This window comes from Bemisia tabaci, chromosome 10, assembly GCF_918797505.1.
Source record: "Bemisia tabaci chromosome 10, PGI_BMITA_v3".
Lineage (NCBI taxonomy): Eukaryota > Metazoa > Arthropoda > Insecta > Hemiptera > Aleyrodidae > Bemisia > Bemisia tabaci.
The window spans coordinates 11,586,202-11,713,952 of record NC_092802.1 but is presented as its reverse complement, the minus strand read 5'-3'; the positions used below and the strand labels follow the sequence as shown (position 1 = coordinate 11,713,952).

The window sequence follows — 127,751 nt, the reverse complement described above, 5'->3', positions numbered from 1 at the left end:
ATAAGATATAAACATTTTTATTGTACATTGGTCACGGGGAATTTGAATTGTAAGAAGTAAAAAATAAACTTTAACCCCTCCGAAAACGGGTTATTTTTTTCTTCTCGACTTTGAGTTCTTGGCAGGAGAATGTAACCGACTAGTGGAACTCAAAAACATTCTTAACTCAATTTTTTTCGAAAATATGGATTGGTTCCCTTCTGATGAGCTCGGTCCAAGTAATGTGTATCTTGCTCAAGATCTATTATTGACTACTTCTTTAAACATGATACGATTAGACGATTACTAACCTGAAGGCTCAGAGGGTGGGAATATGGAGAGGGCTTTCAATAACAGTAACCACTAATTTTCAAAAGGCTATGTGGCTCTCCCCGTCCGAGTACGGCAGGAAAACTGGAAGGACCAGCCTCGCAGTGATGACGTATACGGAACATGCTCTCGTAAGTTTTGGCGCAGGCGTTTCGGCGTTTTATTTCACCAACAATTTGTAAAATGCGTCAAAGGTTAAGCATATATCTTATACATTTTTTTGAGCTAAAAAAATGTTTGAAATTCATTCCAAGCGCTATTATGGGTCAGCCTCACTGGAAAAGTCGCCTATCCTGATGTAGATTTTGATGTAAAGAAAGAACAACGAACGAGACCCTAATCCGAAAACGATCGAACCTTGAATGATCGATTACCGGTATGTCCCCATTTGAATCGATTATTAAGTAGTTCATTGGGAACACGCCGTCTATCGATCTTTTTCCATAGGTTTAAATGGCAGATCAATCGATACATCGCATAGCACGCAACGCCTCTGGTTGATAAACTGATTCTATTTTTACCACGGGAGTTTTTCGCTGTTTTCTTCTTTTTTCTTGGGGGGAGGGGGGGGGGAAGATATTTATAACTTCGTTGAGGTGAATTATGAGAACTCGGCGAGATAAACAAAGTAGAAAAACTTGTCCCCTGGTTTTCAAGAGTGGAAAAAGGGTTTTACTTGAGCTAGAAACCGAATTATTTCCAGGAATTTTAGCGGCTCTGGTGTTTCCCCCCCCCCCCCCCCCCCCCCCCCCCCCCCCCCGCTGCCTCCCATAGCGCTCTAGAGATGCTATTCCGGACGGTCCCAGCTGGGGAGTATCAATGCAGCATGTTACATTGTAGAGACCGCGCGTTGGTTGATGGGAATCGGCGCCATTTTCGGCTATGTTCCTTGTCATGACTTTATTTTATTGCATACTGTTTTATTGTTAGTCAATGCTATGTTGTGTATTGTATTTTTGGAATCATGGTGATACAGTCAACAATTCAAAACTTGTTTGTGCTTTTATCTCGTGATGGAAAAAATGTACTTTACGTTCAAAATTTGAAAATTTGAATTTTAAAGTTTTCGCGGTTAAGGAAGCTTTAACCACTGGGTTGGAGCTTCCTAGTCATATTACTTGATATCAGCTGATAGCAAACAAAGGTTACCAGGGAAACCGTAAACGTCTAACAACTATCGTGGCCATTGGGGCGATTATTGAAATGATATCGACTGTATGTCGCCGCTTACGACAGGACATAGCCCTATCTTAACTGTGTAATATATCGCAATTCGATATTGTTTTGATTTTTAAAAGGAGCAATTCATTCATGCAGTTCCGATTAGTTTTTGCGAACGGGCCCTTAACCTACGGCACTCGGCTCATGGGAATTTTTTAACTTGTCCTGGACGGACTCGTCTGTAGCGCCTCGTTCTTCGTTGTGTGTGGAACCTAATGCCGGACTTACTGTAACACCTCCATTCCTCAATTCCGGTGAGGAATACGTCTCTACCCTTAACTCAATATAAATATACAAATTGATAAGTGAGTGCTTTAGTCTCCTGAAAACAGAATTGCGAAACTTAAAATTGGAGAAAAATGATGAGTAAATGAAAAAATGGAACCAATTGATGGGATATGTCGCATGCCATTCTGACACAAAATATGGCGTCTATCGAATCACCTTAACTAAATAAAATAACCAAATTTTCAACTCTCAAACTATCAACTATCAACTATCAAATTTCAAACTATCAAAATTTCCAACAATGACAAAAATGATTGTAATATACCTATAATGTAATGAAATATACACGCTCTAATCATTTAATTTGTATTACCTTTATGTTATGTACCTACATGTTATACTATTTTTATAATAAATTTTGCCAACATGCTTTTCAATTCAGTCTACAACATTTCATTCCGACGTGGCAATAATGATTTATAATGCCCCTAATCCATTAAAATGAATTACAATAGTAATGCCGCATTATAATGTCGTATTATACATCGCAACGATTCATGTCCTACTGATTATTGATTATTGTAAGATGAATTCTGTTTTCTCTGATTGTATGTTTCATACGTGCGAAGCCAGTACGGGTCACTAGAAACGTGGTTCGTACGGGTGGCTGATGAAATTGATCTTCGAATACCTTTTGATGAGCTAGGGAAATGGAACCATCTGCATCTCATGGACAATAAATAGTTTCCGTAATTAAGGTCATCCCGTGATTAAGGTGCCGTGATTTAAGTCATAAATTCTTCATCTAATTCTTGATTCATCTCCAAAATGTCTGCTAAAGCTTTCATGCGCTTCTCCTTGTATGCATGAATGAGCAAATTGGGTATCGAACAAGCGGACACTTTTTGAAAATTTAGATGATTCTGGACAATATCGTACAGAAGTCCACGAGCTGCAGATAGAACCATTACCTCTAGCTCATCAAAAGTTATTCGAAGATCATTCAACAACCTCTTTGACAAGTTGCAAAAACTTTTCGTTAACAATAGTGTCACACAGGTACTAGGAATATTTACTATTTAACGAACCTTATATTTCCCTGACTCAGTCCTAAATTATAGAAGTATGCGTTACTTTTCCAGCAATCCAAAAAAACAATTATACAAAAAACCAATACCTACACTTTCAGATATAAAAATGAAATTTTTTGCAGCCTCGCTAAACGACTTATCAACCAGAGATTTTTTAGGAAGCGGACCTCCAAAGAGCTTTCAAAATTAAAAGTATACAACAAGTGATAATGCCATGTATTCGCCATATCAAAGCCCAATACACATTTATACACCGGCTACGTAAATCTGCTAAGTTACAAAACATGAATCGACAGTTGTCGGATTGTACATCAATGACAAAATGTGTCTAGGCCCTCATTCTTGACTACAACTACAGCCCCCAGAGCCGCTCTCCGACGCCAATGCGTTGGAGCTTCCTGCTTGTTTTCAAGTACGTTCGGCTTGCGTACGAATTATAATTAGAGCAACTTCATCGCATTCGCATGTCTCTAGTTTTTCTTCCCCCCCCCCCCCCCCCCCCCCCACGTTGATGGCTTCTAACCTCTATTTGAGAATGACCGATTCTACTGCGGATTGAGAAGATCAATAAATTGACGTAAGAAGCTCATTAACGCTATACAACTTCCCGGAACACGAAAAACATATTTTCATCGAGATTCAAAGCGGAAGTATAAAAGACCTCTAGATAGCTCTTCCGCTGTCAGTTATCACCGGTGAAGGAAGAGTTCCTTAGGGAGTGAAAGTTTTGATCGAGTGATAGAAAGAATTGGTTCTGCATTCAGAATATAAACTTAAATAGGCGCGATTTTGTATTTTACACATGTTATCTTAAAACATAGAACGGAATAGATTATTCAATTTGGAAGGAACAATGCCACTATTTGGTTTCTTAACTTGAATTCTCGACTCAAAAGACTTTTAATGCATGTATATGTCTTTTAGAGGATTGTAAGAGGGCATCCAAACATTTGTAAAGCCTCACAGCGATTCGTCTAGGACGCGAGAGCGAACAACGACATTTTTATCTTAACGCTCGATTTTATTTTCAGAAGTTTATTCTGAAAGCATTTGAAAGTGCACCTTGAAGTTCTAACTTTATTATTTGCAGTGAAGAGAATAGGTTGTGTGACTGATACTAAATACTTTAAACATGAGTAAAGCAACCGTCTGTATTTCTGCATTTACTTTTTTCTTTGTGGTACTTAACGTCTCGGTCTTTCTTCAATTTATTCATCCTACGTATGCGGCCCCCAGTGCAACGCAAACCTCGGATCTAAGTCATCAAGTCTTCATCATCACTCAACAATTGGTAAGAAAAATATTCACGTTGATTTATTGTAGAGTCAGAACAGAGAATTTTTGAAATTCGACTGAAATTGAATCAGTGAGTTTGAAAACACATCCGATTTTCACTTTTTTACGGTTTAGTAACACTTATGGATAGAAGCATCTGCACGCAAAAGGAAATTTCGACATTGCAATCGGAAGTGTTCGAAACAGCGACGGGATAAGGGAAAAATCGAAGTATTTCATTGGAAATACCAATTTTTGACCATTTCAAGGGGAATAAGGTGACCATCCGATTTTGCGGTTTCCTTTTTTCGGTTCAGTATACCTTGTAACAACAAGTTATATAAATATTCAAGCGTTATTCAGGTCGAAAAATATAAATTTTTCAGGGCAGACTATGAAAAATCAGTAGGTATCTGAAAGTCGGTGAGAACGAAAACACTCCAACTCGGAAATTTTTAAACGCTTAATTCTCTGTCATCAAATATGGTGTATCGATTTCAACTTTGTGCTTTACAAGGTCTCTAAGTACTTGTCCTTTGGCACCAAAAAGGTTTTTCCTAAACTAACTTCTTCGCCCGCTGCGCAGGTTTAGGTGTTTCCTGAACAATTTTTTTCCCGAGTTGGTGTGTTTTCAAACTCACTGATTCAATTGATAATTTATAAAAATACAATTCTAAGGCTTTCTTTTTAAGCCTTTGATCTTGAGAATAACTGGACCGATTTACTTCGGTTTGTTTTAAACGACAGCTCTCGACCTGCAAAGACAGCACTCCTCAGTTTTTCGATTTTCGTACAAATTTGCGACGTTACAAAATTTACCTCGATTTAAACTGACACATTGTCGGGTTACCGTTAGACAGTTCGTTCTCTTTTATCTCGAAAATTGCCGGACTAATTTACCTCAAATTGTGTTAAATGCAAATCTTAGGCTCTAGACGTGCAAACAGTCAAACACCCCTCGTTTTTTCGATTTGCGCGACCGAAGTTGCAAAAATTACCTCTGATCTGACTCTTAAACACGATTCTGATGTGACCAGCTCGCGAAATTCGGAACATTTGAGATCTTCCTGAATTTTTCCCGGAACTTTTGGAATTTCCGAACTGTTCCAGATCTTTTGCATTTTTCGGAACTTTCTCAGAACTTTTGCAAAATTCTAAAAAGAACTCCAGAACTTCTGACGAATTTTACGAAGTCATGGAGTGGGAGACATCGGAACTAAAAAGTTTCGAGTCCCGGACATAGAAATATCCGATCAAAGATATTATAACAGTTAGATGCGGCTAAGGTGGGGTAACCTGGATCTGCTAGGGGGTACATGCGCCTGGCGGATAGGCAGCGTGTTTTACGCTGAGACGAACTCTCCTAAGGGAAAGGGGGATATGGGAGAGTTCGCTTCTGCGTAAAACACGCTGCCTATCCGCCAGGCGCATGTACCCCTAACAGGTCCAGATACCCAGCCTTAGGTAAGCCCGTACCGCGTATCTAACTGTTACAATATCTTTGTATCCGATATAAGTACCTCCTAGTCCCACATCTTGTTCAGGAGTAAATTTTTTTGGCCCGGCTCTTTATGACGCCTATACTTTGATGTTTCCAGGTGATGGCACAGAACTCTGGCGCAGAGGGGACTGATGGGGTAGAGGAAGGGCCTCGCTTGGAAGTTCGCAAGAAGAAACGATGCAAGCGGTGCAGAAAATTGTTTCGGAAAATATTCGGCGGACCCACAACGAGATACAAAGGGAGTTACGACGACGACGAGATACTGTGTCCATGCTGGGGCCCAAGCTGCACCTGTAGCGGAAAAAATGCCCCCCCAATGTGACGTCATCCTGAGTACCTGAACCGGGAGAGCACAGACAGGCATGCGCTACAGTTTCGCACAGGTTCGGTTTCGCAAAAATTTTGTCAGTGCACAATCTTGCAACGTCTCAACGCAGATCAGATTCAAAATTCTCTGCCGCTACATCTTCGATGGCGTCTGTATGTTTTTAGTCCAATTATTTTTGGTAGCGGTTTTTAGTACTGGGATTTTGACCGAAAGTGTTCCTAGTTTTTAAGTAGTTTTAAGTATTTTAAAATGAGTTATAATTTTACGATGGTTAAAAATAACCGCGGCAAAGACAGCATCTCATATGAAGGCTTTAAGTATTACAAATTTCACCTTCAAAATTCCAGTATGCCTCTCTCATTCATTTTGTGTAGAATCGTAATATTTTTCGAATTATATTGACCGCGAAAAGTAGAGGTTCTGCAATGTTGCAACATAGTGCATTAAAATATCTCAATGCTAACCTTACAGAATCAAAAGTGTGCGAAAGTGATAAACTACCCACAGACAGTGTCGTGTCCACACAGCTCTCTGAATCTGATTGTTCCTCCTGCGAGCAGATTATTAAAATTGATAGACAAGGCGATAGACAAAGAAGACATAGAGAGTATGTATGTTACGGCGTGTGCGATCATATTGGTTGAGATAGGTGGTTCTGATAGACTAAGGAAGAAGATGATGTACTAGTACTATCTATAGGGTCCCTCGTGGGTTGCCGTTACTTTGTCTATTACCTACCTCCTTTGTCCATTGCAACCACCTGTTTCCACCAATAGGATCCCTCCTTATCTCTTTTGGCTTCTTTGTCTATAGCTTTGTCTATCAATTTCAATAATCGGCCCGCAACTCTGGACCTTTCGTGAGACTCTCACTCCCCATGACCCCGATTTGTAAGAATGTATAGTTTTAAGAGATAAATTAATGTAGTAGTACTAATATTCGTTGATTTTAGAGCGGTACCATAGCAACTAGGGCTATTAACACCTCTGCAGTTAGGTTAGAAAGTTTGCTACAAAAAAAAAAAGAAACACATTTGGAAAGTAGTTGTAAAAATTTAGAATGTATTTACAGGATTAGAAGAAAAATAGAATATAAAAGAGAATAATTGAATACTTAATCGCGGCGAAAAGTCCATCAATAGATCTCCAGTGTTTGGTTAGATTTTGAGTTTAGTGCTGGAGAGCATGAATTCGAAAAATTTACAGGATGGGTTTTCAAAAGTTAATTTTTAGGAGAGGGGATAGAGCAGGAGAAAATAAGGCCTTTTTAATTTTTTTCTTAAAAGGGGGTATTTATACCCAGCGAATATGGATTTATAATATAAAATAAATAAATATTATCTAGAGAGTAAGTTTGATTCTCGGAATAATTTTTCATCCGATTTTGATCACAACTCGACATTTTAGAAGTTGGATATCTCGATGTTCATGCATTGATAGTGCCCAATTCTCCCCTGGTACCATTATAATTTTAATTTGTATGGTTCCTCTCCTTTAGGGTGGGGACACCTATTCCAATCCGTAAGTTCGCAATAAAAAAAACGTTGTACATGTGGATAGGATTTCAAGAATTTGATTCAAGGAGAGTGTGTATGAATTGGTACTGACTCTTTTAAAAAATAATCCTCCCTAAGATTTAACTTGCTTAATTGGACTGATGTTGATTCTTAAAACGTGTTATGTGTAATTGATTACTGAATTTACAAAAAGAAAGTTATCTTCTTTAACAGCGATTTTTCTTCCTTTTTTTATTTTTGGAAATACAGTTTTTTCCCTCGAAAAGCCTGCAGTATTTCTTGTCCTTTCTTTCAGCTTAATCTTCTATGTGGTCTGATAGGAATATTGACTCTTATCGATGTGCAGTTTTGGAGGATTTAGAAATAAATATTTAAATGAAAAAAAAATCATCCATGAGTAAACATATTTAACAAAATAATCATTAAAGCAGCGCACAACAATGATTACTCCAATGTTCAGATACTATACCTTCCACTAATTTTCAAAATCAATCTAAGAAAAGACAAATTTTTGACTAGATAAGTTGAGGTACATTATTAACAACTAAAACAATAAATAACTAGACTACATATTTTCATAGATACAGCAAAATAATTTTTAACTGAGATTAAGGTCTCAATTTTCACTTCCTAACTTATATTTTCTGCCATTGAGACCATGATCTCCGAACATTTTGAAATTAATTTCCAGAGTAAAATAATTCTGTTACAACTAGCAGATGGTAGTTTTCAGATGCGAGAAAAATTGAGTTGACGGAATAGTGTGTGGAGCTTTGTGTCCATAGGCTTATTCTTAGTTTCTACCACAACAATCACTGATATTTGAATTGTTCCGTAAGTTCTGAACGCAGTATAAAGTTTCGGCAGTTCCTTCTTTGAAAATTAGAGAACCTAAAACAACACAAGGAAAGAATTAAAAATTTTCTCAAAATTTCTCTTAAAGTATTTTCTCTCCTCTTAAAATAATCTCTACAGATTTCATGCAAATATGTTGGAGGGGTATCACGCGGATGAAAAAGTTGAGAGATAGGTAACATTCGTGCAAATTTAATAAAAATACATCAAAAGTTGAAAAATTCGATCAAGGCTTTTACCACAACGAAATTCAATCTCAAATGCTCAGGAGTTTATGCCACCTCAAAATTAGTCACTCAGAATGACTAACCGCTAATTTCTATCTTAAACAAAATAAATTAAAGTCCCATGAACTCTTTCAGATATTTATTATTATTCAAGCAGATGATTTTTTTCTCTATAGACTGAGACCACTGAGGAGTTATACAGAGGAATACAAATTTTGAAACACCCCAAAAAAGGATCGTTCCATACCCCCTATGTCTTCTATGTCTATGGCTTTGTATATCAATTTCAACAATCAGCTCGATGCTCCTATTTTTTACTTTTTCGAGGAGAACCAACCCAACTTTACAGCTTGAGATATATGCAGAAGTTATTCTGCTTAGGTGGAAGAAAAATCAAGGGAGTTCTCAAAAAATTATGGTAACTAGTTTTCCATAAAAAAATAAAGTATAACATGAATTCGGCAACGTTGCAATGGAGATACGCATTTCCGCACTTCAGCTATCGATATTGTTCCTTAGAAGACGATATTATTCTGAGAGAACAGTTTTCTAAGATACATTATTATGCAGGGTGTCCCAAAAGTCCGTACCCCCCCCCCCCCCCCCCCCCCCCCCGTACTCCGTATGGACTTTTAGGACACCCTGTATTAACCCATACCAGGCTCCATCTACCACTCACCATTAAGAGTCTGATCACCAGAAACCAATAAAACTGAGTGTGAGTCCATCTTAATTCCATTGATCGTTCCCTGAACACTCAGTTTGTCGGAGATAGCAATCGAATCCAACCGCAAACCATTTCTGAACAAATTATCTCTTCCTTGATGGACAAGACTTGTGGCCGTGTGTCCGTTGATGGACACCGTGTTAAGATTGAGGGAGACTGCTATGTTCTCAAAGTTGAGAGCGTTATAACTGCCTGGGCTGTCTATGTTAACGGTGTTATCAATAAGGGTATCGAAATCCTCGCCATTTAAATTTGTGATCGATAAAATGTTCAAGTCGCATTCCTCGATGCAGTTCAGCTCAAATTGGTCCAAGAACAAGTCGCCTAAAACAGAATCAAGCAGCAGAACTTAAAAATGCGTATTACGTCGTTTCCCTCACGAAAGAACAAAACACCCACATTGGGAAAAAAAAAACACATTGGATCTAGAGTCCGCAGACTCTTAAAAACATCGACAAGAAAAAGTGCTCTTGATTCAATCAGAATCTAGCTTAAATCAAGAACCAAGCCTCTTAATTTAAGCGAAATTCGTTTTGATTCAAGCAAAAATCCGATTGAATCAAGAGTATTTTTCCTTGTCAATGTTTTCAAGAGTCTGGACTCTAGATAAAATGTGTTTTTTTTTTTTTTTACAGTGCACTGGAAAAAAGTCGCATATGGATCTAGAGTCCAGACTCTTAAAAACATTGACAAGAAAAATACTCTTGATTCAATTGGACTTTTTGTCGGAATGAAAAAGAAATCCGCCTAAATAAAGAGGCTCGGCTCTTCGATTCAAGGAAAAATCGAATTGAATCAAGAGTATTTTTTCTTGTCAATGTTAGTAAGAGTCTGGACTTTAGATCCAAGCGAGTTTTTTTCCAGTGCAGTTGCAATTTTGCGAAATTTCCCCTCGTAAATTGCTCATTGACCGGGAAAGCTGCTGTCATTCCTGAAAATTTCACTGATTCCTCCTCAGATTTCATGTATAAAAATTTTTTGATAAAAATTGCTCATGTACATTTTTGTAATATTAATTAATTGTTTGAGTCAATTTGGCAAACTTGGAATGGAGTTACGTTCTTTCGTCCGTGAATGGACGACATACGAAAGCAATGAGTGACACATTTTGGGATCAGGACCGAAAAAAATTGAAGGTGCTCCGGTTTATTCAATGCTCAGGTCTGAATACAACTATTCGTGTTCTCGGGATGTCCGTGTTGCACACACGAAAAATTGCAGGCACTCTGATTTTCTCAGGCACCACGCATGACTGCAGTTGTTAGTTCTTAAGGATTTTCTACGTTGCATTTACAATCGAGTTTACCATGAAATCCTCGGAGTCGGAATGAGCCGTGTTGTATTTCAGTAGCGTTGCCAAATGGTGCAAATTTTCCAACAAAAACATTTCTATTAAGGCAACGCGGATGTTAATCCCGCAAATTACTACCGATAACATTTTAGCAATGGACCACTATATAAGGTACGAATTTCTTCTACGAACAAAGAAAGAAAACTACTTTATTCTTTCTTTGTTCTTTTTAAAGGTAACTAAATCCACGTTCAAACTTTAATTTAATTTGCTGCACTGGTGTGTGAACTGCAACCAAGCGATGAATTGTGGTGGATATACATATACTATAAATTTCAGGATGTGCAACATGAAAAAGTCCACTTTTTTTTCAAAGCGGTGCTTTTCAATTTTTCCGAAATGAGGTTAGGGAAAAATACTCGAATTTTTTGAAGACCCTAGTAGAAACTTTGAACACTTGATTCCCCCTCCCCCTAGTTATTTTTCGACAATTTACATGACTAAAAGCCTTCAGTCGTGAAAAGATTCCTATCTTACTCTATTCATGGTTTAAACAAATTTCTTCTATTTTCTTTTTTTGGGAGGGTGGAAGGGGTTAATCAATAATACACATATCATTCCTTTTTTTAGGGTATTTTTCTTAGATTTATGAATTAATCCCTCGATAAACTGTCACCAACATTGAAATTTCAGCACCTAACATAAAAAAAGCAGGTTAAAAAGTTAGCCTGTCAAGTCTCACTTACCGTCAACAATAAACTTTCCTCCGCCATTAACCAGTTTGTTTACAAATGTTTCTATAATTTTAAGTTCAGTCAGCTCACTTTCAAGCTCCTCAGCAAACTCCTTCTCTCGCGTATCATTCAATGACTCTCCCTCAGGCTGAAAAATTCCACAGAACATCTTATCTAGTGATCGGTTTACTATCAGAGCGAAAGAAGTTGTTTTTTTTGAGGATACTTTCTACTTGATACAGTTATCTTACATTAATTGTTTCTTTGATCAGGGCTGAGATCCTTGTTTATCGATCCTTATCCATGCGTCTAAGTAGCAAATCAATCTATATATCGCAAAGTACGCCACGCCACCGGTTATAAGTATACTTATGCAACTTATTAGGCAGGGACGGATTTACCTTTTTAGCGCTCCAAGGCAAATCTCATAGTCACGCCCCTTACAGAACAGACGACCGTGTGGGGAGTCTGAGGGGTACCCCCAGCCGAAAGGGGGGTTCGGGGGTCCACCTCCCCCGGAAATTTTTTAAAATCGGGCATTTGATGAACGCAATTTAAAGCTACTTTTCGGTTATTTAAGAGAAAAATTTGGTGGCTGAGATGACTCTTGTGCTACCATAATTTTCAAAAGGTATAATAGGGAACTGAAACAAAGCAAACTAAACAAAGGCGAGAAAAAGTTGAAAAAAGTAAAAAGAAAATTTTACTCATTAATGCAGTGGGGGCGAGGGTTTTACAAACCTTAAGTAAGACAAGGACAGATTCAGATATTCTTCTTTCGCGCCTCTTTTTTCGTCCTTAAATTTTTTAACTGATTTCAATTCTGGAACCCTTAAAAAGTATGCACGTGTCTCAAAATTTTGCGCCCCTCAAAACGTTGCGCCCCTAGGCAGCTGCCTAGGTCTGCCTTGTGGGAAATCCGTCCCTGTTATTAGGGACCATACCTGGATCAAAACTAGTTGATCTCCATGAAGAGCTGAAAGCTCCAAAGTTCCATCAATCACAATTTCTGAGGAGTCGACTCGTGGTGCTGATCTCAGTAATTCCTGCAAGTGCTTTAACTGATCAGCAACAGTCTTAAGGTCACGCGTCATCTCTGAGTGCCATTCATCGTACGTTTCGGCTATGCTTTTTAGAATATCAGCGCTGATAAGTCGTATTTGGAATACGTTGGGATGCGTCCCATCGTTGCTTCTATCTGCCAAGACTGGAATTTTTACCAAATAATTGAAATGGTGAAACTATGAGGTGGAGAACGACAATCCCAAGTAGCAGTGATTGCGATAAATAGCGATTTTATCGGTTGGTTATCGCGATTATATCGGTGGCAATATATCGAGATTTTATCGCATTAAAAATTGCAATTTAAGGTGATTAAATCGCTACACATCGCAATTTTTGATTCGATAAAATCGTGATCAATTTATGTCGATAAAATCGAGATTAAATCGCCATTCATTTTTATTTCGAAAATATCGCGATCAATTGGCGGGCGATAAAAGCGCGATTTAGATAAGATCGAGGATAATCGCTCAAATGTTGATGATCCTGGCGATTTTATCGCCAATAAAATCGCTATCTATAGCGATTTTTCCGTTGAGAAGTGCTACTTGGGATTTTGCATTTTCAAAGACAGTACCAGTTCACGTAGGTCAGTCATTCCCGTGGACGAGTTTTGAGCCCTGGTAAAAATTGGCGATAAGAGCTGCGTTTCGAAATACCATAGGAATTCTTATAGCCGGCTATAGAAGGCTACAGAAAATCATATAGCTGGCTGTAGAATGCGGAGAAAATCATACGGCCGGGCTATACGAAGCGATAAAAAATTATGCAGCCGGGCTAAAGTTCCTATCGCCGGGCTTTACACTTTATCGCCTGGCTGTTGCTTTTTCGCCATCGATTATAAAAGGCTATAAGAAATTGTGTAGAAATTCGTGTGCTTTGGAAATCATTAAGTTTGATACGGAACCACCTTAATATTTACAAAACACACATTATATTTTCCTTTAATACATATTTTTTTTCATCAATTAAAACGAGAATAATCCATACAGGATGTGCAAACATTTCAAAATCATGAGTTGAATAACGCTGACTCCGCCAGATTAAATATTAGAGCCTAACACAAAGCGGAGCGGCGACGCACTGGCGCCTACAAACCTAACTGGGATACTTCACGCATTGCGCAACGCGTGAAGTATCCCTGTTAGGTTTGTAGGCGCCAATGCGCGTTTCGCGCTGGCTGCCCGCCTGCCGCACCGCAGCGTGCCACGGCGCTTGAAGCAACTATTTCACACCAGAGGTATTGCACAGTATCATACGAAACTGAAGGCGCTCTAATATATTAGGAATGGCAGGCATCCATCAAAAGTACGGAGCTTTCCTCGCAAAATAAATCAAGATACTACGGCCCAAAAAGAGAGCAGTGTCCAAAAACTCACTAAGTCCTAGCATCCGTAATTAGTGAACGTTTAGCATACACTTTATCGCCTGGCTGTGAGTTGCTTAATCGCCATCGGCTATAAAAGGCTATAAGAAATTGTGTAGCCGGCTATAGAAGCTATTGGAAATCTTACAGCCGGCCGTAGGTCTATGGTATTTTGAAACACAGATTCTACTGCCAATTTTTACCAAGGAGATCCAACTACCCAAGTTGCATTATTGCGAAAAAATTGCGTAATTTTTAAATTAAGTAGCACCATCCCTTCATTGGCTAACTATTGATATTGATCGATGTATAAATGAAGTTAGAATCACTTGTAGGTATTTCTAAAACTTGGGATATCAGTATAAACTAGACCCTCTATAATGACCTCATCCGAAAAATTGAGTAATTTAAGCCTTGTATTGCAGAGAAATTATGCATGGGAGACTATTGGATGCTCAATGCCGTTTACGGAAGATCGTTATGTCTCCCACCGATACTTTTTCCGCCATCGTAAGTTGAAGACGTTATTTTCCATATGTAGTAACGATTTCAAAATTCTACTCCAACTATTTTCAGTTGCAGAATTGTATTGTAAACTTCCCCTACTACAAGGGATCCTTTACTTTTCAGCATAGGCGGTTCTAGACCTTCATGTTTGGGGGTGCCCAGAGGTGGAAAATGTCGGAGACCGGCCCCAAAGGGGACGGTCGCTCAGGGGAGGCCTAATTTTCGGCCCTCAAGTTTTATCCCATTCCTACCCTCCTTTCTCTTTTTCTCTCCTTTCTTTCTACTTAAATACTTATAAATTCAACGTAGAAAATTTTTAGCAAAACTTTCCACCAAAACTACATTCTTACCATAAAAAAAAACAGTAGAATCTTTGTAAAACACGGCTATCAATATTAATTCTGTTTAAAACATTTTCAATTAATTGCTGGGATTTTTTTCAGTGTGAGCGAATACAGAATCTTTAAAAGCAGTAATTTGGTCTTTTTTAGATCAATTTTCAGATTTAAAAAATTCATGAAATAAAAATATTGCCAATTTTTTGCGCTTCATAATACGATTTTTTCTTGACGTGTTTACTTGCCCAAAAGCCTCTTTCACGGTTCCGGTAACCGTACTTAATTTTTGCTTGGGGGTGCCCGGCACCCACTGGCACCCCCGTAGAACCGCCTATGCTTTTCAGGAAATTGCTGAAAATGGGGACTATATAGTCCTGAATTGCAATCTATTGGTATACTAACTTAAGGTAAGAAACTTTCAGGACTCCTTGTTTTTAATGAGAAAGCGAAGAGCACGGAGATCTTTTTAAATTATTGGAGAGAAAACAATGACCACTAACCTAAAGCTTCTGTCCCATTCATCGTACATTTAGAGATATGATGATAACAGCGGTCTCCAAAAAACAGTCCGTTTTTGAAAATTTACGCCCATCATACTCAAAGAGGTGAATCCCAGAGTACCTCGTTGCTGCAAGTAAAATTGACTCGCCGGCAGATCCATACATCATCCACTGTTGGACGTAATCCAGGCTAATCGTTTGGAAAGGATAAAAGTACTCGTCGTGAAGTTTGTAAATTCTTGAAATGGGACTATTTTCCTGATCACCATGGAGGCCAGTGATCACTAAGAACTGCTCTGGTTTTGAAAAGTCTGATGATGCGTATTCGAAGTATTCTATATTCGAACAGTTCGACATTGACAGCAATTGATGAACCTCGAAAGATTGCAATTCCTCGTTGAACTTGAACAAAGTTGTGTGATTTCCAGCACCTACACATAAACAGCAAAAAAAAAAGCTTCTGTTTTCTTTTACTTTTGGTTCTTCTTTCATCAAAAAGTAGTACATAATTATGTTGAAGATTAAACGTGGATGAACTCAAACAGAGCAATATTAGTCGGTATATTTACTTATCACTTGAAAAAAAAACACACTGGATCTAGAGTCCAGACTTTTGAAAACATTGACAAGAAAAAATACTCTTGATTCAATCGATTTTTGGTAAATCAAAAGGAAATCCGATCAAATTAAGAGGCTTGGTCCTTGATTTTAGCAAAAATCCGATTGAATCAAGAGTAATTTTTCTTGTCGATGTTTTCTGGAGTCTGGACTCTAGATCCAATGTATTTTTTTTTCCAGTGTAATTGTTGCTTTGTTAATTTAAAGCTGGTATGTGAGGTACATTCGTACATCATTGACTGTTTCAGTGAATGCGGAAGATGACGATAAATTATTATATCGCTTTTGACTCAGAATGAAAATTATCAACATCTGCATTTACCATTCATGAACTTTCAAAATCTATTATTTTAGTGATCTTCAAAACTTGAATCATGAAAGTTGTAAGCAAAATGTGCTTGAAGAGGCGTTACTAAAGTTTGATGTGAAAGCAATAAAAAAAGAGACTTTAGGCACGTACCTAATTTATCGGATTCATTCCATCGATGGCAAACTGCCAGGAAAACAGATGAGTTGAGGAGAAATGATTTTATGGTGGTGGCGCAATGCATTGGAATTAGGTCAAATAGAGCAAAACTACTGTAGTCCCATTGATAGATGTGCAAACTACAGAAGGATCGATCATGATTATCACCTGAGAGTATGCCAAGGAAAATATTGTTGCCGTTTGGTTCATCCCTAAAATGTAAACATCAATGGAATAATATTATGATCTTTTCATAGCTTTTGAAATTCATTGCACCCTCTCCCTGATTTCAGGGGGATGAATTGCATTGATGTTTTTTATCTACGACGCAACATAGTTGCTCGCTTTACATCCCGCTCGGCCGAAAGAGGTTGTGAAAAAATCGTCACAACGTTACTGCCAAAACTAAGGTTGCAACAATGTTTAGGGTTGCAACAATGTTTCGGGTTGCGACAATGTTTAGGGTTGCAACAATGTTTAGGGTTGCAACAATTCTATGACGTTGTTTCAGGCAGTTCTCGGGTGGGATGGTCCTAGTCCTAGATTAGGATCTCACCATGAGGGAGGACGCAATTGTGTACCTCCTGCACGAAATACTCTAAACGTTTTATCACTCAGTTTGAGTGGAGTATATATACTGAAAAAAAAAAAAAACAACATAGTTCTGGTCATAGGGCTCCTGCACTTTCTTTGTTACAGCAACAGTAGTTTCATGAGGACAGAGTACGCCGTGCTCACGATCGACGTTTTGTTCTCACGCAACAAACAGTTCTGTAAGTATAACAAAGAAACTGCAGGAGCATCGCGAAAAGAAAATTCTGTCATCGACTAGTTTTTTGCGTGTATGTATTAAGAGGATCTGAACAACTGGGCAGACTTTAATAGCCTGAGACGCTGAATGTCTTAAAATTATAATAACTAACTAACTAACTCGTCTTTTTATTAATCCACCTAAAATGATTCGAAGTTGCTGTTAATGATGAAAGGTGAACAAAGGATTAACATTTTAAAATTATTATCTCATTTTCATCAGGGAAATTAAAAATGGACCGAACCAGTTTCATCTTCAGCGATAACCTAGACTAGAAAAATGTATAGGTATCTAAGAATGTATGGGGGCAGTGGAGGTTCGGAGTCGAAGAGCGCCAGGGAGTGCTATAAAGCGACTTATATGTACCTACAAAGAACTTCCGTTCAGGTTTTTTGTAAATGTATGTATCTTACCAAACTGTAAGAAAATGAATTTTTCCCACGCTGGAGGTCTGGCTCAAAAAGAATCTCGAGTCAATAATTGAATACATGTTCATTTGTGGCTCCTCGTTGAAATCTTTTGTCAACAGAAAAATGAAGACAGCCCCGTCAATATCTTTTATTTCTAATTGGGTGCATGTTTTGACTGGTACCGAATCTCCTGTAATCCATGACTCGCTGGTTTCCTGTAAGTAAAGTTACAAGAAATCAGCATCAATACTTCCTTGAAATTAAGGAGCGAAATAAAAAAATGTTCAACAGCACACAAAAAATACCCTTGTTCACCCCACAAAAAACGAATAAATTGAAAAAAAAAAAAAAAAAAAAAAAAAAAAAAACACACACACACACACACGGTAAGTTCCTTCGTTCCTCCGATCAACCCTTTTTCTTTTGGCATTTCAAGTAAAGTAACCAATATATACCTATTCTTAACTCTCTCAAAACATTTCTTTAACAATTACTTAAATTTTAAATTTCAAGGTAGTTTATTCCTTGCAATTCGCCACTCACCTCAGAGCAAACACATCAAAACCTAAAAAAAAATACCTATTAGAAATTTTATTGAGCATTGTGTTTATAGACTTCAATAACTTTCTATGGACACAGGGCCGGATATACCTACTTGCCGCCCATGGGCCGCCTGTATTTTGCCGCCCCCTTCTCATTCGTATTGAAACATCAATAAAAACCATCAAGTGAACGTGCCAGCGGGGGAGGGGTGCATAAGACGCGTTTACTCGTGTTGAACACATTTTTTGGGGATGCCCTGTCAACACTACTAGCAAAAGTTAAGTTTTCGTAAACTTATCTCTGTGTGGACAAGGCCTTCCATTCTTAAGAAATGAACGAAACAATTATGAAAGAACAAACATGAATGTGGTTTAATGATTTTAACTTCCGCCGCCGCGCCGCGCAGACCTCACCGTGTTTGGCGCAATGCGTGAAGTATTCACGCAGTCTTGTAGGCGCCATGCGTTTCACGCTGACCGCACCGTGTTTGGCACAATGCGTGAAGTATTCATGCATTTTTGTAGGCGCTATCCGTTTCACGCTGACCGCAATGACCGCACTGTGTTTGATGCAATGCGTGAAGTATTCTGCAGTCTTGTAGGCGCTGATATGTGTTATATGTACATGCCGATCGCCGCGCCGATGGCTTCTCCTTTTCATCTCAAGTCCTCGTCATCATTGCTCTCTGCGCCGCGCCGTTCCAGGCCAAATTGCGTGTTTGGTTTCTCTCTTAACTCGACTAATTAAAGGTGCTGTCTCTTGTATCACTGAAAGGCGACAAAATTAAAAATTACTACACTCTCAGGAAATGAGAGATTTTGTCGCCTTTTCTCGTTTGTAATTTTTTTTTCTAAATCCGATATTTTTTTATACCTACATTTAAAAAAATTGCAAAATTTGCCGCCCTCTAGATTTGCCGCCATGGGCCGCGGCCCATGTGGCCACACCCTTAATCCGGACCTGTATGCACATAAATTAGAGAAGACACGTCTTTCAAAGGACTACGTGCAAAACGGGCCATTTGGGGCTCGGGGCGGATACCTTTGAGACTTGCCCTATTCATTCACCTAACAATGCCCCATCTTTTCCCAAAGTTCCAAGCCCCCCAAAAATTTTGGGGAGACGCGGCGGGGGGTCAAAGTTAAAAACCGGCAAAATTTTCGCGAATTTATTACTCGAAAACCAAGAAGTTTTCGAAAACGCGGTTTAAACGAGCGTGTTCAGCGTGACGAGAGCTTTCAGAAAATGTATAACATCATAGGGTTTTGTCAACTTCAGCTCGAGTTATCGCCTCCGAAGCGCCGGAACGCTCAAAAAAGACCCCTTATTTTTTCACGTTTGGGCCGATTTAAAAAAAAGCCATTTTTTTATTTTGATGAAAAACTGATATGTTGTTCCTGACTCTCTGTAGCCCCTCTGGCTCTTTACCGCATGCTGGGGAAATGTTTTGGTCGCGAGTTATAAGAGCGGAAAGCAGCGAAGGTCGGAAAATCGGCTATTTTAAACTGCGCGCGCGGCGTTGATCGGAGGGAAAACGTCCCCTCCCACTCAGTTCGGCGAATCACACTCCTCTGCCGACCTCGCATTGTTGCCGCATGTCTCCTGATCCGTCGCCGCGCGCAGTTTAAAATAGCCGATTTTCCCGACCTTCGCTGCTTTCCGCTCTTATAACTCGCGACCAAAACATTTCCCCAGCATGCGGTAAAGAGCCAGAGGGGCTACAGAGAGTCAGGAACAACATATCAGTTTTTCATCAAAATAAAAAAATGGCTTTTTTTTAAATCGGCCCAAACGTGAAAAAATAAGGGGTCTTTTTTGAGCGTTCCGGCGCTTCGGAGGCGATAACTCGAGCTGAAGTTGACAAAACCCTATGATGTTATACATTTTCTGAAAGCTCTCGTCACGCTGAACACGCTCGTTTAAACCGCGTTTTCGAAAACTTCTTGGTTTTCGAGTAATAAATTCGCGAAAATTTTGCCGGTTTTTAACTTTGACCCCCCGCCGCGTCTCCCCAAAATTTTTGGGGGGCTTGGAACTTTGGGAAAAGATGGGGCATTGTTAGGTGAATGAATAGGGCAAGTCTCAAAGGTATCCGCCCCGAGCCCCAAATGGCCCGTTTTGCACGTAGTCCTTTCAAAATTATTACCAGTGAATTACTCGAGATCAATCATGCAAAGCATGAAAAGATCTACTGTACATACATATCGATGGTGTATAAGTCGGCAATCACATAACTCGGTTTGCGACTTCGCAGACTTTCTGTCATACTTTATTACTTAAATACTGAAAAAAATAATATGTTGTTTTAGCACGTGGGATGTCAAAAATATGTCTGGTGATCCCAAGATGCTGCCTTTACTGCCCTTGTAGTTAATTTTACATCCTGTGAATGCAATGTCAACTGCGTGAGCAATCAAGGCAGCATCTTAGGATCATCAGACACTTATTGACATCGTAGGTGCTAAAACAGCATACCATTTTTTTTCAGTGAACAGAAATCAACTCAACGGCAATTCTTGAAAACTGCCGTGATTTTACTTCTCTGTGCGAAGAAAATTCTGCAAAAACTTCAATGGAATGATGTCAATTTGTTCTCCTTTATAAGAATAACATCGAGGCGGAGATTTTCAGACACCGCAAACCGGATAAGTGATTGCGGACTTACGCCATCGATATATGTTCTTTAAAAAAATTCGTCAGTTGTTTGGATTCTTGCTTGATTTAATTTCACATACATTGAGGACTGTGAGACTTTACGGTTGATCAGCAAAATACTACTTACATCATACTCGCGCAAGACCATTAACAATAAATCTGTGTTTTGCGGATCGTCATTCGCTTGAAGACATATAGACCACGTAGTCGGACTATGAGGCAGGGTAAATAAATACATAACTGTAGGGAATGCTGCAGGAATTGTCATTATGTCCTGGATGGATTCGATGAATGATTCTGTAACAGAATAAAAATTTAGTAATGCAAGTATCAAGTAGAGAGTGAAGGTAACTGCAGTTAAAAGACGATGTAAATACTTAAATATAGCGATTTCGGGACCACTCGCCCCACAAAATAATCACCCACAGTATAATTCGCCTACCCGCGCTATCGTGCTGAAGAAAAAACGCTGTATGATCCTTCAGGCGTTGCCATATTCCCCTCAATAAACACCGAATTTTCTGGAACTTTTTTGAATTTTTTGCTTAAAATTTTTCAGACGATTTTTTTCGCAATTTGATCTAAAATACCTGAAAATTTCAAGGGAAAATATGGGTAACTTTCCTAAAAAATATATTATTAATCTGGGTAAATTTGGCAACTATCGGATGTTCATACGGCGTTTTTCCTTAGCACGGCAGCACGACTCTTGACTCATTGCATTTAGGCCCCCACGCATTAATGCAAACATGACTTTTTGCAAAGCGGAAGTTTTCACCGGCATGTATTTTACGTTACCCCCGAAAGTCGTAGGGGAGTTCGAGTTATGAGATGAGGGTGAACATGATTTAAAAGTATAGTTTCCAGCCATTCAGACGTAATCGCGAAAATTTTTCCCTCCTTGAATATTACTGAATATTTAAGGAAATTACGTGTGCCGTAATCAATCTGGACATAGGTTTTATGACCTCCCCCCCGCTCCCGCCATGAAACACGCTCGAGTAGGACAAGAGCGCAAATTTAAAAAATCCCGCCAAACACTGTAAACGGCAAAGCCCAATCAGAGCCGGTCTTCGCTAACCAATCACCAGCGACATCCACATAACCTCAAACCTCCATCTTATATTTACATTTCACCAAATTCCTAAAACTGATAACGCCACATCTCCAGAATGCCGTAATGAGAAGTTGTAAGAAGGTAAAATTTACTCTCTATTTTAATTATCCTGTTACTATTCCACGTTTCAAATTTATTTCAGTCTCAGGACAAGCGATTTCCAATAACATTCTCACACACATTTTTACCTACCCAATGCTCTCTAAGTCCTTGATCAGAACAACCTCAAGTTCTGCGTGTTTTCTTGAAAGGTGAGACTCAATGGCATAAAGGAACTGATCTTTCAAAAATAGTTGTTCTCTAATTGTACACGATTTTAGTGGTGTATTAGACTCCAATTAGTTAATCTCTGTTCTGATTTGCAGGTAGCTCACCATGCATTCCGACTCTCAACCCAGAAGCAGGGGATTATCTCCAGAGCGTTGCAAGCAGCAAGTTGCGTCGGCTGGTAAAGACAAAATTCGAGAAATGCTACTAATTCAATTAGAGGAACTGGAGATGCTGACCTCCATGTTTCCCAACTCAGGTGAATTAACCGTTACAGACCAATCTGTGATCGCCGACATCAATCAATTTGTAGAATGTAAATCATCCACAGTTCCTCTACATCTGGAGTACATAATTAATTTAAATTTAGATGATCTCAAGCTTGAGCTGTGCGCTAATTTGCCAAGCTTTTACCCAGAGACTGAACCTAGTGTTTTCGTTCGTAGTGACCAATTGAATAGGACTCATCAAACCCGATTGAATTCGGATGTCAAGGACTACGTAGCATCTCTAGAGAGAGGTGAGATTTGCATTTGCTCAATTGTGATATGGCTACAAGAAAATGCAGCCAATTATCACCAGAAGATTGCTTCCCCAAAGAAAGAAAACTTGAAAGAGAGTAGGGAATCGTTTTCTCGGCTGTGGATATACTCGCACCATATTTACAATAAGACGAAGCGGAAAGAAATATTAGAGCAAGCACTTGATCGCAATCTCAGTGGCTTTTGTCTGCCCGGAAAGCCAGGGATTATCTGCGTGGAAGGACCATCGTCAGGCTGCAGTGAGTGGTGGCAAACGGTAAGACATTAATTAAACCCGTCAAAATTCGTATTAAGTTTGAATGAGCTATTTTTACAATCATGTTGCATTGTAGATATGGCTTGGAATGATTCAGTACCTCAAGCATGATGACCAAGTTGTATGAGGCGTAATACATGTCTTGATAGCTGAAACATAATGTCTGCCCTGCTGACAAAAGGGAACAAGCACATTCAGGTAGGGCTAGAAAAGCATTTGATTGTATGGGCGATTGATTGCAGAGCACAGTTACGCCCCAATACAGAGAGTATGGAAGGTTAGAGGTCCGATTTAATGCTAAGAAATTGAAACAGAGGTGCTTGCTGGCAACGTACGCAACTACTATTTTCTATTGTTTTCCAGTGACTGGTGGCAAGTATGTTGCTGCCGGACCACCTCCACGTAGGCAATTTTTCATACATCGTCTGTTAGCAACTCTCGCCTGGCCAATTAGCGCAGTAATATGGGGAATCCGGCTGGCCTTGAACTCTCGCGCCAGCGTATGCAACTTCTTGCTCACGGCTCAACTTCTGTTTCAATTCCTTCCTATCCAGTCGGAGCCCTCCTGACCTAATGTTGGGAGGGCAACAATAAGACCAGTGTAGAATAGCACAACAAGTTTAAATTCAGGGTTACCACGGTCAGGGAATTCAGGGAAAACCTGGAAAAGTCAGGGGAAAAAAAAGTGCTCTAGAAAACCTGGAAAAGTCAGGGAATTTCACCAAAAACAGCTAAAAGTCAGGGAAAAATTGGCAAATTTCACGAGTTGCTTAAAATCTTTCTTTTTTCGGTTTTGAACGAAGAAATTCAACTACTACCGATGACTAACCACTAACCATTTAATTTTCTTCTTTAAAGTAATTCGAGTGTCTAGGATTATTGCAAATGTAAAGCATCAAAGTTCTTGAAAAAATAAACCATTTGAAGCTCACTTTAAAAATAGGTGTATCCTGGGAAGGGGAAGATAAATAGAGGAATGAACACCAGGGAAAACCCTTTTTTTTAGAGTGTTTCTTTAAAAGAACAATCGTTCAAAAGTTTTCATTTCTAAAACAATTATTGGGTTGCTCAAGGAAGTTAAAAGCATCAAAATTAAAGGAAAAAGTTAACAACTCTTTTTGTATTTCCAAATATTCTACAATTAATTTCTGACTCCTTAGCTTATTATTAGCGCATATTAGATGCGATGGTAGCTAGCAAGGTGTAAATTTGACTGTGCGATCATGGCGCGCGTTCTCTAAGGTCAGAGAATTGCTCAATTTTTTCTCGGGAAAACCTGGGAAAGTCAGGGAAAATCATTTCCAAATTTTTGTGGCAACCCTGTATTATAATCGCTCGTGAAATTATTGTAAATATTTCAGAAAATCTGTGCGTATCTTTTAAAAAATATTACTTGCAATTGAAGCATTAAATGGTTTGCAACGCTGCAATCGAGGTAAATAAGCTCCATTTCGCGTGGAATGAACCATCGATATTTGAGTTCGTTTACGGCAGGCGTAACATACAACTATTTGACCACGGGTGTACGCATGTTGCAGCTCCGCCGGATTGAAGGCGCGTCAAACTGCGAAGATGTCCTGACTCTCACCGCCCTGCCGACCCTCGCGAGCGGGACGAACGCTAAAATCGCTGCGACACTTAGACAACGCGTCATTATTTATGACTCCCTTCTAATTTTCACCATAAAAAACGAAAGTAACTAACCTAATAGCTACGATTTAGAATCAGGGACCGTGGTTTTTTTTTCGGTAAAAATGAAAAAGGAAAATAGGACTGAATAAAATATCGCGACGAAATTTCCCGTGATTTCAATTATAATCGTTCGTAAAATTATTGTTAATTTTTCAGAGAATCTGTGCGTATCTTTTAAAAAATATTAATTGAAATTGAAGCATTAAATGTGGTTTGCAACGTTGCAATCGAGGTAAATAAGCTCCATTTCGCGTGGAATGAACCATCGATATTTGAGTTCGTTTACGGCAGGCGTAACATACAACTATTTGACCACGGGTGTACGCATGTTGCAGCTCCGCCGGATTGAAGGCGCGTCAAACTGCGAAGATGTCTTGACTCTTCACCGCCCTGCCGACCCACGCTAGCGGGACGATCGCTAAAATCGCTGCGACACTTAGACAACGCGTCATTATTTATGACTCCCTTCTAATTTTCAACGAATAAAAGAAAAGTAACTATCCTAATAGCTACGATTTAGAATCAGGGACCATGGTTTTTTTTTCGGTAAAATGAAATTAAGGAAAATAGGACTGAATAAAATATCGCGACGAAATTTCCCGTGATTTTAATTACAGGGTTGCCAAGGTCAGGGAATTCAGGGAAACCTGGAAAAGTCAAGGGAAAAAAGTGCTCTGGAAAACCTGGAATAGTCAGGGAATTTGACCAAAAACAGCTAAAAGTCAGGGAAAAATTGGCAATTTTCACGAGTTGCTTATTTTTTTCGGTTTTGAACGAAGAAATATCAACTACTACCGATGTCTAACCACTAACCGTATAATTTTCTTCTTTAAAGTTATTCAAGTGTCTAGGATTATTGCAAACGCAAAGCATCAAAGTTCTTGAAAAAACAAACCATTTGAAGCTCACTTTAAAAATAGGTGTTTGAAATATCCTGGGAAGGGAAAGATAAATAGAGAAACGAACACCAGGGAAGACCCTTTTTTTAGAGTGTTTCTTCAAAAGAACAAGCGTTCAAAAGTTTTCATTTCTTAAACAATTATTGGGTTGCTCAAGAAAGTCCAAAGCATCAAAATTAAAAGAAAAAGTTAACAACCCTTTTTGTATTTCCAAATGTTCTACAATTAATTTCTGACTCCTTAGCTTAAGCACGTTTCAAATGAGACGCTATATTAGTGCGATGGTAGCTAGCAAGGTGTAAATTTGGGTGTGCGATCATGGCGCGCGTTCTCAAAGGTCAGGGAATTTCTCAATTTTTCGTCAGGGAAAACCTGGGAAAGTCAGGGAAAATCATTTCCAAATTTTTGTGGCAACCCTGTAAATTCCATTGTTGCATGTTCAATATAAACGGCATAACCCTCTTAGTCAAATATCTTAACTAACACCATCCTCTGACAAAAAAACACACCAATGCCTCTTCTATCTTATATGTACTAGTTAGAAATGCACAAAATTGCACAAGTTGTTCTATAGGAGTGGATATTTTGCATTCGAGACACTGAGCCGCAGCTTTTTCCAGCACATTCATTTAGTAAACTCAAAGCTGTCAAAAATTAAAGTAAAAAGTTTTGTAGTTTAACCATCATCAGTTTTCAGTATCCTTCCATTGAACACCTGCTCTGTGCCTCGTTTGTTTTCAAATGAAGGCCCTTACCTTTACATAATTTGTGGCTAAAGACAAAATATTTTTCATTGCTCTCATTTCAGATCAGAAATATGACATGGCAGAGAATTATGTGCAAAAAGGTGGAGGAAGAAGTTATCGGGTCATGGCAAGACTTGGACTCTCATCGGAAATTCGGAAAATTTCAGGAAGTATCATTTGTCAATGAGAACGCAACAAGCAAAGATCAAGGCAAGCACATGAACATGGGTGACTTCTATCGCTACTTGCAAGAACACGACTGCGGAGAAGTTTTCAAGGATTACTTCGGCATTGATGGCAGATCTGGAGACGCATAGTTGAATAATAATGCTCCGTGTCAAGGATGAAAGACAAGTAAACATCAATTTATCCATTTTCAACTATTTTCTTCTGAGTTCTGTCTAGATGAAGCTGGAAAATGTTTGAATGTTTTTTAAATGGGGGCCATGTGAACTCGAGAGTCACTCAAGATTAAGCCGAAAAATGAGTTGCTCTCCTATGTAACGTTAAACTGAGTAGTTGACTTTTTGTCTTGTAAGTTTTGGACTTTTATGTTGAGCATTTCGAACTTTACTGAATTTTCGAATTAATTGCCGTAAAAAAAAAAAAAAAAAAAAATCCACTTTTTTTTATTTTCCTTGTTCTGAAAGTTTTGTAGAAGCAGCTTTAGTAGTCAAACCAATACGTATCAATTTTGTTTGTGTACATTAGACTCTCTTTCTTGGTCAAATCATCACCTGAAATACTCTTTGAATGTTTGGCCGATATATTTCCTTCGCAAATATTTTCATTCAGGACAGAAGTAAGGAGATAAATGCACTAAGAAAAAGTGATGCTAAAAGTTCGTTTTTCTGAAAGTTGTCAAGGAAATGTTACTGATCTTGGCGCTTTGGTTCTAACCAGTGTAAAATAAAAACAATATTTTAGTAAGGGGTTGATTTCAGGAATTTTCGTTGCGAGAATCGTGGTATACATGAAATTTTGATGAAAGAAACATGTATTAGAATGTCCAAATTCGTATTTCGTCTACCAGACCATTATTCCTAAATTTTTCAGAATTTCCCAAAATTTTGTGATTTTGGGAATTTTCTGAAAATTTTAGATTCTCCTGAAATGTTAAGATTTCCAAAAAATTTCGGGTTTCCCCGAGATTCTGAGGACTTTTACTAAAAATTTCAACCTGGGAGGGCAAAGAAAAAATTCAGAAGTATCGAAACTAAAACAATAAATTCACAATAGTAACCAGAAAAAAAAAAATTACTTAAATAATGCCCACAGGATTCTATGAGGACTAGTTTATACAAACAGTTATGTACTGTTTAATTTGTAACATCTTCTCCTTTGAGAGACGTTTGTAACGAATAGTACAAGGAAATGCTCAAATGTTTTTGCGAGTAATTCGAAGAGAGTAAATTTAACTTTTAGAAGGTCATAATATAATTGTAATAGCTCTGTGAGCAGTTAGTTAATTTTTGAGCCATAAAATAAGGAATGAAATGCAGTTGCATTTTGCATCAATGTAAGATTAATTTAAAAAATGATTTCAATAATTATGCTGTTTGGGCAGAGGCCCAAAATAAAATAAAAATGAGAAAAGAAATTCCAGGGGGAAATTGTCGTGACGCGTAAAATTTCCCATTTGTCCGTAGTTTATCATTCATTATATGAATAATTGAGTCAAAGAAAAAGTTCTTCCCCGAATTTGGGGCTCCCAAAACGAACAAAGTATTGCATTTTGGTCTTATTTTATCGAGTATGTCATGAATATCTTGTAAAGAGCTCCCTATATTAACGAATCCCACTTGATGGGTTAACAATTCTAAATCAATTTCGTAAGATTTTTGTACATTAAAATAATAGTCACATGGGTTATCAGACGCGAAAAGCATTTTTTCGCGTCACAATTAATTCTTTAACATGATTAAAAATTTCAACAAGGGACATTCTGGAAATATATTGCGCCAATTTTAACGCCTGTCATAAACTCTTCTGATCATCGGGCATCCAACGGAAACTAGATTCTAACCATAAATGTGAATCAAAAAACCTTGCAAGTGGAGTTACCACAGTGGACATCACCATCCTCAGTATTTGCTCCCCCTTGTGCCTTGTTTGCTGCTGTCGGGCGGGTTGTATCGCGTTGTTTTCATCTCCGTTCCTTCCATTTGGTCCAACTGACACGCCTTCCTGTCCTATATGACCGCGTTTGTCTGAGATTCGCCAATCTTTGGACTTTATTCAGTTTCTCTCTGTGTTTCTTTGCCAAACCGGGTTACCATACAGGTGCTGCATACAAAAGAACTTGGTTCATCACGGTGGAGTTAAGTTTTCGCTTTCTCTCCATAGGACCCTTCAAGTTGCGTGTGTAGTTTGCGTTCTACTTTTTTCGCCATCTTGATGGCTCCTCTTTTTTCAACCCTCGTAGCCACCTCGTTCAGTTTTATTCTGCTGACTTCTTCTTCTAAGCTCACCGCCTCTTCTGCTATGCAGGTGGGTTTCCGGCTAGAGCTCCAGCACTGTTCCCGCTGACTGTAATATATGACTTCGTTTGTCTAAGGTTCGCCAATCTTTGGACTTTATTTAGTTTCTCCCTGTGTTTCTTTGCCAAACCGGGGTACCATATAGGTGCTGCATAAAGGAGAACTGGATTTATCACGGTGGAGTAAAGGTTTCGCTTTCTCTCCTTAGGGCCCTTCAAATTGCGTGTGATGTCCGTCAGCTTTCCACATAACTGTTTCGCTTTTTGGGTCGCATACTCAACGTGATGTCCAAATGATGGTTTGTCATCGACCATGACCCCTAGGTACTTGATGCTCGTACTGAAGCTGACTTGTACGCCTGCTACTCTGACGTTAAGTTGGTCACTCTTCACCTCCCTCTTTGGGCTGATAAATAGAGCTGGCGTATTTTTTCCCGCGAACGTGCAACCCAGCCTCTCGACCTTGGCCTCTACTTCTCGTATCAGGGCATTACAGGTGTCCTCTAGCTCGTACTGAAGCCGGGGCTCGTAAGCCACAGATGAGATAGATGAAAGAAAAGTGTAGGTAAGTATGAACACGAGTCGGTTTAAGGTTCAATAGCGGAGCAAAGACCTTGAAGCACATGACTAAAGACGAATTATAATCTAAAAAACACTAGATGGGGCCGAAGCCCCACCTTTTTAGAATGATGATGAAAACTTATATCACGTATCTCTAGGAGACGGCAAAAGACTGAATGACGGCCGGGCCCCCACTCCCCAGGCAATGCCAATTGCCCTCTCCCCACTGGCCGACAGCCCGTAGAGAGAGACCAATCAACGTGCCCTGGGACCAGAGGGACCAAACCACGCGTTATTCAAATTATAAGTCGGGAGACCGGGTTACAGGGTTATCGGTCTAAATTTGGTCGAAGCCGGTTTCGGCAGGAGAGCCAGCCTTCCTATCTTCCGCTGGTCCGGGAAAGATTTCTCTTCTAGGCACTGTCGAGGTTGTTTTGAAAATACCGAGTGAAAAGTGGAGCACGGATCAAGATTATGAAATTTATTATTGAATTACATTCTTGTTGGAGATGGCTTGGCATGCTTTACTCGACTGACTAACTGCGCACTGCAAGTCCGACGGATGCGGTTCCAAAATGCTGCGCTTGCATTGCAGCTCAATGTTGCGCGATTGGCGTGAATGAATTGCATTATTAGTTCCGTCAGGCACTTGTTGTATAGCTCCAGCAAATTTTCGGGTCAACCTAACCTAACCTAACCTAACCTAACCTGTCACAGGCGGGGATACTGACCACTATACTACCGAGGACCTAACCTAACCTAACCTAACCTAACCTAACCTAACCTAACCTAACCTAACCTAACCATTGGTGATATGGCATTATTCCACTACAACATAACACTTCAAATCAATTCGGATCCAAATCTCGGAGGACTGATGTACTTTCTCCTGGTTAATCTGCGCATTGATTTGTTAGTACCAGTGGTTTGAGTGTCGGTCGAGAAAGAGAATATGTCGAATTCGCTTCATTTGGACGCGAAATAAACGGCAGGGCACTACCAGAATACAGAATACGTAAAGTCACGTACTCATCCCGTTCAGGACGTTTTCTGTGCTGCTCTTTCTTCCTACGGCAACTTTCTCAATAAAGCCCCCAAAATATTGCGTCAGTTCGTTTCCGGTAAAACCCACGATGTCAGAATATTCGGGGTCCGTCGGAAGATCAACTGCGGCATTCGCCCCTGAAAAAAAGCCCGAGAGAGGGAGCCGCGTTATACCTGTTGCACAACGGAATCCGTAAAGTCTCGTACTCATCCCGTTCAGGACGTTTTCTGTGCTGCTCTTTCTTCCTACGGCAACTTTCTCAATGAAGCCCCCAAAATATCGTGTCAGTTCGTTTCCGGTAAAACCCACGATGTCAGAATATTCGGGGTCCATCGGAAGATCAATTGCGGCATTCGCCCCTGAAAAAAAGCCCGAGAGAGGGAGCCGTGTTATACCTGTTGTACAACAGAAGCGTATTTGTCGGGTATATGTCTATTTTCGCGGCCATATACCCAACTTCCCCCGGGGACGTTAATCTTATGGATATTTCTGGCCCCGATACTAAGATAAACTGCGATATTAATCCAGTAGTCGCGGCCGATTAAGTGCCGGCCAACAGGCTTTCTAGAAACCCATTTCCCGTAGCATTCCCGGAGGAGACTAGTGATGTAGCATCTACATGTACTCCTCCGGAAGGTGCAGAGGTGGATGCAATGGAAGTGGTCGCCGTGGGTGCCGATAATGTAGGTCCCAGATCGGCTGCGAACCAGGACGCTATCAATATCTTCTTCAACTTCTCGGATAGGACGTAATCTAGGGGGGGGGGGGGTGCTGAAAGAGATCAGGGGCTAGGAGGGCGAAATCTGCGGGGGGTGAAGGGGTCGAAAAAAAATTAGTCAAGAAAACATTACTCACAGATCTGAGCAGTATAAAAACAAGAAACACAATAATTTATAAATTATAGGGACTTTCAAAGAAATAAGTTCTGGAATCGTTATAAATTTAGATGTTAAATACTGATGAGATCTGATAATTTCGTGAAGTAGATTAAAATAAATAGAATTAATGGTCTGAACGAAACTTCTTTCTTCCGGAATAGAGTATTGCCCTACTAATATACGCTCAAATTTGTGTACAATATGTGAGTCTCTTAAGTATTCAAATTGTGATAACAATCTAATTAAAGAGAAAACACATGAATATGGTTGAAAAATGTGCCCCATACAAATATTATTTCAGGTAATTTCATTACTTATAAACCAACTTCGAACTGGGTATTTTTTGTTTTGCTTCTTTAGTTTTAATATTAGTTTGGGTCTAGGATTACGGTAATTGGCGTTCCTTAGTCTGTGAATATATTTATTCAGTCGAGTATTAATACCGATTGCTTGTTTGGGAAGATGTAACTTCTTGACAACAGGTCTTAAAGTTTGAAGAAAAAACTTACCATTTTTTTCAGGTAGATATATTATTTTAAAAAATTGAATCGTTGGGTCAGTATTCGTATGGTGTGGTACTCGAACAAAAGTGTTCGAAGTGAGGAAATCTAAGTTTCGTGGTTGAAGCGCTGAAATATTAAGATTTGAGAAAGCTAAGTCTCAAGAAAGAGAAACTGGGAAAAAAAAACCACTAAGTCACAGGATTTGTAAACACGTTTGGAGGCAGTTGGAGAGAAGAGAGATGAGCACGGCTCTTGAAAAAACAGAATAGAATTTTCATAAAGCTCCGAGCTTTCTTCCCGTGCCGCCGGCACAGGAAAGCCGAAAAACCAAGCGGGGACGCTACTTCAATATTAAACTTCCATCGCCTTGCTAAGGCGCAGGGATACAACTATTTGAACTCCCCGGAACGCGTGAGGTATGACGCCTCATTTGAAGGCGTTTTCGAATCTTCTGTATTTACATGACGAGATTTTCCAATTTTTTTTGCATTATATTGTAGGTTTGAGTTCCTTTATTATTTAGTTAAATTATTCCTGCTTCCTAATTCTTAATTATTCTGCAACAATTATCTTTTTGCGAAGTACAATCCTGGAAAAAAAAAAACACTAAGTCACAGGCTTTGTAAACACGTTTGGAGGCAGTTGGAGAGAAGAGAGATGAGCACGGCTCTTGAAAAAACACTAAGTCACATGCTTTGAAAGGGTCGAACTCGTCCCAATCTGTTACATGACGGTTCCAAAGGTGCTCTGGAGGGGGGGGGGGGGTGCTCGGGTCAAGCTCGTACACTGACGGCAGCGGTGACGGCGCGGGAGGGGGAGTCCGCGGGAAGAACCGCTCGAACCCGAACTCGTGTAAAGGGTCTTCCGACCACCACGGATTGGCTGGCGGCGGAGACTGAGGTGGGATCGGAGAACAGGGTACCAAAGGCTCGGGCAATCTTAAGAAGGGCGGATAGCCTCGAGAAGGGAGCCTTGGGGAGGGCGGGGGGAACCGTGGAAGGCCTGGCATGGGAGACGGCGCTTCGTAACCCGCAGGACGCGCAATCTTGCCTTGATTTGCCAAGTAATATTTGTACTCCAATTGAGCTAGAGAAATACGGTATAGTTGATGAATAGTGAATTGTACTGGTCCTGGAGGTGGTGGGTCAATCTGATTTTGGAAAAGTTGCCAAAGATGGTGAACGGACAAACCTATTCCGACGGATTGAGGGTATGGGCCCTGACAAGTAACCGATACGGTATACAGGGTGATCCAAAAGTCCCTTCCACCCCCTCTAACTTTTTACCTAATTGAGATAAAGATTTGAAACTTGGGGGATATTCCTAGGTCAAAGGGAGCTACTTTTCGGCCCCCCTAAAATTTTCAGGGGGGCCCCCCTTGGGGGGGGCAACGGCCCCCAACTTTAAATTTTCAAATGGGAAGACCCCCTTTGTGATAGCTCGTTCGAAAGAGCATAAAAAAAGAAAACTTTTCGCGCAAACCCGAAGTCAATATCTCAAACCGTTTCAAAATGGCGGCCGGTTAAAGTTCAAAATGGCCGAAAATTGGCACCTCTGCTATTTGCACATGGATTTGCGCGAAAATCGGTATGTTGGGGTATTTTGACACGAGAAAAACGAATTTGACGTTAGATTTTCAAAAAAACCGAAATTTCCAAAATGGCCGCCGGTTAAAGTTCAAAATGACCAAAAATTTATTTTTTTATAAATCTAAGTTCAAGTTTGTTTATCTTATGCCAAAATACTCTCAAATTCCAAGTTTTAAGGCAAATCCATCAGGAAAAAACCAAGGTGAAAATTTTCGGCCATCTTAAACTTTAACCGGCGGCCATTTTGGAAATTTTAGTTTTTTTGAAAATCTAACGTCAAATTCGTTTTTCTCGTGTCAAAATACCCCTACATACCGATTTTCGCGCAAATCCATCGACAAATAACCGGTGTGAAATTTCGGCCATTTTGAACTTTAACCGGCCGCCATTTTGAAACGGTTTGAGATATTGACTTCGGGTTTGCGCGAAAAGTTTTCTTTTTTTATGCTCTTTCGAACGAGCTATCACAAAGGGGGTCTTCCCATTTGAAAATTTAAAGTTGGGGGCCGTTGCCCCCCCAAGGGGGCCCCCCTGAAAATTTTAGGGGGCCAAAAAGTAGCTCCCTTTGACCTAGGAATATCCCCCAAGTTTCAAATCTTTACCTCAATTAGGTAAAAAGTTAGAGGGGGTGGAAGGGACTTTTGGATCACCCTGTATTCTTCTCCGGTTAAGCCTGCTTTCTGTATTGCTTTCTGGCGGCGAAGACTGTGGTGGGACGGGAGAGCAGGGCACCAAAGGCCCAGGCATTCTCAGCAAGTAGTCCAGTCAAACTAGACCAAAAAAGGGGTCTACCTTGCAAATTTTGCGAAAAACTTTCTGACACATGTTTCCTATGTGTTTTTTAGCGCTGAATCCGAATCTGAACTTTGCTACCTTCGATTTTTGCCGCTAAAGCCGCCATCTTGAAAAAACGTTGCCAAATCTCATTTTTTGTCCAAAAATCGCTAATAACTCGTTCCCTGTGCGTCGGACGGCAAAATGAGTTATTTGCAGAATGAAAGTACATAAAATTTTGGTTTAGAATCATGTATCAAAATTATGATAACATGCGTATACCATCCGCCAGAGCGCGCTGAAAATAGCGGGAAATTTGAAAAAATCGCAATTTTTTGCGGTTTTCTCAAATATCTTTTTTCTTAGCGGTTTTTCGGGAAAAATGGTTACCACAGAAATTAAAGTAGACAAAAAATGCTACCAGAATCACTCTTAGTTTTTACACTAGCGATACTTTTAACGGGAACTAGGAGCGCTTGAAGTCGGAGACTCGCACGGCCGAAATCGGCTGTAGCGCCGCATCACGGTTCTACCTTATAAGGACCGTTTTATGGTTTCCCTAACGTTTAATTTTGCTTTAAGGCATTACATCTCGCTTATAATTAGTAAAATTACAGATTTCACCCCTTTTGGCATCCCTTCTCCCAGCCCCCACCCCTCCCCCCACGCTCCCTCAAAGAACAGCGTACAATCATTTCCACTGCATTTTTATCCGACGAAACGCTATTTTGCAGTTTTAGTAGTTTTAAAATGTCAGAATATCACTATTGAGCCCATCTCTCCGTCCTTCATTTCCTCCATACCTCGTACTATTATAATAAGGCAGTTTTCATTCGCTAAATCTTCATGAACCTGGAGGAAGAAAGAGGTAAAAGTTACCCCAACGGTAATTTGAGCTGACCAAAAAGTATGCGCATTCAAACTTTATAGTTAGAAATGCTGTCATACTCGTAATATTCTAAATAATAGGTATCGCATTCTAAATACTTGGAACAAAAACTACAATATGTTACGCGCGTGCATGACAGCATCATTAGGTTAAAACTTTTCACTCTTTTACTCTCCTCGTAGGTAAAGCTAAATAAAATCATGAACAACTTGTTTCGGCTTGAACACACTACAAGCTAGAGCGTAAGATGGTTTTATTAATTACTCGTATTTACAAATTTTAACGAAACTGATTTACTTTTAACTTTTATAGAATATTTATATAAGATAAAGTAGTTAAAGATTGCCATCGGATCAGCAGATGCGTCGCCTTTTAGCACGCGTTGTCGGACCGGAGTTGGAAGTGCTTGGTTGCATCAAAATATCACTGGAGGTTGAAGGAACTTGGGGTGAAATAGTTCTTTGGGTCGCTGGAATCTGGAGAACTGGAGTTGGCGGGGCCGAGTCCGCCTCTAAAGGGGGGTCGTCATCGTTATCCGCGTCTTCAGAATCATATCCTGGCTCGTCAATGTCTTCTTCTTCAAGTGAGAAATCCTCCTGCACCGAATTTTCGCAAGAATTACAGCAATGTTTGCATAAATCAGTACACCGAAGGCCGCTTTTTCTACAGCCACAAGATCCGCGGCAGCCTTTGACGCATTTGCAGGAAATTTTTTTCAGCAGCTCGTCCGGTGCCGGCTTTTGCACAGTAACCGGCGACAAGCCATTTTTTGTTGGCAGCCAGCCCCATTCCGTCGGATCTAGTTCAACACCCTTCCATGCTTGAACTTGCTGGAAAGTTCTAAAGGAGTGATTTTGAGCGGCTTCCTCAGAGGGAGGCAACGAAGCCAAATTTTGTCTCGTTTGGAATGACGTTTTCACGAAGCATTTATACCGAAAATTATTTAAAGTTGTTTCTTCGGGGGTTTTACAGCCATACAGAGCTAGCAAAAATCTCCTTCCTGCAGCAGATATTTCTTCGCGTTCAGATTCAGCATTTTGAAAAACCGAAGCGCATTCTTTCGCCAAATCAGGCTGGTTTTTAAAGACTGAAATGAATTTAGCTTTAGTCTGATTATAGATGGCAGAAGTCGTATCGCACCCGCTGAAAGCATGTAAAAACAGTATGCTGTCGGCGGCCGCTTCAACGTTGATCCCAGCTCTGTTGTAAAAAGTTGGCGCGGCGTTTTTCTTGCCCGGTTTCAATAAGAAAATGTTACCGATATTTTCCGAGTTCGCAGTCAACAAAACTAGCAGGTCGACATCCTCACCCACAATGAAAACAGTACTGAATTTGGATGTCATTTCTATCGCTGTTGACACAATAAGTCTGTCCGCGTCTTCTGAAGCCTGAAAAACTGAAATATTCTCAGTCTCGAAGCAATTTTTTAACATGGTAATGAGCCGATCCTTGTTGTTACTATTGCCAAGAAACTTTTCTTGCGCCACTGTTGGGACCATGTGCGCTTCAAAAAGGATGTCTGCCGAACTATGTTTAGCTGTTCTTCGCATTCTCTCATTGTGCTTGGTGCTCTTGTTGATGTCTCCTCCTCTAGAAACTGGATATCCGTCGAAAACGACGACTGCACTCATGCCGTAGTGTCGCTTAACGTATGAGACGTAGGCATTGCAAATTGATTCAAAAGATTCATTCTTTGGCCAAATGACGCGGTGCAGTAAGAAACCGCCGTCGATAACGCTTACTGAATTTTCTTGATTTATTTTCTGTGCAAAAGGCGTAAAGCATTTGTAAAGGGAAGATTTGGTTCCTTTCCGCATGCCATCCTCTTTGAAAATTGAGAGGGGGTAAGGAGAAAGTTCGTAAGACAAATATTGTTCTAGTTCTTCTTCAGATTTTTTTGTAATGCAGATACGGCGGAACAGCGTGAGGGGGTCGATGGATACAAGTTTATCTCCAAATTTAATTGCAGTTCTCAAGTTACTTAGTGGATTGCACCTGTCTTTCCTTTTGAATTCCAATGTTTCAAAATGACCGTCTTTTAGTTTCAATAAACCTTTCTCTCCAAGCTCCTTGGCAATGTGACAGTTGATACTTTCATTTGCGACCAATCCAGTATCTATCGCAATGAGATCTTCTTGCATTGGAAATGGTGAATGCTCTTGAAACCAGTCGAAAATTTTACCAGTATCTGCATCGTCACGTGCAACTCGAGAGCTGCGGAGTTCCACATGCTGTTCTGACGTCACGAAGTTAACCCCACAAAATTGCTCAATACAGTCGTTGATATTATGTAGTGACGTCATACCCATGATCCAAGTTGCCAGAGTGCTGTCTTTAATTCCTCTACCTTGAGTGAGACCGCCTGAACACTTCATTGTGCGCATTAAAGATTGTTCGATCACCATATCGGACCATGTTCCGCTCCAGAACTTATCACTCCGGCGGATTGTAAAATATCCTTCTTCTGTGAACAACTTGTACTCGAGTTTCGTCATTTTCTCTTCCAGCTTACTCATTTGTTGCAAGTACGTGTAGGCAGCTTTGACGTAAAAAAAATGTCCACTAGCGAAAAAATAGGGCAACATCCTTTGAACAGAGTCAAGATGCAGATTCCAATCTCCCATCCTTTCTGCTGCGACAAATTGATGGAGAAGTGTGACCATGTTGAAATACTGCACCCATAATTTCGCCGTTTTGCCTCTTTTCTCAAGGCATAAAAGCTGCTTCTTAAACTTCTTAGACAATTCCACGCAAGCTTCATCATCAGCTGAATCTCTGATGCACGCTCGGTCAACATTGGTCAGCAAAACTTCTAGGTCACAAGTTGCCACGGCAGTTAGTTGGATTTCCTTAAAAATAATTTTGGCCAATGCAAGACGCACCAATGTATGAGCTCTTATAGCCCTAGCGTAAGCGTGGCCATTCATCATCTTTTCAACGGAATTCGCTGCATAAGCGGTTTTGAATACATCTGTAAGGCCACTGCCAGACATAATGAAACCAATGGCGCCCATGTAGGACATCAGCAAATGAAAGCCGCCGAGCCTCAGTACTACATTCTCAAGACCAGCCTCAGAATCACAGGTGGCAAGAATGTCTTGGGCTTTTGTGTACAGAGGCTGGTCAAATGTTACAAAACAGGTTTTTTGATGAAGTTCTGTGCACTTTTTGGATGCTGACACCAATGATGTATAAATCGTGTCATAATTGCTAGCACTTGCGTTGATAAACGGTAAACAAGAAATGAAAGTTCTCTGAAACGGCATATCTGATGTAATCTGCTCCATGAACCCACCCCAACCTGGAATGTTACTTATGTTCGCACATTTTCCGTACAACCACAAAAGATCATAGTTTGATGGCATAAAAGACTCTGAGACACTCTTAATATCAGATAACTGTAATATTTTAGTTGCAGGAGTCTCTGCTTCCTTCTGCTTCTCGAAAGTTAACATCGGCACAACTCCAAACTTTCCGAGAACTTCCGATGACGGTCGTCTTTTCACACGCGGAATAACTCGATCTGGCAACACAGAAGTGCGTGGAGTAAGGCAATGGATACCACCCATTGCGTGGAAAGTGTGTAAACCATCTATGGTCTGGGAATTAAAATCGGCATTATCAAACACGAATTGTGAAAAATTTCTTTTTTCATCGACACGAATTGGGTCGCGCATCATTGCAGAAACTTCAAAATTCAATACGTCATGATAAGTTGCGCAGAGTCCGAGGGAGCTTAATATGTCAATTAATTTTCTTGAAGCAAATTTTTTGTAAATAAATGCTGCAATCCCTGTTAGCAAAGCCGATATAAAACTTCTAGGTCTCGCTGCAGATATAATACAATGAGCAATTGACGTGCAAATCCTCTGCCACTTGCTTTTATTTTTGCTCTTTTTGTGGAGAATTACAGTTTCAAGAAAAATTTTCAAAGATTCAGGAATGACTTGATTTACATCATCGAGAAAACGATCAGAGGGAGGATAATTTTCTGTATCACAGACAACAGAGCGAATGTCCTCCAAGATTATTTTTGCAGCAGCTTGTATGACACGTATTCTCTCTTCCTGTTCAGAATTGGCCTTATTTTCGTACCATGCTTTAGTTAAAATTTGTCCTCCTGTATTAAGGAAACAAACCACTGACGGTTTGTTTGCCTGCTCTGTTATGATTATATCATTTTGATACTTTTCTTTTAAATTTGCTTTGACAGTTCTCACATCAGGTAAGGTTTCAGTTTTTATCTGACCCATCAACTCTGTCATAGAAAATTGACAGTCCTCTGCATTTTCCTCAAGATAAGTATACACATAATGCATTGCGTCACTTACGTCTCGCCCGCGCTTAACAGTTCCTGAGGGCTCTTGAGATTTTGGATAATGATACAGCTTATTCATGCAATTGTAATGATATTGGCCATCATCCGCCACAAGGTCCTTTGTTTTTTCCAATCGGGCCACAATCTCATTGCCCCAATCATCTCCACGAGCTGTTGCGACACTCATTACTTGTTCACGAACCCCCATTTTTGTCACCAAATACACTTTCTGCCGACAGCTCGATTTCGCGCGTTTTTGAGCTTGCAGAAATTCCTCGGTTATTACTTCCCCACACAGAAAACAAGAATTTTTAAAGGCGAAAGTTGGAGCATCAGACCGCAGCGTGGGTGATTCGCGACGCCTATCCTCTATTATTCTTTTAATGGCAGCTGCAATGTTTTTATTGCTCGTGTACGATTTTCTACATGGTTCGTGCACTGTTATTTCACTCACTTCACCACTTAAAAACATATTTTTAAAGCCATCTTGACGTTTTGAGCTAGCCTCGCGAAAAGTTTCGATGCCGCGTTGTTTTACAGTTGTCACTTCGCCACTCTGAAGGGATTGTTTACAAATAAAACAAGTTGTTTTAGCATCAAAAGCCATGACTGATAAGTTTCAGTTCACTTTCATAGTCAAAACACTGTAATCCAATGCTTAGCGATTAAGCTCGCACAATTCACACCACACTGATCGCGAATCCAGTGTTCATGGTTCCTTCAGAGTAAAATAACATAAGAATAATCGCCGCGCGGCAAATGAGCGACAAATCATCATGGGATGTCGAGTCGCAACTGATAACAGAGGAGACGGGATCGCAGAATATGGCGCGCGGGGGCTGGGGGATCAAGGGGCTGAAAACCAAGGTCGCGCGCGGGGGCTGGAAGATAAGCAGCCGGAAAAAAGGTCTCCACATGTTGGCCACTTTTGTTGTCAAGTCATCAATGAGCCCCATGCATACAGCAGCTAAACGGAAAAATCCTCTATTTTCTGTCATTTTGCCATCTAAGCAGTAGCAGATATTCAACGAAATAACAAAGTGCTCGACGCTTGCGTTTCCTCTGCCGACTCAGTTCTTCTCCTCATATTTTGTGAGGGGGAGGGTGGGGTCAATGGTGATATTCTGACATTTTAAAACTACTAAAACTGCAAAATAGCGTTTCGTCGGATAAAAATGCAGTGGAAATGATTGTACGCTGTTCTTTGAGGGAGCGTGGGGGGAGGGGTGGGGGCTGGGAGAAGGGATGCCAAAAGGGGTGAAATCTGTAATTTTACTAATTATAAGCGAGATGTAATGCCTTAAAGCAAAATTAAACGTTAGGGAAACCATAAAACGGTCCTTATAAGGTAGAACCGTGATGCGGCGCTACAGCCGATTTCGGCCGTGCGAGTCTCCGACTTCAAGCGCTCCTAGTTCCTGTTAAAAGTATCGCTAGTGTAAAAACTAAGAGTGATTCTGGTAGCATTTTTTGTCTACTTTAATTTCTGTGGTAACCATTTTTCCCGAAAAACCGCTAAGAAAAAAGATATTTGAGAAAACCGCAAAAAATTGCGATTTTTTCAAATTTCCCGCTATTTTCAGCGCGCTCTGGCGGATGGTATACGCATGTTATCATAATTTTGATACATGATTCTAAACCAAAATTTTATGTACTTTCATTCTGCAAATAACTCATTTTGCCGTCCGACGCACAGGGAACGAGTTATTAGCGATTTTTGGACAAAAAATGAGATTTGGCAACGTTTTTTCAAGATGGCGGCTTTAGCGGCAAAAATCGAAGGTAGCAAAGTTCAGATTCGGATTCAGCGCTAAAAAACACATAGGAAACATGTGTCAGAAAGTTTTTCGCAAAATTTGCAAGGTAAAATCGTAGATTGACTGGACTAAAGGGCGGATAGCCTCGAGAAGGGAGCCTTGGGGCGGGCGGGGGGAACCGTGGAAGGCCCGGCAAGGGTGACGGCGCTTCGTAACCCGCAGGGCTGGGGTTAGGACGACGTCTGCGAAACCCTTCGTGGGACGGGAGAAGAGGGTACCAAAAGCTCGGGCATTCTTAACAAGGGCGGATAGCCTCGAGAAGGGAGCCTTGGGGAGGGCGGGGGGAACCGTGGGAGGCCCGGCATGGGAGACGGCGCTTCCTAACCCGCAGAAATGGGGTTAGGACGGCGTCTGCGAAACCCGTCGTAGTCCGGCGGCGGTTGGCAGAAGGGAGCTGGTCTCTTTTGAGATCTGAACATTTCAGCAAACATGTGCTGGGAAGGGGGGTTGGGGCCGCTCCCGGAGGGAGCAGAGCGCCCATCAAGGGGGGGGGGGGGTGCTGTGAAGCATCGTGTGATGCGCCCTACCACATTGGGCGCAGCGCTTTTTGCTTGCGCAGGCGTCGTCTTGGTGGAGGGGGCTCAGGCAGTTAGCACACCGCCTTTCGTGGCGCACCAAACTCCAGCGTGGAATTGCAAAGCGTAGGTCATGGTATGAATGGTTTATTAAGTTAATAACAAAATCATATTACATTAGTTGTAAGATTAGTTTAAGATTCACCTAACTCCAATGTAATTATTGCCCCGTAAGGGGCAGTCGTACATTTTTATTTTAATAATAATAAAAAAAAAAACAAAACAAACTCCAGCGTTCCTCGACGGACAGGGGGGCGAAGTGGGGGCACTGGAATGTGATGTGCCCAATGTGGTCACAAACCATACTCCTGAATTGCCGGTACGTAGTGGCCGGTGGAGGAGGGCCTGGGGGGGGGGGGGGGGGGCAGGAGCCGAAATCTCCGCATCGCGAAAGTCAGAGGGAGGGCTGACATAAGGTGGAATATGCTTTGAGGTTATACCGATGGGCTCATGTATCTCTCTGAACCAGGCTCCTATTAAATTCAGGAGGACAGGTTCATCAAAGAAGAAAACTAACTGAAAGTTTCATCAAAAAAGAAAACGAACTGAAAAGAACAAGGGGGGTTGCTGAAAACTGTACCTGAGAAACGAAAGTACTTCAATTGTTAGACATAATCATCGGAACGAGACAAGCTGGATCCGTGACATTCGATCACGTTCCACGTTCGATTCACGGTTCCAAAGGTGCTCTGGAGGGGGGGGGGGGTGCTCGGGTCAAGCTCGTACACTGACGGCAGCGGTGACGGCGCGGGAGGGGGAGTCCGCGGGAAGAACCGCTCGAACCCGAACTCGTGTAAAGGGTCTTCCGACCACCACGGATTGGCTGGCGGCGGAGACTGAGGTGGGACCGGAGAACAGGGCACCAAAGGCTCGGGCATTCTTAACAAGGGCGGATAGCCTCGAGAAGGGAGCCTTGGGGAGGGCAGGGGGAACCGTGGAAGGCCCGGCATGGGTGACGGCGCTTCTTAACCCGCTGCTTTTCCTAGTCGCAGATTCCGTGTGCACCAACATCCTCCGAAGGTTTGACGTTAGTTCATCCTCGCTGACATGCTTTGATTTCTCGGCCTGGAGTAGGCTTCGAATTTCCTGTTCTAGAACTTCCAAAGTAGGTCTAAGTTTCTTGAAGATGTCCTTAAGGTCTTCCTCATGTGCCGCCTTTTTACTTTTGTCATCAAGCAATTCCTCCGGACGCGGCCTTTTGTTGGTTGGCGTCGACTGAGGTGTCACCACCTCGAAAGGATTCGTCGCGCTGGTCCCGCCGGTGGGGGACGCCATCCCCGAGATGCTACGACTCAGTTGTCTTCTGGCCGATGAGAGAGATACCCGCTGCCCACTCCTTTGGGGATCCCTCCACATGCCAGTTCCCTGACTGGGTTTATGTGATGACTGGGTTTATGTGGTGACTGGGTTTATGTGGTGACTGGGGATTTATTTGCGAGCTTGTGCCAGGGATGGGGTTAGGACGGCGTCTGCGAAACCCTTCGTAGTCCGGCGGCGGTTGGCAGAAGGGAGCTGGTCTCTTTAGAGATCTGAACATTTCAGCAAACATGTGCTGGGAAGGGGGGTTGGGGCCGCTCGCGGAGGGAGCAGAGCGCCCATCAGAGTGGGGGGGGGGGGTGGTGTGTGAAGCATCGTGTGATGCGCCCTACCACATTGGGCGCAGCGCTTTTTGCTTGCGCAGGCGTCGTCTTGGTGGAGGGGGCTCAGGCAGTTTGCACACCGCCTTTCGTGGCGCACCAAACTCCAGCGTGGAATTGTAAAGCGTAGGTCATGGTATGAATGGTTTATTAAGTTAATAACAAAATCATATTACATTAGTTATGAGATTAGTTTAAGATTCACCTAACTCCAATGTAATTAATGCCTCGTAAGGGGCAGTCGTACGTTTTTATTTTAATAATAAAAAAAAAAAAACCAAACTCCAGCGTTCCTCGACGGACAGGGGGGCGAAGTGGGGGCACCGGAATGTGATGTGGTCACAAACCATACTCCTGAATTGCCGGTACGTAGTAGCCGGTGGAGGGGGGCCTGGGGGGGGGGGGGGGGCAGGAGCCGGAATCTCCGCATCGCGAAAGTCAGGGGGAGGGCTGACATAAGGTGGAATATGTTTTGAGGTTATACCGATGGGCTCATGTATCTCTCTGAACCAGGCTCCTATTGAATTCAGGAGAACAGGTTCATCAAACAAGAAAACTAACTGAAAGTTTCATCAAACAAGAAAACTAACTGAAAAGGACAAGGGGGGTTCCCGAAAACTGTACCTGAAAAACGAAAGTACTTCAATTGTTAGACATAATCATTGGAACGAGACAAGCTGGATCCGTGACATTCGGTTACGTGAGAAAAGCACAATCTGCAGAACTCACTCGGAAGAAGGCAGTCTCCCTTTAGTATATATAAGTTATCATTTTTACTTCGTTGCCATGATTTTGGCCGAAATCGCAAATTACAACGAGGACTCAGTACTGCACATGGTCATTGAGAGAGACAAGGTTGAGAAACAAACACGTGGAAGGTTCTCAGTACTTTCAGTAACCGATGAGCTATAAGGCGCACGATTCTGAGTTTTCAAATACAAAACCTCAGCACTGTTCTTTAATTATTCAGGGATATGCAAGTTTATTTGCGACAAATGAAGCATTTGGCATTGCTTAGGTTAATACACAAAAAATACATTTCAATTCGTGTCCGAAGGAGAAACTTGACCCGCGCTCTTCATGGGGACGGTGTATGCAAAATGTGGTCCATACAATATTTGACCTTAACGTTACATGTGTCTCCCCCTAAAATTGTTTTTAATGTTTCGAAACTACCCGACTCGGCCGTCGGCTCGTTTCATAATATAACGCGTCTTTGTACGCATTCTTGCAAAGGAACATTATCATGGCGGGTAAAATTACCCATTTGGCCGTAGTTTATCATTAAATGAATTACGGAGTCGAAAAAGAATTTTTTTCCCGAATTCGGGGCTCCTAGTATGAATAAAGTGTTACTAAAGTGTAAAGAGACTTTCAAAGAAATAAGTTCTGGAATCGTTATAAATCTAGATGTTAAATACTGATGATATCTGATAATTTCATGAAGTAGATTAAAATAAATAGAATTAATGGTCTGAACGAAACTTCTTTCTTCCGGAATAGAGTATTGCCCTACTATTATACGCTCAAATTTTTGTACAATATGTGAGTCTCTTAAGTATTTTAATTGTGATAACAATCTAATTAAAGAGAAAACAGATGAATATGGTTGAAAAATGTGCCCCATACAAGTATTATTTCAGATAATTTCATTACTTATAAACCAACTTCGAACTGGGTATTTTTTGTTTTGCTTCTTTAGTTTTAATATTAGTTTGGGCATAGGAGTAGTTAGAAAAAGAGAGAGCCCCGCAAAAATACGCCAGAACACAAAGAGGGAGCCCCGCAAAAATACGCCTAAACACATTGTGACAACACTCTATTGCTATGGAGAAACCCGTTTCCACACCACCATAGAGGTAGGGTTATCAGCGCGTTTTTTTTAAAGTGGTATCCCCAGTAGGCCTATTCCACTACTTGATTTTATTACTTTACATCACAAAGAAACATCTATGTAATTATCATAGAACTAATCCTTGGGACAATTTTCAAGAATATAGTCATTTGACACTTTTTGATATTTTACAATATTTTCCCAATCTACTTTATGTCTGAATTTTTTGATGAATTTTTCTGACATTTTCTGGTAACGAGAAGCTATTCTCCAATCTAGAAGATAACTGAATTCCTCCATTTCTTTCTCAGAAAGAAGTGCCAAGATTTAGTGCCTCGAAGCGCCTGCATATAGCATCCAGCCAACAAAGTTCCATATAACCCATTCCTTCCGCCGGTTTTTCTCCATTAACTATCTGAAAGAGCTCGACGGCCTTCTGTTCAGCTTCCGTGATTGCTGCGTCTATTAAAGTTTGACCGTGTCTCAATCGATCAAACACCGGTTTCTGCATGATGAAGTTTCCGGTAGGATTCATCAGGACTACAGATGGCTTCTGGAAGACTAAACGGAATTTCATGATCGCTGATGTACTGAGATGTACGTCTTTCGTGGGTGTTTGCTTATCATCCAGATATTCTTCAATTACGTCAAAGTACATTTTCAAAGTGTACCACTCTTCAGTTATCAAGAGAAGGAAATTGTTCGCCATATCCAATTTACTGAACAATATCTTCACGGGAAACCCAGTCGTCCACTCACAGCCAATCGTGATGCTCTTGCTTCCGTTTCCAAGCAGATCGTAGCATCTACTTTGAATCAGCATAGGTTTCACCTTGTATTCCGGTTTCTTCTTTGTGGGAAGTGCGGCTTCATCCGCGTCTGTCATTTGCTCCGCCTTCCGCTTCGCTGAGGTTATTTGGATTATTTCCATTTCTTCCTCTAATGGTCTTTCGTCAAAGCTGGTTCCTGCTCCGGGTGTGTCGGGCGAGGCCGGCGCGGGCGGACCCGATGTTACAAACACCGGAGCTGGCGGGGGCGCGGGCGGACCCGATGTTACAAACACCGGAGCCGGCGCGGGCGGGAGCGATGTTACAAACACTGGAGCCGGCGCGGGGAGCGATGTTACAAACACTGGACGCGGGACACCTGTCTGCGTCCCCAGGTAGGGTCGTGGTGGGTGCACAGCAGCAAGTCCGTGTCCGCTAGCGAGAGGTTGAACTGGTTGGCTGGGAGGCTGCATTGTTGTTTGAGGTGTAGTATCTACGCCTTGATGATGAGCTAAGAACTCCGTGTACAAACGCCGAATATCAACGTCGCTAAGTCCACCGAGTCCAGATAGGTCAGCTGTGAATGTCATGACTGGTAGAGTTGTTTCTTGCTTGCGAAGAGAAAAGAGACTGCGTGTATTTCTATGTCGTGAGTTGGTTATATTGCTGGCGTCCGAGTTGTTCTGGTGCTGGCGCTCGAGAAGGAGAGGCTTGCCACTGGTTGAGAGCGAAGAAACGACTGCGACTATTGAGTGGATGGCTGCTGCTTATATAGCTCTCGGAGTGATGATTACCGGGATTCGAGGAAGTGATTCCCCAAGGATTTCTCTACGACATTGTAGGCAGTGTCGCTTCCTCTTTGTTGGACCATCGTTGACGTCACATTCTTTAGAGAAAATAGCGGAGTGCTCGAGGCAGTAGGTTTCCAGCCGGAAGTCCCTTCTCTCCTAATACTCTGGAGGTAAATAATCCCAAACGCCACAGCTTCCTACATCAACCAGCTTGAGAAGAATAGGTGGAGGGATTTGTTGGAACTCCTCCATTGTTAAGGATGGGAAGGTCAGTTTGACGTTTTTCAAGCTGCTTACTCCTGTTGATCCAAAACCTCCGCTTCCTCGTTGTGTTAAGGTAGTATCTATCTTATCCTTCAATTGGAATATGGGTCGATAGAGGGGAGAAAAAACCAATTGCGCGATTCTATCTCCTCTCTTCACGATGTAGTCGATCGCTGAATTGTTATAAAGTAATACACACACTTCACCTAAAAAGTCCTGATCTATCAGCCCGTTATGAACGAACACTTGCATGGCGGCGAGGCTGGAGCGTCCTCTAATCTCAGCTTTCGTATTCGGAGGTAATTGAAATCGCAATCCTGTATATATAAGGGAGGAGCTGTTTGGTGGAATAACAGTCGTAGACTTGACAGCAGCATGTAGATCTACTCCTGCTGCTCCTGGAGTCGCTAAGGAAGGTAATGGTATATCCTGATCGTAGTGTGACTTCTGAACTTTTACTGGTATCTCCATGCTGCTTGTTCGCGTAGACTGCTTCGCTGTGACTGATAGAGATGGAGAGAAACGCTCGTTTCATAGTCTTGATGCTAGACCCCCCATCGTTTCGAATCTTCTGTATTTACATGACGAGATTTTCCAATTTTTTTTGCATTATATAGTAGGTTTGAGTTCTTTTATTATTTAGTTAAATTATTCTTGCTTCTTAATTCTTAATTATTCTGCAACAATTATCTTTTTGCGAAGTACAATCCTGGAAAAAAAACCACTAAGTCACAGGCTTTCGACGTAGGTGAGAGCCGATTCTCTAAGATTTTGACGTCTATCGGTGAATGCCTTCCATGATGCCCGTCCTGACCTTGGCTTGAATCTGGTTTCCAGTGCTTTCTTGAAGTCTGCCCAATTCATTGCCATCAGTTGTTCCTGATTTTGTTCGTATTAGGTTTGCGCTGGTCCATGTAGGCTTAGGTTATGTGTATTGTTGCGCTACAGCGTCCGTCCAGCCTCAGATGTTCTTCCATCTTTCTACTGATGAGATGAGCTCATCAACTTTTTTGGCCGATTCCCCATAGCACGATGGAATCCCTAACTTTTTGGGGTCGCCAATAATTACGGGTGCGTTTTGTTGTTGAGCCATGATGTGATTCAAAAGCAGTTGTGGCTGGGCTAATGGGTTATTTTGATTCGGGTTCGGTTGGTGGGGTTGGTCGTTATGGTTGTCAAAGTCAAAATTATTGAAATTCTCGATAACTATGTTGAGATCATCTTCGTAGTCTACGTTGAGAATTGATTTTGTCGATGATCTGGATGGAGAGTCTGTGGTTGACGGGTATGTATTTATGGTAGTCCTGTGACTGTCCCAGTGCGGTCCCGGTGGGGTGTCACCCGAGTGGCGGGTGGCAGGGTAGTCTCGCCCTCCTATTGTTTTGCTGCGGGAGGGGCCCGCAGGGTAGTCGTGCCCTCCTATGTTTTTACTGTGGGAGGGGCCCGCAGGGTAGTCTCGCCCTCCTATTGTTTTGCTGCGGGAGGGGCCCGCAGGGTAGTCGTGCCCTCCTATGTTTTTACTGCGGGAGGGGCCCGCAGGGTAGTCTCACCCTCCTATTGTTTTGCTCCGGGAGGGGCCCGCAGGGTACGAACACACTTAAAACGTTCTTAATTTTTAACACTTTAAATTTCTCGTGAAACCGCACTTAAAAACAAATGAAGGCTAAATGTTTTTTTTTTTTGTGTGTTTTTAACTGTTTGTACTGCCCTTATTGCTACACTCCACTACTATTACTTTCTAATCGTTTCAGAACCAATATTATGTCCTTTTGGCATAACCGGACTTTGTTTATCCCCGTTTTGAGAAGAAACCTCGATTTTCTTTGTGTATTTTTTTGGAGGAATTTTCTCATATCGCTGAGGTTGCGCTTGGTTATCCAAACATCCTCTAGCTCTTTGCAGGCCGATGGCGGATATTGTTGCCGAGGTCTGTAGAGGTTGCGTAGAACTCCACTGTAGGGTTGTCCGGTTGAGAGTGGGCTTGCCTTTCGTTGTGCAATTTGCAGCCTCAGTTGGTCCCTTAGATCGCAAGTTGCAAAGTCAACAATGCGTCACTTTTTCGTAGCATTTCTTGCTGCAACACTGAGTAAGAGTATTGTGAGTTTCCTTGCCAATGGTTTTTCCTTTCTTAGTTACATATTCCTCTCCAGAATTCCGTTTCATCTTCTTTTTATTTCTAACCCAATCGGCCTCATGTCTTGCTTTCTTGCGACCGTTTGCTGGGCTAGGAGGAGTTGATTTGGTTGGACTCGAAGGACCTGGTTGAGTGTTGTTTTCACTCATCTTTTGTTATCAATAACACAATCAGGTACTTTGTTCGCGAAAAACTGTCACTTCACGCTGAAAACCACTGTAAACTTTTGAAAGTTGAACTTGAAACCTCTGAAAACGATTCGACAACGCGCGCTGTCAACAAAGACTGTTATCAGTGTTGTTTGAGGTTAGGTACGTTCATTTTTAGCCAACCTAACAATAATAAAATTACTGTATCTCAGTGAATGTTTGACATAATAATATGAAAATTGGTACTATAACGTGCTCAGCTCTCGAGCCAAGCAGCTGAACACGTAGGGGATGATCGCAGATGGGGGCGTAAGTATCCACCAGATAGGGTAGTCCTAGAGAAAGGGGAGATGGTCTAGGTGGGGTGTAAGAGCCCTATCACTCTAAATAAATGGTCACCTACCTCGAGAGTGGTATCCTAGGGAAAGAATATGACTCACAATCTAGGGTGGCTGCTCGTGTATTGGGGGTGTAATATACAACGGTTTAATAATAACAAGTGCCACACAGGCTACAACTACTAAAAACAAACCACACATGTAATCACACAGATAACAAACTCACACAGAACAACTCTAACAACTACTTCACTTCGCTGCCGGTAGGGACCGGGGGACGTACCGCATTCGGGCTACTCAACAGGGAAGGCACCACGGAAAGGGCGTAGGATACGACAAGGCCGAGGTTTCCGGGTGGAACACACGGGCAAGGAGGCAAACGCGACTGACTTCAGGAGGCTTCAGCGGGGTCCTCGTGGGTCCGTAGGATTGCGAACTTAGCGTCATTTCCCACGGTTCGCTCGCCAAAAACCTCCTGACTTTGCATGTAACATCCGTCGTAGGCTCCGAAATCCAGGAAAGAGGACTGGCTGTCGCCGTTTCGTGGGTTTCGGAGCCCGACGCCCGAGGTAGAGATGTACGAAATAGAGAGATTCCTCGGGCTATCTGACAACGGCCGTGTCTGGCGATGTCACCACGCGAGTGTCCACCGGAAACCTCTCTGCTGCATCATGAAAAACCTCGTGGTTCGACTGATTTTCCGGGAGCGATGCCAGCCCAATGCTTTCAAGACGCGACGCTTCAATATTCCGTTATAGGTACACCTAAATTTTAGGATATGAGGATTCAGAAAAACCGGTCTCTGCAAAAGGGGCGTCATGGACCTAACCCCCCTTTTGCACCTAACGCCCCTTTTGCACCTAACTCCTCAATTGGAGCCCTCCGCGCTACTGACTTTGCGTATGCACACGTAAACTCTCCGCAGGCCCAGGTGTTGTTTTGAGAAGGTGCGCCCACCTCTGCGAGATACCACGCTCTATTTCCAAATAGTTTGCTTCCAGCGCTCCGGAGTAGTTCCAGTTCGGTGCTTTTGTCATCGGGGATGCTGTCATTCCAATATAGATTGAGCCTTCCTTCAAGTCATACACCGCCAATGCCCAATGATTGTGATGAATGAGTGTGCAGGCGGCGCGTTGCTTGAAGATTCGGGTTGATGCACTTCTATTTCTACAGGGTGGCTGGTAGGGGGCTGTTGCAGGGGTTCACTAAAACGCACTTCTCCTGTGACAGATATTCCGGAGTCCCGTATAGGTGATGTCCAGAAAATTGGCAAAATTGTTTTTCCTCATTTAATCCTATGGGAATGTATCGATTCTTGGAGGGGTCAAGTGCTCCGACAAGAATCGATTATTTAACAAAGGTTAAATGGAGGAAATTGGATGTTGCCAATTTGCTGGAGCCGCCTCTGGTAAAATGGGTTTAGGGGCAGTCGTACCTCGGAAGAAGGAGTTTTTTGTCCGAATTTTCCGATATTCCTCGCTACAAATTGCCGGATAATTGGGACATTACTTTAACTAGAAATGATGAGACAGAAGTTTGTAGAGTTTCCCTTCCCAAGATCTGTCCAAGTAGGAGAGTTTAAAAAATGCACCATATTGATACGGCTAACCTTTAACGAGTTCAATTTACTTTCACAACTCTATAAATTGCTCTTTTTTCTGTGAAACGATTATGTTCTAGACTGCTGATATCATGCATGCATTTGTGAATTTCAGCCAAAAATTATTAACTTTATTAGAGAAACATGATTCCTCCAAGATCTGTCTAAGTAGAAAAGTTTCAAAAATGCACCATGTTGATATGGCAACCCTTTAACGAGTTCAATTTACTTTCACAACTCTTTAAGTTGCTCTTGTTACAATGAAACGATTATGTTCTAGACCGCTGATATCATGCATGCATTTGTAAATTTCAGCCAAAAATTGTTAACTTTATTAGAGAAACATGACTCCTCAATTTAACTGTACGCAATACTACTGAGTGATCTGGTACAATTCTAGAAAATAATTCAACAAACCATGTGAAACCTGTTGATATTTTTTATGTCTTTATGTACAGCAATACTTTGGAAAAATAAAGTTTTTATTTATGTATTTTCTCTGTTTGTACACTTTTTTAAGGATGGCGTTATTCGGCGGTACGGTACCGTCGAATAAAACGTTATACGGCGGCACGGTGCCCTGACTAGAAAATCTTGTAAGTATCGCTAAGGTTCCTTTGCCGGATAACTTTTTAAGGTGATTTGACGGACGCCATATTTTGTGTCAGAACGGCATGCGATATATCGCATCAATTGGTTCCATTTTTTCAGCTATTCGTCATTTTTCTCCAATTTTGAGATCGCAATTCTGTTGTCAGAAGACTAAAGCACTCACTTACCAATTTTAACAAAGAAATTAAACGTAATAAAGGCGTGGTTTCTTTAGAGAGAAAACATCGCATTCGATACTTGTATCGAAACTGCACTTGAATGCGATGTTTTCTCTCTAAAGAAACCACGCCTTTATTACGTTTAATTTCTTTGTTAAAATTGGTAAGTGAGTGCTTTAGTCTCCTGACAACAGAATTGCGATCTAAAAATTGGAGAAAAATGATGACGAGTAGCTGAAAAAATGGAACCAATTGATGCGATACATCGCATGCCGTTCTGACACAAAATATGGCGTCCATCGAATCACCTTAACCGCTAACCGGAAAACTTCCATCCGCCAAGGTGCCTTTACCGGATGACTTTTCAACCGCTAACCGAAAAATTTCCTACCGCTAAGGTGCCTTTACCGGATGACTTTGTAACCGCTAACCGGAAAATTTCCTACCGCTAAGGTGCCTTTACCGGATCGCTTTTTCACCATTAACCGGAAAATTTCCTCCGGTTAGATGCTTCCACCGGATGAGCAAGCAAACGCCATCTACGGTGATCTATTCGTATTATTGGAGAAATTATGTAAACAAAGAAATCTCGGACGCGCAAAAATCAATGACCCACCGGTACTCGCGTTAGAAACCGGCTTCGTAGTTTCGGGCTACCGTGCAAATTTCGCACCTTTTCCCTGATCAGTTGTGTTTTCGTTAAGTTGTTGACTGCATGCAGTGAGAATGAAATATCGACGGTGAAACTACCAAACCACGTATCTCGTTTGCGGTGTTTAAAAATCTACGTTCGCATTTTATTTTTTTGAAGTAGACCAAATCAATATCATTCCTTGAAATTTTCACAGAATTTTCTCCGCACGAAGAGGAAAAATCACAGAAATTTTCAAGACTGGATGTTAAGTAGTTTTTCATTTAAAAAATAAAGTATGACAGGAAGTCTGCGACGTCGCAAACCGAGATACGTGGTTTGGTAGTTTCACCGTCGATATTCGTAAGTTTTTAATATGCATTTATCTGCAGAAATTTTTAAGTGCGTGCGGTGAAAAGTTAGATTTTACGTGAACATCGAAGCACTGAACTACCTAAGTGCATTTACATTCGGCCTGAAGTACCTAGCATTATGATGTTACCTGCACCATTTATACCTACTGTTGGCACCCTAGCGGTACGAAATTTTCCGGTTGGCAGTCATAAAGTTATCCGGTAAAAAGGCACCTTAGCGATACTTAGAGGATTTTTCAGTCAGGGTACTGTACCGCCGAATAACGTTTTATTAACCGAATAACCACTTCGATTTTTCAAAATAAACTTGAAGAAGATGTTCGTTGTGATCTTCACTTTTTTTTTATATAATTGTTGCTCTCCTTCGCACGAAATTGTCGAAGTGAAAGTTTGCCTCTAGACTGAGATCGTGCAGCTTTTGCTCTGATTGCTGACATTGACAATGGAGGGGCTTCGAGGACAAGGCGAGTAAGTGCAGTTTTTGAAAACTAAAATGAGATATTAATAATTTCAAGTAAACCTAGTCTTAATGCATATTCTGTGAAAAATTCGCTCCCAAATTCCACTGTTCGAGCATCTAAAAGCCAGTTTGAACTTTCTCTCCGCCACGAGGATCGATGTAATTTTGAAACTTCAAACACTTATTTCTCGAAATAGTAAGATCTGCACTCATCCCAAGTAGGATTTTTCAACGGAAAAATCGCTATTTATTGCGATTTTATCGGCGATAAAATCGCCAGGACCATCAAAATCTGAGCGATAATCCTCGATCTTATCGCGAAAAAATCGCGCTTTTATCGCCCGACAATTTAGTGCGATATTTTCGAAATCGAAATCGCAATAAATGGCGATTTAATCTCGATTTAATCGACAAAAATTGATCACGATTTTATCGATCCAAAAATTGCGATGTGTAGCGCTTTAATCGCCATATATCGCAATTTTTAATGCGATAATATCTCGATAAATTGCCACCGATATAATCGCGATAACCAACCGATGAAATCGCTGTTTATTGCGATCACTGCTACTTGGGATATTCGCCTTTCCCTCCGAGCCCTTCAATTGAAGGAGTCATCTAGGGTTTCTGGGTAAGAATTCGCTCCGAAAGTTTGAAGACAAAAATTGAACGATTATACTGGGTGATAAGTTCTCTTGAATTTTAATTTTGTTTATTGTTTTGGCATGAGTTCTCATTACATTTCTTTTGACGTAAAGTTTCAAGCGCAAAATTTCGTAACATTGAAGGAATTTAAGTGTTGGCCTGAGAAGAAATGCCAAGGTTCTACCGCGAAATTTCCTGGTCTTTTAAAGTCAAGCAGCATTCCTTCACTTTCAATGGTTTCATAACGACTTTTTACTAACTTGTCACCCCTTAATTGGACGTATTTCTGCCAAACGGAACTATGTGTATGAAGACATGAGCCCTGAAATTCACAAGGGTATGCCACGAGTATGAGCCTTGGCAGGGCTCACGTCGTAATGCACATGGTTCTGTTTGATAGAAATACGTCCAATTGATCGTGTTTGCCCGTCCGTTTTCTTGACGCGAAGTAATTTTTCCTTAAAACAAAATTCATGAGACGGGTGTTTTTGAAAACATTTTTGAAATGGGCTGAAAACTTCTGACAGGTTATCGAAGAAATGAGCCTAGTCTTTGCCCTCGTGAAATAATGCAAAAATACTTTTTGAAAATATAGAGGAGGAGCGGAAATTTTGAATGAAGGTAGGTAGGTATTTTTGTAGCCAGTCTCTCAGATAGTGAATTTGAGTGTATATCCCGCACATGTGTTGAAATAACCCGGAGACTTAAACGCTCGGTAAAGAAACTCAGTGACTGTTATCGCCGTGCAAAGAAAGAACGAAGAACGTCTCATGATAAATAGCATGTTGCCATATTTACCCTCTATAAAAGTTTTACTTTAATGGAAAGTTTTAAATATGGCCTACTGAAATTTTTAGGAACTTTCGATCAAATTGTAGCATTTCTACAGAGGTAAGCTAGCTCTCAAAAATTTACAATCACGTTTACTATAAAATCCTTGGAGTTTGAATGAGGCATGTTGCATCAAGACAGCATTGCCAAATGTTGCAATATTTTCCACCAAAAATATTTCTACAAAAGCATCCATCGTAGATGTCAATTGCAAAATTACCACAGTTAACATTTCTGAACTTTACACCATATTGCAACACTGCCGTGATGCTACATGCAACATGGCTCATCCATATTTTGAGGATTTCATGGTAAATATGATTGTAAATGTAACGTAGACAACCACTTAATGAGAGCTAACAACTGCAGCTAAACGTTGTGCTTGAGGAGGCCAGAGCGCCTGCAATGTGTTGTGTATGCAACACGGACATCCCGAGAACACGAATAGTTGCATCCAGACTGAGCCATTAAAAAAGCTACAACGCCTTCTACTTTTTCCGCTCCTAAAAATAAAATGTCTCACTCATCGCACTCTTAAGTCGTCGCTGTGCGAGGATGGGATCGTTCGGGTTTTGAATGAAATTGAATGAATAAAAGAAAAGAGTATAATCAAAAATTAACTTCTTCTCGAGTAAAAAAAAAAAAAAAATAGACACCAGGAAAATATTTCCTACGTTGCAGGAAATATTAAATTTAGCTCAGGACTCAAGATGACTATTAGAGGAATACTTATTGGTCTTTTCTGTTTTTTTATTTTGTTTTTCGACGAGCAAGAAATGTTGTAATTATCAGTCAGTCTCCACTGACTGATGAATTTTCCTAAGACAAATGAGACTAAAAATATATATATCCGTTTCGATAATTTTTCCCTTTGTCCTACTTTGAATAATTATAGGTTTAGCAGGGACAAACCGAAAATTCTTTGATTTTTCAGAAAGGGAGTCAGAATTAATTTCAGGATTTAATATTATATGTAGAAGAACTAGATTTATAATACTCTTCTCATCAGAATATTCTAGTATCAGTATCAGGAGATACATAATTTTTTTCACGTTCAAGAAAAAAAAAAAATTACTAAGAGAATGCAGACATATAACTGGGAAATCATTTACCTGCCATTTCGGAATCAGACTTCTGATCGTTGACAAAGTTTTCAGACCCATATGCTTGGAAGTCAAGGAATAGTTTGTCCAGCTGAGGTTTCAAACCGGACAGATTGTATTTGGAATCTGAAACATACTGAAAAATTAATCCCGAGTGTATCGCTCCAATAATTAACATGTAAATCTGTTATTGCAATTGGAAATTCATCAGATACAATGATGATTCATGTGAAACTTTTGGCGCGTATACGTAGTATACCGCCTTTGCGATCGTTTCGAACCCTGCTCGATACAATAACCGAGTCCCTTAGTTCCTTACCGAAAAGTGACTACCGCGAACTTCTGAGATTTTCCAAAGCGTGTAAAAAGTTTATTTATCCGTCAATAATTATGATTTAAAGTTGTTTCTCATTCTGGGGCTCTCTAGTTTATGTGCAGTGAATACCAAGAGTCTACGTTACTTGGTTTTCTTAAAAAAAGCCTAAGAGTACGACGCGCTGATTTAAAATATGCATATATAAGCAGAATCAAGCGAACTGATTCGAGGATGGCTGAGCAGGTCGGCACTCTCGGAATGAGAATTTAACTCCTCCGTTTTGTTCAAAACGTTGCTTTGACAGATCTCCACACCTCTGTTATACTTTTCAAAAGTTGGTACCCGTGCTCTGATAGTGCTGTTCATCTGACAACAATGTCAGTGTCAGCTGATAATAATATTTTTATCATATGAGGTTAATAAAAAGTTTTCAGTCAGTCTTTGACATCCTGAATAATTGTCTTGGTATTTATTTACTAATTTTACAGAATTATATTTTATTTCTTATTAAAACTAAGAAATACAGTGCAATCTGTGTAAGTGCAATCTGTGATGAGCCTCGAGACTCATTAGACCATTAGCTAAACGTGGCTCATACAGGAATCCACTTACCCCTCTCTTCCCCACGCTCCTGATCACTGCGTCGGCGTCTCGACGAACAATAGCTAATGACGGTCGCCAAGCTAGGCCGGGATCCTCAGCCCCTCGCCCAATTACTTACGCTTCATTAACCATTTCACCGTCACGCTAGGATTCGCCCAATATTCAAAAAAAATTGTTTCGCGAGTTTTTAGCAATTTTTTCCTTACTCTCCGTTGAAACACGAATTAAAAGAGGTCTCATTCATAAAAATCGGCCAAATAGAAGAGAAGTTACAGTATTCGAAATCCGAAGAAATCAACAAAACTTCTCCAAACAAAAAATAAAATGAAGGGGGAAAAAAAGAAATGTATAAATTACAATTTAATATGATTGACCTCAGAATGTGACAAGCAATTCAATTATAAAAAGGAGAAAAAATTGAGTGAAATTACAAAAAATTAGCCTCTTGCAAGGGGCTTCCTTGTATGAGTTTTGACCTGAAGACAAGTAAATCCCGTTACATTATTAAAACGAAATTGACTCCATAGTTTAATGCCTTAGTTTCTTGAATACGATTATTTTAAGCTCTCGAAAATTTATACCAGCAATTTTACCCATGGGGTGATTTCCTGAGAGCTGATAATATCACGAATTTCTCATAGAGCCCTTCAAAAATGGCTTGCTTTTTGGGCAGCCGATTCGGCCATCAAACCGGGGTTTAAATGGAAGCTGATAATAACACAAAGCTCTGAGAAAAATTTTGAGATGAGTATAGGAACGGTTTGTAAATTACGAGGAGAGGCGGGCATTCTGTTCAGCATATCGATACATAAGTATTTTCACACGTAGAATTTAATTTTCACGTCAGGGAGTCGACATATTTTGATTTTTTCGATTTTATACGGAAAATGTATGGTTTTTCGGGATTGAAATTACTTACAATTGTTTCATGAAAAATGAATGCACCCAAAATGACTATAGCATTTTGACTTTCACATACGTGCACTCACTAAATCGATTGGTAAATTCAAAGAGTGGGTACATCGACCTGGTATATCAAGTTTCTGCAATTTTTCACGGCAAATCGGTAGATTTTCGGGATGTGGATTGCTTACTTTCAATTCATGAATGAATAAAGCATGGACATGGTTAAGCTTCTTTGCATGAAAAGACGTTTAAAATAAAAAAATCAAGACATATTTAATACAATTGCATTTATATCGAGTAAATCTCTTTTCAATAATATAACGGGATTTATAATACCGGTGATTTGGGTATTTTAGCCCCAAAATACCTTTAAATCGACTTTATCTTCTAGGAGTTCGACAGAATTTTTCCTTTCTTCGCTTAAATTTTTCCGTAGCACTTTTCTTCAAGAATCTGATAAGATTTTGCTTGAGGCAGATCAAAAAACTTAAATTTGTTCGAATAGCTTTCTAGATTCACAATACACGGTCTCGTCAAGGTGCGTCGTTGACCTTGCACTGTTGGATCGTGAATTCTCTTGTTGTGCTGCTTGCCTTTTTTGAAATCTCTGTAAATGAAAACTAAAGGGGTTGATATGTGCGAGTTAATGACGCGCCTTATCAACACATTGTGTTGGAGTTCACTGCTTGTTTTTTTTTATGAATCCTGTTCCCCAGGATATTTACATTTTAAGTTTACCTACCTATTTCATCTTATGATAAAGTGCTTAATTATAATGCATTGTTTTTTTTGAAATCGTCAAGAGAATATGAAGGCAAGTACATTTACTTTTGAACGTTAACGTTTTCAAAACGCCTACAAATCTGTTGTATGCAACTTCAGTTACACTGTAAAGCATCTCTGTTCTTCCTCACAGATGGCGGAATGTTGCACATTAATAGCGTGCAATTTAAATATTTGTCTCACCTAATTCATTTTGTATTAGTTATACATCGTAGTCATTCTTGACCTGAAAGTCTGGAAATTTGTGAAAAATCACAATTTATTCTTCTCTTGGCCTAATCATCTTGCCAAGCTGTTAATCATGTCTTTTCAGTTTTTGAAGGAAGCTGATGAATCTAAAGAGTATGGGAGAGTCATCTCAAAAGGAAGCACCTATCTTTTCGTCTTAACTTCAAAACCATTTCAAAATTAATGAAACGTTTCCTCTTAGTCATTGTTTCAGCTTTCTAGCCCTCACACTTAAATTTGACGAATACTCTGTCTTAAGAATTTGATAATACCTTCTGAAGGGATGTATCAAGTTTCTACTAGTCAGATTTTTTTAAACGAAATTCAAATAAAACTATAAATAAACACACGAAATCGAAGGAAGTTCATTATGAACGATCACTTTTATGTTCGCCTGGCAATCTTCAAACAACATTTTTAAAATAGAACTTTTGAGTTAGTAAAGGATAGTTCAGAGGAAATCTGTATAGTATCGTGAGGAAATATTCACATAAAATAAATATTCTTGGGCGATGTTACAAAAATATTGCCGCAAGCATTGTTGAAAATATTGGGGGGGGGGGGAATCAGGCAGAATCGATTATGTCACAATAATTGAAATAACTAATTATTAAACAGAAAAACACCCCTTACCGGTCATTATATCTGTAAAAAATGAATTCATCTTGGTCTCCAAGTTGTTAATCACTGCCCTTGATAAATGAGCAAGACATATTATGATGCAACTAATAAAACATTTCACTGATGGAACATTCATTTTTAATATTAATTCCTTTATAGACACCTTTCTTATGCAAGTACCTACATGCACTTTCAGTAGATCACAGCAAATAGAAAACACGAAACAGTGATGTGACTCGTGCGTCAACAAAATCTAGCTCAAATTCTTTAGTTCAGGACGAGCAAAAACTTTATCTCCCAGAGAATACTGACCGAGAACTCACCCATGGAAATGGTGAGGCATTATGTGACATGCTAGAAGTGATGAACACCTCGGGCTTGGATGTACGCGCGCAGCGCTATCAGTCAATCTTCAATCATTGTCGATAACACCTTATTGATTATCTTGATTTCGAGAACAGTGATCAAGTAAGTTTCAGGATTTAAGAAGCAAAACCACGGACCAGATATCAACCAGACCATGTATCTCGGTTTGCGACGTAGCGACGATGCAGATGTCCTATCATACTTTATTAATGCTTGTGGAAAACCCAATTTTATGTAAGTAAAAATCCCTAACCAAATAAAAATCCCAAGCCACGTACCCATATTTGTTTGCGGCGTTGCAGACTTCCTGCCATTCTTGATTTTTTAAATGGAAAACTACCCGATGTCAATTCTTGATAACTTCCTTGATTTTCCACTTTGCGCGAAGAAAACTCCGTGAAAACCTCAAGGAATGATTTTGATTTATTCTCTCTAAAAGAATGAAATAGGAGCGGAGATTTTTAAACACCGAAAACAAGGTGCGTGGTCTGGTAGTTCCGCCGTCGCGTCGCGTCGCGTCGATGTACTAGAAACAAATAATCTTCCGTCAAATTCTTACGGCGCAAGGATACAACTGTTTGAACTCTCCGGAATGCGTGAGGTATAACGCCGCATTTGAAGGCGTTTTCAAAACAGCCAAGTTCCGATACCCGGATTACCGTTTTGAATAGTTCATATTCTTTTGTTTTGTTCCGTACCACTTGTTTATTTTTAATCCTCGTATAAAAACCACCCATTTGCTAAATACAATTCTAGCTGGAGCACACTTCAGTTATGCATCCACCACTGCAAAAATGTCAAAGGATATCGACAAGCCCAGCCCCCAGCGTGTATGGAGGCTATTTCAATTGAGGACACCGAACCAAGAACAGCGCGTTTTGAGAAAAACTCATTTAAAGTTTTGTTTTTGATGTACTGCGCAGACGTTTCTATGCAGGTACCCTGTTTTGGTGTTTTTGGTTGACCTAACCCTTCTATTGAAGGATGCCGGGTAGATTTATACTCTCATATATTTAATTTAAAAAAGCGGTTAAAAGGCCATTATTACGTCCAACAGTCATTTTGGTGGCAATATGAAGTATAAATCATTTTAATCACGCATGATTAACGCAAAATGAAAGAATATCGATAGTGAGTAAAGGAAGGGGTAACTAGCACCTTACAGGCCCGTTTATAGGTCGTTCTTGCACCCATCGATCCAGAGGCCTGACTTAACTCGGAAAAAAAAGATTTTTCGACCTCGAGCCGTTACCTATCTATATTCTATCGCTACCACAGCATAGTCTAGGTTACGTAGAATCCGAAAAGCAGATGGCGTAATAACGACCTATACGCCTATAGGCTGTTCTTGGTGCGGTTCATCAATTGCACGTGATGTTTCCGTAGCACCTGTCTCTTGACGAACAAACCAATGGCCAATCAAAATGCCATATTTTACGCGCTATTTTCAAATTGGCGCGGGAAAATATGAAAGTGCGGCAATTGAGTTGCAGGAGCGCTGAGTCAAATGAGGCGTGGATTCCAGGAATAAACATTTTCGGCTCAGTAAGAGCGTCTTTTTATCACTTCAGTTTAAATAAGATGAATCAGGGGGCACCTTTGATCAAGTCGTAGTAAAAAAAAGAAGACAAAAAGAAATAAAATGATTTTTAAAGAATAAACTTTGGCAGCACCTGAAGGCGCATACGGCGTACTTCCTCAGCAAGGCAGAACATTTCAATATCCCTCTGAAACTGGAATTTTAACACTCTTTTTAAAATTTCTAAACTTAAAATTTCCTTGGGAGTATAAGGATTTTAACGCACACAATGAACTCTCGAGGGACTTTCAAGTTGAAGCGGGTGCGGGCCTCTGGAACTGGAATTTTAAGACTCTTTTTAAAATTTCTCAACTTAAAATCTCCTTGAGAGTATAAGGATTTTAACGCTCACAATGAACTCTCGAGGGAGTTTCAAGTAAAAGCGGTTGCCGAGAGTCTCATAAAATTCCGGCCCTAATTTATCGACTGTCTTCTGACGAAATGTCACAGAAACTTTGAGAAATTTTGAGACCATCAGAAATTGAGCATTTTTTTTGGAAAACAGTCTTGCCAATGACCAGTCAGCACGACCAGCCAGGCGGCGCGGCGGTCGCACGAGTGGACAAAGTGGCGATTCTTGAAAATCGGCAACTTTGTTTTCTCTCCATTTAGAAGCATGTAAAATAATCGATATTCATCAATAGAGGCTACCTTACCTAGAATCGATTATACATAATGGTTTTAAATGGAGGAAAAACAATGCCGCCAATCCCATGCTAAGGAAGAACGCCGTATGATCATTCGAGAGTTGCCAAATTTCCTCCCATGAAATTTTAATTTTTTGCGGCAAAATATGACTCTAATCCCTTGATATTTTCAGGAACTTTAGATGAAATTGCGAACAATATTATCTGAAAAATTGGAAGAAAAATATTCATAAGTTCACCAGAAAATTTTTGGTTCATCAATCGAAATTCGGCAACGCTTGGAGGTTCATACTGTGTTTTTCCTTAGCCCGGCAGTATAGAAAAGGGGGCACTCGTTGCAAATAGGCGTGCCGAAAATTACTCATCACAGTTTCAATTTCAAGTTAATGTGAGTTAACATTTTATTTTAACCCATAGCACTGACTACCCAACAAACCAACTCCCCCCCAAAGAGTTTTAACGTTTAGAAATTGTACATGTACGCGTCTCATTCTCCACGAAAAGCAATGGCTTGGCGTGAATGATCAATTTTTGTTATTCCCTATTTGAAGATATGGAAAATAATTGATCACATATCATGACGTTCGTTGCGAACGACCTGATAATTGATCCATTTCTATACGTTTGAATGGCATATTAATCAATACATCGCAAATCATGTCACGTCACGCCACGCCACTGCCGAAAAGTTATCGATGAATCGGAGGCAGAATGTTGTGAAGCAACATTCAAAATTTTCAAGCTGATTCTGGTACATATTATCATCCATATTAAATTAATTAGTGGATAACTGGATACCGCTTTCTGGAATAAAAATCCGTCTCATCAGCCTCATATCTGGAAAGCTTCTTCTTTATTATTGATATTTTTATAGATTTTCAATAGAGGATAGTAGAAGCCAAATAGATTGATAAACAAAAACAAATTCAAACGACCAATGAAATCAGAGAGGGGGGTCAAATCAAACAAAATTATCAGGATTACAGAACTTTTAATACGAGATTCCTTTTGATTTAAAAGGATTCTTTTCTACCGAGCATTGAATGTAAACAGTTTCCTCCGTGCAATATCATGATCACAGTAATCAGAGTAAAATAGTGACACCGCGTCGCTTGAAGATTAATAAACCGATAGCTGAAGTGCGAAACCACTTATCTCCATTATGTGATGTTTCGAAATTTCCACTCTTACTTTATTTTTTCGTAGAGAAGCAAGCCAGCATTTTACCTCGCCTTTCTAAAGAATCTTTTGCTGGTAGAGAAGAAAATTCAAGAAAGTTTTTGAGAAAATACGTGACTAGTTTTCTAAATGAAAAATAAAGCATGACAGGAAGTCTGCAACGTCACAAACAGAGATACGTGATCTCGCGTTTTGGCCATCGTCCTTAGTTTATTTTGGTCGCACTATCAGTCTCACAATAACAGCGATGAAGCTCACAATGTCTTTCTTTCTAATTTTCTTTGTTTTGCCGGTTGACAATGCGGGTGTGATCCCCGCAAAAAGTCCCGGAATTTTTATTTTATTTTTATGTCCTTTTCATTATTTGCGGCCTTTGTCCCGATTTAAGTTCCTTTTTTTTTTGTTAGTTACTAAATAAACAGGAATAGAAGCGAAATAAACTGCAAAGAAAAAGAAAACATCAGGGTGCCTCGTTCTGGCTGTTGGTCTTCTTGAGCATCTCCGCCCTCGATCTCCATCTCTTTATCGCCGAGCCGCCAGATTTCCAAATTTTCGAGACTTGGGCAACCGGACTAGCTTTGGATAAGCTCCTCACCACGCCGTTGTACGCACTAGAAATATTCGATTTCGACAACCCTCTCGCCAGATTATTGTACGTCGGTGATTGGTGTAACCTCCTCACCATTTGACTGCACGTTGAATTTATGAACGAGGGTGATTTTGATAACTTGCTCAGGAAACGATTCGTGGCACTCATGGCCGAAGACTCACTGCGCTGCGTGGTATTTTCATCTGATCTGGAACTTTTTCTGGAACTTCCCGCAGGACTTAAGTCAAATATCGGGCCCTCCAAAGGCAAGTTCTTCCGTTTTAAGTAACTTCTCGCGAGATGTGGCCTCCTAGCGTAGAGAGCTTTGAAGATTGTCACGTTAACTCTGTGGTGTTTTATACATCTAAGGGCGCTGGATGAAAATCTGCATATGACTGCTCCTGTATTCAAGTCAATGGATGCGACTTCCTTTAAAGGTATCTGCATTTTGTCGCCACCCACGTGCAAGATCCCGAAGTAATTGCATGCCACCTGGAAGCAACTCTTGATTGCATACTCGACGTCGGGCAAGACGTCATCGTCGGCTGGAATCGCTTCTAAAAAGAAAAAAAGGCAAATTGGAGTTGAACAGGAATAATAACTTGTTCACTGTTAAAAATACCGACAATCGAAAACACAGGAAAATGCGGAAACAAGGCTAAAATACAGAATATAAAGGCAGGACGTTTCGGCACCTCGCGGCACCATTATCAACTGCTAAAATAGAATTGAAAATAAAAAAGAAATTGAAATAAAAACCAGCAAACGGCGTTACATGGTGAAATTGGAGTTTCAATACCAATTTCACCATGTAACGCCGTTTGCTGGTTTTTATTTTAATTTCTTTTTCATTTTTAATTCTATTTTAGCAGTTGATAATGGTACCGTAAGGTACCGAAACGTCCTGCCTTTGTATTTTGTATTTTAGCCTTGTTTCCGCATTTTACTGTGTTTTCGATTGTCGTTTCCGTTTCGGGCTGCTTTTACATTCTGTTTGCTTTCCACTGTTAAAAATATCGATACGGATCGATATATCTGTCGCAGGCTTGTAGCGAAATAAGGCAGTTTGTCAAATGCCTATGCAGATAGTTAAATTTTGACGGTTTGTACAATTTTGTGAATTTATGGCGAAGAGCTAGAGAGTTTTCAATATTTTGGGAATAATAACTCATCAAACCCAAGAACTCTTCATGTATCGTCCTCTTCAATTCCTTCTCATTTTTGAAATTTTGAAATTCTAAAAATTCTCTGACCAAAGGTCCATCGGACCAACGGATAAAGAAATCAAACTCCTTTAAATGGTGAGTTCCCGACTAAGACCCCATTATCATGATCAGGATGGTTGGCGCTTTTAAAAGTAAGAAAATTTAAAAATGCAACGAGGGCGATTACAATTGGATAACTATGCGAGAGGCAAGTCTTACCAGAAGGAATCGGATCAAAATCAGACCCAGAATTGAAGAAATCGGGATGAGCTTCTTCAAGTTCCTCTTTAAATTCCGATAAGTTGGATTCAGTGTCTGGAAACCATAAAATTCCAAAATATTATTTATTCCATGTGCAAATACCGTTTTCTCTCGTGTGTGTTTGAAAGAACGTACGATACCGAGTATGTGGGAATTTTTTATGAGAAAATCACAATCATTCGATCACCCGAATCTTGGCATGATGTACGATAAAGCTTTAAACTTTATCTAGGAGTAGGTTCAAAAAAGGGCATTTATGTTTGACGGTAGCGACAGTATTGTGCCTTTATCGGCGATATGAAGTTCAAGGCTAGAGGGGCTCAATTAATGTGGATTTTCCGGTTCATATTTCATTTTGTCCAATTACGAGTTCCATTTAGCCATGAAAAGTTAGGCCGATTGAATTAAAAATCTTTAAAGGTTAAGTAGTGTATACATGTCTCGAGGTATGACATGTAAGCTTATTGCAATAATCATATACCTACGTATAAAACTTCTGTGTACTGTGCAGTATTTCTAATTTTTTTTTTTTTTTTTTTTTGTGCCTGTGACAAGACTGAACTAGTGGTATGAGTTTAAATAACGGTATTGAATATGAGGATAGTTTTGAAAGAGAACACCAAGTTCCCATTCAAATGTCCCAGTATGAAAAAATGGAAACATCGTAAATTTTCAGCGAGATTTCAACCGCAAAAAAAGTACCCAGTCAACGCGTCTAATGGAAAACAGGGAATCCTTTCCTTTCGTCGATGGACATCATTCACTTTAAGTACTTAAAGTTCGCTTTCGATTTAGGGCCATTAATCTACCACCAGGAAGTGCGAATAGTTATCTTTTGGCAAAAACTACTATTCATTCTATGTGTACTTCAGCAAGACCATAAAACTAAGAGCCAATTAATCGGAGGACATCGTTCATTTTAGGTTCGCCTTCAATTTTTGTGCATAGGCAACAAACCTATTGGAGTGCACGAATAGTTAGCTATTACAAGAGGTAACATTTATCTTGTCATGTCCCGTCTCACCATCTCTTCTTCAGGGATGAGTACCGATTTTAAACTATCCTTATCATAATTGTATTCCTAGGCGCGGCAAAAATGAACGCCAAGTGCTAATACGATGACATTTTTCATGTAATTTCAAATTACAAGAGAAACTCAAACGATTATGCTCAATAAAAGTGTAAGAACCAATCTCCCAAGTCATGTTCAAACCTTCTAAAATCTTAGCTGTGCATTCTCTCCATGCGTAATATTTTTAAAGTCTAAGAATGGAGAATTGGCAGGTGTCTAGTTGTGTCTGCTGTTTAATTCAGTTAGTCATATTTGGATTGCATTTTGCGAAAAGGAACCAAGAGCATTCCGGTGTTGCTAGGATTGTGCAACTTACATTCTTTGCATCAAATTACTGAAATCATGGAAGAATTTCAATTTATAAAGGTGATTTTTGTCTTGAATTCATAGTTTATCGAGAGTAAAGATAAAGCTTGCTTAGATGATCAGTTTGTTTTTGCAAGGAAAAAAGGTTGCCCAGTCTTAGCAACATTGGAATGCTCTTGGTTCCTTTTTGCAAAATTCAATCCATTTGTAGTGATGCTTTATGGGCTACGTGATAAGAAAGCCGAATATCGCAACTAAAGACGTGATAGAGTCTCGTTTGTTCAACTTTTCGCCCGAATTTGAACGACAGGCACCTCACCAGTAGCATAAAGCGAGCATTGCAAATTCACGCCTCGCGCCATCGCGCCTTCAATTTTGCAGATGCAACACGGACATCCATCGAGTACGAATAGTTGTATCTGTGCGCCGTCATCAACGCTCGTCCATTCCCTTGCTTTATTTGCATATTGTGTTGATTACCTTTGTCTTATTTCCAGAGGTGTTTTCAAAACAAAGCCAGTATATGATTTTATGAACTCCGAGATGCATAAAAGTGAAAAAGGCTTAACTGAGAATATTGACTTATTTTATATATTACATGTACATTTATGCGCTTTCAAAGTGAGGGATAAGTCCACCATCTTGATTCCTGACTTTGTTTTATATGCAAGGAGAAAGACACCATATTCTCTCCATCACGATGGAGAATTTGAAGGCGTCTGCAATTTTGTTAATTTCGCGTTCGAGTAGAAATTTTACTAAGTGAACTGACCATGAGGATATTCTTTGTTCATAAATTGAACAATCATTAGAGGAGGTACGACAAAATGATCCAATCTGCTAATATACATGTGTTCAAATGAGAATGCCGTCAGATGATGTCACTAGATGGTGCATTTCCTAACTTTTAAATATATTTTTATACTGTGTCCCATGTCGGAAGAAAATTATAAAAAATATACTGCGAAATCAGCTCTTACGGCACTTTCAGATGAAACACTAAAAATTTGCGTGCAAACACTCCATTCGAACTAATTAACTTAATACATAAATCAATGATTCGCCATATTAGCACAATGAATTTTGAGAACCGGAAAAGCTTCTCCCAATTTACGATAGACCTCGCGGTTTCATTTTAGCGCGACAGGTATTGCGGCCCCCACTGAAAGCTTTTTATGATACAAGACAGATTTATTTTAGATAAAACTAGAAATGCAATCGCGTACCTTACAGTACAGTTTTAAAAGGCCGATCAAAGGTAGATCGTTTTATGGAGTCAGAGAGTTTTTTTCCCCTCAGACGTCAAGCATCAATGTATAGCTGCGCTAATGCAAAACGCGTTTTACATGCTATGCGTGTTAGAGTTTTGACGTATGAACTACGCTCGCACGTGTGTCTGTTTTGTTTTTCCAAAAAGAGACTCGCTGTCAAAATGAGCACATGATATCGCTGATATCAAATAGTTTTTCGATAAATCGAAAGATTTCGATAAATAGTGGGGAAGTGGGGGTTTGCGCATTTCGTCCTCAAAAATAGGCGATTTTGCAAGTTGACAACACTGTTTCTCCTCCATTTAAATGTAAAACAATCGATTCCTCGTGAGGCAGCTTGCCTCGTCTAAAATCGATATTTTTCATGGATTTAAATGGCTGAAAACAGTCTTGCCAACGTGCAAAATCACCACTGTCCTTGTATCATATTATATGGTTACATTCAGACCTAGAGATTTTTCATCCTTTGACCAATTTTCGGGCTTTTTTTTCGACATGGTCCTAACTATTGCCTTTTCTTCTGAAATGGCTCGAGAGTTAGGCTTCATATAAAATGACGTAATTCATCTGATGTTCCACTGAAAGGGGTATGAGGGACAGAACTAATCATTAGTGCTGCATTAAGATTTATGTGCTCTATGGTTCCTTTCTGCTTAACGCGCAGGGCTGGATTAAGGGGGTGGCCACATGGGCCGCGGCCCATGGCGGCAAAATGTAGGGGGCGGCAAATTTTCCAATCTTTTTGAATAAAGGTGTCAAAAAAAGAGAAAAAAAATCGGATGCAGAAAATAAATTACAAACGAGAAAAGACGACAAAATCTCTCATTTCCTCAGAGTAAAAGGATAGTAATTTCTAATTTTGCCGTCTCTCGGTGATACAAGAGACAACACTTTCAATTAGTCGAGTTAAGAGAGAAACCAAACACGCAATTTGACCTGGAACGGAGCGGCGTGGCGGTCAGCATGAAACGCATAGCGCCTACAAGACTGCATGAATACTTCACGCATTGCGCCGAACAGTGTGGTCAGCAGCGGTCGGCGTGAAACGCATAGCGCCTACAAGACTGCATGAATACTTCACGCATTGCGCCAACGCAGTGCAGTCGGCGCGGCGCGGCGGTGGAAGTTACAATTTTTAACCACATTTATGTTTGTTCTTTCATAATTTTTTCGTTCATTTTTTATAAATGGAAGGTCTTGTCCAAACAGGGATGGGTTTACGGAACTGAACTTTTGTTGGTATTGGCAGGGCTTTCACAAAAAATGTACCCAACACAAATAAACGCGTCTCATACATTCCTCCCCCACCGGCACGTTCACTTGATGGTTTTTATAAATCGTAATCGACGGATCACACGGGTGAGATTATATTGATATCGATTGGTTCAATTTGTAACCACAGCCTCAAAAGTCAATTTAGAAATCTGAGGTAACGGGTCTTATGTGATTGAATTTTTACTCTCTGGGAATGAAAAGGATGAAATTGTTAGGAATTTTCTCATTTTCAGCTTTTCCAAATTAAATCCTAAAATTTTTGTTTGAGGTTATGTTCTATTGTTTTGAACCAAACGATACATCGAACCACTGTCGAATACGATCTACTGATGTTTCAAAACAAACGAGAAGGGGGCGGAAAAATACGGGCGGCCCATGGGCGGCAAGTAGGTAAATCCGGCCCTGGCAGTCCCATCATGATTGGTCAATCGTAGGCTGTAATTACCTTGTACACACAGTACCCCAGCTTGCACGGTTTGAAGAACTGAGTTTGTCATGAGGAAGATTAAATGAATACACTTGTTTCGTAGGCTCATGTCGAATGGTAAACGGATGGGAAAAATCGGATGTGCAATCTCAAAATAAAACACAGGAATGCACGATAGGAATCGGTCTCTGACTGAATAAGCACCACACGTTCAATCGTCTTCGAAATAAATAAAATAATAAAATAGCTATTGGTTCACAAGTCATTTTCTAATATATAAGTAGACTAAAACCGCCTATTTCTGGACACTCACAATCACATAAAGCCACATCCTGGGGTAAAATTCCGTGAAATTACTTTATCTTGACTGCAACGAGAGTGCACTTCGAGCGAATGGATTCAGACTGATATTCTCAAACGCACGAAAAATCGGAAAACCAACGCGAAATTACTTTTTTTACTATACATTTTCAGGTCGGCGCAGATGAAGTAATGCTCTTCTCCACGAATTTGTCCCCCAACACAAATTACAATTCCAGCTAAATTGCCTTCATGGGGAGGGTGTTGCGGTGTTGCCATCCCGATCTTTTTAATACAGGAAATCTGTGCCACTTCGTGATTGGTTACACCATTTTTCTCCTTGATGGAGCCTCTCCGACTGTGCTAGGGAACGCCATATGAGCATTCAGGCGTTGCCATATTTACTTCAATAAAAAACGAATTTCCTAGGAAAATTCTAAATATTTTTCTTCCAATTTTTCAGACCATTTTGTTCGCAATTTAATCTAAAATATCTGAAAATTTCGGGAAAAATATGCATGGATGTTGTCAAAAATACGTGTTTTATTCGGGGAGATTTGGCAACTCTCAAATGTTCATACGACGTTCTTCCTTAGCACGGCAGCCTCTGCTCCTATTTTTGGACAACGGTGAAAAGCAAGACGGAGACAGGTTTTTAGACGTGCACGCAAATTTTTAATTGCTCCATGCAAGGGCTTCAAGATCCGATTTCGCAATATTTTTTACAATTTTTTCTGACATGGGAAATAGTAAAAAAATAGATTTACATGTGAGAAAATGCACCATCAAGTGACGTCATCTGGCTGAATTTCCCGTTTAAACGCATGTATTTCAGCAGCAGACAGTTTTGTCATGTCTCCTCCAATAATTGTTCAATTTATGAACAAGGTATCCTCGGGATCAGTTTACTCAGTAGTTTCCACTTTAACACAAAATTCATCAAATTGCAGACGCCTGCGAATTCTCAAATTCGTCGCTTGGCTGATAAAAGGACGTAACTAAAATTTTAGATGCGCCCGGGAAAGCATTGGCTTATACGAACGACAGGGTTCATCGCAAAGTGTAGTTACGCCCTTATGTCAGGGGGGCGACAAATCGGCCACAACGGAATAAAATGCGCTTTTCATAATGCAGACTATAGGGACCTTCACTAAGATTTAAGCTCCTTTGATGCTTTGCAACCAAATAAATCCAGTATATTTCTAATAATATATCCCCGACTTGTCATACACATTTATAGTATTTGTTTATTAAGCAAAATAGCTTCGCAGGAGGACTGAAAAAAAATCTCTGTGTGTTTACTAAGAAAATGGTAAAATTACCAAGAATTCAGGGTTCTATTTGATCCCAGTTTTTTCTTGGTAAAATTACCATTCATGGAATTGGTAATTGGTAAAATCTCGGTAAAATTATCGACTTTCTCGGTAATTTTACTGGACCCCGGTAAAAACGCCAATATTTTTTATCGACTGTGGTAGAATCACCGAGATAAAATGGCAAAGTTACCGGGAATTGATTACCAATAAAAGTGGTATTCTTACCTGAGAAAAACAGTAAAAATACCGGTTTTTAGGTAAGATTACCAGTCTGTCTTGGTAAAATTACCAATAATTGGTAAAAAAAGTGCGACGGTAAAAGTACCAACGGACCTTGGTAAAAACGCCGAGAATTTTTTTTCAGTGAGAGACCTCAGAGAAAATTAATTTTTATTTTTACGTACAATACTTAGCAGGTTCGTTTGACAATGTGTCCAGATTTCATCAAACCAAACCCAATGCATGAGAACGATGCCTCGTTTAAAATATTTGAAAGTTCACAGCAGACGGTAACTTTGAGCGGTGTCCTCCAAATAAAACGTATCTCGAATTGAACGGGTGCGATCTTTGTTTATGAACATGAAGAGACGGCTAACGAATTCCGATAACTGAAACAGACGAAAGCTGGGATTGAGGAAGCAATGGTTCGGGAGGGATCTACATTCTTGGTTGCCAAGTGGAATCCTTCTCGTTATAAATCTCGCACAACTTCTTCATGAATGGCCATGTTGGGCACTGTGCAATATATTGAAGATGTGTTCTGAAAAAGATACGAATGTCAAAATTTGCGACGTAGTATATTTTTACCAAAAGTGGAGGATAGATCTAGTTATTTCTTCTGCTTAAAAGTTGATGCTGCTTTTTTAGGACATTCTGTTTCCCTCGAATTATTTGGATTGCATTTTGCAAAAAGGAACCACTAGCATTGCAATGTTGCTAAGACTGCAACTTCTTCTGTCTTGGAGGAAAAACCCGATTATCCCTTAATAGTTTCTATTTTACTCGCTAAAAACTGTAAATTTAAGATAAAAATTACCATCTACGTCTCATAGTTTTTCACAATTTCCGCAATTTTATTGCAAAGGATGAAGTTGCACAATCTTAGCATCATTGCAATGCTAGTGGTTCCTTTTTTGCAAAATGCAATCCATTTGTTCTTGGTCCTGAAACTTTTGGTTTTGTCGATTTTCCTCCCTTTTTTTCTTTGATGTGCATTTAATATGTGTCGTATTGCAAGAGTGGTGGTCCAAAAGGAAACAATATCACTGCATACCACAGAAAATTAACTTAATCATGAAATTTGGGGCATAGAGTTAGGGCCTTGACTCCTGGATCCGGTTTGTTTCTTATGACCGGTAAAGATAAATTTAGCCAACATGCAACAAATATACTAGTTGTCTCCAGGGCCGGATTAAGGGGGTGGCCACATGGGCCGCGGTCCATGGCGGCAAATCCATAGGGGGCGGCAAATTTTGCAGTTTTTTTAAATGTAGGTATAAAAAAAATTCGGATTTAAAAAAAAAAAATTACAAACGAAAAAGGCGACAAAATCTCTCATTTCCTGAGGGTATAGTAAGTTCTAATTTTGTCGTCTTTCAGTGATACAAGAGAAAGCACCTTTCTCAGTCGAGTTAAGAGAGAAATCAAACACGCAATTTGGCCTGGAACGGCGAGGCGCAGAGAGCAATGATGACGAGGACTTGAGATGAAAAGGAGAAGCCATCGGCGCGGCGATCAGCATGTAACACATATCAGCGCCTACAAGACTGCACGAATACTTCACGCATTGCATCAAACACAGTGCGGTCATTGCGGACAGCAGCGTGAAACGGATAGCGCCTACAAGAATGCATGAATACCTCACGCATTGCGGCAAATACAGTGCGATCAGCGTGAGCTGCATAGCGCCTACAAGACTGCGTGAATACTTCACGCATTGCGTCAAACACAGTGCGGTCTGCGAGGCGCGGCGGCGGAAGTTAAAATCATTAATCCACATTTATGTTTGTTCTATCATAATTTTTTCGTTCATTTCTTTTGAATGGAAGGCCTTGTCCACACACAGATAGGTTTACGAAACTTAACTTTCGCGCAAAGTTCCGTGAACTTTTGCTAGTAGTGTTGACAGGGCTTTCCCAAAAAAATTTGTTCAACACCAGTAAACGCGTCTTATGCACAGCTCCCCCGCTGGCACGTCCATTTGATGGTTTTCATTGACGTTTCAAAACGAATGAGAAGGGGGCGGCAAAATACTAGCGGCCTATGGGCGGCAAGTTGGTAAATCCGGCCCTGGTTGTCTCTACATTGTAATTAATTGATCTCATTTACAGTTTTCTTAAATGAAAAAATTACTTTGGAGATTTACCATCGTGCTAATAGAAAGCAGGGGAAAAAATTTGGATAGATAGGAAAGTCAATTTACCAAATTTGAGGTGCCGGGTGCAGAATAGACATTTCGTGGTTGCGATGTCTCAGAATCTCTGGTAGGTAACGTTTCTTCCATTACATAATTAAAGCAAATGAATGGAATTCGTTGCAACTTCTACTAAATTTTCTTCATGATTTTACAATGGGCTAAATATGAAACTTTTTAGAAAATTCACTGAATTGTTGCCTCTCTAAAATATGATTTAGCAGTGAAGATTTTGAGACACCGCAAGCAAGAAATGCCTTTTCTGCACCAAACGCCTCATTTCAGGGGAAAAAACAAATGCAGTTGGTTTCGTCACGTGCACTGAAATCTCATTAAAAATTGGAAACATCACAAAATCAAACTTCTTTTTTTCACGAGAAAAGTTTCCAAAAGCAAGAAAAGAAGACTTCAGTGAATATATTTCCAGTGAAAAACTGCGTGGGTCGACGGCTTAAAATTTAAAGTTTGCGAGTTCGAAGTTTTTTTTCCTATGTTAAAAATTGTCAATTTTGCGAGTTTTTGAAACTCTTTGGAAACGTAGGTCCCTATATTTTTACAGGTAAAAACGCAATAAGGGGCTTGGAGGACAAAGCGCATAAGTGCAGTTTTGAAAACATTGTGATATTCATGAACACGACTAAAACTAGCTTGAAAGTATAGTCTGTGAAAACTTTACGGCTAAAATCCAACTTTGAAGTGTCAAAAAGTGAGTTTAAACCTCTTTTCCGCCATAAGGTCCGTGTAATTTTGAAACTTTAAGCACGTTTTTCTTAAAATAGCAAAAACTGACTTATGTGCCCTTTCATCCAAGCCCCTCAAATATGACGTCCCGCTCTTTTCGATCCTACTCCCCATTTAGCAGTGGCGTGGCGTGCTTTGCGATACATCGATTCTTCTGCCATTTAAACCTATGGTAAAGAATCGATTATTAAGGTGCTCGCTGCGAACACCTTGATTATTATCGATCCTTTTCCACAGGTTTAAGTGACATAACAATCGATAAATCGCAAAGCACGCCACGCCACTGCTATTTAGAGCGTTACGAAATGAACGGACCCTGGGACCCTTGCCGCACTCATTTACTTCATTTAAAAGTAACTAGGAGTCGTCGATTTTTAATCAACAATCAAATGGACTACATTTTGCAATTTGGACCTATAGATTCTAGCCCGGTTTAAAAACAACGTATGCGCCATTAGTTTCCCTGTGCATATAAGTGTTATTCCACAAGAGCCAGAATTTATAGTTCCAAATTGCAAAATGCAGTCCAAATCAGTACTGCAATTGGATTGCATTTTGCAATTTGGAACTATAAATTCTGGCTAAAACTCTGGCTCTGGAAAAACACTTGTAAGCATAGGGAAACTAATGGCACATACGTCGTTTTCAAACCGGGCTAGAATTTATAGTTCCAATTAGCAAAATGTACACTGGAAAGAAAAACACATTGGATCTAGAGTCCAGACTCTTGAAAACATCGACAAGAAAAAATACTCTTGATTCAATCGGATTTTTGTTTGAATCTAAACGAATTCCGCTTAAATTAAGCGCTTCTTGATTTAAGCTAGATTCTGATTGAATCAAGAGTACTTTTTCTTGTCGATGTTTTTAAGAGTCTGGACTCTAGATCCAATGTGTTTCTTTTCCAGTGCGGGCTAGAATTTATAGTTCCAATTTGCAAAATGTAGTTCGAGAGATTTTGTTCGTGACGGCAACGGTGGGCCTAGCGCCGATGGAATTTATTTATCCCGATGCGGAACCGGAGGGTGGAAATGGGGGGGGGGGGGAGCGCCGGCCATTTTGACGGACCATCCAAGAATAACCTCTTACCCGGATTGGTTAAGAGGGGGCGCCTCGCGGGCAGAGCCCCGGGTCCCGCCCCCGAAAATCCCTCCCCCCCCGCCACCCCAGGGTCCCAGCGCGCCGGGGCCTCTCTAAACAACCCGCGGAGCTCATCGACGGAGTTTGTTTAGAGAAGCCTCCGCGATTAATGATATTTCAATTAAATATTTTCGTTATCAATTTCCCGTCATAACGCCGCTTTCGAGTTTATTTACCCAGTTTTGGAGTTTTTTCGGGTTGTTTACGGGTTTGCGATTTCGCGCGGGCCCCTTCGAGCCGTGTTTACCCGTCGCGATATTTTTTTCGGGGTTTCCTTTTTTTTTCATAAATATTTATTTTTCGGGCCCGCGGCCGGTGTTAAGTGTTGTGCGAGTCGCGGAGTGTCTGTGGATTCCTGTTGCGGTCTTTGCGGCCGACCCCACTTTATCACCTTTGTGTTGATGTTTCGGTCGGGATCCCTTGGTCTCGGTAAATATTTACGGTCCTGATGCATAAATAACAAATACAACAAATACTAAGCCTCTTCCGCAGAAACGTAATCAGAACGCACTTTGCCTGTCATTTTGTTCTTACTTTCGGTGGGAAGTTGACGTATCTTCATCATAGGAATTTAAACATGAAAATTGTCCTCATAGTTAGGATATAAAACCAAATAATAAAATATTTTTTAATTTTAAAAAATAAGCAAGCTAAATGAAGTAGGCAATTGAGGCACTGGATGCGAAAAGGGCACTTCTTGGTTGCAGTGTTTCAGAGTCTCCTCTAGTATTTCATTCGTTTTAAGAAAAGTGAATGCATCCATTTCACTGAGAATTTTCCTGAATATTCCTCATGATTTTACAATTTTTTATGAAGAGAATTCTGGCAAAATCACCCATTAAATTCTTCTCCAAGGGTTTAATTAGCAACAGAGATTCTGAAACACTGCAATCGAGAAGTGCCCTTTTCGCATCCAGTGCCTCAATTCATAAACTTTCAATACGCAAGTATCATACATTGAAAAAAAAAAAAAAAAAAAAAAAACAAAAAGAAAAAAGGTTTTTGGCAACTTGACAAGGTCTTTCTCTTACGAATAAAGCTTTTAATACTCACTCACTACGGTATAGAGGGAAACAATAGGGTTAATTGGACGCATTTGAATGAAAAGGAACTTTATTTTAAGTCATTGTAACATATGAGCCTTGCCATTCATATACTCTTATAGATCTCAGGGCTCATGTTAGAATGGATACACTTCCTTTTGATTTAAATACGTCCAACTTACATAGGCTTTATAAAACACAAATACATTTTTTAATGATTTTTTTTATTATTATTATTTTTGTACTCACTATCTTTCTCTTTTCTTGTATTTGACCTAAATCAACACGCAGGTTTATACACCGTTTCCATCGCATGAAAAAAAATAAGAAACCTTTATCAACTTTTTTCCCCGAGCGTTTAAGTCTCTGAAAGTGCATAAAGAATATTGATGGCTAAATGCAGAAAATGCATATCTCAATGGAAAGGTTTAAAATCTCCGATTCTGTTTTACTCTCTTCAAGAAAACAAATTGCATGTATCATTGGAATTTTGTGCGTAATTGCGGCTCCAGTGTAACATGCGCAGCGGTAGGAGTGTTACCCCACTGTATAGATAGATAAAATTAAACAGATAATCAAAAGCATATTTCTACTTTCACGTGACGTGACTGGCGTTACGTCATAAAATGGTTAAAAATGATGTGCCTTTTCATACCTCCCCCTCCAATTATAAAAAAAAATGAAAAATAAAAAAAAATAAGAAAGGAGAAAAAAGGTTGAGCAAGGAATGAGAAAAAAACTCAAACATTTTTTTGTATTTCAAAAGTAAGCTTTCATTATTTTCATTGGAATGTTTCATTATTTGTGAATGATTACATGTTTAAATACTAACAAAAACTGGAATGGATATTTCGAGGAACTAATAAAACATACATGACTTTAATAAACGTACTGAACGAGGATGCTTCGATGAAAGTAAAAAATTAGGCAAGTCAAAAACTTTGGTAAACATTATACTTTAAAAGCTTGCTCTTGTCCAAGTCACGGTCTAATTTTCAAACATGAGGGTTACTTACATAAACATGAACGTTTGCCCGTTTATCATTCTGAATCAAACACGCAAACGAGAACCAACTTATCCATAAATATAGGGAATTTCTGTGTTTCTCCAGTCAAATAAAGAAATTGGTATATGGGTCTTTGATAGGAGCTACTTATTATAATATTTAAAAGAAAAAGTCGTGAGCAGTTGGTTAGGTTTTTGTGTCGACAATGGACAAAAAGTTGATTATTTGGTAATTCTAGCCTCCCAAGTATGTCGGCTTAAAACTTTAATTTGCATATTTTTAATACTACGTAATTTGAACGGCAAATTTTAGTACAGTCGAAACACCGATTTCGTTTAATACAGCTTCAAATGGGGAATGGTCGATAATGGATTATTCATGACTCACCACTTTTATGAGATCGGCGATACGAATTATGAACGCAATAATTAACTGTTCGATTTGGCTAATAAATTGCAATATGTCGCGTTCGCATACTTACAGCCGTAAATTTCAGGGTTCACAAAATATATTTTTTGGAGGAAAACAGCCGGAACCTGCCATGGGTCCGTTTTTTGCTAGAAATTGAAAGTGAAACCAGAAATTTAGCCAAAATGTGTTCGCTATCTTGATGCTTACACCCTAGGTAGATTTACCTGAAAGTCCGTAATCCTTGAACGACCTCTTTCAGCGGTGTTCACAATTTACAAATTAATTTCTTTCAAAATTTACTCTCCCGTAGATATCTGTAGTGCACTGGAAAAAAAAACACATTGGCTCTAGAGTCCAGACTCTTAAAAACATCGACAAGAAAAAATACTCTTGATTCAATCGGATTTTTGCTTGGATCAAGAACCAAGCCTCTTAATTTGAGCGGATTTCCTTTTGATTTAAGCAAAAATCTGATTGAATCAATAGTATTTTTTCTTGTCAATGTTTTCAAGAGTCTGGACTCTAGATTTAATGTGTTTTTTTTCCAGTGTGGCGATTTTGCGAGTTGGGAGCACTGTTTTCCATCCATTTAAATCGATCGAATATATCGATTCTAGGCGAGTGCCTCACCAAAAATTGATTGTTTTACCTACATTACCTACATTCAACAGTGTTGCCAGCTTTCAAGAATCGCTACTGGATATCTGCCCAACAATCTCCTTACGCTTAAGCAAATCACAGGCGTTGATCTCGCCGGAAAACTTGCACGGCATCAAGAGAGGACCGAAACCTTTTTGACTCGGCCTCGTCGAGTACTTACGTGCGATGACAACCGAATTGATGACGTCATCGGTGGGGTGAAACACAGACAAAGTCTCGAACCCCCGCAAATCGCAAGGCTCAACGATAGGATAGAGGAACGCCCTTGCTCCATTTGCACTCCTCAACATTAGGATAGAATTAGGCGCCATGTACTTTGCCAAATGCTCGATGATCTTAACCTTTTCCTCCCTGTTCATCCCCACCAATGCAGCCAAAATCACCACATCAAAGTCTTTTAAATCGCGCGTGACGTCTAGGATATCCGTAGAGCGGAAGACCATCCTTTGGGATAGGTCAAGATGTGACGTCACCAACCGAACTGCCTCCCGGTTGGCTATCGAACTGAGATCAAAGTTGTGGAAAATTGTGTTGGTGAGATACTTGGTGGCTAGTAAAATCGAAGTGAGGGGTAGTGGACCGGAACCAACGAATGCAACCTTTTTTGGTGCGTGGGTTTGGTGCCGTTTGAGGATGGTGAATTCCTGGTGGCAGAGCTTTAGGTAATTCGAGTAGTAAGGGAAGACGTGGAGATTGTCGATGGGGTTGTCGAAAGAGGAGATGATTTTGGCGTAGTGGGACTCCAGGAGGCTCTCGGCCTCCGAGCAGAGTTTGATGAGGTTGGATCGCGTTTCCTGGATTCTCCGGGGGAGGTTCCGGATGTCGATGGTGATCGGTGATAGGCACGTGAGAACGAGTTGCGTGAAAAGATGATTGGTGTCTTCGGAGGGTTCTAGGCTCTCCAGGCTGGAGATCTGATCGTGGAGGTCCGTGATTTTCTGTAGTAGTGATTCCTGATGATCGTCCATTTCGACGCTGCGCTGGGGAGAGAGAAATAAGAGAGGAAATCAATTTGGCTGAAACAAAATATATAAAAGATTAAAAATTGAATTGTTAATAAAACTAACTTCAAAAAAGACCTAAGCCATATGATAGCACCTCCATTAGCGGATCTAGCAACTTGGCAACACCGGATTTCCTCCATTTAAACCTATAAAAATGTATCGATTCTTGGAGGGGCCAAGTGCTCCGTCAAAAATCGATTATTTTGCGTGGTTTAAATGGAGGAAATCCGGTGTTGCCAAATTGCTGGATCCGCCTCTGTGTACCTCCTTCAACAAACACTGCACCTGCGAAGTCCAAATTGCAAGATTGCGAATCGGCAATACTTTTTTCTCTCATTTTCATTTAATTTCAAAATCTCCAGTTCCTTTCTGCTCTCTATATCAACATTCTCTCCTCAAAATCGACCATATTTTGCTCTCTTGCCCCAAAACCTATGCTACACGCATCAAAATTCAAAATTCCCTCCCTCAAAACATCCATCCTCTTGTGGGGAGCAAATCCCGCCTTTATGATCCTTAAGCTCCGATGATCCAATAGTAGTCACCGAAATTTTAAAACTCTTTAAGAAATTAAATTTAAAAATTTTAGGTTTCCTGGTCCCCGACGTAAATAGCCTGGTTGCTGCGCGTCGTGAATTATGTAACCAACCAACTTAATTATGTATAAATATATATAATGCAATAAAATAAAATACCATGAAATAAAATAAAATTTACGAATTAATTCGGTAGCGAATCCAAAAATGGATCGAAGACAAGCCCAATGCATTATTATAACTCAATGTACCGACGGCCAAAGTGCAAAAACCGCGTAAATCCGTTTGCAACGATGCAGACTCCCTGATGTTGGACCGCGTTTAGCAGAAAGGAAGCAAGCCACATCAACTATTGCCAAAAACTCGGCAGTTTCATTTTTTAGAAGAGAACATTTGTGCGGATCCCTTTGAATATGTTAATGCATTTGTTTCGCACTATGCAGAAAAGTCATTGAAATTTGCACAAAAATACGCACAATCGTTCTCATGTAAAAAATTATATCGCCCAATTAAACTTGGTAACAGCTGATGTGGTTTGGTTCCTATCTGGTTAACGCTATCCGTTTTTTCTCCGAAAAATTAGCTTATGTAAGTTCTTAAAAACTTCCTTGGATCTTTTTCTCCGTTAGCAGATTGTTTTGTATAAATTTCATGCTATAAAGATAGCTTGTTCCTCTTGGAAACAATAAAATAGGAGCGAAATTTTTGAAACGCTGCAATAGAAATACTTACTGTCGCACTTTGGCCATAGATGTAATAATGAATCATGAAATATTAGTCATAATTCAGGAAAACTTACAAATTAAAAATCATCAGATTATAGCAAAAGTAATTGGGTGTATAACCGTGATACTTCGAGCAAAGTCTTTTTGATGAAATAAAATGGGGAACCTCGAAATACACCCATTGTAAAAGAGGGTTTTTGAATCCAGAGAAATCATACAAAATTAAAAGGTATCTATGTATTGTGTAGGTTTAACTTTCAAATAAATTATTTTGAAATAAATTGAGTCGCATATATGGGCTAAACTTTTCAATGGACGCTTTTAGACTGTTTTTGTTTAGAGGAGGAAATTCGCTACAAATCTCAATTTTTGGTTCGATAAAATCGTGATCAATTTTCGTCGATAAAATCGAGATTAAATCGCCTTTCATCGCGATTTTCCTTTCGAAAATATCGCGATTTACTGTCGGGCGATAAAAGCGCGTTTTTATAAGATCGAGGATAATCGCTCAGAAGTTGATGATCCTGGCGATTTTATCGCCGATAATACCGCAATATATAGCGATTTTTCCATCGAGAAATGCTACTTGGGCCGTAGAATAGATGACTCAATTCAAGCGTTTTTCAAAAGCTTGTTAATGCTTTACGCATTTGACCTTCCACTGTAAAATGGAGCATAGTCCACAAAAAATCCTCTTAATTTTGGGACGAAACACGCACATTTTTTCGTACAATGCATCATCCAAGCATACCTAGCTCTGAAACGGTTTATTTTTTCCTGAAAGGGGAAAAATGATGGCTTCTAATGATGTTCTTGCTCTGGTCTGATACCTACATTTTTCAGAATTCGAAAGGGTGAATCTGATCTTTTCAAATCATAGCATTAACAAGCTTTTTTTGCGTGTCTGATGGACTAAAAAATCCCCTCCCATGCAATTCACATGCGTTTTTGCCTAATGGACATACGTTGTCGGTCCTCTGACGTAAGGGCGTATCTCAATTTTCAAGTGAGCCATGTTCTATGTTTACTTCCATGCTCTCTGGGGCTCATGTGGAAATCAAGATACTTCCTTACGTCAGAGGAGCGACGAATTACGGCATGAACTCTTAACTATGGCGCATCATTCTTTTTTCAATTTTTCTCAAAACGTCTAAGATTAAAAGTCAGTTTACTTAATTTATAGTTTCCACCTCGATCTCTTCCATAAAGTTCTGGAATGAAAAATGTATTGTGTATCGCAGACTATCCTGTGTCACAAAGTTATAAGGTTTAAATCGAATGGTCGTTTATTTAGATAGAATCTTCACCATTTTCCCTTCAATTAAATTTTCGAAAAAAAACCTTTTTTCCCTATATTTAAGAATTACGGCATGAACTCTTAACTATATGGCGCATCGTTCTTATTTCAATTTTCCTCAAAACGTCTAAGATTAAAAGTCAGTCTACTTAATTTATAGTTTCCACCTCGATCTCTTCCATAAAGTTCTGGAATGAAAAATGTATTGTGTATCGCAGACTATCCTGTTTCACAAAGTTATAAGGTTTAAATCGAATGGTCTTTCATTTAAAATAGAATTTACGTTATTTACCTTCATTTAAATGTTCGCAAAAACCTTTTTTCCCTATCTTTTCGAATAGATTAACAAAGCACTGAAAAGACAGGGGTCAGTTTAATAACTAAATGATAATGATATTTTATTTTGCCAAAAGGTTCATATATACAAACATGGCTGTTTAGTTAAAAACTAGCCAATTATTTCACCCGTCATGCAATATCAACATTAAAAAGACTTAGACATCTATACATTAAGTAAAAAATTAAATGATAAAGAGATCAAGATGCGCTATACGTTTAAAAAAAAAATGACATTCTTAGTATGTTAAAAGTCATGAATGCCAAAAAACCCTTTTTTAAGGCGACAAATTAAGAAAGAGAAAGACTTAGTTCCATTATCTTAATGACTAGTAATGAAGATCTATGAGATCACCCATAGTAAGAAGGTAAAATAATTTCTAGCTTGTTACATGCAATGTTTCAGAAATATAGGCAATACGACGCCACGACGGCCACGACGATGAAACCACCAAACCACGCATCTCGTTTGCGGTGTCTAAAAATCTCCGGTCCTGTTTTATTTACTTAAAGGAGAACAAAGCATCATAATTTGTTGAAATTTCCTCAGAATTTGCTTTACACAGGGAAGAAAAGTCACGAGAGTTTTTTAAGAATTGACATTGCGTGGTTTTTCATTTAAAAAATAAAGTAAAACGGGAAGTCTACGCTTCAAACACGAGGTACGTGGTTTGGTAGTTTCACCGTCGAATATGTATTGCAATGAGTTTTATTGCAATTAGAACTGTTCCTTCGATCAGTATATCTACTGATCGATGCAGTGGCAATAACTTAATCATCTAATTGCATGTTGCAATTTGTGCTACTGGGGTAGCTCCCAATCGGCAATGGAGATGTTGCATGTGCGAGGAATTTGCGATTTGACTGCGTTGATTCTTATGTAAAAGCTCGCGAGAAACACGATGGTCCCACTGGTTTTCTCTGAAATCAACTCCCAAGCTCAAAAAAAAGCTCTCAAGTTGAGACCAAAATGGAGGGGATATCCCACGCTATCCTGAGAGTCCACCTCTATATCAAAGCAAACTCTCCATGCAAAGATAGGGGAGCAGTACATTAGCAGGGTTGCCGTGTTTTGAGTTTTGGAGTCCCCAAATAAAGTGGCAGCCCTGTCAATGTATTTGCTCCCTATCTGTGCATGGAGAGTTTGTCTTGATGTAGAGGTGGACTCTCAGGATAGCGTGGGATGTCCCCTCCATTTTGGCCTCAACTTGAGAGCTTTTTTTGAGCTTGGGAGTTAATTTCAGAGAAAACCAGTGGCACCATCGTGTTTCTCGCGAACTTTTACACAAGAATCAACAGTCAAATTGCAAATTCCTCACACATGTAACATCTCCATTGCATATTACAATTTGTGCTACTGGCGTAGCTCACAATCAGCAATTCTTGCTAAAGAAGACTGAGTTCCGTTAATCAAGCTCCAAAGAACAAAGTGAACCACACTCGATCGCAAAAACTGATAATTGGAAGTTACTTCAAAGTAGTGTTGCAACAAATAAATCAAGACGAATTTTAATCATTTTCACCCCTCTCCTCACAAAAAATAAAGTAAAAATAAAATGATCTTTAAATTTAAATAATCCGTAAAAGAACCGAACAACACGAATCCACAGCCGTCGCATTTCTACTTTCAGCCCGAGCTCTGAATGTAAACGAACAGCCCTGAGCAGCGGCCGAGCATTCCCGTCGGCGAAGCCATGACGCCAAGTATGATCAAAGCCGAGGCACCGGCCACCACGGTGCTCCACGAGAATATCAACATCCTCCACCACCACTCGCATCACGTTTACCTTCACCCGAGAATCCCAACGCCCACCGAAAACCTTCACTCACGACTGTCAACTTCAGACGCGTTACACTCACGACTGTCAACTCCAGACGCGTTACACTCACGACTGTCAACTCCAGACGCGTTACACTCACGACTGCCAACATCAGATGCGTTGCACTCACGACTGCCAACTCCAGATGCGTTACACTCACGACTGTCAACTCCAGATGCGTTACACTCACGACTGCCAACTCCAGATGCGTTACACTCACGACTGTCAACTTCAGATGCGTTACACTCACGACTGCCAACTCCAGATGCGTTACACTCACGACTGTCAACTTCAGATGCGTTACACTCGCGACTGTCAACTCCAGATGCGTTACACTCACGACTGCCAACTCCAGATGCATTACACTCACGACTGTCAACTCCAGACGGCCTGCACCCGCGAGTTTCATCCAGCGATGCGCTGCATTCTAGATTGCCTACACCAACGGATTCGTTACACCAAAGAACATTAACGTCAGCTGAAGTGCTGCACCACCAGAGGCTGCCAACACCCACAGAAGCCACTTCAACGGTGCCTTCCGACTGTGCTCCAGCGTCTGGAGCCAAGGGGTCCAAAGCGACAGGGACCAAGCCCAAGTCAAACCAAGGGGTCCGCCGGCAAGAGAAACCGCCTTACTCTTACATCGCGTTGATCGTCATGGCGATTCGGAACTCGCCGATGAAGAAGCTGACGCTGAGTGAGATTTATACGTCGTTGCAGCAGGAGCACGAGTTTTTTCGCGGGAGCTATCAAGGTTTCATTAATATTTTTACTTTTTATCGTAATTTTTTGAGCAAAATTCAAACCCAGAAATACAGCTCAACAGGTATTGAACGCTGATTGGTTTAAAATCACCGCTTCTCATCAAAATCATCTGGACCGCGTTGAGCAGAAAGGAACTAAGTCAACTCAGCTATTGCCAAATTTAAGTGGGCGATTTAATTTTTTACGTTGAGACGGTTTTGCGGATTTTGGTGCAAATTTCAGTAAATTTTCTGCATAGTACGAAGCAAATTCCCTAAAATTTCCAAAGGAATTCTCACACACGTCCTCTTGTAAAAAATTAAAATCCTAACTCAAATTTGGCAAAAGCTAATGTGGATTGGTTCTTCTCTGCTGAATGCGGTCCATTTACCTCAAGTCCATTTTTCTGCCGTCCGAAGTAAAAATGACGAATCTCCATTCAACACTTTTTCAATTTTTTTCTGACAAAATTCTGTTTTACAAAAAACCTAACACATTTTCATCCTTCATTTTTTCAATATAACTCCGTTACGCCATTAGGAGCTAAGCATGAAAAAATGAAGCCTCATGTGGCAATTGAATTCTTTTGTAATAAAGCAGCACGCTTTGGAAAGAAGGAAAACCTTTTGAGCGGGCCACGGTTTTTTCGCCGTGGGCGGCTGTTGTGTGCAGGTGCATCACGTGCTTTTTTCGGGTTTTCCTTGTTTTGTTATGAGAGTTGTTCAGCAGCGACGGTAAATGGCGCGAGGATCACACTTTTGTGTCATGCCTCGGGTCATGTTCATAACGGCGTTTTAATGCCGTCTTGGATTTTGCAGGACGCTAAGTCGGGTACACTGACGAGTGTGATCTAGAGTCCCTTTATACCCAGAGTTACGACATCTCAATTCTGGTCGGGCTTGGTTGGGCTGAAAGTGGCCTAAAAAAATCCAATTCTGATTGGTTCTCGCTCATGGAGCCACAAAAGAGTGCACTAAGATGGCGGTGGCTCCGCGAATGTGAACAAAAATTAAAATGTATCCAAATTGTGATTTATCAAGAGTGAATTGTTATTTTTCATCGCACCAAAATGAAAACAGATTAAGAAATTATCCTTAAATCAATCTAATTTTATTTTATTGCAATTTCTTTGGTTAGATTTTGATCAGTTTTGTTGATGTTGTTGTTTTTGGATGCCAGACATCGCAGGATTCCTTATTCTTATCCCTCAATATCGTTTGTTTGGGTGCACACTTTTGTGACACCATGGCCAGTCCAGGCCAGCTGATAGTCGAGATGTCTTAACTCTGGGTATAAAGGGACTCTGGTGTGATCTATTGATGAGATCTAAAAAGACCCAATCCGGTATAGATTTCTCGGCGTGACCTCACCTTAATATCCCGATGCAAACTGCTTGAGCTGAGCACTCATGGTACTCATTAGAAGAAAAAAAATTATTTTTGAATCTAATCATAATTTACTGATCTTCTCGGCTATGTTTTCCCTGCGAAATGGTGTGGACCCAGCACCATATCGTCACCTTCCAGGCAAAGTATCACAATAAGCGCCATGCGACGTTTAAAAATTTCCGCCGCTATTTTATTTTTTACTGAGAAATTGTTGGTTGAATCTGTTCGAAAATTTCACTAAATTTTATCGGCAGCACAAGAGAGAATTCGGTGTAATTTTCGGACAGCTTCGTTGAACAATTTCCTCTGTAAAAAAATATAATGGCGGCGGAAATTGTAATTTATAGACGTCTGCATGGCGCTTGTGATCTTTGCCTGCGAAGGTGACGACGATATCTCCACCTTCCTACGTACAATTCGGGCCACTTCTTAGTTTTGTTTTTCCCCCTCACAGTGCTGATTAAATCGTTTGTTTGACAGGCTGGAAAAACTCCGTCCGTCACAACCTGTCCCTGAACGAGTGTTTCATCAAACTACCGAAAGGGATCGGGCGCCCGGGGAAAGGGCACTACTGGACGGTCTCCCCGGCCTCGGAGTCCATGTTCGAAGACGGCTCCTACCGGCGCAGACCGCGCGGCTACAAGAAGAAGTGCCAACCCTTCCAGCACCAACTCCCGCACTCCCACTCGCACGCTCACCCCTCCGTCTTCATGGCGCCCAACGTCGGAGCCGCCAACGTCAACTCCATGCTCCAAACCGTCAACCAGTACGAGCAAATGCAGGTGAGACCCATAAAATGACCGGTAAAATTCACCTGCGGGCTGATTATTGAAATTGATAGACAAAGCAACTAATTTGGTATGTTCATGTCCAGAGAATGGCAGGAGACACTGGAGACAGGTTGCCGAAGAAGGTCCTTGACTGGGTTCCTCCTGGGAGAAGACGCAGAGGGCGCCCAATGAAAGTTTGGAGGGAAGGGATTGAAGCGGAAATGTTAAGGTGCTCAATCCCCCAAGATTTGTGGCTTGAAAGAGAGCAGTGGAGGTTAGGAGTCGTAGAGCGCGAGGGAGTGCTGTAAAGCGACTTATATGTATGTATGTATGTATGTATGTATGTATAGACAAAGCAATATAGACTTAGAAGACAAAAAGGATATGGAGGGATCCTATTGGTGGAAGCGGGTGGTTGCAATGGACAAAGGACGTAGGTAATAGACTAACTAACGGCAACCCACGAGAGACCCGATAGTTAGTCCATCATTTACCCCCATAGTCTATAAGAACTGCCCATTTCAACCAACAGGATCGCCCTATACTTCTTATGTCTTCTTTTTCTATAGCTTTGTCTATAAATTTCAATAATCGGCCCGCTGTGCCGCACTGCCGTGCTAAGGAAGAACGCTGTATGAATATTCGAAGTTGCCAAATTTCCTTCGATGAAATGTTTATTTTTGGGGAAAGTTATGAATATTTTTCCTAGAAATTTCCGGGAACTTTAGGTGAAATTGCGAACAATATCTTCTGAAAAACTGGATGAAAAATATTCGTAAATTTACCAGGAAATTCGTGTTTTATCGAGGAAAATTTGGCAACGCCTGGAGTTTCATACGGCGTTTTCCCCAGAACGGTAGCGTAGTATCGTTTTCGGAGTGGGAAGCTTAAAAAATCGCGAAGAGCAACCCTAAAAATGATAGTTTTTTGGCACAGTTTGGACCGCGGGAATTTTCCGGAAACCGGACCGAAACGATACCCTAAGGCAGGCAAAGTTGCCAAATCGCCATCATTCTTGACAGTGCTTTTACAGCAAAAAGACGGGGAAAATGGACGTAAAAGTTATAACTTCGATGGGTTTTGGCTGTAAATATTCTTATTGGGCCCCCGTTCATATAACTGTGTTCAGCTTCAAAAATTTCGCCCGCACAGTGGTCCAAAATGGGTTAAACTCGTGGACAAATCAGGATTCTATGTCAAACTTTTTAAAATTGGAAGTAAAATTGTTGGTCTCCTGCAGAATTCATGACTAACAATGTTTCGATTGGTCCTCAATTCATTAGATTGTGTTCAGTTTTTGTTCAAATACATTGTGTTCAAATTGTCTACAATGTTAGAACAATTACATTGCTTTATCGCACAGTGGTCCAAAATGGGGGAATTAGTAGACAAATTAAGATATTCTATCGAAATTTTTGAAAAATCCTAACAGGCAATTCATTTATGATATATGACATCCACCACATATCGTATGGATTCCCAGTTGGTGTTAGAATGTAGAAGGTCAAAAAAATATTTGTGTTACCTCGGCTGATCGTCAGATTCTAAGGATCAAACTTCCTTTCGATGTGAGGTATCAATAATCATCACAGGTCGACTTTTTCGGAACAGAACTTCATAACTTGCGGGGAAAATGAAACAAGAAATAAATTTGAAAAAATTGTTGTTGGGGGAATAAAATGATGGGAAAAAAGTTTCGGAAGAGAAAATGTACTAAATATGAACTGTAGTATGATATTGCGCAGTTTGATGTTAAAAATATCGCACAAGTAAAAAAATTTGAGGTTCAACACACGTGCGACATGAGTCTAATGATGTGAAAAGATTACAACTGTCGTGTTTAGTTAGGACTTCGTAGATGTAGTGACGTCAACGATGTGCATCAAAACGGCATCAGTGTGCCGTATTATCAACATATCATGTCACGTTATGTCAGACCATAGTCATGATCTCTCTGAAGATAACAATGTTTACGGAAGAGAGATGACTAGAAATGACTAGAATTTGACGAGAAATCAGAGATGGGAATTTGGGAAGGATGAAAATAACTAATTGTAAGTTCTCGACTCTTATTGTAATTAAAAGCTATGGAAAGTAATTAAAAGTAAGTAACAAAAGTAAGTAATTAATAAAAGTTTGTTTGTTGGAGTTCTTCGGTTTACTGTTACACTGGATTCTGAAGAAAAGAATATTTGTATCCATCAAAATTTTATTTTTTAAAAAGGAATATTTTCCCCCCCATTATTTTCAATAGAGGACAAGTGTCTTAATGAGGTTTTTTTTTTTTTTTTTTCCAAAGATACCATTTAATTTATAAAATAGAATGGCGCGAATATACACGCATGGACTAACATTAACTTTTGCGGGGATTTGTTCTACAAATTAACTTATGTACAATGAGCAAACCACTAGTATCATAGCAAGCAGCGTTTTCTTTTTCTAAACGCACGCATTCATAGATCGACATGAGGTTCCAGAGGAAAATTGTGAGGCGGCCTCACTACTCCTTGAATTTGGCAAGTTCAGCTCTGATACATATTTTCAACACACACAGGAAAACCGCAAGGCACGTCGAAAAGGCGAGAAAAGTCGACTCATACATGCAGCTCGATTGTTGAATCGCCATCGAATGACCCTGATCGATAGATAGCTTTGCCAAGATAGGGATTTATCTATCAAGTTCATTCGATAACGATTCAAAAATCGGCCCGCTTTTTAGTTACAATTTCTCTTAACCGTAAAAGTTTTGTTAGCAGTAAGGCATCTGCGCTATGCTGCCGAATTTTTATTGATCAAAAAAGAAAAGAACATACGGATCGACTCTCATTTTGGTCGACTCTGGCGGGAATGGGGACTACAAATGATCACAAACAACGATTAAGATAGAGCAACTATTTCGACATGGCTGAGGTCATTTTGCCCATACGATAAAATGAAGGCGGGCCCCTATTATGAGAATGAGCCTGCTAGAACTCTCGCTAGAGCGTTAAGAACTAGATTTCCATGGAAAATGGCGCAAAAATCATGCCGATGACTTATGGGAAGCCTGAAATGTACTTATTTCTTTATAATGAGCATAATATACAATTTGCGGAAATCTGAGATTTCGGCTTCAGATATAATACTTTAAAAACAAAATTTGATAACTGTGTGCCACCCTACATCAAAACTTTACGCAGATCTGTAAATGGCCGCTGGCAGAGGATATTACGTTTTAAAATTTTTAATACGTGTCGAATTGAGAATCTTAAGAAATGCGCTAATTTTTCACGTAAATAGTGAAGTTTGGAGTTACTTTCCGACCCTCCTGACAGTATCATTGTGATTTCGAAATTGTGAGTCATTTCTTGTGAGAAATACTTAAAAACAACCAGGGCCGGATTTACCTACTTGCCGCCCCTTCTCATTCATTTTAAAACATCAATAAAAACCATCAAATGAACGTGCCGGAGGGGGAGGGGTGCATAAGACGCGTTTACCTACTCGTGTTGGATACATTTTTTTGCGAAAGCCCTGTCAACACTACCAGCAAAATTTCACGGACCTTTGCGTGAAAGTTAAGTTCCGTAAACCTATCTCTATGTGGACAAGGTCCTCCATTTATAAGAATTGGATCAAAAAATTATGAAAGAACAAACGTAAATGTGGTTTAAAAGTTTTAACTTCCGCCGCTGCGCCGCGCTGATCGCACTGTGATTGGCGCAATGCGTGAAGTATTCCTGCAGTCTTGTAGGCGCTATACGTTTCACGCCAACCGCTCCTGACCGCACTGTGTTTGGCGCAATGGGTGAAGTATTCATGCAGCCTTGTAGGCGCTAATATTTGTTACATGCCGATCGCCGTGCCGAGGGCTTGTCTTTTTCATCTCAAGTCCCCGTCATCATTCTTCTCTGCGTTGAGCTTCAGGCGAAATTGCGTGTTTAGTTCCTCTCTTCACTCTACTAATTAAAGATGCTATTTCTTGTATCACCGAAAAACGACAAAATTAGAAATTGCCATACTCTCAGGAAAGAGAGATTTCGTCTCCTTTTCTCATGGATAATTGTTTTTCTGAATCCGATTTTTTTTATACCTACATTTAAAAAAATTGCAAAATTTGCCGCCACGGGCCGCGGCCCATGTGGCCACCCCCTTAATCCAGTCCTGAAAACAACAACTATAACATTGTCTAAGATTTCCCCAAAGATTAAGGAACGACTATAGGTCTTCTCCCCAAACTCACAACCAGTCCGAAATACTGTGAATGAAACTCCACCCATTGACTAATTTTGCTCAATCTTCTCCCGTCACAATATTTTCACTCAGTGCTTCAACAGATCCGTCAAAAGTTCCCCGACGAACACAAAGTAGCTGACCAACAGGCCGAGGCTCAAGCCAATGAACGCCAACTGCAGATCCCTCAAGTCGAAAACCCTCGGCAAGTCTTGGTTGAACTCGGGGGCCGAAAAGTGTCTCCAATCGCCCTCGTATAGGAACTGCAGATTTTTCACCAGCCCGCTCTCTACGAACTGAGAGATCCTCCGGCTGAGTGCGTCATAGTAAATAGAGTTCTTCAAAATCCGGAACGTCATCGGGTACGTCAGAAAGCACTCTTTGACGTGGTGATACTGCACCGGTCTGAGAGCACCCTTCGGCTGCACCCAGAAGTTTTGGTGCGAGATCAGGAAATTCGGGATGCTGAAAATAAAAGCATCAGACTCGGCGGCCAGTGTGAAACTCTTCAAAATTTGCTGCACTCTATTCGTGTATGCTTGGTCTTCAGTTCCAGTTAGACGATAGCCAGTAGTCAGGTTATAATACTCGTAGGTACCTGCAAATCTTTTGTGTCCGATGAACATTTCCTCAATGAGTGCGCTGTAATACCCGCTACTCGTAATGAGTTTACGGCTGAGTTCGCTGTACTCAGCGTACTCATCGAGAAACTCAGCCTGAATATTCATATCTTGTGACTGGATGAGTATATCCGATCTCCTCAGCTCGTCTATAGTATCGATATTCGCATATCGAACTCGCTCGCTCAAGAGGGTCACCATCCCGTTCGTGAAAACCGTGCCGATGATCAGCGCTGCGAACGCCAGCACGAGGAAGATAATTCTTCCAGTGACGAAGCGGCCCAACAAAACTCTGAACGGAGAACCGCATATGAAGTAAGCGTAGACGGTGAGCGCAGCTGATGTCGCTTCGAAGGCGGAAGCATCTTGCTCTGAATACAACCCTCGAAACGCTGTATGTTGCGAGTATTGGAATACAATTTGGACGAGGAGTATTGCTACGACTGTTGTAATCACGAGGAACCACACGGTGTGAGTGAAACAATTGAAGGGCGCTAAATATTGCGGTATGAATCCAGAACGGGGAGTCGCCAGGCAGACAGTGCACGTATCGACCGCTGTCGTGTGATCGAAGAGGCTCTCGTCGAGAATCCCGAAACTGAAGTCGGGGGTCAGCACGTGCAAGTTTATGTCGTATTTCTGATCGATATCGAAACCCAGCGAATCGACGAAAAAGAGGCTAAAATCGTCTGTGTCCATTAACATGAAATCTGTCGCATCGTGCAGCAATGCTTCCCACTCAAAGGTCTCATAAATTTCCTTGGTCATTTTACCAACGCCGTCGAAGACATACCTCCCGATCAGTTTTTGCTTGGTACCTTCGAAGAAGTCCCTTCCACTCCCATCCGGGTACCTAAAAAGTATTTTACCGAAGGGGTCGTACCAATGGCAGGTGCACTCGCAGCAGATCGTTATTTTCTGGCCTTTGAAAAAGCGCCAGAAAAACTGAAATGTGAAGGACAAATATCGATACGTGTTTCTTTCCATCTCGGTGTCACTTAAGTTCTGATCTGGGTATCGCTCTTCTAACTTTATTGAACTGCGAACATCATGGAACCATTCCTTTTGTGAGCCCAAAATAGCAATGATGATGTAGTTTTTGTGGTTCCAAAGTTCATTCATGAACAAGCCTCTAGTGTGGTTGAATGTGCGATCTGTAAGCACAGATCCATCCTGTAGCTCTTCTGATGATATGAACAAGTTAAAATCGCAGAAATCTTTCGATTGCGGTCCAATGCGGAAATCACTCGTGCCCATCCCGATACAATATTTAGGTAATTTGTACGTTTTTAAGGATGAAGTTTGACCCCCTTGAGATTCATTTTTTATGACGAATCTATCGTAATATGATGGCGAGTTGAGAATCAAAGAAAATATTTCGCTGAGGCTGTTAACGAAGAACAGGACGTTTTTCGACTGATCGTTGTTGAAGAATGATTTTGCATTACTCTGATCGACTGAAACTGTTAATAGTGGCTCATGGTGCAATCTTTTGAAAAAGTTTCCCAGCGGTATGTCAGTGTTGAAGTTCACGACATGGATTGTCGATAAATTGGAGATTTTAGCGATTTTTTTACTTACCGCGAAAGCGAAGTTTAAGAATTCTCTTTCCGCGTGCACGTCAAACTGTGGGGTTTCACAGAAACTGGGAGAGAGTTTAAGGAGAGAACAAAGGGTCCAAAATACGAATAAAATTTGTAACATCTTTGGATGGTTAAAATGACCTGTGTTCAACACATTTTGTGTATAACTGCGTGTGACCTTCATTCGTCAAAATTGTATTATTTTTTACATCGACAACTCATGTTGAGTGACAACTCATGACACTCTGTATGTAAACAAATTCATGATTACCGTGAGAAATGATACCCAAGACAAACTTAGCGCATCAAGTTTAGAGTCTCACGTCAAAATTAGGTCAGTTGAATGAGAGGATTCTCACTGTAATCACGTTTTCGCGGCTATCCAGTTAATAATTTTTTTTTTAAAATGATGAACGGTATTAGGACATGTCCTGATGGAAAAGTTGCATTCCGATTGCTTGAAACGGCAGCTAAGAGCCTCTTTTTACAATTTTCATTCCGTGAAGCCACTCATAACACTCAAATTGTATGCTGATGTCCATAATACTAAACAAATAAAATCCATCCTTATGAAAACGCTGTCACATATAAATCATCAATGGCAGCATTTTTCTAATTCTAAAAACGTCAATGAAACTTCTCGACAGCTTCTCTTTTTACAAACCAACGTGAACGAGTTTTAATGTTTCGATACTCTACTGTGAAGAGCGTGAGGCTCACCATTGCGATATTATTACAAAGTGAAACTATATCGACGTATAAACAAGGAGCTTAAATTGCATATTCACAATAATGAAGGGGCGTTTACCATCTTGCTTTTGCGCTACTTCAATTTTCAAATAGGTACTTACTAAATGGCGATATTTCAATCGACATCGGTGAAACTGCAAATACGCGTATATGGTGTTTCAAAATTGTTGCTCTCATTTTATTTCATCCGAGACACAAACCAACACTTGAAAACTTCCTGAAATATTCTAAGAACACTCACCACGGAGGGAAGAATAATCAGGGAAGTTTTCACGATATGACGTTGAGTATTTCCTCATTTCGAAAATAAATTATAAGTTAGTCCGCAGCGCGCTAATCATAGATACGCGTTTTTTGCAGTTTCAACATTGTCGAATTATAAAGTGGTTTTAAATACGCGTACCTATGAATAATTGAACCAAAACGTTAAAAATAAGCGCTCCTTTATTTTGTAAGTATGCAATTTGAGCTACTTACACGTTGATATAGTCGTATCATGCTTGTTTTCTCGATATGCTTCATTATATTTTACATCATGAGTGTATGTACGTGGAGAAGATATGACAAAATGATCTAAGCTGCTAAAATACGTGTGGGCCGGATTAAGGGGGTGGGTTGCCACATGGGCCGCGGCCCATGGCGACAAATCTATAGAGGGTGGCAAATTTTGCAATTTTTTTAAATGTAGGCCTAAAAAAAATTCGGATTTAGAAAAAAAAAATCAAAACGAGAAAAGGCAACACAATCTTTAATTTTCTGAGAGTATAGTAATTTCTACTTTTGTCGTCTTTAAGTGATATAAGAGGTAGCACCTTTAATTAGTCAAGTTAAGAGAGAAACCAAACACGCAATTTGGCCTGGAACGGCGCGACTTACCTAGAGAGAAATGATGACGAGGACTTAAGATGAAAAGGAGAAGCCCTCGGCGCGGCGATTGGCATGTAACACATATTAGCGCCTACAAGACTGCACGAATACTTCACGCATTGCATCAAACACAGTGCGGTCATTGCGGACAGCGTGAAACGGATAGCGCCTACAAGAATGCATGAATACCTCACGCATTGCGGCAAACACAGTGCGATCATCGTGAGACGCATAGCGCCTACAAGACTGCGTGAATACTTCACGCATTGCGTCAAACACAGTGCGGTCTGCGAGGCGCGGTCGCGGAAGTTAAAATCATTAATCCACATTTATGTTTGTTCTTTAATAATTTGTACGTTCATTTCTTATGAATGGAAGGCCTTTTCCACACAGAGATAGGTTTACGAAACTTAACTTTCGCGCAAAGTTCCGTAAACTTTTGCTAGTAGTGTTGACAGGGCTTTCTCAAAAAATGTGTTCAACACCAGTAAACGCGTCTTATGCACCCCTCCCCCGCTGGCACGTTCATTTGATGGTTTTTACTGATGTTTCAAAACGAATGAGAAGGGGGCGGCAAAATACTAGGGGCCTATGGGCGGCAAGTAGGTAAATTCGGCCCTGTGTGTTTAAATGGGAAATGCCGCCAGATGACGTCACTAGACGGTGCATTTTCTCACTTTTACATATATTTTTATACTATTTTCCATATCAGAAACAAATTATAAAAAATACTGCGAAATCAGCTCGTTTAAGCACTTTTAGATAAAGCAATGAAGAATTTTCGTGAAAATTCTCCATTACGACTTCCACGGCCGGAGTTTTCTTCTCAGCGTTATTTGGACGTATTTCTGCCGGATGGAACTATGTGCATTAAGACATGACTCCTGAGACCCATAAAACACTGGAAAAAACACATTGGATCTAGAGTCCAGACTCTTAAAAACACAGACAAGAAAAAATACTCCTGATTCAATCAGATTCAAGCTTAAATCAAGAACCAAGTCTCTTAATTTGAGCGGATTTCCTTTTGCTTTAAACTTAAATCTGATTGAATCAGCAGTATTTTTTCTTGTCAATGTTTTCAAGAGTCTGGGCTCTAGATCCAGTGTGTTTTTTTTTTCCAGTGTATTTCTGCCGGATGGAACTATGTGCATTGAGACATGACACCTGAGACCCATAAAAATATATGCATAACAGGGCTCACATGATAATGCTTTTACATAATCTCATATCAATTTTCTTCATGTTTCAGGGCTACCAGGTGCAGAACGACTACTCCTCAGCGCCGAGTTGCGTCTCTCCGTCGTTCAACACGTACCACTACGCGGGCCTGAGCGGGAACCTGGAGTACGGGGCGCCATCGGGTGGCCACCACCCGCACGCCCCGGTCCCGACGCCCGTCTCGGCTGCGGGAGGGGCGCCCTTCGAGAGGGACCCCGTCTCCTGGATGTGCGCCTTCCAGAACGAGCCCTTCCTAAAGCCCTCCTTCAACTCCGTCCCCATGTCCGTTCCACTGCCGGTCCCCGTTGACGGCGGGGCCTCCAACGAGTATTTTCATCAGTACTCCCTCCCGCACTCTAATATCGATGGTAAGTCACCCGGTCGCGAAACTCGACGCAGCGCGGACAAAATTAAATTGCTGATTTGATAATTAAATTGTTAAAAAAGTGGCTGCAATATTTAGACGGAGATTTCACAACACAAAAATGCTACTTTAACCACTATTGTGCACGGGAAAAAAACACATTGGATCTGGAGTCCAGACTCTTAAAAACATCGACAGGAAAAACTACTCTTGATTCAATCGGATTTTTGCTTAAATCAAGAACCAAGCCCCTTAATTTGAGCGGATTTCCTTTTGATTTAAGCAAAAATCTGATTGAATCAAGAGTATTTTTTCTTGTCAATGTTTTCAAGAGTCTTGACTCTAGATCCGATGTTGTTTTTTTCCAGTGCACAGTGCGGTCAGCAGCGGTCGCCGTGTAACGCATAGCGCCTGCAAGGCTGCACGAATACTTCACGCATTGCGTCAAACACAGTGCGTTCAACAGCGGTCGGCGTGAAAGGCATAGCGCCTACATGACTGTCGGAATACTTCACGCATTGCGCCAAACATAATTGAACCACATTTATGATTGTTCTTTCATAATTGTTTCGTTCATTTCTTATTAATGGAAGGCCTTGTCCACGCAGAGATAGGTTTACGGAACCTAACTTTCACAAATTTCTCGGTACAAATTTAAGCATTACGGAGGGCAAAGGAATAATACTGCCTGACTGACAATATCAGCAAACAATATTAGGGTCGGGATAGAACACCATCGTTTGAGAAGCCAGTCAATAACTAAGTTTTCACTGCAGTTTTTCATTACCAACACCATTTAACGCCGTGCTGGTTTCTTTTGATTTCAATTTCTTTTTTATTTTTGTACTCTCTTAGCAGTTGATAATGGTATCGCGATACATCGAAACTTCCCGTGTATTTTTATGTATTTTAGCCTTGTTTCCATTGTTTCCTTGTTTCGCTTCTACCCATGTTTTTAGATTTTTTTTTTCTTTTTCTTTTTGCGTGTTATTTTATTTCAACCAGCATACATCATTAAATCAATTTTTTCAGGTTTACGAAGTTATCAAACGGAGAGGAAGCCTGTCGTTGCATCAAGTCAAGCACCGGTCAATTTCCTGCCGAATGAATCCTCTCAAGCGGTTTACTACAACGATTGCCTTAAATACTCATAACCAAGGGGATTGTTATGTTGGCGGGTAGACAAAGTTTTGGAAAGCCGTCATATTTAAATTATCTGGAGAATCGATACGTTTAGAAATCAGTCCGTGCAAGTTTTGGTGCTAGCTCCTTCATCGAATTTTGGGAAGAAAAGCCATGGTTTGATGGCTCTATGTTCAGTGATTAATGGATTTTGTAATTAGTGAAAACAAATAATTATGGATCAGATCTACTCTTTAACCTTAAATAGTTTCTTTTTTATGTCATTTGTACTTACTGTAAGTAAAATACCCGTGCCTTTAAAAATTCGGAATGTAAAATTCTTATAATTATAAAACATATTTTTTAAGGAAGTTTTACATATTTTTCTTCTATCCAGCGGTTCAACCGCGGTTGTAAAGGACTAAGTGGATGAAACTAATAACTTTCACTCACACTGAAAAAAAAACACACTGTATCTAGAGTTCAGACTCTTGAAAACATTGACAAGAAAAAATACTCTTGATTCAATCAGATTGAAGCTTAAATTGAAAGGAAATCCGCTAAGAGGCTTGGTTCTTGATTTAAGCAAAAATCTGATTGAATCAAGAGCAATTTTTCTTGTCGATGTTTTTAAGAGTCTAGACTCTAGATCCAATGTGTTTTTTTTCCAGTGCATGCAGGTAATTCTCTCGAAATCGTTTGCTCTATCCTTGACTTGTTACCAACACCTGATGTTGACGTCATAGTGAATAGTTGATACTATAAGCTGCGAATGGAGCGAGAGGTTCCGAAAAAAGTAGGTTAAGGAAATTATACATATGAGTGGAAGTAAAGCTTATAATTAGACGACAAGTGCAAACCGATTGGGCGCGTATGATAACTTAAATTTTGTTTAAAATCTGAGTCATGGCAAATTGCACATTGATATGGCTTCTAATCTGGTAGAACAGAATTTCAAGAAGCTTTTTCCAAAAACAACGGGGTTTGAATTCCGAACTTAAAATGGATCGCATTTATCAAAATAGAACCAACGTGATTACAGTGTTGTAAAATTGTTGCCTCTTCATATTTATTAAAGAAATCTCCCTGAATAGCAAATAGTTTTGGCTTCTCACCGAAAGATTGTTAATTTTAAAGGAAAATAAGTGCGTAAATTTTAATACTGTACTTATATTAAGTATTTTTTTTTTAAGAAAAGGAGAAGTTGCACGATTTTGAAACCACTGTAATTGCACTGGTTCCTTTTTGCTGAGTGTGATCCAAATCATCATTATTCCGGGCTCCGTTACATCAAGGAGTTTTTTTATTACATATCTGTACCCTACAGCAAAAAGGAAAATTCAGTGAGATTGACATTTAGAGGCGCAAAATGTTTTCCCGATCTAGCCAATTTAAAAAAAAAAATTGAAAAAAATTAATGGGAATTTACTCACTTGTACTACACTTAAAACTTGGGACAAGTTCCGACACCTTCGGCGTCAATCAAGTCGATTCGCGGCTGAGGATGACGCGAAGGGTGCTTAAACGCGTCTCGAGTTCGTCAAGTTTTATGTTTGATCCAAGTGATTAATTTTTTTTCTTCTTAAATTGTTGACTTGTGCGGCACCATTTACGTGTGCGAGGCTAAAACTAATAGTTCCGACTGAAAATTTTGCTAAGTTGAAATGAAGCTGTATTCGTTAGTCTGGTAAACGACGTTTTTTGAAAAACGCAGCAGGAAACAGAATTTTGAAAATATCCGCAATAAATCTCCAACACAGCTAAAAATTTGATGGCCTAATCAAGCGTTGACCCCAAGATCTTATGTCAAAAATTGCGGATTACATTGTGATGAGTGCGGCCAACAACCGGTTTCTCCTAGATCTCGAAACAACCGAAAAAGCGTATCGACGGTGAAACTACCAAACCACGTATCTTGTTTGCGGTGTTTAGAAATCTACGCTCGCATTTTATTTTTTTGAAGTAGACCAAATCAATATCATTCCTTGAAATTTTCACAGAATTTTCTCCGCACGATGAGGAAAAATCACACAAATTTTCAAGACTGGGCGTTAAGTTGTTTTTCATCTAAAAAATAAAGTATGACAGGAAGTCTGCGACGTCGCAAACCGAGATACGTGGTTTGGTAGTTTCACCGTGGGTATGTGTCTTTTTGCACTGAATAGAGAATTGGTCATTTTTATACGCAGTTTAAATAAAATAAATTTACCTGTAGATCCTGATTGAGGAAATGCTGATTTTAAGGAGCTGATTCCACACTTGTTGATAAGGCAGGACGAAGGCGCACACAATCTGAATCTAAAGTAACTGGTGCCGGGTGAGGCTGGAGATTGTCCACTTTGGACCAATGTCGCTATCACGTCATCTCGTGCATCGGACGTGCTCAGACAAAATATCTCAATGACCAATGGCAACAAAAATCGCTGAGCAGGATTTTCCTCAGAATGAGGGAGAGGGGTGATGGACGAGAGAAAAAAAATAAAACAAAGCACATCTTACTCTTTTTCATGAAAGTCTATGATCCGTCGCGCGGTCGAACACAATGAAAATATTAGCGCCCATGTCAAGTTTGTCACGGTCAAATACCCCATACTTTTACCACCGTTCTTTGGAGGAAGGCCGTCTGGCGCGACTGTCTGGATGTTGCTAAATTTCTTTTGATAGTACATTATTTAAGGAAACATTACTCTCTTCCCTTCGATTATTTTGGGAGTATTTGATTCGTGATTTAATTTAGTCCACTTGATGATTCTAGAGGAAAATATCCACGATTTTTCATAACGACGGTAAAACTGCAAAAATGCGTATCGCAGTTGCAGTGTTTCAAAATCTCCACCTCTCTTTCAATTTTTAAAGGAGACCCAATCAACATTATTACTCGGAATTGTCACATAATATTCTTCATATAGAGAATAAAAATCACCGAGGTTTTCAAGAAGTGATACGCTTAGTAGTTTTCTAAGTAGAAAATACAGCAAGGCAGGAAGTCTGCAACGCTGCAAACTGATTGTGAGATACGCGTTTCAGTAGTTTCACTATCGATAAGCAACACTATTTATGATTAATGTCGAAAAAGGAGAATCTCCTAATTGCAAAATCATAAATGGTTCCTCTCAACTTTTTGGAAAGAATTTGACCGAGAGTTTTTTTTTTTTTTTTTTTTTGAAATTTCTGGAGAATTTCTTCACTGGTTCTAAAAGATTTACAAAAAATTTCGAGGGGATATTTTGTTCCTTTTTTTTTTTTTTTTTTTTTTTTTTTTTTTTGAAAATTGAAAATAATCGGAGATTTTGACACGTTGCAATAGAGATACGCATTTTCCGAATTTACCCATTGCTATTTTGTTGGATTAAAGGTGCTGTATAAAATGTTTTAAAAATATTTTTAATTATTGCTTAGAATAAACAATTTTTAAAGATCAAGATAAAACGTTCTTGAAACAAATTTGTTTCTCGAGGTGCGATTAAGGGAAATGTCTCCACGTTTATGAGAGAACTGGACACATTTAAATTATATGGAACAATATTCATTATGAGCCCTGTCATGTCTGTATTCTTATGGCTCTCAGGGCTCATGACAGAATGTACATAATTCCTTTTGATGTAAATACATCCAGTTCTCTCTTAATCATGGAGAGATCTGCCAGAATTGCACTTCGAAAAACTAGTTTATTTCAAGAACGTTTTATCTTGATCTTCAATAATATTTTATTCTCAGCAACAACCAAAACATGTTTTTAAAAAAAATTTACAAATCAACTTTACTTCAACAAAATAACGATGGCTTGATTCGGGAAATGCTTATCTCTATTCTGCCGTGCTAAGGAAAAACGCCGTATGAACATTCGAGAGTTGCCAAATTTCCCTCGATAAAACAAGTATTTCTGACAAAATTCATGGATATTTTTCCTCGAAACTTTCAGATATTTTAGATTAAATTGCGCACTAAATTGTCTGAAAATTTTGGGGAAAAAAATTCACAAATTTCCCAGTAATTTCGGTTTTTATCGGAGGAAACCTGGCAACGTCTGGAGGCTCATACGGCGTTCTTCCTTAGCAAGGCAGTATGGCACTGTGTCTAATTTTCCGATTATGTGTAGTATCCGATCGTGTCAAAATTTACAAAGTTTCTTTTGATTTAAATACGTCTAAAACGCCCACCTAATGAACAGCATCTTACTTAGCATAGATTGCTGTACATACATTTAAACGGAGAAAAATCAGCTTGTAAGAATCACCCCTGGTGGTCCATCATCTCGATAGATTTCGTTACGTCACCGCACCGCTATATCAATGAACACGCAGGGGGACGGGGGGTGGGGGGTGGGGGGTTGGGGGGGCAAGCAGGAGGGTCGAAAGCGGAAGGGATGCTGCGCGCAGGCATCACACGGCTCGTGATCGTAAAACGCTAACCCTTCCGAGATCGGAGGTCCCGGAGGGTCGGCCCGAGGAAAAACAAACGATTACAGCTTGTAAGACAAAACAGACGCGCTCCGATGAGATGTAATGTGCCGCCGAGGTCGTAAAAAAGGAGCCAGATTCGACGCCCCCCCCCCCCCCCGAAATAGAGCCCCTCGCCGTTGCCTACGCAAATGCACCCGGAAGAATCCCTGCTCGGCGAGAACCACGCATCTGCGCGGGGTGGTGCCATTGGAGATGGGTGGTTCTTCAGAGCAGATGTCTTGGCAGCCGGCTTCGCTGGGCTCCCGAAATGTGGATCGAAGTTGCCGGCGCACTTAAAAAAAAATGATTTTTTCGAGAGTTTCTCAAAGGTAAGGACACTTTAACAATTGGTAATAAGGTAATATACGGTAAACCATGGTTATTTTTAAAAATAAAATTTGCATCTTTGCCTTAATACATTATTATCAATCATGATAAATAGATGCAATATGCGGATAAACAACTTTCTATAACGCCGGTAAAAACAGTAGCTTGGATCAAGAAGACTCTTAAAAACATTGACAAGAAAAAACACTCTTAATTCAATCGGATTTTTCCTTGAATCGAAGAGCCAGGCCTCTTGATTTAAGCGGATTTCCATTTGAATCAAGAGTATTTTTTCTTGTCAATGTTTTTAAGAGTCTGGACTCTAGATCCAAGCTACTTTTTTTCCAGTGAAGTATACTTGGTAAAAAGTGTGAAAGAATGGGCCAGCGGGCTGATTTTTGAAGTTGTTAGCCAAAGCTATAGACATAGAAGACAAACATTTTATGGAGGGGTCCTATTGGTGGAAGCGGGTGGTTGCAACGAACAAAGGAGGTAGGTAATAGACTAATTAACGGCAGACCCTTTAGTTAGTCCATTATTTTCTCCCTTAGTCCACAAGAAGCACCCATTTGAACCAATAGGATCGCTCCATACCCCTTATGTCTTCTTTGTCTATAGCCTTGTCTATCAATTTCAACAATCAGCCCGCAGTTGTCAGTTAATCGCCGTTTGATCATTTGGACGTATTTCTGTCAAACGGAACTATGTGCATTAAACCATGAGCCCTGAGACCCATAAGAATACATGCATAACATTCGATCGATTCATTTTTGTGTCAGTTTCAAATTATATGGAAGAGGTTTTTTGGAAATAAATCCCTACAGTCTCATACGAGCCGCAACATTGAAAAGTGAGGAGGATGAATGGGGGTTGAAGGTACGGGCATGCAGTGGCACACTTCCCGATTGCCGCGTTTTTCAACACCTCCTCCCCCGTTTACAACCCCTATCTCTACTCGACAAGGCGTGAGGAGGCAAAACACGTTGGATTTACGACCTCAACCGGGGATGGTTCATTTACCCCGGCGCGACCATCGCTTCCGTCAAGTGGCACCAACAAAGATTTGGCATCTGAATTTCGGAGATTAGGGGTTGTATACCCCTCTTGAGATGACATAATTTAAGAGGCTGTAAAATATCAATTGATGCCTCAGAAACAGCAACAACTAATTACAAAGTAGGAAATGAAATTTTTTTTTTCGGGCGAACGGGGGATGCGTGCATCCCCTACGCCCTCCCCCCCCCCCTGAGGTCTGCCTATGGCTCGTATGGATAGACCCCGTCCATTGCAAGAAATCAACTTTTCTCGCAAATTGCAAGACTGGCTCTATATTTCTATAAAAAGCAAGTATGAGAGAATAATCAGACCTGCAGACGTCACAATGCATGGCGAGTGACGAGGTATCAGAACGTTCATTCAGGGAGGCTCGGTCACGTGTGAACGAGGCTACGGCGGGGGGGGGGCTATGTGCTGTCAGGGGAGGAAACCGGGGGGTAGGGGCGGGGGAGGCGGAGGTGCAAAGTGCGAGGCGTGAATGAAGGCACTCAGGATCTCCGATGACAGGGATACGGGGATGGCGCGCGCTCAATGTTGCACACATGCAGGCCTCTTCTTCGGGCAATGCTGCCACACTATCAGAAGCAAACAGCCGATATTCTTACGCAGAGGAAAATTAATTTTCGGTTGCAGAACCATACTGCCGTACTAAGGAAGAACGCCGTATGAGCCTTCAGTCGTTGCCAAATTTCCTCCGATAAAAACCAAAATTACCGGGAAAATTGTGAATATTATTTTCCAAAAATTTCAGACAGTTTTGTACGCAATTTAATTTAAGATGTCTGAAAATTTCAAGGGAAAATGTGCATGAATGTTTTCAAAAATACATGTTTTATCTAGGGAAATATGACAACTCTCGAATTTTCATACGACGTTTTTCCTTAGCACGGCCGCATAGTGTTTAGTCACGTAGTTAACTAGAAAAACACGAGAAAATGGATAACCAAGGTTAAAAACGAACACAGAGTCTCGGACGTTTCTAGTTGGTTTCAGCCCCCTTTCCGAGGAGCTGCGGGCCGATTATTGAAATTTATAGACAAAGAAGACATTAGAAGTATAGAGCGATCCTATGGTTGAAACGGGTGGTTCTTATAGACTAAGGGGGTAAATGATGGACTAACTATTGGATTTCTCGTGGGTTGTCGTTAGTTAGTCTATAATCTACGTCCTTTGTCCATCGCAAACACTAGCTTTCACCAATAAGATCCCGCTCCGTATCCTTTTTGTCTTCTATGTCTATTGCTTTGTTTATCAATTTCAATAATCAGTCGGTAGGTATATTATTGAAATTTGGTAGGTAGATTATTAAAATTGATAGACTAAATGATGGACAAAAGAAACGAAGGGAACTTGGAGTGATCCCTTTGGTGGAAACGGGTGGTTCTTATACACTGGGAAAAAAACACATTGGATCTACTCTTAGTCCATACTCTTAAAAACACCGATAAGAAAAAATACTCTTGCTTCAATCAGATTTAAGCTTAAATCAAGAACCAAGCCTCTTAATTTAAGCGGATTTCGTTTTCATTTAAACTTAAATCTGATTGAATCAAGAGTCCTTTTTCTTGTGAATGTTTTCAAGAGTCTGGACTCTAGATCCAATGTATTTTTTTTCCAGCGTAGGCTAAAGAGAAAAATGATGGATTAATTTAGAGTCTCTCGTGAATTGCTATCGTCTATTACTCTATTACTATCGTCAATGAGTCTATTAATATCGTCCTTTCTCCATTGCGACCATTCGCTTCCACCAACAGGACCACTCCATTCCCATTTTATCTCCTTTGTCTATCGCTTTGTCTATTAATTTCAAGAATCAGCCCGCAGGAAACCGCAAGCAACTATCATCGCTTCCAAGAGACTCACATCCATACTTTGATATTGTAGGCGAACTGGCCGGAATGAATGCAAACACTGTCTGCAGACGGATACTAGTCCGCGAATGCTACGTTAAATACAACTGAACAAAGCCGCAATGCTGCAAGCAACTATTACTGCTCCTAAGCCGCACAGATTGCCTACTTGGGTCATTGAAGGCGAACTCATCGGAAAGCGCGCGAGACACTATGTATATATTGAGTAATATTAGTCCGCTGATGATATTCTTAAAACAGATGAACATTCTTACAACAGGAAATACGCTATCACGTAAATACTTCAAACAGCTTAACACACAGCGAAACAAAGCACCTAAAAAATTTAAGCGCAACTGGGCTGGATGGGTAACTTTTTAGAGTCAGTCATTTATTAAGAAAGGGGTTTTTATAGGTTCTTGTTAATCGGTTTGGATTGGCTTTCTCGCATGGACCAATTGGACTACATTTTGCGATAAGGAACTATAATTTCTGACTCACTTTAGAAACCAACATATGCACCATTAGCTTTTCTATGCACACAAGTGTTTTTACAAATGAGCCAGAAATTATAGTTCCGAATTGCAAAATGTAGTCCAATGAGACCGCGGTAATCAGTATTGGTCTGATTATGTTCGGATTCTTAAAAATGTTCTCAAAATTGTTTAGTATAATATATTATAAATCCATTCAAAAAAAATTGCACAAAACTATGGTACTGAAAGGTCATGCAGGTTGCTGCACGTATACATAGCATGATCGATCTGAAATCGTTCCAGCTGAATGCAAGCCGTTGACGGCAGTCATCGCGCAGCTTAAAATATGCGAGGTGCTGGAGAGGGGGTTATGGACGGACGAGGAGAGGGGTAGCAGAACGGCTGCAAGGCGCCGCGTTTCAGAGGCTCCTAACTCAGCGGCACCAACTCAAAATCGGTGGATGGGGAGGAATGAATCTTGACGATCCATGACCACGTGTGTCGATTTTTTTCTTCTTTTCTTTTTCATTTTATAGCCGTGATTCGGCCCTTTTTTCTCTCTCTCTGGCCCATGAAGGTATTTTTATTTTTACTTCATGAACTTGAACGATTGATGCATCCAGTTTTACTGAAATGTTGCCATGCATGGGAGATAAAAATGCAGTTTGAAAATTACATTTTTTTAGGATTAATCCGATGAAAAGTGAGAAAAACGCTGACCGTAAGAAACAGAACCCGACATTTTATGTTAATATGGGTAGTAGAGCACAAAGTAAGGGCAGGTTAACTTTTTTTGTTGGATTTTCTTTGCGTTAAATTGACTAAATCTTTCGGTCGCAATCATGAAAACTCGTTAAAAATCTGGTGCAGGCCACCAACATCAAAACTGGATCGCATTGCTGAAAGTCCATTGCGCTAGCCACTTGCAAGTCGCAACCCCACAATATTTTTCTTTCCATCTTGGTACAAAAATAATGTATCGAGGATACTACACAAAGTAGGTAACTTTTTTTAGAAAACTTCTGCATAAGATCTCAGGAGCTCAACATAAGATTCATTCAATGCGCTTATTTGCCGTTCGGATAATTACTGGGCTGACCACAAAATCGGATTCAAATTTTCTGTTTGGCACGTGAATAAGACTCGCTTATTCCTCGTGAAAAATTGGAGAAAGAAGGAATGATAACCATTGAATACGATCGGTTGGGTTTTCTGGTCATACGCCAAGCGCAATCACCTTAACTTAAGAGAAGTAGTGCATTATTACTAGCATTTATCCTAAAGCCATTAATAGAAAAACAGAACCAGCAACCAGTGCAACTGACCCATTCCTGATGAAGAAGTTTCCTGGTTTCTTTTAAAACTATGTGTGTATGCTGTTATTTTTTTTGCGAAATATAGGCCAGGATGAACGCGTGCCCTTCAAAGTTTCATGGGAAAGTACATCAAAGCATGATTTTGTCGGGAGTCGATCCCTCCAGGCGCGAATTGCAGGGCAATGGAGATGTTGCATGTATGAGGAATTTGCGATTTGACTATGGATTCTTACATACTCGTATATGTAAAAGTTCGCGAGAAACACGATGGTGCCACTGGTTTTCTCTGAAATCAACTCCCGAGCTCAGAAAAAGCTCTCAAGTTGAGGCCAAAATGGAGGGGATATCCCACGCTATCCTGAGAGTCCAACTCTACATGAAGACAAACTTTCCATGCAAAGATAGGGAGCAATTACATTAGCAGGGTTGCCGTGTTTTCAGTTTTAGAGTCCCCAAATAAAGTGGCAGCCCTGTCAATGTATTTGCTCCCTATCTTTGCATGGAGAGTTTGTCTTGATGTAGAGGTGGACTCTCAGGATAGCGTGGGATATCCCCTCCATTTTACTCTCAACTTGAGAGCTTTTTTTGAGCTGGGTAGTTGATTTCAGAGAAAACCAGTGGCACCATCGTGTTTCTCGCGAACTTTTACATAAGAATCACCAGTCAAATCGCAAATTCCTCACACATGCAACAGCTCCATTTACCAGATCGAAGAGATCTGACGGATGTTGCATGCTTCTCTGCCGGCATCAACACCGCCATGGGTGACAATTTTGCGGCTCATCCAATCTTCTCAGCCATTAAACGCGGTCGTTGAGGCGTTTTACGGCCGCGCGAAGACACTCATTTGTCGCCGAGACCAATTTCGACGCCTTCGAGTGCCTGTTGCGAGGGTGATTTGCAATTAGCCGCCATGATCCGCCATCGAAATTTCAAAATCAGTACGATCTCAAGTCGGCGCACGGCCGATCCCGAGCTCCGTCGACTCACTCAGCCTCGGAAACACCGGAATAGAAGGTATAGAATAGAATATAATAAAATAGATACTAGGAATAAAATACGATAGAATAGAGTCCAAGGTCACCCGTCACCTCGTCGTCGGTTCCCTACAACTCCCTCATAATTTTTCGATCCTCCAATGATGATCCCACCCCCTCGATTTTTCCACAGGAATAAGGGACGGTGTTGGATGTACAATTAGAATAGAATAGTTATCGGAAATAGAATACGATATAGAATAGAATCCAAGGTCACTCGTTACCTCAGCGTCGGTTCTTACAACCCCCTCATAATTTTTCTACCTCCCCTCCCTCCCTCGATGATTTACCCTACCCTTCATCCTCGTATGGTGATCCCACCTCATCGATTTTTTCTACAGGAAGGGACGATATGCGATACAATTAGAATAGAATACTTATTGGAAATAGAATACGATGAAATAGAATCCGACGTCACTTGCTTTCGTCTCAAGGTTGGTCCTCAACAACCTTTGCACCATTTTCGACCCCAATCTTCAATGATCTTTTCCAACCCTCTAGTTATAACCCACCCTTCTCAGATATTTCTACAATAGAATAGAATACGATAATATAATAGATCATCGAAAATAGAATCCAATATGACAGAACCTTTGGAACAACATTTGTACCATTTCCAACCCCTATCTCCGATCCTTTTGCAACCCCCTTGTTATAATCATCCCTTCCTGAATATTTCCACATTAGAATAGAATAGAATACAATACAATAACAATATAACAGAATATCAAAATAGAATCCGATATGATAGCATTCAAGATCATTCGTTTTTTTTGCTCTTCATTGTTGCTGCGTGGCCAGTTCCTTGCAACCCCCTCGTGATTCTTTCAAACCCCCAATGGTTTTTTTGGACAGTCTCCTTGGTAGGCGGTGCCACCGCGTTCGCCCATGGGGATCTTCAACTCATGAGCCCTGTTCACAACGCTCTTTTCATATGCCCAAGGCTCATGAGTGCCGTTTATTTTAGCGCTTAGTTCCGTTTGATTTAATGTAAAATCTCACTTTTCCATTTCCTCAAAAGGAATCACGTCCACTTTTACATTGCGTTCTTATGCAGCTCTCTACAGCACGCCCCGTGGCCCATATTACCCACCCGTCTCTAGTTCTTTTCAGCAGAAATACGTCAATTTCAATGAGAAATATTAGGAAAAGAGGGAGAAGAAGACAAAGGAATGTCGACGGTGGAAGTCGGCGATCACATAACTCGGTTTGCGACGTCGCAGACTTCCTATCATACATTATTTTTCAAACGGATAGCTACTCAACAGCAATTGGACGTATTTCTATCAAACGGGACTATGTGCATTAAGACATGAGCCCTGAGACCCGTAAGCATACCTGCATAACAGGGATCACGTCATAATGCACGCAGCAGGGCCGCATGAAGGGGGTGGCCACATGGGCCGCGGCCCATGGCGGCAAATTCTGTGATTTTTTTAAATGTAACGTATAAAAAAAATCGAATTTAGAAAAAAAATTTACAAACGAGAAAAGAGCGACAAATCTCTAATTTTTCTGAGGTATAGTAATTTCTACTTTTGTCGTCTTTCAGTGATACAAGAGACAGCACCTGTTTAATTAGTCGAGTTAAGAGAGAAACCAAACCACACAATTTGGCCTGTACGCCCGCGACTTTCCCTAGAGAGAAATGATGACGAGACTAGAGATGAAAAGGAGAAGCCCTCGGCGCGGCGAATCGGCATGTATCACATATTAGCGCCTACAAGACTGCACGAAGATTCTCACGCACTTGCATCAAACACAGTGGCGTTCAGGTTGCGGACAGCGTGAAACGATTAGCGCCTACAAGAATGCATGAATACCTCCGCATTGCGGCAGACACATGTGCGAACAGCGTGGAACGCATAACTGCCTACAAGACTGCGTGAATACTTCACGCATTGGAGCGTCAAACACAGTGCGAGGCGCGGCGGCGGAAGTTAAAATCATTAATCCACATTTTTGCGTCGTCTTTCATACTTTTTTCGTTCATTTCTTATGAATGGAAGGCCTTGTCCACACAGAGATAGTTTAACGAAAGTTCCGTGAACTATTGGCTAGTAGTAGTTGACAGGGCTTTTCTCCAGAAAATGTTTCAACACCATAAACGCGTCTATGGCACCCTTCCCCCGCGCACGTTCATTTGATGTTCCCCCATGTGAGGTTTCAAAACGAATGAGAAGGGAGCGGCAAAATACTAGCGGTCCATGGGCGGCAAGTAGGTAAATCCGGCCCTGGCACACAGCTTCCTTTGATAGAAATACGTCCAATTCTTTGAAACTACCGTGATATTTCTCCCTGTGCGAAGAAAATTCTGCAAAAACTTCGAGGAATGATGTCAATTTGTTCTCCTTTAAAAAAAGTAACATAGAGGCGGAGATTTTCAGACACCGCGAAAGAGACATGTGATTGCGGACCTACGCCGTCGATATGCCCGATAGCATTGAAACTATAATTTCAGTCCTGGTATTTTGTGAAATTTCAGAGGCATTTGGATATCCTAACGGATTTCTGAAGAAAACGGCGGGAGGATTCGAGCACGAGCATGAGGTTGCTCCTCTTCGTCGGGCTCCTGGCGGTGTTCTGCGGCCATTTCACCACCAGCGACGGCGCAGTTCAGCCCACAAAGGCACCGACTAAGGTAAGTAAAATGCTCACTTCTGCCGTGCTAAGGAAGAACGCCGTATGAATATTCGAGAGTTGTCAAATTTCCCTCGATAAAACATGTATTTTTGACAACATTCATGCATACTTTTCCTTGAAATTTCCAGATATTTTGGATTGAATTGCGTACAAAATTGTCTAAAATTTTTGGAAAATAATATTCGCAATTTTCCCTGTAAATCCGGTTTTTATCGGAGTAAACTTGGCAACGTCTGTAGGCTCATACGGCGTTCTTCCTTAGCATGACAGACTAAACCTTGAGTTTTTTATTTAAGTTGATTCGATGGACGCTATATTTTGCGTGAGAACGACATGCGATATATCGCACCGATTAGTTCCATTTCCTCAGCTACTTGTCATATTTTTTCGAATTTTGAGATCGCAATTCTGTTGTCCGGAGACTAAAGAATTCACTTATCAATTTTGACAAACAAATTTAACTTGATACCTAAAGGCATGGTTTTTGGAAAGGAAAAATATTGGTATCATATACTGATAATGATAGAATCGAACCGCTTTTTTTCGAATGGGGCTCAAGCGCCGAAAAGTAAAGTGCCTTTGTTTTCCTTATCTATCATACCCACTTGAAACAAATCATTTTCAAAATACAAATATCTACAATATTTCGCACATTCAAATATCATTGCGAAAATATTTTTTAAAAAAAGGTTTACAGTAGACTCTGGATTATCCGGCTTCGTATTATCCGGACTGTGGATTATGCGGATCGATTTTGCAACCATGTAACTACGTACGCATTCCGATAAGTGAGCGGATCCGCGGAGAGGCGGTCGCAAGGCATATTGGCGCCTGCAAGGCTGAAGGAATACTTCACGCATTGCGCCAACAGTGAGGTCGGCGTGGAACGCATTAGCGCCTACTAGATTGCATAAATACTTCTCGCATTACGCCAAACGCAGTGCAGTCGGTTAGTTAGCCTAAAACGCACATTAGCGGCTACAAGACTGTATGAATACTTCACGCATTGCGCGCTTTAATCGTTGTATTGTAATTTATCGTTGTCGGCTACCATTCACAATCACCATTGAGTCGTTCAATTTGGCGTTAACCTTTTAAATTCATGTTGGTATGTACATGATGTATACATTATAAGAATACTGTGGTGTTGGTTGGTGGTGTTTGTGTTTACTATTATTATCCGGATTTTTTTTTTATCCGGATAGGGCCCGGCACCAATTAATCCGGATAATTCAGAGTCTACTGTATTTGACAGGTGAAATACCAAAACTATCTTAGGTGTCATGGGAGATACCTTAAGAGGAAAAAGAGCACAATTGAAAGAAATGTTTAAATTCGCGGCGCTGGCGTACTTCTGTCGCGCATGCTTCAATTGAACTACACAGTATGCTTAGCAATAAGCAACTACTATTTCTGTCTCATCCATAAAATCAACTATAAGCTCGGGAGTCAAATAGCACATATGCTGCTTCTAAAATGAGCCGGAAATAGTAGCTTCTTATCGCGCTATTTCTCCATTTCTCCGTGTCCTTCACACCCTCCTTTCCTTGTTTATCGCCGATTTCTTTCTTCCGTCTTCTTTTTCCTTTTGTATCGTGTTCATGAGTTTGCCTGGTTTCCCCTAAGTATCGTATTTTATCTTTTTTAGGGTGATCCTGCGACAGAGTTCGACAAATTTGTGGCAAAATACAATAAAAAATACCCCGAAGACAGAGAGAAAGCGAAGCGCTTCCAAATTTTCAAGGAAAATTTGAAGGAGATCGAGAGACTGAACAATCGGCCTCGGAAGGGAACTGTCGTGTATGGAGTCACAAAATTTGCCGACTTGACGAGTGAGTAAAAATTTACCATTGCTCCTTTTAATTTGATCAAATCAGCTCCGTCCAGAGTGATTTCAGCCCCCCTCCCGCGATTAACTGTCTTCCTTGCGGGAGGGGCGGCCCAGTTCACTCGATGCGGAAGTAAACACCTTTTTGAAGGTAACTCAGCTACGTGACGGAGCCCAGGCTATGGGGGGGGGGGGGGCACTGAAAAAAATTTTCGGAAAAAAATTCTCGGCGTCTTCAACCAAGGTACGTTGGTACCTTTACCATCTCACTTTTTTTACCAATTATTGGTAATTTTACCAAGACAGACTGATAAGCTTACCTAAAAACCGGTATTTTTACTGTTTTTTTCAGGTAAGAAAACCACTTTTATTGGTAATCAATTCCCGGTAACTTTGCCATTTTATCTCGGTAATTCTACCACGCAGTCGATAAAAAATATTGGCGTTTTTACGAAGGTCCAGTAAAATTACCGAGAAAGTTCAATAATTTTACCGAGATTTCTTGGTAAAATTACCAATTCCATAAATGGTAATTTTACCAAGAAAAAACTGGGATCAAATAGAACCCTGAATTCTTGGTAATTTTACCCTTTTCTTAGTAAATACACCGAGTTTTTTTTCAGTGGGGCACTCCACCCCAACCCCACCCCACCCTTCTGCAGAAGAATGAATAGTATTGTTTAGAACCGTCGATTTCGGGATTTTGTTAGGTTCAATTTTTTTTAGATTTTACTTAATTTTTAGTTTTGTTTAGAACTGTCGATTTTCCGATTTGTAAATTAAGTAAAATGGAACCACCCTTAGAACCTCAAAGGTTTGTATATATCACTCTGAATAATTTGAACTCGTGAGTTGGCAGCCGGTTTAGGCCCTAAAAGTTTCATGGCCCAACCTCAAAATTACCGACATGTGCGCACTCCACCTATGCAGGTACCCTCTAGAATCACCCAGATGTTTTACTTCAGATTTGCATTTTGATAGGTGACGAGTTTCTGAAGAAACATGCAACGCACAATGTGGGAGACATGTCGCACCTTCCCAACACGAACACCCTGAGCGACTGGGCTGATGCCGAAACTGACTTCAACTGGGAATCGAAGGGTGCTGTCACAGAAATCCAGGACGAGGTAATTCGAATACACAGACAATCAAACTCTTACAGCGTATGAATTAAGTGATTTTAGTGGTTTCGGTAAAAACTCAAACGATGACTTAAACGAACTCGTGAAAAATTGTTCGGAAGTATATCGATGGCTAAACCACGTATCTTAATGGACCACTAAACAAGGTACGAATTCGAGCATTCTGATACATGATTCTTAACCAGAATTTCACGTAGAACACGATTCGCGCAACGAAAATTACTGAAACAAACTCTTAACGAGGATCTTAACATTTTTATTTCACATTGGATACGAGGAATTTGAACTGCCCGCTCACAAGAAACTCAAAGCTCTACATGAGTCAAATCCCGCACTAAAACGGTTTCAGCAAGCCTCTCAATCGAGCAATGTTCATTTCCCACCATGTGCTGTTCAAACTACAAGCAATTTGCTATAGCTGAGCCGAAGCGTCAAGATTGAGGTTGCCAGATTTTTATATCGCAGAGACTGTTATGATAACGTTCAGCGCGCGATGTGAATCATGTAGAGCATTGAGTTTTCATGAGCGGGTGGTTTGCATTCATGCATCAAGATTTATTAAATATCTTCGTAAGGAGTTAATTTCGGTGATTTTTGTTGTGCGCGTCGTGTTTTACGTGAACTTTTGATTGGAATCAGGGGGCTGAAATTCGTACCTTGTCTAGTGGTCCATTGCAATAAGTCAAAATTTCTACTCGTATTTAATTTTTTTCGATGAGAAAGAGGACGACTTTATCACTTGAAGTCTATACAGAATATTCTGCTGAAATAGCAGAAAAATCAAGGAAGTCTGATGTTGAATAGTGTTTTAAAGGCAAAATAAAGTTAAAGTTAAAGGAGGTGTGCGACGTCGCGACGGAGATACGCAGTTTTCCACTTTGGCCATCAATATCACAGGGATATGAAACGCGTGTAGTCCCAACTCATTGAAAGAAACTGAGGCAAACCCTCAATGGAGGTGTTGCATGTGTGAGGGTTTTGCGATTTGACCATTCACTCTTACGTAAAAGTTCGCGAGAAACACGATGGTGCCACTGGTTTTCTCTGAAATCAACTCCCAAGCTCAAAAAAAGCTCTCAAGTTGAGGCCAAAATGGAGGGGATATCCCGCCCTACCCTGAGAGTCCACCTCTACATCAAAATAAACTCTCCATGCAAATATAGGGAGCAAATATATTAGCAGGATTGCCACTTTATTTGGGGACTCTAAAGCTGAAAACACGGCAATCCTGCTAATATATTTGCTCCCTATATTTGCATGGAGAGTTTGTTTTGATGTAGAGGTGGACTCTCAGGATAGCGTGGGATATCTCCTCCATTTTGGCCTCACTTTGAGAGCTTTTTTTGAGCTTGGGAGATGATTTCAAAGAAAACCAGTGGCACCATCGTGTTTCTCGCGAACTTTTACATAAGAATTAATGGTCAAATCGCAAATCCCTCACACATGCAACATCTCCATTCCATTGAGGGTGAACCCAAAAAGAACTGGATAGCGTCCACTCTGGCCGTCAGTTTAAAGTACCGACTCTTTTCGTAGAATTCTTCTTCTATGGTGTCCCGAACCTGAATACACTTATTTCATTACCACACATGCTTTCATACAGTGTTGCATACAGGCAAAATGAAGGCGTTTTAAAGATCTTACGGCCACAGCGACGCGACGCGACACTCACCGCCTCACCATTGCAACTGTTCATGCAGGACCTTAAGCACGAGCATGGCCCGCACAAACTTAAAATTAACAGAAGTATGAGTGGACAAGAGGGCACAGTGGAATTTTCCGACGATGTTGAGATAGTTGCATAGAAAATAAGTTTTCGTTTAAATGTGCCAGTTTTAATGGATTTTAGTGCGGCATTTGCCGCATCCAAAGAATAAAAATTGGCATATATTAAAGTTTGGAGGCTTAAGGGAAAACCTTTCTCCAAAATTTAAAAATTGTCAGGTACTGAAAGAAAATATTTTACTAAAAGGTCTTCGATGGAAATGTCAAAATATGCCTCATTTTACAAAAAAAAAAAAAAAAAAAAAAAAAAAAAAAAAAAAAAAAAAAAAAAAAAAAAAAAAATCAGGATCACAAGAGGATACATCGTCAAAGAATTCATGAAGGTTAAAAAAGTCAGGATCCAAAAGGCACATGCTAAAGTGCAAAACCACGTATCTTAATTGCAATAAATCAAAATTTCTACTCGAATTTAATTTATTTCGATGGGAAAGAGAACGACTTTATTACTTGAAATCTTTACGAATATTCTGTTGAAAGAGAAGAAAAATCAAGAAAGTCTGATGTTGACTAGTTTTTCAAAGACAATAAAAAGTTAAAAGTTAAAGTTAAAGGAGGTGTCTGACGTCGCAACGGAGATACGCGATTTTGCACTTTGGCTAACAATATGACAGGAAAATGAAACGCGTGTAGTTCCAACTCATTGAAAGAAACTGAGGTAAAACCTCAATTCCATTGAGAATGAACCCAAAAGAAACTGGATAGCGCCCACTCTGGCCGTCAGTTAAAGTACCGACTCTTTTCGTAGAATTCTTTTTCTATGGTGTCCCGAACCTGAATACACCTATTTCATCACCACACATGCTTTCATACAGTGTTGCATACAGACAAAATGAAGGCGTTTTGTCAGAGATCTTACGGTCACAGCGACGCGCGACGCGACGCGACGCTCACCGCCTCACCATCGCAACTGTTCATGCAGGACCTTAAGCACGAGCATGGCCCGCACAAACTTAAAATTAACAGAAGTATGAGTGGACAAGAGGGCACAGTGGAATTTTCTGACGATGTTGAGATAGTTGCATAGAAAATAAGTATTCGTTCAAATGTGGCAGTTTTAATGGATTTTAGTGCGGCATTTGCCGCATCCAAAGAATAAAAATTGGCATATATTAAATTTTGGAGGCTTGGGGGAAAACCTTTCTCCAAAATTTAAAAATTGTCAGATACTAAAAGAAAATATTTTACTAAAAGGTCTTCGATGGAAATGTCAAAATATGCCTCATTTTACAAAAAAAAAAAAAAAAAAAAAAAAAAAAAAAAAAAAAAAAAAAAAAAAAATCAGGATCACAAGAGGATACATCGTCAAGGAATTCATGAAGGTTAAAAAGTCAGGATCCAAAAGGCACATGTCCATTTTCTTCCTAAGTGATTCGCGCAAAAAATATATCGACTTCGGCATCGACATTTTTAAGTCGGACTCTGACCACAATAATCCAAAGATACAATGTATGAACCTCACCTAAAAAAATTTAATAAAGGCAAGAAAAATGTAGAATTTTTTGTAGCTATCTGAGAAATGCAAGAAATGAGTCTGTGAGTTGGCATGCTTCAACTCTAATTGCGATGTACAATATGTTATAGGGTAGCTGCGCTGCAAGTGCTGCATACGCAACTGTTGCAGTCATCGAAACTTTCCTTTGGAAAGCAACGAAGAATCTTGTTAAATTGTCTGAACAGCGTAAGTAGAAATGATACTTTTTCCCTCTTCGGCTTACACACGTGATTAGAGTTGTGGCTGAATTGTAATTTGAAAGGACGGGGGACATTTTTTTGCGGAGGACAAACAATTTACAGTTCGGACTAACCCCTGTGAGGAAAAATAATAAAGACTTATTTGAAAAATTGGGGGTGGGATCGTAAAAATATTCTTGGAAGGGGAAGAGAGGTGTCTCTCATCGACCCCTTTACTTCCGTGATACGCGGAAAAAAGCCGGAGAAATATTCTGAAGTTGCCAAACCTGGATAAAACATGTAATTTTCACGAAAGTTATGCATATTTTCCCTCGAAATTGTCAGATATTTTAGGTTTAATCACATACAAAAATGCCCTGAAAATTGGGAGAAACAGATTTACAAATTCTCCAATGAATTCGTATTTTATCGAAAAAAATTTGGCAACGCCTAAAGGTTCATACTGCGGTTTTCCGTAGCACGGCAGTATACTTAAAAAGTGTTCCTTAAGGGTAACTTATGAGGAGGCACTTCGCCCCTCTATATAAAAATAAAATAGGTAACAATTTAATCAGCCCCAAATATTAGCCTCTCATTTTATTTATAAAAACAAATAGATAAGATAAGTTGATTTCGCGCGGTAGCAAGGCATGAATAATTTACAATCAATATTTTTCCATTTGAAGCAATGATGAAGAATCGATTGTTGAGGTATACTCTCATGATCAATCTTTTTACATAGATTTTAATGGCAGATCGATTGACTGTGCCAATTAATTAAGATGTGCTACTTGGGCTATTGACCTCGCCAGCTTACCTCCGAGCAGGCTTTTTTCAGAAGCAAAACTTAGCATCGTTTTTCTGAGCCTCATATTTCTCACGAATCAACTAAAAATTTTAAGAAAAAAGTACGCTAAACGTTACCGACACAACTTTGGCATTATAACAATTACGTTATGAATGGAAGTCGTTTGAATCAACATGATGTCATCATGGCAGCGTGCTTACTCAACACGATATTATCATGATATCACAACGATCAAATTGATATCCGATTGACTTAAAATGATATCAATATTTCGTCGTTTAGGCTGAATGATTTTATGATATCACAATGATCAAATTGATATCCGGTCGACTTAAAATGATATCAATATTTCGTCATTTAGGCCGAATTATTTTATGATATCACAATGATGGATTTTAACAGGGATCGTGACGAAATCGTGCTGTTTCAGAGCTGATCGATTGTTCGACCGTGACATGTTCGCGAGGGAACCACTGGGACGCCTTCACGAAGATAGTCAACATGAAGGGAATCCAGTCGAAGGCCGTCTACAGCCCCAAGACCAAGGATTGCGCCCTCAAGAATGGCGCTGCCGCCAGGGTTGCTTACATCGAGGTCAACAACCGAGATGAAGAAAGCATGAAGAACTGGGTCTACAACCAGGGCCCAATTGCTGTCGTTATCAACGCCAAGGATATGCAAGTATGCGAGCTTTCTTCCCAGAAACAAAGAGAGAACACCCCCCCCCCCCTTACCTCTCCGTGGCACCTGAACATCATAAGCCCAACTATGCTCCTAACTGATTTTGGTGTCAGATATAAGAGTAGTTGCACAAGCCAGAGGTACCCTGGTAAAAATTGGCAGTAGAATCTGTGTTCCAAAATACCATAGACCTACGGCCGGCTGTAAGATTTCCAATAGCTTCTATAGCCGGCTTCACAATTTCTTATAGCCTTTTATAGCCGATGGCGATTAAGCAACTCACAGCCAGGCGATAAAGTGTATGCTAAACGTCACTAATTACGGATGCTAGGACTTAGTGAGTTTTTGGACCACTGCTCTCTTTTTGGGCCGTAGTATCTTGATTTATTTTGCGAGGAAAGCTCCGTAATTTTGATGGATGCCTACCATTCCTAATATATTAGAGCGCCTTCAGTTTCGTATGATTCTGTGCAATACCTCTGGTGTGAAATAGTTGCTTCAAGCGCCGTGGCACGCTGCGGTGCGGCAGGCGGGCGGCCAGCGCGAAACGCGCATTGGCGCCTACAAACCTAACAGGGATACTTCACGCGTTGCGCAATGCGTGAAGTATCCCTGTTAGGTTTGTAGGCGCCAGTGCGTCGCCGCTCCGCTTTGTGTTAGGCTCTAATATTTAATCTGGCGGAGTCAGCGTTATTCAGTTCATGATTTTGAAATGTTTGCACATCCTGTATGGATTATTCTCGTTTTAATTGATGGAAAAAAATATGTATTGAAGGAAAATATAACGTGTGTTTTGTTAATATTAAGGTGGCTCCGTATCAAACTTAATGATTTCCAAAGCACACGAATTTCTACACAATCTATACTATAAGCTCCAAGACCTCCTAATTTTGCGAAACTGGTGACGCTTAGTTCCAGCGTTCTACCGGGCCGATTTTCATGATTTTTGCGGCTATTGACGGGCAATTGTCTCTAGATAAGCCAACTCTTTTCAGATTTTGAAAATATGGCCCAGGTTTTTTTATATTACGTGGTAAAGTTGCGAATTCTCCCATATAAACAATGTAAATTTATGTGTTTTGTCATAGTTCGTTTGAGCATTCTACTGGGCCGATTTCCATGATTTTTGCGTAAATCGACAGGTAATAGGCTCTAGATGAGCCCGCTCTAATCAGATTTTGGAAAAAGGACCCAGGTTTTTTTAAAATCACGTTATTAAAGTGAGTGAATTTACAGAGTGCTCCGGGACTGCTACCGCTATGCGCGGGAGGATGCGCAGTGGTCGAGGAGGTTGCGCAGTAGGTGTGTAGCCTGCGCATCAGCTCTACACTTATCTACACAAGATTTCCGCCGATTACCTCAAGACGAGCGGTGGCCGAGTCGTCTACGACGTCGGAAGTGTCCACATTGATCAAGGTGTGGGTTCGATCCCCGCCTCCAGAGATACTTAATAATTATCCGATTTAAACAGATCGTTGTTTTACTGTAATATTTCATCAAGCAGTCATTCCAAAACGCGTCCTTTTGACTTCAAAAATTTTTTTTTTCTTTATTCATCAAAACCAAAAATTATTTCATTCTATTAAGTATACCTCATATCGAATTTTTTTAGGGGAAAAATAAAACTAATACTAATAGGAGGGTAAAAATAGGGCCGCGAAGCGGCCCATTGATGGCGCGGAGCGCCTTCGGGGGGTTGGGCCGCGTAGCGGCCAGGGGGCGTAGCCCCTAGTTTCTTATAGCCTTTTATAGCCGATGGCGAAAAAGCAACAGCCAGGCGATAAAGTGTAAGGCCCGGCGATAGGAACTATAGCCCGGCTGCATAATTTTTTATTGCTTCGTATAGCCCGGCCGTATGATTTTCTCCGCATTCTACAGCCAGCAATATGATTTTCTGTAGCCTTCTTTAGCCGGCTATAAGAATTCCTATGGTATTTTGAAACGCAGCTCTTATCGCCAATTTTTACCAGGGTATGGTTAAGTCAGCTGAATGTGTGGTTGGAACAACGACACCTCTAGCAGGTACCCTCGCAGTCAGCATTTAATGTGGTTGGATTTACTATACCTCTAGCTGGTGCCCTCACAGTCAGCATAAATGTATGGTTGGATTCACTATATTACTAGCTAGTGCCTTTACAATTCTAGCTACTGCAACTACCCTTATGGCTCTAAAAATCTGGTTTTTATTTATCGGAATTTTGCGATTTTTTTTTGTATTCGGTAAATTTGACAAGCTCTCATCGTTGTTTACGACTGAAGTAAATAAGTTTCCTAAATTTACAACCGAATCGATACGATATATCGGACGCCAGATCGATAACGTCCAGATTCCAGGAAGGGTCAAATTTACGGCACATCGAAAAAATAATTATGAGACCCTTCCGAGCTCTTACAGGGTACTACAAATTAAAATTTCGTAAACCCGCGTTGTATAGAAAACTGATGTTAAAAAAATAATGTTTTTGAAATCATGAGTCATAAAAAAAAGTTACACCTATAATTTGAAGCAACAATACTCAACGACGGGACTTACAAATATTTTGTGGATTTAATGTTTCAGTTTTACGTCAGTGGAATCTCTAACATAGATGCTAGCGAGTGTCCATTGAGTCCAAATCGTTTTGTCACGCTGGTCGGCTATGGAATGCAACGTAAGTATCCCTGCATGCTTTGCGATGAACAGAATCCACAATTTAAACCCATGGAAAAGAATAGATTATCAGGGTGTTTGCTACAGACACCGTAATAATCGATCCTTTACCGTACCTTTAAATGGGAAAATATCGATAATCAATGATACACACTTCGCAATGAATCGATATTGAACTATACCATTTAATCCTATGGAAAAGGATCGATTATCAAAGTTTACTTCAATAATGGATTCTTTGCCATACCTTCAAATATGAATTCATTATATCATACTATCAGTTTCGACTTGAGCCCTTTTTTTTTACGATCGGACCAAAGGAACACTAAGGAGAGGAATTCCCTCGCGCCACCATTCTGAGTGCTCAGCCAATGGAGATGTTGCATATGTGAGAAATTTGCGATTTGACTATTGATTCTTACGTAAAAGTTCGCAAAGAACACGATGATGCCACTGGTTTTCTCTGAAATCAACTCCCAAGCTCTCAAAAAAAAACTCTCAAATGCTCTCAATTGAGCCCAAATTGGAGGGAATATCCTTCGCTATCCTGAGAGTCCACCTCTAACATCAAAACAAACTCTCCATGCAATGATAGGGAGCAAATACATTAGCAGGGTTGCCGTGTTTTCAGTTTTAGAGTCCCCAAATAAAGTTGCAGCCCTGTCAATGTATTTGCTCCCCATCTTTGTATGGAGAGTTTGTCTTGATGTAGAGGTGGACTCTCGGGATAGCGTGGGATATCCCCTCCATTTTGGCCTCAACTTGAGAGCTTTTTTTGAGCTTGGGAGTTGATCTCAGAGAAAACCAGTGGGACCACCGTGTTTCTCGCGAACTTTTCCGTAAGAATCAACAGTCAAATCGCTAGTTTCTCACACGTGCAACATCTCCATTGGGAGCGCTTTTTGATTTCAAACCGCCTCTAGAATTCTAGGGGCAATGCATTCAAATGGAACAGATGCGCACCAGCTCAACAACAAGATGGCAAAGAGGGGCCTAACATATTTGGAATTCGTACCTTATCCAGTGGTCTATTGGTGGTAAACCTATGCTGTGGTTGGTCTAAAATACTTTGCATGTAATTATACTTTTTTCTTCATTTTCTTAAATTCCGCGACAACCTACAGTGCAAATTTTTTCTTCTGTTCATTTTCAGGGTATGGTGGAGCCGACTTCCCGTACTGGATTGCGAAAAACAGCTTTGGAAAAGATTGGGGTGAAAAAGTGAGTAGCGCATCTATGTAAAAATAAAATAAAATAAAACAAAGCGAAACTATTATGTAGTCATTCAACGGAGAATTTTTGCGCATTTTCAGAGAACGTACGTGAAGCTTTTGAAGTGTCTGCCCCCTTCCCCTTCTGCTGGAGAGAAAGTATGGATATAATGTATTCTGTATCACTATTTGTATCTCTTTCGGGTTCACGCAGACGAAATATTTTTGAAGCACTTTTTCCGTCTCTATAATTTCCTTTCACGATGACTTATAACCTTCTAACTAGATACTTCAGTCGAAAAAGGGAGGCCGAGATAAAGAATTAGCAGAGGAGAGATAAATCTATAATCATAATACTGTGCGCACGCATTTGCTCTGCGGCTTTGACGTAGAACACTGTTCTTCCGATAGATCATTTTAAAATGAGTAACTTGGCAAAAAAAGGGAATGGGCCATGTGCAGGAAAAAGAGACAACATACGAGAGACTCTGCACTTGAACTGTATACTAATAGTTGAGATATTACTTACAGTCGCTGGGTGAGTGATCTAAATTAGAAAAACGTAAGCCGCTCTCGAGAACTTTGCTTGAAAACACTCACTAAAACTTTAAAAGATACAGGAATGTGTTCTCTATCAATGCTAGGCCTTCAATATGAGCGCACTCTTACCAAATTAACAATAATATTGTAGAGGGAATGATTCCCTTTGAGTATAAAAACTTATGCAAAGACTATTTCAATGCTGCGGCTAACTGGAACAATGCTCGTTGCATAGCGAAACGCAACAGGAACTATTGCATTTTTTAGGTAGGTATTTATTTGTTTTTTAATTATTGTGTCAGTTAGCAACATAACGCCTATAAACTGTGACAGAACGCAACACTTTTTGCTGCATGGAGCGTGGCTAAATGAGCAGATACCTCACACAGCATTTGAAGTTTAAAGACACAGTGTAACCATTATTCCGATCTCTTTATGTAGAATATAATTTGCATGTTTCAGGGTTACTTCAGATTCGCACGGAATATCAACTACTGTGGTGTGCGACACAGACCTCTCTCAGTTGCATACGATAACAGCTTCTCCTCAACTGAAGTTACTGGAGGTAACGGAACTAATGTCGGTACAACAAAAATCCCGGTGACACCAAAACCAACAACAAAACTACCACCTACAAACCAAACAGTAGCAGTGCCAGTGACTACAACTAAGCCTCCAACTAAAGGGCCTACGAAACCAGCGAGCACGACTAAGCCACCAACTACAGGGCCTACAAAACCAGCGAGCACTACTAAGCCACCAACCAAAGGGCCCTACGAAACCAACAGTAGTAGTAGCAGCGAGCACAACTAAGCAACCAACTAAAGGGCCTACGAAACCAGCGGGCACGACAAAGCCACCAACTAAAGAGCCTACGAAACCAGCGGCAACGACAAAGCCACCGACTAAAGGGCCTACGAAACCAACAGTAGTAGTACCGGCGGGCACGACTAAGCCACCAACTAAAGCGCCTACGAAACCAGCAAGCACGACAAAGCCACCAACTAAAGGGCCTACGAAACCAACAGTAGTTGTACCAGCGGGCACGACTAAGCCACCAACTAAAGCGCCTACGAAACCAGCGAGCACGACTAAGCCACCAACTACAGGGCCTACAAAACCAGCGAACACTACTAAGCCACCAACTAAAGGGCCCACGAAACCAACAGTAGTAGTACCAGGGAGCACGACTAAGCCGCCAACTAACGGGCCTACGAAACCAGCGGGCACGACAAAGCCACCAACTAAAGGGCCTACAAAACCAGCGGGCACGACAAAGCCACCAGCGGGCACGACAAAGCCACCAGCGGGCACTACAAAGCCACCAGCGGGCACGACAAAGCCACCAGCGGGCACGACAAAGCCACCAGCGGGCACGACAAAGCCACCAGCGGGCACGACAAAGCCACCAACTAAAGGGCCTACGAAACCAGCGAGCACGACGAAGCCACCAGCTAATGGACCTACAAAACCAGCGAGCACGACCAAGCCACCAACTAAAGGACCTACGAAACCAGCAGTAGTAGTAGCAGCGAGCACGACTAAGCAACCAACTAAAGGGCCTACGAAACCAGCGGGCACGACGAAACCGCCAACTAATGGACCTACAAAACCAGCGAGCACGACCAAGCCACCAACTAAAGGACCTACGAAACCAGCAGTAATAGTAGCAGCGAGCACGACTAAGCAACCAACTAAAGGGCCTACGAAACCAGCGGGCACGACGAAGCCACCAACTAATGGACCTACAAAACCAGCGAGCACGACCAAGCCACCAACTAAAGGACCTACGAAACCAGCAGTAGTAGTAGCAGCAAGCACGACTAAGCAACCAACTAAAGGGCCTACGAAACCAGCGGGCACGACCAAGCCACCAACTAATGGACCTACAAAACCAGCGAGCACGACCAAGCCACCAACTAAAGGACCTACGAAACCTGCAGTAGTAGTCGCAGCGAGTACGACTAAGCAACCAACTAAGGGGCCTACGAAACCAACAGTAACAGCGACCACGCCTAAGGTACCAACTAAGCCAACTCCAATCCCATTGGGAGGATTTACTTGCCCGACACCACCTCAAGGCTTCTGCACACTCGTTTGTGCGTGGGGTCCTCAACTCATTCCTGCGGGAGAAGCTGCCAAATATAATCCGAAGCCGGTTACTATGGGCAAGCCTAAACCAGTCGGACAATCGAAACCACAGAGAGCAATTGCCGGCCATGACTACGATTAGTTTTAATGTGTATGCAAACTATGACATGGCAAACGGACAGGGATAGACTTGCAGATTCATTCTAGGGGAAATGGAAACGAAGTGTGGAAATGAACAACCTGAAATTGTCTTGAGAATATGAATAAATGACGTTTATATTTCGTTTTCAAATATATTCTATAGTGTATAACATTTACATTCCTGATAACATACGTAAATAATATGAAAAAAAAAAAAACAAAAAAAAACTGCAGGAAAATCTGAATACTGAAATAATTTAGGATTGCGCATGACCCAAATATTAGTTGAAAGTGGTCACTAAAAACATTTGAATTAAAAAGTCTCTTCTCTATGTACGAGTATTAAGGCCGAGGCTAAAAGACTGTATCGTGCTGGAGACCTCAATTCTTTTGGGCCGACACTTCAAATTTATGGGACACATTTTAAATATTTTCCGTCCAAATTTTTAGAAAAGTTTATTCGCGATTTTATCTAAATTTTCTAAACTGCTAAAAAAAATTACCCATAACTTTCCTCTAAAATAGTACTTTTCCGAGATGCATTTGGCAACACCCGCATGCACATATAACGTTTTTCCTTAGCATGGCTGTGCTTGTCCGTCAAATGATTGCTAATTCCTCAAATGTAAGTAATAGGTTCCCAGGATACACGGAAGCTTTCAGGATAAAGTGCAATGGTGGATTCAATTTAATTAACCTCGGTGTAGGGTTGGGTTGCATCGCAAAATTTGAAGGCGAACTAGCAGCGATATCTTTCCCAAGCGTCGTTAGTGCTCCAACCATTACCTTGAATGCTGCCGTGCTCAGGAAGAACACCGTATAAGCATTCGAGAGTTGCCAAACTTCCCTCGACAAAATTTTCACTTTCAGAAAAGTTATGAACATTTTTACTTGAAATTTTCAGGAGCTTAGGGTCAAAGGGTATCCCGGGATAAGAATGTCAAAATGCCCTTGTGAATGGATTTTTATTTTAACCATTTTAAGTCATCAAGGGGGTCCTAAAACTTAGGTTTTGGGGGGTTTCAGCCCCCCAACCCCCTCCGCCCCCCCTCAGACCCCCAAAAACCGCCTTTTTGGGCTATTTTTGACTATGCTAACGTCATTTCCTCATAACTTTCGTAATTTTCGATAGAATTGAACCAAAATTTGTCAGAATCTACATCAATTAGCTTAGTTTGTGTAGAAAAAAATTCATTATCATCGGATAATATTTTAGCCCCTAAAGAAATTCGTAAAATTTTTGAAAAAATCATTTTTTTCCTTTTTCGCGGCTAGGTGGCGTATGGAAACATGTACACAAACAAAAATTGTCTCTTTTCTTAATTTATACATCCAATAAGATACAGGAAAAATTTCGTGTTGATCGGAGTGGTGCGCCATACTTAAAAACGCAATTTTCTAACCTCAAAACGGCCTAAATGCCACCATTAGCCTCCTTTGATGACTAGGCGTGGAGAAATGTAGAGAGAAATATCCGGTTTTATCGTCTCACCTCTTAAGTGATCCACTTAAGTACCTTGAGTCAAAATTTCGAGTCGATCAGAGTCGTGCGCAACACCTAAGCACGCAATTTTCTAACCTCAAAACGCCGAAATAGCCCATTTCGGCACCCATTATCACTCCGTGTGAAAAAATAAGAAGAGGTACATCCGATATTATTGTCCTACCTCATGAATTAGACACTTAAGTGCATGTAGTCAAAATTTCGAGTCCATCAGAGTGGTGCGCAACAACCGAACGCGCCGATTTCTAACCTCAAAACGCCCAAATTGCCCATTTCGGCACCCATTATCACTCTGTGTGAAAAAATAAGAAGGGGAACATCCTATATTATTGTCCTACCTCATGAATAAGACACTTAAGTGCATTTAGTCAAAATTTCGTGTCGATCAGAGTGGTGCGCAACACCCAAGCACGCAATTTTCTAACCTCAAAACGGCCAAAATGCCTATTTCGGCACCCATTAACACTCCGTGTAAAAAAGTAAGAAGAGATACATCCGATATTATAGTCCTACCTCATGAATTAGACACTTTAGTGCATTTAGTCAAAATTTCGTGTCGATCAGAGTGGTGCGCAACACCCAAGCACGCAATTTTCTAACCTCAAAACGCCGAAATAGCCCATTTCGGCACCCATTATCACTCCGTGTGAAAAAATAAGAAGAGGTACATCCGA

The 127,751-nt window shown here is 40.5% G+C and overlaps 7 protein-coding genes and 1 long non-coding RNA gene across 17 annotated transcripts; 4 read left to right on the top strand and 4 right to left on the bottom strand.

Annotated features, from left to right (window-relative positions):
* Positions 1–7,030: 7,030 nt before the first annotated feature.
* On the bottom strand, positions 7,031–59,653 carry LOC109044678 (uncharacterized). Of its 4 annotated transcripts, none has more exons than XM_072305024.1 (7): positions 59,635–59,653; positions 55,864–55,980; positions 20,707–20,876; positions 17,385–17,596; positions 16,155–16,372; positions 15,077–15,507; positions 12,372–12,510 (listed from the first exon to the last, which is right to left on the bottom strand). In XM_072305024.1, exons 1-6 carry the CDS (start codon positions 59,636–59,638, stop codon positions 15,095–15,097), a joined length of 1,134 nt encoding a protein of 377 aa, XP_072161125.1. In that variant the 5' UTR covers positions 59,639–59,653; the 3' UTR covers positions 12,372–12,510; positions 15,077–15,094. The 4 variants fall into 4 exon arrangements, with proteins under 4 accessions (XP_072161127.1, XP_072161125.1, XP_072161126.1 ...); XM_072305025.1 differs by lacking the exon at positions 59,635–59,653 and adding an exon at positions 59,324–59,627 and having other exon boundaries at positions 55,864–55,990; XM_019062501.2 differs by lacking the exon at positions 59,635–59,653 and adding an exon at positions 59,324–59,627.
* Positions 21,664–26,478, top strand: LOC109044679 (RWD domain-containing protein 2A). Its single transcript, XM_019062502.2, has 3 exons — positions 21,664–21,777; positions 22,062–22,761; positions 26,161–26,478. Exons 2-3 carry the CDS (start codon positions 22,072–22,074, stop codon positions 26,413–26,415), a joined length of 945 nt encoding a protein of 314 aa, XP_018918047.2. The 5' UTR covers positions 21,664–21,777; positions 22,062–22,071; the 3' UTR covers positions 26,416–26,478.
* Positions 49,105–51,533, top strand: LOC140225726 (uncharacterized). Its single transcript, XR_011900703.1, has 2 exons — positions 49,105–49,344; positions 50,199–51,533. It is a non-coding gene; the product is annotated as an uncharacterized lncRNA (long non-coding RNA).
* A 3,239-nt stretch (positions 59,654–62,892) lies between the features above and the next one.
* On the bottom strand, positions 62,893–70,006 carry LOC109044653 (uncharacterized). The gene is made up of 3 exons (XM_072305119.1): positions 69,507–70,006; positions 65,096–65,191; positions 62,893–64,228 (listed from the first exon to the last, which is right to left on the bottom strand). Exons 1-3 carry the CDS (start codon positions 69,595–69,597, stop codon positions 63,543–63,545), a joined length of 873 nt encoding a protein of 290 aa, XP_072161220.1. The 5' UTR covers positions 69,598–70,006; the 3' UTR covers positions 62,893–63,542.
* A 5,433-nt stretch (positions 70,007–75,439) lies between these two features.
* LOC109044733 (uncharacterized) lies at positions 75,440–98,555 on the top strand. Its single transcript, XM_019062581.2, has 5 exons — positions 75,440–75,827; positions 84,049–84,991; positions 86,850–87,151; positions 96,424–96,760; positions 97,789–98,555. Exons 2-5 carry the CDS (start codon positions 84,112–84,114, stop codon positions 97,908–97,910), a joined length of 1,641 nt encoding a protein of 546 aa, XP_018918126.2. The 5' UTR covers positions 75,440–75,827; positions 84,049–84,111; the 3' UTR covers positions 97,911–98,555.
* Positions 77,191–100,242, bottom strand: LOC109044732 (uncharacterized). 7 transcript variants are annotated; one of them, XM_072305536.1, is made up of 3 exons: positions 100,088–100,241; positions 88,665–88,760; positions 77,191–79,535 (listed from the first exon to the last, which is right to left on the bottom strand). In XM_072305536.1, the coding sequence occupies exon 3, from the start codon at positions 79,485–79,487 to the stop codon at positions 78,543–78,545; it is 945 nt and encodes a 314-aa protein (XP_072161637.1). In that variant the 5' UTR covers positions 79,488–79,535; positions 88,665–88,760; positions 100,088–100,241; the 3' UTR covers positions 77,191–78,542. The 7 variants fall into 7 exon arrangements, with proteins under 7 accessions (XP_072161637.1, XP_072161638.1, XP_072161636.1 ...); XM_072305537.1 differs by having other exon boundaries at positions 77,191–79,499; XM_072305535.1 differs by having other exon boundaries at positions 77,191–79,494; positions 100,088–100,240.
* On the bottom strand, positions 91,416–93,228 carry LOC140225662 (uncharacterized). The gene has a single exon (XM_072305274.1). It carries the CDS (start codon positions 93,226–93,228, stop codon positions 91,441–91,443), a length of 1,788 nt encoding a protein of 595 aa, XP_072161375.1. The 3' UTR covers positions 91,416–91,440.
* Positions 100,243–108,279: 8,037 nt separating the features above from the next.
* LOC109044718 (cathepsin L) lies at positions 108,280–124,372 on the top strand. The gene is made up of 9 exons (XM_019062557.2): positions 108,280–108,362; positions 110,868–111,023; positions 112,674–112,857; positions 113,835–113,980; positions 117,362–117,458; positions 118,690–118,940; positions 121,501–121,591; positions 122,744–122,811; positions 123,804–124,372. The coding sequence occupies exons 2-9, from the start codon at positions 110,928–110,930 to the stop codon at positions 124,152–124,154; spliced, it is 1,284 nt and encodes a 427-aa protein (XP_018918102.2). The 5' UTR covers positions 108,280–108,362; positions 110,868–110,927; the 3' UTR covers positions 124,155–124,372.
* The last annotated feature ends 3,379 nt before the right edge of the window (positions 124,373–127,751 follow it).

Bases quoted from the DNA above. Each gene is read 5' to 3' on its own strand.
- LOC109044679 (XM_019062502.2), top strand. From the start codon at position 22,072: ATGCATTCCGACTCTCAACCCAGAAGCAGGGGATTATCTCCAGAGCGT. The intron at 22,762-26,160 runs GTAAGACATTAA...CTCTCATTTCAG, and splicing joins GCAGTGAGTGGTGGCAAACG to ATCAGAAATATGACATGGCA.
- LOC109044678 (XM_019062501.2), bottom strand. From the start codon at position 59,447: ATGAATGTTCCATCAGTGAAATGTTTTATTAGTTGCATCATAATATGT. The intron at 17,597-20,706 runs GTAAGTAGTATT...CTTTACTTACAG, and splicing joins TGGTCTTGCGCGAGTATGAT to GAAACCAGCGAGTCATGGAT. The intron at 16,373-17,384 runs GTAAGATACATA...TTTACATTTTAG, and splicing joins ATTCATTTTCTTACAGTTTG to GGATGAACCAAACGGCAACA.
- LOC109044653 (XM_072305119.1), bottom strand. From the start codon at position 69,597: ATGAGCCTACGAAACAAGTGTATTCATTTAATCTTCCTCATGACAAAC. The intron at 65,192-69,506 runs GTAATTACAGCC...TATGGTTTCCAG, and splicing joins TGGGGTACTGTGTGTACAAG to ACACTGAATCCAACTTATCG. The intron at 64,229-65,095 runs GTAAGACTTGCC...TTTTCTTTTTAG, and splicing joins TTTTGATCCGATTCCTTCTG to AAGCGATTCCAGCCGACGAT.
- LOC109044732 (XM_072305538.1), bottom strand. From the start codon at position 79,487: ATGGACGATCATCAGGAATCACTACTACAGAAAATCACGGACCTCCAC.
- LOC109044733 (XM_019062581.2), top strand. From the start codon at position 84,112: ATGACGCCAAGTATGATCAAAGCCGAGGCACCGGCCACCACGGTGCTC. The intron at 84,992-86,849 runs GTTTCATTAATA...TTTGTTTGACAG, and splicing joins TTTTCGCGGGAGCTATCAAG to GCTGGAAAAACTCCGTCCGT. The intron at 87,152-96,423 runs GTGAGACCCATA...TTCATGTTTCAG, and splicing joins ACCAGTACGAGCAAATGCAG to GGCTACCAGGTGCAGAACGA.
- LOC140225662 (XM_072305274.1), bottom strand. From the start codon at position 93,228: ATGGGCACGAGTGATTTCCGCATTGGACCGCAATCGAAAGATTTCTGC.
- LOC109044718 (XM_019062557.2), top strand. From the start codon at position 110,928: ATGAGGTTGCTCCTCTTCGTCGGGCTCCTGGCGGTGTTCTGCGGCCAT. The intron at 112,858-113,834 runs GTGAGTAAAAAT...GCATTTTGATAG, and splicing joins AAAATTTGCCGACTTGACGA to GTGACGAGTTTCTGAAGAAA. The intron at 118,941-121,500 runs GTATGCGAGCTT...TTAATGTTTCAG, and splicing joins TCAACGCCAAGGATATGCAA to TTTTACGTCAGTGGAATCTC.